The sequence below is a fragment of the Cynocephalus volans genome, chromosome 8 (assembly GCF_027409185.1).
Source record: "Cynocephalus volans isolate mCynVol1 chromosome 8, mCynVol1.pri, whole genome shotgun sequence".
NCBI lineage: Eukaryota > Metazoa > Chordata > Mammalia > Dermoptera > Cynocephalidae > Cynocephalus > Cynocephalus volans.
The window spans coordinates 17,550,499-17,676,580 of NC_084467.1; the positions used below are offsets into that span (position 1 = coordinate 17,550,499).

Sequence of the window (126,082 nt, forward strand, 5' to 3'; positions counted from 1 at the left end):
ATGGCCTCACAAGAAATAACTCGAAATTGTTAGTGCACTGCTTGATGAGATTAAACAGTTGGAGGCAAACGATGCCAGCCCCAAAGAGGAAAATATTCATATAAATCATTACACAAATCCCATGTTGCAGCACATCAGACTCAGCAATATTCTGTTTGGGGAATAGTTATCTATTCATTCCAGAAATATTATTAAGCACCCAATTACTTGTAAAGCTGGGGGTTTTGTGGCTTGGAAGATAAATTGAGCCCAGATTTACCCTTAAGGAGCTTCAATCTGGCTGATTCTATTATTTATTTTTATTTTATTTTTGAATTTAATTTTTTTCTGTTCTTCCATTTCCAGTTCCACTCACCTTGCCCCATAGATACTTTTCTCAGGTTCTCTGTCCACTTAACTTATACTTATAAATGCATTTGCATTTTAAATGCATGCATATGCATTTATATAAACAACATATGGTATTGTTATGTGTGTATATTTAATGTACATAAATGATACACTGCTATATATCTCATTCTGCTTCTTTGACATTTATTCATGTTGATTAATGTAGATCTAGTTCTTTGCTTTTGACTGTTGCATTACATTTCATCATTTGCACATATTATATTTTGTATAATAATTCCCTATTGAGAACATTTAAGTTACTTCCAACTCCTTTATTATAATCAGTGTTGCAATAAACATCCTTGGATATATCTCTCTTGTGTACTTAGGCAAGAATTTCTCTGAGGTTTATACACAAGACAGGATTTGTGGTATAAAGTGATACACACTTTGCTCATGTTACTAAATATCTCCAAATTGCTCTCCAAAATGGCTGCACCAATTTTTACTCCCCCAGCTTGCATTTCCCCCAGATACTTGGCAGTTTGGTAATATCCCATATTTTATATTTGGGTGTAAGGTAATATCCATTTATTACTTTATTTTGCATTTCTGTGATTATTAATAAGATTAAACATCTCTTTATCTGTTTATTAATCATTCTGTTCTCCTGTGAATTGCTTGCTCATGTCCTTTTCACATTTTTTATAGAATTCTCCCTCTTCTTTTCTGATGTGCTATGCATTTCAGATGTTAATGTCAATCACATATATTGAAAATATTTTCCTCCAGTCTCATTGCCAGTTAACTCTGTCTATGGTGTTTCTTTGTTTTACAGGTACTAGTCCCAGCATACATTGCATGCATGACCATGTGGCTAAGTTCTAGCCAATAGGGTGTATGAGAAAGTATATGGGAAATTTGCAGGTGATATTCTTTTTGTTTTTAACGAACATGGGATATCTTTCCATTTTTTACTGGTTATGAATATTCATGAGATACAAAGCTGATTGTCAACACTCATGCACAAGATGTGATGACCAGATCCATACTGGCAGCATATCCATTCATTACCACAAACTGCGATTATATCCCATGTCCCCCACCCAATTATCCCCATCCCCCTTTCTCCCACTCCCCTTTTATATCCCTCTCTCGCTCTGCAAGTCCAGTACACCAGTGTGGTCTTTCTTTCCTTAGCGCCACTTTCTTTCTTCTTTTCTCCATCTTGCAGGTTGAAGTCAAGAGGTGTGCTGAGGATGGGCAAACATCACCAAAAACGTACTGGGCCCCGATGCCATCCCTGGACTGCTTACTTCTCTCAGAGGTAAATCTAAATCTGATACAAGCAAAAGTCTTTCATTCTGAAAAGTAGTCAAATCCATCTATTTTCTTCTTTAAGAGATTCTTGCCCATCCCAAAGTCACAACTACATTTGCCTACATTTTTCTTCTAATAGTTTTATGGCTTTGTTTTTTCACATTTGGTCTTTAATCCACCTTGAGGTATTTTGACTTTTTTAAATATAGTGTGAGATAGGAAGCTACTTTCACTTTCACCACATTATGAGCCAATTCTCCCACCACATCATTAAATAATTCATTCTTTCCTCCCTGAATTTTGGTGCCATCTTTATTGTACACTTGTTGACTTCAACCTGCTAGAGGGAGGAAAGAAGAAAGAAGAAAGAAGAAAGAAGGGGGCACTAAGGAAAGAAAGACCACATTAGGGTATTGGACTTGCAGGTTCGCACCACTGCATTGAACAGTAGTATTGGGAACTATTCTTCTCTGGTTTCCATATTAATGGGAAATCTATATCTTTTTCATTAAGTATGATGTCTGCTGTAGGGTTTTGATAGAGAACCTTAAACAGGTTAAGAAAGCTGCTTTAATCAAATAGGTGTTTTTTCTGGTGTCTATTGAAATATTGTAATTTTTTTAAAAGTCTGGAACACTTTGATAGATTTATCTGATTCTAAATCATCTGCACATTCGTAAAACAAACTTTACCTTGGTTTTTAACTTGCGAGTTTTCTCATCTGTAACTATAAGTAAAACTGCCCTATAATGATCATTTCTCACACTGTCCATATCTGGTTATAATATTGAGGTTTAATTAGTGTCATAAATTGGTTGAGCAATTTTCCCTCCTCTTTTCCCTGGGAAAACTTGAATAAGACAAGAACTAACTGTTCTCTAAAAGTTTGATAGAATTTACCTGCAAAACCATTCTGGCCTGGTGACTTTTTGATTGATGGTGGAGAATGATAGTGGTGGTTATTGATCATGTTTTCAATGGTACCTAGTACTTAATAGACAGTCAATAATTAACTACTGAATGAATAGAGGAATTCAAAATTTTTTCTTCTTATATCAACTTTGCCATTTTATATTTTTCGAAGAAATTTATCCATTTTCTTAGGTTTTCAACATTTTTTGGCATAGGGTTGTTAATAACAATAGCAGTTTCTTGCCTCCCCAGTATCATTCCCCTATTTCTTCTATTTTTCTTTATTCAGTCATATGCTTCAGGAGAGAATATGGCCCATCCCAGGCTTGGACAGGAACCCAGATTTGGCCTTTTTCAAACATGGTGATCCTTGTCAGTGATCGGCTTAGGATAGGATGCAGTGAGGCAGAAAGAACAGGTGTGTGGTGGCAGGGGAGGGTAGGCTTTAGGGGAAGTTTTTTTTTCTCTGACACAATAAAGAACACAGAAAGAAACAGTCCCTTTTCTGCCAATGAATGTCGTTCTGACGATGTGAAGGCTGGAACTGCTGCAGTTATCTTGTGTCCAGGCGGGGAGCTAGTCTGAGAGTGAGGCTGGTGCACTGAGGATGGAAAGACACTTGGCTTTCATGACTGAATAGAACTGCAGTTTACCGGTCCCTGAATTATCCTACTTTGGGGCCTTGTGTTATATGAGATTTCTTACTTTTAAAATCAGTTTAGGAGATTTTTAAAATTATTATTTGGAACCCAAAGCATTCTGAAACAGCAAAAATCTTTTATAGTTTTGTACATATATTTCTGCTGTAGCTATAGTTATTTATTCCCTTTTATTATGCATTTTGTTCATTAGTTCTCTCTTCGTTAGGAGTTTGTCTATCTTCTTACATTTTTTTTCTCCTTTAAAAACCAACTTTTGGTTTTGTTAATGATCTTTATTTCCCCCTCACCTATTCCATTGATATTTACTCTTATCTATACTATTTCCATTCTTCTTCAGAGTGATTCACTCTGTTATATTTTTTAAGCTTCTTTGATATTTACTTCATCTTATTTGTACTTTCCTGTTTTCTAAGAAATACATCCAAAGTTATAATTTTCCCTATAAGAAATGCTTTAGCAACATCTTGCTGGTTTTCATATATCTTTGTCTTTAACAGTATTTCTTTTATTATATCATCCTTTCCCCATGGGTTATTTAAAGGTATGAATTTTACTTTTCAGACATAGAGAGCTTTTTTGTTATTGATTCCTACTCCTACTGCATTTGATTTAGATAACTGGTCCGTATGTTGTCAATTCTTAGGAATTTATTAACAATTCTTTTGTAACAGCACATGATCCATTTTTACCTGTGTGTGCGATTTTGAGAATAATTTGTATGTGGGGTTTGTGGATGCACTTATGTATATTAGCTTGAGCTCATTAATGTTCAAATGTTCTATGTCCTTCCTTTTGTTCTCTCTGCTTTATCATCTTCTGAGAGGGGTGTGTTTATATCTCTAACTACCACTGTTAATCCATCCACTTTGCCTTGTAAGTCTATCAGTAGTTTAACATATTTCTAAGTTTTATTATTAGGTACATATATGTTGCAATTGTTTTAGCTTCTCAGTATAAAGTTTTTTATTGATATATGTGGCCCTTTTTGTTTGTATGGACGCTTTGTCATCTTTGCTACTTTTCATTTGTATTTGCTCAGTATATATTTTTCATCTTATTTTTGATTTGTTGAGTAAGTAATATGTTCACATGACTTGAACTGAAAATATTAAAAGACATACAGTGAAAAGTTTTGCTCCCACCCAGTTCCCATCCTCTCTGTGCCAGTTGTCGATTTACTGCCTCTCAGCTCCAAATCCACTCTTCTTTAAGTTACTTTGTGACGCCGGAGCTAAACATTTCTCCTTTCGCAGATGGCACAATGCTAAATGTTATCAATAGAGGGCACTGAGGGAAACTGCTTTTCTTTCTGGCTTCTCTAGTGCAGCTGCCAACAGATGGCTTCCTTGCTAGCAGGTGAATTCTCTGTCAAAATGTGCAGGAAACCCAGTAATATGTACATTCCAGCATCCCGTGAGCTGTAGCCACACTCTCTCCAATGAGGTCTGAATCTCGGCCTTGTGTGGCAGGTGAGGATTGGGAGGGAGGTGTGGAAGGGCGTCTTCCACGTTGTACCTTCCTTAGGTACACTAGGCCTTAGAGATAGTTGCTACTCCCCACATCCGCTATGTCTGTACATTCTTCAGAGCTGCTCTGTCCAATCTTGTAGCCACTAGCCAAATGTGCTACTTAGATTTAAATAGAAATTAATTAAAATTAAATTAAATCGGAAATTTGGTTCTCAGTCACTCTAGCGACATTTCAAGGGTTTCACAGCCACTTGTGGGTAATGACAGTGCAGATATAGAGTATGTCCATCATTGCAGAAAGTCCTATTGGACAGTTTTGCTTTAGAACCCTCTCTATTCTTAGCAATCTCCTTTACTAGTTAATAATTGTTTACATTGTACTAATTAATATTATACTAGTTATGTTACTAATTAATCACTTTATATTAAAGTGATTGTAGACATTAAAGTACTAGGAAAAAATGAGCAAATTTCTTTATAAGTCTGAGGTGTTGAAGGCCTTTCTAAATGGTATAAATTTCAAAAACCATAAAAGATTGATGAATTCAACCACACTTAAAGAAAACCCATAAATAAAATCTTAATATAAACGACAACCTGGGGAAAGATATTTGAAACTCGTGTTACAGACAAAGGATTAATTTCCCTAGTATAAGAAGAGCTTCTAGAAAATCAAAAGAAATTTCAGATTTCCTTATGTCGAGCTAGAGCTGGGGTCTGGAGCTCACAGACCCCTCGAGCCTGTTCACAAACCCTTCACATGCAGGTCTATGAGCTAGGTAACTGGCAAAAAGGTCCTTGGATCCTTGGTTGAAGAAGGAATAGTCTTTTACTCAGCACACACAACGCTAAGAGCCAAGCAGTCCACAGAGAAACTCAGAAACTCCACTGCTACAGGAAAAGTCCAAAGGAAAACTGAGCAGCTGTCAGCAGAGTACACATGCTCTATTTTTAGACAGGAGCTCTGCCGGCCAGCTTCTGCTTCACAAACTGAAGAACACACAATAGCAACAAAACTAAAAAGATACATTGGTGCACATGTGCACTAACTCCACTCACACACAACTTGTTTACAAGAAATGTGCTCCTCCACCCCCAACCAGACCTGAGCCTGACTAAATTATCCTATTTTCCCCACACCTTATTTCTTTGGGTTTCTGTTTCTTGAGTTACCCTGGACTGATACATACTCCATTTTTCATGCATATCTTTCCAATGTTTTTATGCAAATATAAGCAAGTACAAATATATATTCTTAACACCTCCCTCCCACTTATTTACACAAAAATAGCCAACTGTATGTGCAGGAGTCTGACAAACTACTCCTGATAGTTCAGATCCAGCCAGTTCTGGCCACACCCATTTGTTTGTGTATTGTCTAAGTGCTTTCATGCTACAATGGCAAGGCAAGCCGTGAAGCTGCAACAGAAATTGTAAGGCCCGCAAAGCTGAAAATATTTACTGTCTGGTCCTTTATGGAAAAGATTTGTTCGTCCCTGTTCTATATCTTGCTTTTTAAATTTAGCAATATATATTGAAGTTCTTTCCCTATAAGGATATTGAGAACTTCTTCATTCATTTTTTTTTTAAGCTGCATAATATTCCATTGTATGGATACGTCACAATGTACATAAGATAGTTCTTTGGTGTAAATTCCATTTTCTTTCCTACTTTGAGAATTATCTGTCAATAACTTTGTATATGCATCATTTTGTACACAAGAAGGGATGTGTAAAATAAAGGCCCAGAAGTGGAATTATTGGGTCAAAAGGAAAAATGCCTTTTTAAATTTTAATATTGTTAATCTATGTAGGCATTGTACTAATTTACATTTCCAGCAGCAATGTATGAGAGTGCCTGTGTACTATCACATTGTCGAACTTCCAGGATATTTTCCGATTTGATAGATGAAAAAAAGATATTTCAGGGTCGTTTAATTTGCACTGTTCATATTATGAATGAATCAAGCAACTTTTTGTGCATTTATAAGCCATCTCTGTGTCTTATTTGTGTGTGTGTGAACTGCCTCTTATGTCTTTGCCTGTTTTTCTAAGACTTTCAAAAGATTTTTGGTCCTTATCTTTTGAATATCTAGAAGTTCTTCATATATTAGGGAAATCAATCCTTTGTAACATGAGTTTCAAATATCTTTTCCCAGGTCATCGTTTATATTTAGACTTTATGGGTTTTCTTTAAATGTGGTTGAATTCATCAATCTTTTCTTTTATGGTTTTTGAAATTTATATCAATTAGAAAGGTTTTCACCACCTCAAACTTATAAAGAAATTTGCCCATTTTTTCCTAGTACTTTAATGTCTACAATTTTTACCTTTAAATCTTTGATCTATTTTTAGTTTTTTCTCACATAAGATGTGAGGTATAGATAAAGCTTCATTTTCAAATGATTACCCAGTTATCCTCACACCATTAATTATTAAGTTTCTCTTTAATCTCACACCTTTAGCATATACTAAATTTCTACATGTATCTTACTCTATTTCTGGACTTTCTATTTTGTTCCATTGGTTTGTCTGTTCATGTGCTAATTACTATTTTAGTTGTTGAAGCTTTAGAATATAATTTAATATCTGGCAGGTCCAGTTCTCTATATTGTTTGTTGTTTTATTTTTCCATTTGAACTTTATAATCAGCTTCTCTAGTTTCAGGGGAAAAAAAACCTGTTGGTACATTTGCTGGGAATTTTTATGATGTTTAGCCTTCCTGCTATTTAAAAAATAATGTTTTTCTATTTCTAGTTCAGATTTTCTGTTTTATCCGTTACCAACATTTTAAAGTTTATACATTAGTATTTTATCTTTTGCTGCTACTGTAAATGCAGTCTTTTATACCATTTTCTTTTCCAACTGGTTTCTGTAGGTGTTTAATACCCCCACAACCACCTTACCTTACTACTTTTTCCTCCCTTCTCCCTCACCCTCTCCTCTCCCTCAGTCTCATAATAGATTATTTAGTTGATTGTTTAGGTCTTTCCAGTTCTGCATGCAGTCCTATTATCTTTCATTTGTCTTATCCGATTGTGTTGAATAATACCTCCAACTTACTGTTAAAGGTCAATGGTGATAGTGGGCATCCTTGTGTTGTTTCTACTTTAAGAGGGAACGCACCAAGGTTTTCCAATTAGGCAGCTGCACTGTGTTAGTAATTTTCCTCTTAAAAGAAAAAAATTGGTAAATTAGAGTTAATCAAAATTTTAAATTTCTGTTTTTGAATGACACCATTAAGAAAATGAAAAGGCAGGCCACAGACTGAAATATCCATAATACCTGTATTTAACAAGGAACTTGTATCCTAAATATATAAAGAATTCTTATAACTAAATAGTGAGAAGAAAAACTACCCAAACTAAAACAACAGCAAAATATTTGAAGAGACACTTCCCCTTACCCTCCCCAGAATATTAAAGGTCAATAAGCATGTGAAGGGAAATGCAGATGAAAACCAAAATGAGATGCCACTTCAAACCCATTAAAATCACTGCATTTAAAATAACTGACAATACCAAGTATTGACGGGGATGTGGAGTAACTAGAACTCTCATACAGTGATGCTGGAAGTGTAAATGGTACAACCACTTTAAGGAACTGTTGGCCATTTCTTATAAAGGTAAATAAACAGCTACCATATGACCCAGCCATTACCTTCCTAGGTGTTTACATAAGGGAGACAAAAACATATGACCACACAAATATTCGCAGCAGCTTTATTCATAATACCTGAAGCTGGAAACACCCAAATGAGCAGGTGAATGAATACACAAATTGTGGTATATCCATAGAAATGAACCCAGCAATTAAAATGAACAAAATGAATAAATGCAACAACATGGATGAATCTCAACTACATAATGCTGGGTGAAAGAAGCTAGGCACAAAACACTGCATATTATGTAATTTCATTTATATGAAATTCTAAAACAGGCAAGTCCTCTCTAGTGAGAGAAAGCAGATAGGTGGTTGCTGGGAGACAGGAGTGGATGAACGGGGGAGTGTTGAGGGGGGCATGTTGAACTGGGAAGGGGCACAGGGAACTTTCTCAGGTGACGGAAATGTTCTAGGACTTCCAGTTACCAATCTGGCATGTAAGAAGCTTGGAAGTTGCCACTCCATCCTAACAACCAGTAAAAGCTTAACAAACTGAAATATCTACAATGCAGCTACTCAGGATAGCATGCAATTTAAAACTTATGAATTATTTACTTCTAGAATTTTCCATTTAATATTTTCAGACTGCAATTGGCAGGAGGTAACTGAAACTGGAAAGTGAAACAGCAGATAAGAGGAGACTACTGTACCCATTAAACAGTAACTCCCCATTTCCTTTGCCACCAGTCCCTGGCAATCACCATTTGACCTTCTGTCTCTATGATTTTGACTACTCTAATTATTTCATATAAGTGGAATCATACAGTATTTATCTCTTTGTGATTGGCTTATTTCACTTAGCATAATGTCCTCAAGGTTCATCCATGTTGTAACATGTTGCAGAATTTTCTTCCTCTTTAACATTGAATAATATTCCATTGCATGTATATACCACATTTTGCTTATCCTTTCATCCACTGATAGACACTTGGGTTGATTCCATGTTTTACCTGTTGTGAATAATGCCACTATGAACATGGATATACAGATATCTCTTTGAGACCCTGCTTTTAATTACTTGGAATATATACCCAGAAGTGGAATTGCTGGGTCATATGGTAATTCTATTTTTAACTTTTGGCGAAACTGCCGTACTGTGTTTCACAGTGCTGCACCATTTTAAATTCCTACCAACAGTTCACAAGGGTTCCAATTTTTCCATATCCTTGCCAACCCTTATTATTTTCTGTTTTTTTAATAGTAGTGATCCTAATGGGTGGGCGGAGGTATCTTATTGGAGTTTTGATTTCCGTTCTCCTAAAATTAGTGATGTTGAGCATCTTTTCATGTGCTTATTGGCCATCTTTATATCTTCTTTAGAAAAATGTCTATTTAAGTCTTTTCCCCTTTTCAATCAGGTCTTCTGTAATTTTGTTGTTGAGTTTTAGGAATTCTCAGTATATTCTGGCTATTAATCCCTTATTTGATATATGGCTTGCAAATATTTTCTCCCATTCCATGGGTTGCCTTTTTATTCTGTTTACATTGTCTTTTGATACACACAATTTTTAAAGTTTTATGAAGTCCAATTTGTCTAGTTTTTCTTTTGTTGCCTGTACTCTTGGTATCATATGCAAGAAATCATTGTCAAATCCGATGTTGTGAAGCTTTTGCCAGATTTTTTTCTATGAGTTTTATAGTTTTACACCTTACATTTATGTCTTTAATCTATTTCAAGTTAATTTTTTATATGGTATTAGATAAAGGTCCAACTTCATTCTTTTGCATGTGGATATCCGGTTTTCCCAGCACCATTTGTTGAAAAGATTACTTTTTTCCCATTGAATGGTTTTGGCACCCTTGTCAAAAATCACTTTATCATATATATGAAAGTTTATTTCTGGGATCTCTATTCTATTTCATTTGTCTGTATGTCTGTCTTTTATGCTGTTTTAATTACTGCAGCTTTTTAGGAAGTTTTGAAATCAGAAGTATGAGTCTTCCAGATTTTTTCTTTTTCAAGGTGTTTTTGGCTATTTGGAGTCCCTTAAGATTCCATATAAATTTTATGATGGGTCCTTTTATTTCTGCAAAAAAACATCATTGGTATTTTGATAGGGATTGCATTGAATCTGTACATGGTTTGGGGTAGTAATGACATCTTAACGATATTAAATCTTCCAGCCCACGAACATGGGATGTGTTTCTATTTATTTATGTCTTCTTTAATTTCTTTCAGTAATGTCTTGTGGTTTTCATTGTACAAATCTCTCACCTCCTTGGTTAAATTAATACCTGAGTATTTTATTCTTTTTGATGCTATTATAAATGGAATTGCTTTTGTATTTCCTTTTCAAATTGTTCATTGTTAGCATATAGCAATGCAACTGATTTTTGTGTGTTGACTTCATATCCTGCTACTTTGCTGAATTCATTTATTAGCTCTAACAGGATTTGTGTGTGTGTGTGTGTGTGTGTGTGTGTGTGTGTGTGTGTGTGTGTGTGTGTGTGTGTAATCTCTAGGATTTTCTACATATAAGATCATATCATCTGCAGAGATAATTTTACTTCTTTCTTTTCAATTTGGATGCCTTTTATTTCTTCCTCTTGCCTAATTACTCTGGCTAAAACCTCCAGTACCATGTTGAATAGAAGTAGCAAAAGTGGAATTATTGTCTTGTTCCCGATCTTAGAGGAAAAGCTTTCAGTCTCACCATTGAGTATGATGTTTGCTGTGGGTTTTTCATATATGGCTTTTATTATGTTGAGGTAGTTTCCGTCTGTTCCTAGCTTATTGAGTGTTTTTATTATGAAAGGGCATTGAATTTTTCAAATGCTTTTTCTGTATCAGTTGAGATGACCTGTGGTTTTTTTCCCTTCATTTTGTTAATGTGGTGTATTACATTTATTGGCTTTTTATGTTGAATAATGTTGCATTCCAGGAATAAATCCCACTTGGTCATTGTGTATAATCCTTTTAATATGCTGCTGAATTTGTTTTGCTAATATTTTGTTGAGGATTTTTGCATCAATGTTCATAAGGGATATTGGTTTGTAGTTTTGTTTTCTGGTAGTATCTTTGTCTGGCTTTGGTATCAGGGTTATGATGGCTTCATAGAATAAGTTAGAAAGTATTCCCTCCTCTTTGATTTTTTAGAAAATTTTGAGAAGGATTGACATTATTTCTTCCATTAATGCTTGGTAGAATTCACCCATAAAGCCATCATATCTAGGGCTTTTCCTTGTTAGGAGATTTTTGATTACTGATTCAATCTCCTTACTATTATAGGTCTATTCAGATTTTCTATTTATTCATGATTTAGTCTTTGCAGGTTTTGTGTTTCTAGGAATTTATCCACTTTGTCTAGATTATCCAATTTGTTGGCATAGAGTTGTTCATAGTACTCTCTTATAATCCTTTTTATTTCTCCAGAATCAGTAGCAATGCTCCCATTTTCATTTCTGATTTTAGTAATTTGAGTCTCCTCTCTTTTTTTCTTTCATCCATCTAGCTAAAGATTTGTCAATTTTGTTAATCTTTTCAAAGGTTCAATTTTTGGTGCCATTGATTCTTCTCTGTTGTTTTACTATTCTGTTATTTTGTTTATTTCAGCTCTAATTTTTATTTCCTTCCTTCTGGTAGCTCTGGGTTTAGTTTGCTCTTTTTATAGTTCCTTATGTTGTAAAGTGAGGTTGTTGATTTGAGATCTTTCTTATTTTTTTAATATAAGCATTTATACCTATAAATTTCCCCTTTACCACTGTTTTTGCTCCATTACATATGTTTTGGTGTGTTGTGTTTTCATTTTCACTCATATCTAAGTATTTGCTAAATTCTCCTCTGATATTTTTCATTCATTGGTTGTTTAATAGTGTCTTGTTTAATTTTCACAAATTTGGAAATTTTCCTGTTTTACTTTTGTTATTGATTTCTAACTTCATCCCATTATGGTAGGAGAAGATACTTTGTATCATCTCCATCTTTTAAAATCTATTGAGACTTAATTTGTGGCCTAACATATAGTCTATCCTGGAAAATGTTCCATGTGCACCCAAGAAGAATGTATATGCAGTTGTTGTTGGGTGGAGTGTTCTGTATATGCCTGTTAGATCTAGTTGGCTTATTGTGTTACATTCTCTATTTCCTTACTCATCTTCTGTCTGGTTGTTCTATCCATTACTGATAGTGGGAGAGTGAAGTCTGCCTCTGTTATTGTAGAACTGTATATTACTCCCTTTAATTCTGTCAATTTTTGTTTCATATATTTTGATGATCTGTCATTAGGGGCATAAATGTTTATAACTGCTATGTCTTCTTGCTATATTCAACCTAGGGACTCTACACTTTTGTGAGTTTTACCTCCTGGAGCTCTAACCAGATTCTCACAGTGAATATCTGAGAAAAATCCCCTTGTGCTTTTAGCAGGGGAAGGGGAAAAGAAACCATTTTGAAATACTCCAGAGCATTCTGTTCTTCTTAACAATAGTTTCCTCAGGGGAAACTATTTAATCAGGGTCTTACCTTCCAGGGTTTTATCATAGCCTAACTTATCTGAGGGAAGGGAGATATCCAACAGCACCCCCACTCCCAGCCATCCATGTGGGAGAAGGGAAATACCCAACTCCAGCCCACTGTAGCCACCATGTCCCACATAAGAGGAGAAAAAAACTAAGATGCTCTTGTGAAGTTCACAGTTTAGAAGCACACACTCACCAAAAGACCAAGACCTAATATAGGGCCATAGAACACTTCCCCTCCCCCGACACCTTACAACCAACTCACTAAAGACCTATTTACAGCAGTTCCTATTAAACCAGTACATCATATCTGGCTGTCAATAAAAAAATTACAAGGCATATTAAAAGGCAAAAAACATGATTTAAAGATACAGAGCAAGCATCAGAACCAGACTCACAGGGAAGGGATGCTGGAATTATCAGACCGGGAATTTAAAACAATTATGATTAACATGCTAAGGACTCTAATGGATAAAGCAGACAGCATGCAAGAATATATGGAACATATGGACAATGTAAATAAAGAGATAATAATTCTAAGAAAGAGCCAAAAAGAAATGATAGAGATCAAAAACACTAATAGAAATGAAGAATGCCTTTGATGGACACATTAGTAGACTGGACATGATGGAGAAAAGAATATCGAGCTTCAGAGTATACCAATAGAAACCTCCACAACTGAAAAATGAGAAAAAAGTCTGAGAAAAACAGAACAGAATATCCTAGACCTACAAAACTGTAGTTGTAGTGAGACAACTACAAAAGGTGTAACAATCATGTAATGGGAATACCAGAAGGAGAATAAAGAAAGAAAGGGAAAAAATATTTGAAACAAGAATGACTTAGAATTTCCCCAAAATTAATGTCAGACACAAAACCACAGATCACAGAAGCTCAGAGAATACAAAGCAGGATAAATGCCAAAAAAAAACCCAACCCCCCCCCCAAAAAAAAAACAAAACCACACACAAAAAACTGGAAAGGTAAATAAACATTGTTTTCAAGCTTTGGAAAAATCAAAGATAAAGAAGAAATCTCGAAAGAAGTCAGAGAAAAATAACATCTTATCTATAAAGAATCAAAGATAAGAGTTACACCTTACTCTTCCAAGAAATTTCTCTAGAAGGCATGCAAACAAGTAGAGAGTGAAGAGAAATATTTAAAGTATTGAGAGGAGAGAAACACCAACTTAGAATTCTGTACTCTGTGAAATTATCCTTCAAAAGTGAAAGAGAAATAAAGACCTTCTTAGGCAAACAAAAATTGAGAGAATTTGTTGCCTCAATCTCTGACTTTCGAGAAAGGTTAAAAGAAGCTCCTTAGAGAGAAGGAAAATCATATACACTAGAAAGTCAGATCTATATAAAAAAAAAGGAAGAGCAATGCAGAATGAATGAGAAGGTAAAATAAAAACTTTTATTTTTCTATTCTTAATTGATCTAACAGATCAAAATAATAATAGCAATAATGCATTTGATTATGTGTGCTTATATATAATATATAAGGTTGTGTGTGTATATATAACATATATATGCTTATATATTCATGAAATTAATCAATGAATACAAGGGATGGGCAGGAGAAACTATGATTATTTTATTGTTTTAACATACTTGTACTACCTGTGAAGCAGTATAGTGTTATTTGAAAGTGGATTTGGATTAGTTTTAAATATATATTGCAAACTCTAGGGCAACCACAAAAAAAAAAAAAAAAGAAAAAGAAAAAGAGAAAAAAAAGTTTAACTGATATTCTAAGGAAAGAGAAAAAAATGGGATCATATAAAATGATCAATTAAAACAACGAAAGGCAGAAAAGTATGTAAGATAAAAAAAAGGAACAAAAGATAAGGGCAACAAATAGAAAACAGTAACAAATATGGTGGATATTAATTCACTATATCAATAATGACTTTAAATGTCAATGGTCTAAATACACCAATTAAAAGGTAGGAATTGTCAGAGCAGACCAAAAAAACAAGACCCAAATATATGAGAGTTCTTCAAGAACTCCATGGAAAAATAGAATTAAAAGATAATGTAAATCTTTCCATGAACTTTTGGAACTACTTTTGTATACTGTCTACAAGACTTCTCCTCCACTTTAAATATAAAAACACATATAGATTAAAAGTAAAGGGATAAAGAAAAATACACCATGCTAACACTAATCAAAAGAAAGCAGGAGTAGCTTTATTAACTTCAGACAGAACAGACTTCAAAGCAGGAAAAGTTTTGAGAGATAAAGAGGAGCATTACATAATGATAAAGGGGTCAATATTCCAAGAAGACATAACAATGCTTAATCTGTATGTGCCTAGCAACAGAGCATCAAAATACATGAGGCAAAAATTGACAGAACTGCAAGGAAAAATAGATGAACACACTATTATAGTTGGAGACTTCATACCCCTTTATTAGAAACAGACAGATCCAGAAAGCAGAAGAACAGTAGGATATAGTTGAACTCAACTATACCATCAATTAACTGGATATAATGAACATCTATAGACTACTTCATCCAATGACATATTCTTCTCAAGCTCACATGAAACATACATCAAGAAAGATCACATTCTGGGTCATAAACACACCTTAAAATTTTTTTAAAAATAGAAATCATACAATGTTTACTCAGTGGAATTAAACTAGAAATCAATACAGAGAGATAGCTGGAAAATCCCCAAATACATGGATATTAAACAATACACCTCTAAATAGCATATGGGTCGAAGAAGAAATCTTAACAGAAATTTTAAAAAATATTTTGAACTAAGTGAAAATGAGAACACAACTTATCAAAAATTTAGGGATGCAGCAAAAGCAGTACTTAGAAGGAAATTCATAGCACTGAATGCATGTATTAGAAAAAAAGAAAGCTATAAAAGATATTTACAAGTAAAAAGAAAGAAAAGAATATTTTAAATTAATCATGAAGTGAGATCTAAAATCAATTCCACTTAAGAATCTAGAAAAAGAACAAATTAAAACCAAAATAGGTAGAAAAAAAGAGATAATAAAAATTAGATCAAAAATCAATAAAATTGAAAACAGGAAATCAACAAAACCAAAAGCTGGTTTTCCAAAAAGATAAATAAAAGTAAAAAGCTTCTATCCAGGCTAGCTAAGAAAAAAAGAGAGGATACAAATTACTTATATAAGAAATAAAAGATTCATCCCTACAGATACCATGGACCTTAAAAGGATAATAAAGGAAGACTATGAACAGCTCTATGACTACAAATAAGAAAATCCAGTTAAAATGATCCAATTCCTTGAACAACACAATTTGCCAAAACTTACACAAGGAACAATAGACTGAATAGGCTACATCTGTTAAAGAAATGGAATCAATAATAACCTTTCCAAAGTGGAAGCAACAGGTTCAGATGAGTTCACTGGAGAATTCCACCAAATATTTAAGGAAGAAATTATACCAGTTCTCTACAATCTCTTCCAGAAGAGAGAAGCAGAGGGACTACTTTCTAACTCATTCTTTGAGGCCAACATTAACCTAATACCAAAACCAGATAAAAACATTACAAGAAAAAAAACCCATAGACTAATATTTTTCATGAACATAGATGCAAAAACCATCAACAAAATGTTAGCAAATTGAGTTCACCAAAGTATAAAAAGAATTATACACCAAATCCCAGTGGTATTTACCTGAGGTATGCAAGGCTAGTTCACATTCAAAAATCAATTAATGTAATCCATCACATCAACAAGGTAAAGAGGAAAATTCACATGATCATATCAATAGATGCAGAAAAAGCATTTGACAAAAATCCAATACCCATTCATGACAAAAACTCTCAGCAAACTAGACACTAGAAACCAGAGGGGAACTTCCTCAACTTGATAAAGAACATCTACAAAAAACCTGCAGCTAACATCATTAGAAACTTGAAGCTTCCCTGCTAAGATTAGGAGCAAAGCAAGGATGTCCCCTCTCACCACTGCTTTTCAACCTTGTACTGAAAGTCCAAGATAGTGCAACAAGACAAGAAAAAGAAATAAAAGGTATACAGATTGGGAAGGAAGATGTAACACTGTTTTAGTTCATAGATGACATCATTGTGTATGTAGATAATCTGAAAGAATTGACAAAAAACTCCTGGAACTAATAGGCAATTATAGCAAAGTTGCTGGATACAAGGTTAATAAACAAAAGTTAATTGTTTTTCTATATACCAGCAATGAACAAGTAGAATTTGAAATTAAAAACACATTACCATTTACATTAGAACCCTAAAAATGAAATATTTAGGTATAAATCTAACAAAATGTGTACAAAATCTGTATGAGTAAAACTACAAAACTTTGATGAAAGAAATCAAAGAACTAAAGAACTGGCGATAATTCCATGTTCATGAATAGGAGGATTCAATATTTTCAAGGTGTCAGTTCTTTCCAACTTGATCTATGGATTCAGTACAATCCCAATCAAAATCGAGCAAGCTATTCTGTGGATGTCAACAAACTGATTCTAATGTTTACATGGAGAGGAAAAGACCCACAATAGCCAATTCAATATTAAAGAAAATCAAAGTTGGAGGACTGAGATTACCTGACTTCAAGACTTACTATAAAGCTATAGTAATCAAGATAGTGTGTTATTTGCAAAAGAATAGACAAACAGCTCAATAGAACAGAATAGAATCCAGAAAGAGACCTACATAAACATAGTCAATTCATCTTCGACAAAGGGGCAAACGCAATAGAATGGAGCAAAGACTCTTCTCAACAAATAATGCCAAAACAACTAGACATTCATATGCAAAAGACCAAAAAAAGAAAAATCTAAACACAGATCTTACACCTTCACAAATATTAACTCAAGATGGATTAGAGACCCAAATGTAAATTGCAAAACTATAAAACCTCTAGAAAATAACAGGAGAAAACCTAGATGACTTTGGGTATGGTAATGACTTTTTAGTTACAACACCAAAAGGCACGATCATGAAAGAAATAATTGATAAGCTGAACTTCATTAAAATTCAAAACTTCTACTCTGCAAAAGACAATGTCAAAAGAATAAGAAGACAAGCCACAGAGTTTGAGAAAATACTGCAAAAGACATCTGTTAAAGGACTGTTATCCAAAATATACAAAGAACACTTAAAATTTAACAATAAGAGAATGAACAACTCAATTAAAAAATAGGCAAAAGACCTGACCAGACACCTGTCCGAAGAAGACATACAGATGGCAAATAAGCATATGAAAAGATATTGTACATCATAAGTGGGTACTTCAGAAAAATCATGGAAGAATGGAATTAAACGATAATACGAATCTTTCCATGAACTTTTTGAAGTACCCTTGTGTTTTAGCCCATTTTGTGTTTCTATAACAGAAATACCTGAGACTGGGTAATTTATAAAGAAGAGAGATTTATTTGGTTTACGATTCTGGGACAGCTGTGTCTGGCATGGGCCTCAGACTGCTTCTACTCATGGCAGAAAGTGGCAGGCAGCCGGTGGGTACAAGCAGATCACATGGTGACAGGAAGCAAGAGAGAGAGAGAAGGTATCAGGGTCTTTTTAAGCAATGAGCTCTCGCGGGAACTAGTAGAGCGAGAACTCACTCATTAATTCACCCTCCCTCAGGGAGAGCATTAATCCATTCATGAGGGATCTGCCCCCATGACTCAATCAGTTTCCAACACTGCCACATTAGAGATCAAATTTCCACATGAGTTTCGAAGGGGACAACACATCCAAACTCCATCACCTTGTATGTCATTAGCGAATACAAATGAAAACAACAATAAGATATCACTACACACCTATTAGAATGCCCAGAATTGAAAACACTCGCAACACCAAATGCTGGTGAGGACGTGGAGCACCAGGAACTCTCATTCATGGCTGGTGGGAATGCAGAATGGTACAGCCACTGTGCATGACAGTTTGGCAGTTTCTTAGAAAACTAAGCATACCACCCTTACCATATGAAACAGCAATCAGACTCCTTGGTATTTACCCAAAGAAACTGAAAACTTATGTTCACATAAAAACCTGCACACGGATATTTACAACAACTTTATTCATAATTGCCCAAACTTGGAAGCAAGCAAGAAGTAGATGAATGAATAAATAAACTATGGGATATCTACACAATGGAATATTATTTAGTGCTAAAAAAGAAATGAGCTATCAAGCCATGAGAAGACATGGAGGGACTGCAAATGCATATTACTAAGTGAAAGAAGCCAATATAAAAAGGCTACATTCTGTACGATTCCAACTATATGTCTTTCTGAAAAAGGCAGAACTATGGAGGCAGTAAAAAGATCAGTGGTTACCAGGGACTAATGTGGAGGGAGGATTTTTAGGGCAGAGAAAAACTACTCTGTGTGAAACTATTGTGGTGGATACATGTCATTATATATTTGCCAAAGCCCATAGGATGTATAACACCAAAAGTGAAACCTAATGTAAACTATGGACTTTGGATGATAATGATATGTCAATGTAAGTTAATTCATCGTAAGAAATGTACCACTGTAGTGTGGGGTGTCGATGGTGGGGGAGGCTATGCATGTGTGCAGACAGAGGGTATAGGGGAAATCATTCTGTCTTCCACTCAATTTTACTGTGAACTTGAAACTTCTCTAAAAAATAAAATCTATTAAAATTTTTTCTATATCTTGATATGGTAGTGGTTCATGGATACACGTATTTGCCAAAACTTGCTTTTAATGAGTACATTTTATTGTCTGTAAATTATACCTTAATAAAGTTGATTCTAAAGGAAATGAAAGACCATGCTGAGTTGCTGCCTGCAGAACACAGTAAAGGATATCTAAAGATTTTGCAGGAGGAGGATATTACAGTAGTCAAGAGATAAAGGTCATTTGGACTCTGGCTATAAAAATGGACAGAGTTTATCAAAAGTAAAATCAGCAAGACTTGGTGGCTGGTTGAAGGTTAGAGAGAGAAGTGTCAAGGACAACTCCCAGGTATCTGACTTGAGCAAAATGGCAGAGAATGGTAGGTGAGCCTTCCTCTCTCAGCTAAAGAGCCCAAGGGGAGAAACAGGCTTGGCTGGAAAATCATTGCTTCAGTTTTGGATCAGATGAATATGAAGGGTCTGTGTGCCATCTCAGTGGAGGTGTTGATTTCATCATTCCAACTGTGAGGGTGCCTTTTGCCTCTGCAGCAAGGGATTCATTCACAATGAAAGATTTCAATAGGGTCAGGCCCACAGAAGTGCTATGGCTTCTGTTGGCTGGGCAGCCCCAGCGGAGCACCTCGTCTTTTGTGATCCCGGGTGCATGAGCAGGCAGCTGACCTTTCTGAGTCATTATGCAAATTCCAACAGCATCCTTATCTGAGATCCTCTGGTATCCACTGGGCAAGATCTGAAGACGGAGTTTCATTTGGGCTAGAGGAAAGGGTAGTGAAAGTCTAACACCTAGAAAGCCAGGAAAGAGAATGCCATGGCCCCGACACCTACTCTAACAAATAAAAAGCATATATTGAGCCTTCAGCAAACTTCACTTCCCCAAATAACACCACCGCCTTGGGAAACAGTGGAGACATTCGACCAGGCAGCAGCTGTGCACAGGGTGCTATTTAAAGACACAGCTTTTGAAGCCCAATGAACCTGGGCTTAGGAAGTGATTGGAAGGTAGAGAGAAAACAGCAAAACTGAGGAAAGAACCAGATTCAGGGAAAAACATCCCCAGGTGGTTGGCTGTTGATATGAACCCTGAACGTGTTACATGAGCTCATTTTAACAAAATTATGTTTATCCATCTCTCTTCAAGTAAATTAAATGTGCTGATTCATGAAAAGCACTTAGAATAGTTTCCAGAACTTAGTGAGAACTGGATGTCATTATTATCATTATTATCTTTCCATCTACCTACCTATATAAATATGTCCAGGGATGAAGAAATGATCATGTATAATGATATGTTACTGCTCAGTGGTAGGGTTTACAGCGATTCACTCTCTTCTTTCTTTCTGTAATCCTTGAATTCTTTATAAAAAACACATTTATTTTGTAAAAACCAAACATTATTATTCTAGGTTGAAAAATGTGCAGGCTCTGGAGTTAGACTCCTGGGTTTAAACTCTAACTCCACTGGTTAGTAGCTGTGTTTCTTTGAGCAAATTATTTGTGTTTTCTAAATTTGTTTTCTCTCGTATAAAATGGGGGTAAAAACATTACCTACTTCATTCAGTGGTTATGAGAGTTAAATGAGATAATCTAGGTAAAGAGCTTGGCATGGTACCTGGCAGAGTAAGAGCAAGATAAATGATGACTGCTATTATTAGCAGTAGAAGTGGTGGTGGCTGTGTTATTTCCTACTACAGCAGGGGACATGTTCTATTCACCTTAGCGTTCTTGGCACGTAGTAGCCACTCTGGAAACAGTCGGTGGTTTATCTGCAGCCACCTCAGGCATCTTACATAGGGCAGTGGGGTGGGAACATTCTTTGTCAAGGTAGGAAAAAGGTTGAAAAGTCCTCAAGTCCCTTCCCTTCAAGGCTTGGTATTGAAAATCAACATCGTACCCTACATGTATGTATAACAAAATAAAATTTTTTTAAAAAAGATCAAGGTTTGGGTCCTTCTGGCAAGTAGGAAGCACAATTTATTTCTCCAAAGCTGCCGAGGCTTTCTGGGAAAGTGAGGCCCTTAAAAGATCCAGCCATTGTCTTCTTATTCTTCCATATCATGGGCAGTCAGAAGCCTGTGCCGTTGCTCTTGATGACCCTATGCTCTTCTTCATGAACCACAGTCAAGTCAGTTCCATGGGAATTTCTAAAGCAAAACCTCAAGTAAATGATTATGAGGAACCTGTAGCCATTGACCCATTGACTGTATGAGAGGATGATATTCTTTGTTATGCCTAATACAGTCCTTCCAAAGGAAAGACTTTTTCCCATATTTTCTAAATATTCTACAATAAACATGTATTCTTTTTAAAATAAGGGAAAAAAACTTTTAAAAATTTCTATTCTTTATAACTATAGTCCTGGGAATTCAGTGTACCAGATGGCCACTTTTCTTGTGCTCTGTCCTTTTAATGCTTAGAAGATGTGTAGTCTTGTTAAGTGGAACATGGGGGACAGATTGTGCCTGAAAACCTATTCCTATTGTTTGATACTCTTTAGCCTCAAGCTATTTACATACATTGGTAATAATCCTGTTTTCAAAAATCTGTTATTTAGATAAATATTTCGTGAGCACCTGCAATGTACCAAGCACCATTCTAGGTGTGTGTTTGCTAAATCTGGCAACCCTACACTGGGGGATCCCACGAAAGGAGAGTGTGGGGATGGTGGAAATGAATCGGAAACACGACAGCTGTAGGCGTGGCTCTAGTGGGTACAAAAGTGACTGTCAGCTACAGTGAGTCTGACCCTGAATGTGACAGTGACATGTGCATGTAATAGAGAAAGTGACTGGGCAGTAACAAGGACAACTGCGTACTCGGCAGGGGTCTGCTAAATATCGGCTTGACTATGTGGCAGTGAAAGTAGCTGCGTGACAATGACAGTGGAAACAGGGCAACAGCTGGGCACGGAGTGCTACACTGAACAGAATTGTTTGAAGTTTATGGTCGTCGACAGTAGTTGCATATCGGACAGTGACGGTAACTATGATCGACTGGGTGACAGCAACAATGCGAGTGACAGTTCTGCCCAGGAGATTGAATTTGTGATTAAAAACGGGGATGGAGTGAGTCAGTCTGACAGTGAGAGCTCTCACAACGTCTGAATATTGACATTGTGGATGTAACAGCTGTAACCACAGGGAGAGCTCGACATTGTACTAAGACGATGAATTTGAGCGCGTGACTGGCAGTGACAGAAAAAGTGGCTGCATGTCAGTGAGGGTGACCGCGTTGGATGGGCCAGCGCTGATGTGACTTAATTTGTCTGATACTGTCTGGATCTGACTTACATCTTTTTGACATTGTGAGGGTGGCAGCGGGGCTTCAACGCGGAACGCACAGTGTGTGAGGAGAACGAGCCGAAGAAAAGCTATGAGCACTTTCCTCCCAAGCCCCTAAATCTTAAAACTGGGCGGAGGGAGAGGCAGGAGCCAAGTGTCCTCAAGACACTACGATTGGATAATACTCAGCCTGTTAGCCAATCCTGTTCGAGCGGCGCCAAGCCTCTCCACCAATGAGAGTGCGCCTGGGGACGCCGCTCAGCTCACATCCCCGCCTTGCACATGGACAAGTTGTTTTGGGAAAACGGCAATTAGTCTTTTGTGTCTACTTCTCTGCCATTCCTTGAAACAAGATTCGAAGCCTAGAGCCGCCCCAGGGAGGGGAGGCGGAACTCCAGTAGACCTTCCCTAAGGAGGTGTGGGAAGCGGAAGGAGGGGCTGAGGTCAGAGGTCAGAGAAGAGGCTAGCCGCCGGCTTGTCCCAAGGTCTTAGCATTGGTGGAGAGTCAGCGCGTGACGCAGGCCCCGCCCTCTCGGGAGACCCGCCCCCAGCACGTGACCGCGCCGCGCGGGGAAGGCCGGACCGCCCCCACCCCGCTTACACTCCGTCCGCGCCGGCCTCAAGATGGCCGCGTTCTGGCGTCTCTGGCGCTGTTGAATGGTGAAATCTTTATTGTTCCCTTTGGGCAAGTGTGTTCGTGTCCTCCATGGCGCTGTCAATAAAGAACGGCAGTTTGAATCGGTGTTGAACAGGTAACCATAGAAACGGGGCTGGGACTGCGTGGAGACCCCTTTTGCAGCTGAGGCCCGAGGGCGGTCTAAATGAGGGGCGCACACAGACCCTTCCGCGTGGCGAACTCTGCGGGGCTTGCCTAAGTCACGGCCCCCTCACGGCGGCCCACACCCCGCGCGCAGGCTCCGCTGTAGTTTCGGCGGGGAGAGGCCGTGGGGATCCGGTCAGGGCGCTGGGCCCGGCCTGGCCCCCGCCTGGGGCCTGCTCTCCGCCTGGGGCCCGCTGTCCCCTCCCAACTCCTACTCGGCCCAACCGGAGGCCGCACTCGCCGCCTCCCTCCCCCTCCAGGTCCCTACACCGGGTGTCGGCGAACTACGGCCTTGGGCTGGGTCTACTTCCCCATCCCCCCTTCTATCTTCCTCTCCCGGTTTTTGTTTGCCGGAAACTGAGAATGGCTTTTACATTTGTAAGTGGTCGGGGATGGAGTTAGTGAAAATTCTATGAAATCACATTTCATTGTGCGTAAGTGAAGTTTTATTGGAACACGGCAATGTTCATTGTTTATGTCTTGTCTGCGGCTGCTTTCCTGCTGAGAGGGCAGAGCTGAGTAGTTGCGCAGCTATTGTGTGACTTTGATCGTATGGCTCACAAAGCCGAAAAATGTGTGCCGGCCCCCCTCCCTAGACACAAGTAGGTGGATCAGTGTTGTCCTTCAGCGATTCCTCCGGTCTCTTCTTACAGAATGGGAAACTTGAGTTACGACTGCCCCGTGCCCCTAGAGCTCTTTAGTTGACAAAACATTGGCTTCCATTACCCCTCCTGGTCTTCCTGACTGTTCAAAGCCGGAGTTGTTTCTCCTGCTTTGAATATCGATACCGTTCACCAAGCGCCTACACTAAGCCAGATCCTTTATTTGTATTCATACATAATGTTGTGCTTTATGACAACGCCTTATAAGTATGACATATCCGTTTTACAGAAGAAAGAGGAAGAAGCCCGCGTTCTGAGTGGGTGAGCTATTTAAGGATGTACTGGATTATAGGGCTGGCAAATTGAGCCTGTTGCCCAGGTCAAACTGCTTCGACTTTATTCTTTCTGGGACTTGCTTCTTGCCTAGGATTGTATCCAAATCTTTGTATGGCTTATGGAGATTTAGTACCAGTCTCAAAGTGGAATTTCTCTACTTGGCTATATCATCAAACTTCCGCCTTTATTTCCCTCGCCCCCTTCTAGTGTAGACACCTTTCTTCTATGGCAGTATTTTCCAAACCTCGCTAGTCATTGATTTAACGAATGGTTTCAAAATGCCCCATGCTTTGCATGCATGCATTGATTAATCATTTAGTGTTTGTTGAGCGCCTACTATGTGCCAGGGTCGACTCAAATCTCTGGAAATATAGTGGTGAACAAGACCAACATAATCTGTGCCAAAGATAATTTCAAGTACAGCTGTCGTAGCGTCGTAATAATAAGTTAGTAGTTAATATTTATGGAGTGATTCCTTTGTGCTAGGTACTGCGCTAAGTGCTTTATTTACATGGACTATCATTTAATCCTCACACCAACACTATTACATAGATAGTATTACTATTCCCTTTTTACGGATGAGGAAACTGAGGCTCACGGAGGAGACAAGTCCAAAGTTACATAGCTAATGTATAAAGAAGCTGGGAGCTAAAGCCAAACTGGTCCCACTTACCAGCCTGTATTGTTTCATCTGTTTATTGTCTTTCCTACTAGCTTAGGAGGTCCTCAAGGGCAGGGACCATATCTTACCTATTGTTGTGTCCTCAGCTGCTAGCCAGTGCCCACAACCTGGTGTTTGCAGGTAAATATTAAGTAAATCCAGCTCATTCGTTGAGCAAATATTTGAGCGCCTGCTATGTACCAGGCACCACCGTGCTAGGGCCTGTGATTACCTGGGTGAGAAAGATGAACCTGGGGCCTCTTTGTTCTGAAAGCTAAACCTAGTGTCAAGACAGTAAAGAAATAAAATTTTTCCAAATTGTGTCATCTGCTGCAAAGGAAACAAAACAGTGCTGAGATAGAGACTAACCTCGGAGACCCACTTTCTATTTGGGTGATCAGGGAAGACCTCGTTTGAAAAATGTAGTTTAAGATGAAACTTGAGTGACAAGGAGCCAGTCCAGCAAGAAGGGAAAGGGAGAGAAGCGGAGAGGAAGAACTTTTCAGCAGGTTCACTATAAGGTGGGCAAGGGTGTTGGAGAGCTGGAAGAAGCCAGTGATTGTGCTGTGTTCAGCAGTCCTGTGCTCAGTCTCTGGTCCTGAACCCAGCTTTCCTACTGATAGAGCTGAATGCTCATGGGCAAATTACAAATTAGTTTTCTAATCTATAAAATGTGGATAATGGTACCTCCTCAAAGGTTGTGTGCCAAGTAAATAAGAGAAAATGTATTAATAGGTTTGGTGTTTTTGTTGTTATACATATTGTTGAATTCTAGTTAGAGAAAACTGACCAAATTTGGCCCCAAATGGAAACTTATTTAAAGTACTTAGTAGTAACAGAAACCCCGAAGTGTGTTACAGACAAAATGGAGGGGGTGTTTTTCTGGAAGAGAACAGATCTTATTTTTTCTTAATGTTTCTGTTTAGAGAGCAACTTTTCCAAATGGGATTTTTTAAGTCAAATTATACAGCTGTCTGTGTGGAACATTTTTCAGCATTTTAGTGTTTTAAACTAGAAACCATCAAAGGTATGTGCATTTTCTTAAGGCCTTCTACAAAAAGGTTAGCCACTTTCTAGTTGGTGATAATTTCATAATTTGTTTGCAAATGATTTGGGGTTTTCTCTAAAGTTTTCAAAATAATGTTGCATACTTTAAAAGTATTGAATGCTTTGAAGCAAGTAGCAGATTTTTTGAATAGGTAAAAATAAAATGATATTTGGTCTTGTGAACTTGAAAAATTAGACGCAGTAATGAATCAAGGGAACTATATAAGAAGAACGGCCATGTCAAGTTTTGCTTCCAGCTGTATCCAGTAACTACATTGCACATGTCATCAGAAGATAGAATCCAGCCCAGCAAATGGAGCAAGGAACTGGACAAAGAGTGGCATGTTAATGCAGTGTTAAACAACAAGCCCTGAATTAAATTACTATTTTAGGTTTGGGTGGGACTTTCACATCTAAAGTATTGCAGTTTTACTCTGTGATTTGGGTCTGTTGGCTTCCAGTAAAGAGTAGGTGGTGACACTAGCTTTGAAGGATAATGTGAAACTGCAGGAAGAGCCAGGGCATACCAATTTGTTTTTCAATCTATTTTATTTCAGTTCAAAACATCATTGCAGACAGGCAGCCCAGGAAAACAAGCCACACTTTGGCAGTGCTCAACTGCTTTTGGAGATTGAGAAAGACTGCGTATAATCCAAGAGTGGCTTGTTTTCTTGGACTGTCTGTCTGCAATGATGCTTTGAACTGAAATAAAATAGATTGAAAAACAAATTGGTATGCCCTGTTGCCTCATACTGAGTATTTACATTACCCTTCTGGAGTACTGCCTGTACCAGCACCTTGGGGGAAGGCAATGACCCCTCAGCCTCTTTCAACTCTTCAACAAAGCTAGCTCTTTGATTTTCAGAAGGAAATTGAATTGGGATACCTGGTTTCCTGGATCTCCGATAGCCTGCCTTCTAAAGCTGTCATCCTGATAATGTGAAGAAAGCAGGCTACTAACCACACAGAGGAAAGAATTAAATATTAATATCATTTAAATTCAGAGATGAGATTGTCACTTTCGTGAAGTCATGCACAGGGTGTGATATTTCATTTGCAGAGGGCATGGAGTTTTGAGATTCTGGCAGCCCTCACAGAGAGAAAGCCCCTAATGTTGTTCTTAACTCTAAATCCTCGAAATCATGATGCCAAGCATTTCATTTTCTTACATAAAGTAAATACATTATAGTTGATCCATGTAAGGCAGGGATTGTTAATCTTAGGATAAATGGTTGAATTGGAAGGTACCCATGAATCTCTTTAAGTTGCCTGCAAATTTGTGTGATGTCATTTTTCTGGGGAGAGAGCACTCATTAGTGTAATCAGATCTCAGAGTGGGCCTTGACCCCTCAAAATGTACAGAGCCACCAATGAATCATCACATGTAATACCACCAACTTCTCCCCAACACGTGTTACTTTCCACTGCTCTGTGGCCTTGAACCTCAGAGTTTTGAAAGTGTCTTTTCAGGCTTTGTTTATTGTTTAAAATGGTCAAACACAGTTGAATCTTTGTATAATATAGATATCTACCCAATGAAGTGCTTCAGAAATGCCTTAGAGATGGTTGGTTGTTATTACTTTACGTGAGACTGGTGAGACATGGATGTATTGTCTTGGCAACCTTGATAGCAGATACCATATTTGTTTCTTCCGATAGGTGAAAAGAAGAGGTAGTAGAAGCCCAATACAGGTGGTCCCCAACTTATGGTGGTTTGACTTACAATTTTTCGACTTTATGATGGGTTTATCAGGGTATTAAATGCATTTTTGACTTACAATGGGCTTATCAGGATGTAGTCCCATCATAAGTAAAGGAGCATCTGTACTTCTTGCCATCCACTTCTTGCAGATGGAGTCAGTTCCTCAGATTTAGGAAAGTTGGGTTAAAAGGGAAAGAAGAGGAGAAGAGGAGTTAGCCTTGAGGAAGAAGAAGAGTAAAGAAAAATAGGATGTCTCCCCTGCATTTGTCCAGCAGAGCCCCTTTTTATCTGTGAAAGTAAAGACCTTCTATTTTGAGACCAAATTTATTTCAGAGCTTGCTTAATACTAGGACCTCTGAAAAAGTCAGTTTATAGATTTCTGGTTTTATTAGTACCCAAAGGGAAATAAAAGGAAAGAAACATCCTTATCTTAGGATATTTTATAGGAATGGGACATCAATAGAAATCTATTGTAGGCCAGAGTTTGGCCCATACAGTGTTTAAAAATTAGTTGCTTAACTTAAACATTAGAGATTTTACATCTGTCTGACCCGTGTAAGCATTGTATGAGTAACCTCTGCTATAGGTACAGGTTCTGTGACAGAACAAACAATAGAGGATGCTTTATGAGGGAAGGGGCCCAAGAAGGATGAGAGAGATTAGAAACAAAGGATTGTAAATATAAATAATAGCTTTTGAGTCTTCAAATATTGGTTACTTGAATAGTGTTTTGAGGGTTTGTTTTGAAATGAAATGTAAAAACAAAAGTGAGCAATATGGGATTCTATTTCTGACTTTGAGAAAATATTGCAGAAGGTAATTTAATCTGCTAGTTTCATCACTGTTTCTCAGCTTTCTAGGAATGTGGTCTAATTGCTGGGTCTTCTTTTCTTCCCCCCTGCCTTTTTTTTTTTTTTTTTTTTTTTTTTTGGCAGCTGGCTGGTATGGGGATCAGAACCCTTTTTTCTTTCTTTCTTTTTTTTTGGCACCTTGCCAGTACAGGGATCAGCACTGCGCTCAAATCAACTGAGCAGTCAGCCATCCTGGGTCTTCCTTCTTGATTCCTTTAGATCCTTGTCCCCATGAGCTCCAGAAGGTGGTGTCAGGGGCTTTTTAGCAGCAGTGAACTTGCCATCTTTCTTCCATCTGGTACTTCTCTGTTCCTAGTCACAGGGGATGACACCACAAAGTTGCCAAAGGCAGAAACCCAGGTCCATGTTTTTCCCTTTCTTTCACCCCTCTCCCCCACTTCACTCCCCCACCAGAAATGGCACACATTTAGTGAGGCTACAAGCTGTTTGATCTCGTTTCCCCTTTCTCCTCCTTTGGTTAAAGATACTAAAATTTCTTGTCCTGGATTACTGAAACAACCTTCTAGCTAGCTCAAAGGCTTTCAGCTTTGTTTCTTTCCAATCTACTTGGTACACTGTTGCCAGTGATCTTTATAAAAACAAACCTGAACATGTCAGTCCCCTGCTTAAAACATCTGGATGGGTTGCCGCCTCCTCAGGGTAGTGCAGTTGCTTTGCTTGGCAAGTGCTACTCTCCAGCTCTAGCCAGGCCTGTCTCTCAAGACTCATCTCTTGGCACCTTCTACACTCTCCTCTCACCCTTCTTGAGCACCAGTCGAACATACTCTGGGCCACATCTGGGGCTTCGAGGCTTCTCCCTCTCCCTGGATTTCCCTGGCTGTGTTATCAACCAGACTAGTAGCAAAGCCATTATCTACACTGACCATTATATTATCGAATGTTGTTTTAGTTTTCTATGTGGTTCCTTTTGTCCTTAGAATATATTACTTGAGATGTATAGTCAAATACTTTTTTAAAGTCACTTGATGTAATTGTTTTCTCTGTGTAGTTATGCCACCATCTTGACAAACTTGATAAAAATTAGGCTCGTTTATTTTAAACTTTAAGGATTGCTATTAAAAATCTAATTTTGTTTTTTAATTATGTAAACCATTTATATGGTTCCAAAATAAAAAAGGCACATTCACAGAAGTTTTTATTTATTTCATAACTGACCCCTCCTCTCTGTTTCTCCTGAGTCTTGCTAACAAAATGTGCTTGTCAGAGTTTTTGGGTTTTGCCAGTCTGTCAGGTAAGAAATAATATTTCGGTATAGTTTAAATTTGTTTTCTCTTTTTGTGAGATAAAGGATATCTGCCCATGTCTGTGGTATAAGTTGCAAAAATGTTTTTCCAGTTTGTCCTATGTTTGACTTTGCATATGTTTTATTGCTAGACACAAGTTTTACGTCTTTATATAGTCATATTTATCAGTCTTAACATGTGTTGCTTTGAATTTTGTTTCATAGTTAGGAAGTTTGCCCAACTCTCAATTTATGAGGAATCCATTCATGTTTTCTTCTAGTGCATGTATGGCTTTTCACTTTTTTTTTTTTTTTTTTTAAACATTTAGGATTCAGATCCATTTGGAATTTATCTTGGTGTTTGGTTTGAGGAAGGATCTGATTTTATCTTTTTTCTAATGGCCATTTGTCTCAACACTACTTATTAAAAACTCTTCTCCACTGATTTGAGGTGCCGTCTTTATTGAATAATAAACTTTTGTATTCAGTTGGGTTTCTTACTGGATTTTCTATTTTGTTCCATTGGTTTGATTGTCAATTCATATGCCACTACAAAATCATCTTAATTTTATAATTTAATATCTGGAAGGGCCAGTTTTTTCATATTGCTCTTTTTCAGGGTTTTCCTGGCTCCTTTTGTGTGTTTATTCTGCTATACGAATTTTATAATCAATTTGTCTAGTTTCAGGAAAAGACAATTTGGTAGTATTTTAGTTGGGATTGTGTTAAACTTATAAATTAGTTTAGGGGGAGAACTGACATCTTTATGATGTTGAGACTTCCTATCCAAGATTATGGTCTGTCTTTTCATTTGCCCAAGACTACTTTGGTGATTTTTCAGGAGTGTTTTATGTTTTTCCTTATAAAAAATTATGCTTTTTGTTCAGTTTATTAGACCTTCATTCTCAACTTTTTAAATAAGTAACTCATTTTAGAATCCCTCCATAACGTCTCAGAGAAATTCTACGCACCCACTTTTTTCAAAACTTTTCGCATATGACTTCAGAAGTTTCATAGATATCCCCCAAAGCCCATCCTGTTATGTTGTCCCCTAAAACCCCTTTTATTTTCTGTCTGTCTTTCTTCTCTTCCCATTCCCAGGACTTAGCACTATGTCCTGCATATAGTTGGCAATTAGTACATATTTGTTAAATGGACGAATAAAGTAGTAAGGGGAAAATGAAAGTTGGTTAAAAAGTGAGAGGCCTAAAAGACCTGCATTTGGAAAGGTTGTCCTTGTATTCCTAAGTCCACAGTCATTAGTTCACTGGTTCATAGTATTTTGTTCTCCTTTTTACTCCATCCCAGACTTAAAAAAAAAAAGTTCTGTTGAACTTTAAGATTTTCATATTATTATAATATTTTAAATTATTATACTTTTTTATAGTGTAATATTTCACAGCATGTTGATAATAATAGTTACCATTTACTGAACACAAACAAAGTGCTAGGCACTGTACTAGGTGTTTCACAAAATTATTTTATGTAGCTTTCTTTTCTGGCCTTCTGGCTCTCACTGTTTGCTGTGCTGGTCTGCAACCTGTCCCTGTGCACCTTGTCACCATGCCTCAAAAAATTGAGGAAATCAAGGACTTACTGTTTACAGCAAGTTGAAAAGATGCCAAATCTGTCAAGATCAAGAAAAATAAGGATAATGTGAAGTTTGATGTAGCAGATACCTTTATAACTTGGTCATCACAGACAGAGAAGGCAGAGACACTGAAGCAGTTCCTGCCCCCAGATTTGGCACTGAATGAGCTGAAATGAACCTGACACACTGTATTGGAACCTGATTTGAACTGTATTAAAATTCTAAAAATTTTTTTCAAAATTATTTTAGGTAATCCTCACTAGGTAATAGGTACCATTACCCCATTTTTAAAAAATATTAAGAAAAATTTCAAACATATAAAAGAATAGCATTATGAGCTCCCATATACATGTTAACTCCATTTTACACTTGAGAAAACAGGTTTTGAAAGGTTAAATAACTCAAGGCTACAAAGCTAAAGTTGGGTTTAGAACCCAACTCTTTATATTTCCTTATTAAGATTGTTTTTCAAACTTTAAGCTCCATCTGCCCAGGGAAAAGCACTAGCAAGAGAAACAGTCAAGAGCTACTCATCTAACGCCAAACAGTAGTTAGCCTTGGCTTCTAATTCACATCCCAAAGCCTTCCCTCACTTCTGTTTGCAAACAGTAAACCCTCCTCTCTCTCTCTCTTTACCGCTTGTCTTATGTGCTCTGCTCAGTCTGTCTTCTCTTTCTCTAGTTTTATTAGTACAATCCAATATTAGTTGATTTTCAAAAGCTTGCCACCAGCTTGGAGTACCCAGCTCCTAGCATGATGTCTTGAGCATAGTGAGAAGTAATATATTTAAGTTAAATAACAGTGAAACTTGCTGCTCTTGTTCATTTAGCCTATAGGTTTGGCACGGTACTACAATTTTTGAATGTTGCTCTGAAGGCCTGGTAGTCATTAAATTTGACCACTGTAGACACTAGTTGCTCATTCAGCTGGCCCTCTTCCAGTCAGGTTAAAACCAGAGGGAGACTTTCTAAGGTCAAAGTCCAAGACAGCAGAATAATTGGCCCCTAGAGTTCTGGGGTTTTTTTCCTGGGCAGCAAAGTGTTGAGAATGAAATTTTCCATGTCTTTCTTTGAACATTTTTGAGCAAATACTTTGGAATCCCACAGGCTCTTTCCCAGAGTTAAAGGCAATAGAGAAGTTATCCTCTTTTGCATTTTTTTTTTTTTTGTTAGCTCCTTAGGTTAACCCTCTTGTCATACTCCCTAGTGATAGGTGAGGGGAAGATAGAGATGAAAATAATTCCCACTTCTTCAAAGACAAAAGAAAAAGCTTACAGTGCTCGGAAGAGAGGAGAACGGAGTTCATCTGTGAAATGTACACAGAGGAGTACTGAAGGCTGTGTGATCTGAGTAGTGTAAAAGGACAGTATTGCAGCAAGTTGGGGGTCCATAGTCTCTTCAGTGCTGCTTCTGGTACTTAACTACAAAGGTGTAAGAAAAGAAGGATTTAAACTGAAAGTGGTCTCTTCTTCCCAGCTGTGCCATAAACTCCTTGAGAGCAGGGATTATGCTGAATTTCTTCTCTGTGCAGTGCCACGCCTCTGTTAAGGGCATTTGGCTGAGGTCAGTGAAGATCTGCTGGATGGACAAGTACACCCTGCTCACTGACAAGGCTGGGACACTGGATTTTGGAGCCATGCTGGGGCCACATGGACATCCCTCATCTGTACCTGCAAGGCCTTGGCCAAGTGGTGGGGCTTGAGGAATGTGTGTATAGTCCCTCACATAGCACAGAATAAGTAGGCTCCACATCAGTGTTATCTGCTGTTGTTTAAAAAACATTTTGTTTACTTTGTATCTTTGCAATGCCTCTGAACAGAAAAGGTATCAAAAAAGTAGGAGAAAGACACTAGGATTATGAGCTTCACTGCTTTTTAAATTCCCAAGCTGGGCCAATATAACTTAATGGTAAAAGTTCCAACTCTGGAGTTAGACAGCATGGGTTCATTTACCAACTCTACCACTCATGGGCTTTGTGATTTGGGGCAAGTCATTTAATCTCTCTAGGCTTCCACTTCCTCAGTTGAAAGTGGGGTTAATAATAGTAACTATCTCACCAGTTTTGCAAAAATTATGTAAGGCCATCTGTGTGAACTCCTTGGCACAGTGCCTGGGATGTAATGCATATTTGATAAATGTTAGCTATGATTGTTAGGTTGCTACCTTAACTTCCCAAGCTGTATCTTTTTCCCCCCTTTTCAAAATGTGTTCCTTGTTGCTTACACTTAGAATGAATATCTAACACGTAGGTAACAGGAAGAGTCTCATTTCTGTCTTTAGTGAACTGGAAGATCTTAAAACATTTTACTTCTCAAGGCCTCAGTTTCCTTATCTATGAAATGTGGGAATTGGGCCAGGTGTTTTCAGAAGTTCTTTGTATCTCCTTATTTTCAATGTGTTTAAGGTTTTATATGAAATCTCTCAGATTATAGCCCTCTGTTGTAGAATGCTCTGTTATGAGAGGTATAACTCTCCCCACTTTCTCTCCCTTTCCTAGCTGACCCCTAGACCAGCTGTATGAAACTAGCAACGTAGTTATCTATGAATTCTTTTTTTTAAAAGTAATATTTGACATATATAGAAGATACGTATGTAACTCAAAAGTAAGAAGCAGTGATAAAAACAAATATTTTGCCAGATGTTTATGCTTCCTTTTCCAAAGGTAGTATGTTATAACAGATAATAGCTAACGTTTTAATGAATGTTTATAATGTTACAGGAACTGTTTTTTATGTGTATTGACTCATTTACATATAGCTTATTAATTCTTACAACTGCCTCATGAAGTCAGCACCAGTATTAACCCCATTTTGCATATGAGGAAATTGAGACCCAGAGAGTTAAGCAACTTGTCTAAAGTTGTACAGCTAGTAAGAGAGGCAGAACTGGGATTCACATTCTGGGCTGTCTGTCTCTACAGCCTGTACGTTTACTGTTGGGCACACAGCCTGTGGTGTCTCAGTGCCTTTTGTGGTATTGTTTGGTCGCTAGGGCCCTTTAATTTTTACATTAGACTAATATCTTTGAATTTTGAATTTGGTATTGTGCTAATGTGTGGTCCAGATTTATTCCTTGCTGAAGAAAAGTGCATTCTGATAAGTTGATGAAAACTCAGAAATCATTCACATTTTCAGGTCAGAGCAAAATGCCTGTCAGTACTAGTGACAAAGCCAAGGGTCTTTTTTAACACCTAAGAGGCTGTATTTGAAAGAAAGCATTGAAGTGATGATTGCTTGTTGCGACTCTTGACTGCAGGATGGAAATGTCGGTATTATATATAATGCAGCCACAATCACTAGTCACTCATTAGATGAATGTGTTGCTCAGGATATTTTGCAGTTTGGTCTGTGAAGGGTAATCTTGGATGAACAACTGGATCAGAGCAGCATCTCCTGGAAAGGCACCTAAGTCTCTCAAAGCCTCCTTCCGTTATTATAGCCTTGAAAAGCCACTTGTTTCTATGAATAAGTCAGAAGATAAGAGGACATAAGCAGTGTGTTAGGCGAAAATTTTGATGTTTTGCCTCATTCTACTTTATAGGACATCTCAAAAGAAGAGTTGTATTAGAAGTTGAGAATCTGGAAAAAGAAACTAGTTGCATAGAGTGCTTATTATAGACTCATCAAGAATCAGATGCTAGTTACCAGTTTTGAGATTTGCAAAACCACCTCTCTAGTGACCCTTAATCTTCTCCATGTTAACCACTGAAGTGCACTGCTGCTCATGAAAACTGTGCACCCCCCCCCAAACTGTGCAGTTGAACAACATTGCATGTAGTTTAAAGAGCATGTGGACTCCTCTTGCCCCATCTAGTCCATGGACTTGGGTTCAAACCTATCCAAGACTTATACAAATTCCTTTCAGGCAGAGATTGTCTTATTTAACTGTTCTTAGTACATAGGAGGAGCTAAATAAATGTTTAGTCAGTGAACAGTATGTTGGAAATGACCCTAGCTTTGAAGCCAGGCAGATCAATCTGGGTTTCTATTCTTAACTTCCTGGTTATAAAAGTAATGCACGTTTACTACAGAAAATTTTGAAACATATGAAGAAGAAAATAATTCCCCCATAATGACACTACCTTGGGATAACCACTGTTAGCATTTTGGTATATTTTCTGTATTTTTTATGCAAATGTGTATATGCACACATTCAGGCGTACCTTGGAGATATTGCAGGTTCTGTTCCAGACCACTGCAATGAAGTGAATGTCTCAATAAATAAGTGACCCAAAATTTTTGGTTTCCCAGTACATATAAAAGTTATGCTTAAACCAGCCCAGTGGTGACCACTGAACTGCTACAGGAGGTGCCCAGGCTTTCCTGAGCCAGGGAGGTGGGGGCCGGGGGCCTCTCCATGCCCCCCCTGCACAAGCAACAGCCCAGTGACAACCACCGAGCTGCCACAGGAGGTGTCCTGGGCTCTCCCAAGCTGGGCAGTGGGGGGCTGAGGGTCTCGACCACGCCACACAACCCATGCTTAACCAGCCCAGTGATGACCAGCAAGCCTCAGCAAGAAGGGCCCTGGGTTCCTGAGCTGGGGTGGGGGGGTGAGGGCTATTGCCACACCCCATTGACATCTGTACCTAGCCCAGCAATAACCAAGCCACCGCTGAGGAAGCCCACCGTTCTCTGCTTTGGGAATGTGGGGGGTACCACAGGCCTTAATCCCACCCCTCCTCCTTCCTCCTTCTTCCATCCCATTTCCTTTCCCTTTCCCCTCTCCCTCTTCCTCCCAACTGCTCTACAACTTTGTAGAATGTAAAAAAATAATATTAATAAAATTTTTCTTAAGTTATGCTTACACTATTAATGTAGTTTGTTAAGTGTGCAATAGCATTATGTCTAAAAAAAACAATGTACATACCTTAATTAAAAAATGCTTTATTGCTAAAAAGTGTTAAGATCACCTGAGCCTTCACTGAGTTATAGTCTTTTTACTGGTAGAGGGTCTTGCCTCGAGATTGATGGCTGCTGACTGATCAGGGTGGTGGTGGTTGAAGGTTGGGGTGGCTGTGGCAGTTTCTTAAAATAAGACAGCAATGAAGTTTGCCTCATCGTTTGACTCTTCCTTTTATGAAAGGTTTCTCTGTGGCATGCAATGCTGTTTGATAGCATTTTACCCACAGCAGAACTGCTTTCAAAATTGGAGTCTTTCCTTCCAACCTCGCCTCTGCTTCATCAGCTAAGTTTATGTAATATTCTAAATCTTTTGTTGCCATTTCAGCAGTGTTCACAGCATCTTCATCAGGAGTAGATTCTATCTCAAGAAAACACTCTCTTTGCTTTTCCATAACAAGCGACTCCTCATCTGTTAGAGTTTTATCATTGAGATTGCAGCAATTCAGTTATCTCTTAAGGCTCTACTTCTAATTCTAGTTTTCTTGCTATTTCCACCACATCTGCAGTTACTTCTTCCACAGAAATCTTGAACGCCTCAATCCATGGGATTGGAATCAACTTCTTCCAAACTCCTGTTAATGTTGATATTTTGACCTCCTTCCATGAATCATGAATGTTGTTAGTGGCATCTAGAATGGTGAATCCTTTCCAGAAGGTTTTCAATTTACTTTATCCAGATCTATTACAGGAATCACTATGTATGGCAGCCAATAGCCTTATGAAATGTATTTATTAAATAATAAAACTTGAAAATTGAAATTACTCCTTGATCAGATGGGCTGCAGAATATTGTGTTTACAGGCATGAAAACAACATTAATCTCGTACATCTCAGTCAGAGCTCTTGGGTGACCAGGTGCATTGTCAATGAGCAGTATTATTTTGAAAGGAATCTTTTTTCCTGACAGTAGGTTTCAACAGTAGTCTTAAAATATTCAGTAAATCATGCCATAAACAGGTGTGCTGTCCTTCAGGCTTAGTTGTTCCATTTATACCGCACAGTAGAGTGGTTTAGCATAATTCTTGAGGGCCCTAGGATTTTCAGAACGATAAATGAGCATTGGCTTCAACTTAAAGTCACCAGCTGTGTTAGCCCCTAACAAGAGAGTCAGCCTGTCCTTTGAAACTTTGAAGCCAGACACTGACTTCTCCTCTCTAGCTATGAAAGCCCTAGATGGCATCTTCTTCCAATATAAGACTGTTTAGTCTACATTAAAAATCTGTTGTTAGTGTCACCACCCTCATCAGTGATCTCAGCTAATCTTCTGGATCACTTACTGCAGCTTCTACGTCAGCATCTGCTGCTTCTACTTGAACTTTGACGTTGTAGAGATGGCTTCTTTCCTTAACCTTCATGAACCAACCTCTGCCAGCTTCAAACTTTTCTTCTGCAGCTTCCTCACCTCTCTCAGCCTTCATAGAATTGAAGACAGTTAGGGCCGCTCGGGATTAGGCTTTGGCTTAAGGGACTATTGTGGCTGGTTTGATCTTCTGTCCGGACCACTGAAACTTTCTCCATGTTAGCAGTAAAGCTGTTTGCCTTTCTTATCATTCATGTGTACACTGGAGTCGCACTTTTCATTTCCTGCAAGGACTTTTCCTTTCCATTCACAACGTGGCAACTGGCACAAGAGGCCTAGCTTTCGGCGTGTCTCAGCTTTCAACACGACTTCCTCACTGTGCTTCATCATTTCTAGCTTTTAATTTAAAGTGAGAGATGTGCAATTCTTCCGTTCACTTGAATACTTAGAGGCCATTATAGGGTTATTATTGGTGTAATTTCAATATTGTTGTGTGTCAAGGAATAGGGAGGCCCAAGGAGGGGGAGAAAAATGCAGGAATGGCTGGTCGGTGGAGCAGTCAGAACACACATAGGCAGGAATGGCTGGTCGGTGGAGCAGTCAGAACACACACAACATTTATGGATTAAGTTTGCTGTCTTATATGGGCACAGTTCATGGCGCCCCAAAACAATTACAATAGTAACATCAAAGATTGCTGAACACAGAGCACCATAACAGATATAATAATAATGAAAAAGTTTGAAATATTGCAAGGATTAACAAAATGTGACACAAGGACACAAAGAGAGCACATGCTGTTGGAAAAATGGAGCTGATACACTTACTCGACGCAAGGTTGCCATAGACCTTCAATTTGTAAAAAGTCGCAATATCTGTGAAACACAATAAAGTGAAGCACAATAAAACAAGGTATGCCTGTAATTTTTAAATGAATTGGAATTATATATATATATTCAGTTGCATGCTGATTGTTTTCCTTTTAGTATTGAGAGCATTTCCTCATGTTATTAAAAATCTTTACGCACCTAATTTTGTTCAGAAAAATTATTTAGGTAACAACCCTCTGTATCTGTGGATTCTGCATCCATGGATTCAACCAGCTATGGGTTGAAAATACTCTGGAAAAAAAAAATAAACAATTAAAAATAACTATAAAACAATAAAAAATAATAGAAATAAAAAAATAACAGTATAACAGCTATTTCCACAACATTTACGTTGTATCAGGTATTATAAGTAACCTAGAGATGATTTAAATTATAGGGAGAATGTACATAGGTTATGTGCAAATACTACACCATTTTATATCAGGGACTTGAGCATCACAGATTTTGGTGTCCACGGGGGTCCTGGAATCAATCCCCTGTGGATATTGAGGAATGACTGTAAATTACATATCATCATACAATTTGACATTTTAAAGTGTACAGTTCAGGGCCAGCCTGTGGCTCACTCGGGAGAGTGTGGTGCAGATAGCACCAAGGCCACGGGTTCTGATCCCTATATAGGGATGGCCAGTTAGCTCACTTGGGATAGCGTGGTGCTGACAACACCAAGTCAAGGGTTAAGATTCCCTTACCAGTCATCTTTATTAAAAAGAAAAAAAGTGTGCAGTTCAAAAAGTTATACACATCACCACTTTCTAATTCCAGAATATTTTTTTATTACTCAAAAAGTAAACCTCATACTTGTTAGCAGTCACTCCCCATTTTCCCCTTCCTACAGCCCCTGGCAACCACTAATGACTTTCTGTCTCTATGGATTGGCCTATTCTGGACATTTCATATAAATGGAATCATATAATATGTGGCTTTTGTGTCTGATTTCTTTCACTTAGCATAATGTTTTTAAAATTCATTTATGTTGTAGCATGTATTAGTACTTATTCCTTCTTATGCTGAATAATATCACATTGTATCGATATACATTTTGTCTGTTCATCAGTTGATGAACATTTAGGTTGTTTCCACTTTTGAGTTATTCTTAATGATCCCAGTGAATATTAATGTACAAGTTTTTGTGTGGCTATGTATTTTTATTTCTCTCGGATGTATACCTAGGAGTAGAATTGCTGGGTCATATGGTATTTCTGTGTTTAAGTTTTTAAGGAACTGTCAAACTGTTTTCTGTGGTGGCTGTACATTTTACATTTCCTCTGGCAATTCTGTGAGGTTCCAGTTTCTCTGAAAGAAAGTGAGCTGAGGTGCTGGTTACTGTTCAAGCTTTATTAAAGAAAGAAATCTGCCGGGCTGTACTCAAAGTGGAGGACAGCCCGGGGATGCCCTGAAAAGAGGACAGCACCAGGTGTGGGGGTGGTAGAGCTTATATAGGTATGTTGGTGCCAAGAGCTGGGTGATGTAATTCCGGGGTGGGGATTGAGTTAGCTCATGGGAATGGAGAGTTCTGCACACGCGAGAACGACGAAAGTTTCATTTTCTCCAAAACCATGAGGCTTCTTGTAAGAGCGAACAGGGCAGGGGAGGGGAGGAGGTAGATAGCGCCGTTTTGTACTTGGGCTTGTCTAAAATGGTGCTGGTTATATTGCAGATCTGTTATTCTCCACATCCTCAGTAACACTTGTATTTTTTGGTTTTGTTTTTTGTTTATTTGATAATAGCAATCCTAATGGATACAAAGTAATTATCTCATGGTTTCAATCTGCACTCCCCTAATGACTAATGATATTGAATATCTTTTTATGTGTTTATTGGCCATTTTGTTTATCTTCTTTGGAGAGATGTCTATTTAAATCATTTGCCCGTTTTTTAATTGGTTTATTTGTACTTTTATTGTGGCATTGTGAGATTTCTATATACTATATCCTGGTGTACTATATATATTCTGGATAATAGACCCTTATCAAGTGTATGATTTGAAAGTATGTGTTCCCATTCTGTGGGTTGTCTTTTTACTTTCATGATAGTGTTCTTTGATACACAAAAGTTTTTAAATTTAATGAAATCCAGTTTATCTTTTCACTGGTTGCTTGTCCTTTTGATGTCATATAGAGCCTAATTTTTAATGGCTGCATAATATTCCATAATATGGCTGTATACTATATTTACTTAAAAACTTCATATTATACATTTAAGTTTCCAGTTTTTTTTAAACCATCAATGCTGTTGCTCTGAATCCAGTGTACATAAATATTTCATTGCATCTCTATTTCTGTATTGATAGATTCATAGAGGTGGGTCTAAAGAGCATAAACATTAAAAAAAAATTTTCTTTACTATCAGGGACTTCCATTCTTTTTTGTTTATCTGTAATTATACAGCTGATATGTAAACTCATTCTGGTAAAACATTCAAACAGTGCAAATGAAGTGTATCCCCCCCCACCCCCCAAAATCTCATGTCTCTCCAAGGACATTTTTATAGCTCTAGATGAACAGATTACTTCCAGATTACTTACCAGATTACTTCCCTGAAAGAGTTTACCAGTTTATACTTCCATCAGCATTGTGTGGGTATCTGTCTCATAGCTTTCTCTTCTGTGTTATTAACACAAGTAGTATTTTAATAATAATATCAGCTAATGCTTATTGTGCATTTACTGTTGACAGGCATTTTGCTAAAGCAGTTCAGATGCATTATCTCATTTCTTCTTCACACCAAAACTATAGGGCTCAATGTGATTAAGGTGACTTGCCCAAAGTCACTGAGTAAGTGTTAAGTTAGTCTGACAAATCAGTCTACGATCTAAAACTACTGTTTCCTAATTAAATATTATCATTGAGAAACTTTTCTGATTTGATTGTCAAAAAATAGTATTAATGTTTTAATTTGTATTTCTTTAATTATTTATGAAGGTGCACTTTTAAAAATCAGTTTATTGAGTTTTTATTCCTTTTATGAATTATCTATTTTAAAAATTTTTTAAGTGTTAATGTTTTCTTTTTTGATTTGGATAATCTTTTCTATTCTAATAATATTAACTAATAATATTTTTCATTTATGATATATGAAGTGTTCCTTGGTTTATCATTTATCTTTTAATTTTGTTGATGGGTTTTTTTTTTTTAAAGCTTACATTTTTTTATGTAGTCAAATATTCATCATTTGTGGAATTCTCTTTCCTTTATGCATAGAAAGGCCATCTTAATCCTGAGTCAGTTAAGTATTCAGTAATATATTACTTTTTAAATAGTCATTTAAAATTTTTGTTGTTGGTGTTGAGTCACTAATTTACCTTAACAGTTCTAATGACAACAGACTGAGAAATTTGTAATCACATAATCCCTGAGATACTTTTGGGCAGTTTTATGGCTTGAGGATAGTTATTTTCTTATTGAAAGAGCTATCACTGGTTGATATTTTAATCAGCATTCAAAGAAAAAAAAATTGGTGAATGTGCTGTATAATATACCTAGTGTTACACCAGCCTGTGAGATACATGGAGGCCCTCCCCACTGAGGGCTTGTTGTGCATACTTTGGAGTTTGGCATTTTGGCTCAAGTACTGTCTTGAGAGCCCAGAAACCTGGGTCTTGGTTTTGGTGCTGCCATTACCTAGATATATGACTTGCACAGGCCATTTAATGTCTATCAACTTCTTCATCTGTAAAATGATAGGGCTGAATTACACAGTCTCTAAGGATAATTCTAGTTGCATAATTCTCTAATTTTTATTATCCTTATGATAAGGAGTCATTTCTTATATGTCTGGTATTAATACATAAATTTTTTGAAGTTTTAATTAGTGATGAGTAGCCTGAAGAGAGGCAGAGGAACAAGTGAAAGAAAGGAGTGGGTGAGGGAACAGAAGGAAAGGGACTGAGGACTGAGTCTGCTACAGCCAGTGTAAAGTACATGACCCAGAAGAAAGCTGGAATGTGGATAAGTTTGAAGTGACTTGGGACCTTCATTGACTTAGGCTCCTTGAAGTTTTCTGATCTGCTGTAGATAGATGTACAGAGCACCAAAAGAAAAGCCTGTGGTCAGGGGCAACGGGAGGGTACTCCTTGCATTCTGTTAAAGAGCCTGAAAAATTAGCACATGGTCAGTGCTATCAGATACCTGCAAAAGGTTAACTCAGAGACAAAGCAAAGTTCAGCAATGCAACTATATCAAAGGAGACAGACTGTGGTCTCAGAAGAGTGTGGGAACTTGGTGATGGAAAGCACAAGACAGAATGTCAGTTGGCAGTGCCCATGCAGAATACATTGACCCTCAGACTCTACCTGCCCAGTTTAGGGGTCAGGCATTTACTTAATGGCAAAGATAGATGCACCAGGCTTCCACCAACTGTTGGTTGAATACAGCTAACCCCTTTGCTCTCTTCTATGGCTCCTGAAAGGCTTTCTGATGATAGTTCATCTTGCCATTTGAATTTTTTCACAGATAACTGTAAAGAATAGGCATGTTTCACCTTGTAAATTAATGAATTGACTTTCTGATTTGTATTTCTTCTCTTATGACTTTAGATAGTGTTATCCAACCTCTCCAAGTCCAGTTAACTGTGAGATTGACAGGGTTTCTGTACTTGCAAGGTTGACAAACAACCTAGACCTTCTGGTAAATAAAGTTCAAGCCATCTTGGGAAGTCTCTTGGCAGCCAGCCAGCCAGCCAGTTGTCCTGCTCCAATAGCGCTCTTTTCCATATGCATATCTCCGTCCGTCTTTTATCAGAGACTAGCGGAAGAAACAAGGAGGCTCAAATGCAGGTACTCCTGTCAGGCCATTCAGCAGTGTATCTCTGTGAGAGGGGTTGGGGAATGAAAGCAGTGAGCTCATATATCCTGTTAACCAGAGAGACTAAGGTAGTAATTAAGAACAGGGAGCCAGGCAGATCTGCATTTGAACTCTGCTCAAATTTATTAGCTGTGTGGTCTTGGGCAAGTTGTATTACCTTACTGGACATTAGTTTCCTCATCTGTAAAATAGGGTAAAATGGTATGTACCTCATAGGGATGTTAGGGGAATTAAATGGGAAAGCTAATGGATAGTGCCTAGCACAATGCCAGGTGTTATTACCATGATAGAGCAGTTGATGACCTTACCAAAGGCAGTGGAGGATATGATAAAGAGCAGAGACCAGTGTATTGGGCAAAAAAGATGTTTTCATTGCCTCCTATTCACCACATTGATGAGGGAGGAATTCCAACCCTAGGATTATGGAGAAGGCCAAACACATGACACCTCACAGTGTACAGATTTACTTGTTACATATACTTATGGCTTGGAGGAGGAGGATACCACACACAACACACAGGGCCAGTTGGGGTTGCATTTAAGAGTTGTGGGAGGCAGCCTTTGTAATGTCAAGAGGATGAGGTGCTCCCTGGTCCCACCAGAAGATGTGATTGGCTTGTTCGATTAATTTTGGGGGGCTGGCAGGGAACTGAAACCTACTATTCAGGGATAAGCAGGAACTGCACCTGGTTTCTTTGATAAAGAGGATTATTTGGTAGGGGACCTTATCCACAGGAGCAGAGTGGGGAGGGGTACTTCTGGTTAGGCTCTCCCGATTTTACCAGGTGTCAGGACAATACATAATATTGAGCTTTAATTTTAGATTTTGCACTAAAAAAGATAATACTTGCCTTGAAATGCTGTTTAGTACAGCTTTCAGGGGATCTGGGTAGGAGGCTATGTAAGAGAAGTAGAGTTGTCTGATCTGTGGGGGAAGACAGATGGCATAGTGGCTAGAAGAGAAATGTCACAGTAGGTCATATATAGTGTTTTGAGCCAAGGTCTCGTCACAGTATTCAGTTTAATATGCCTGTACATTTATTGATTTGCTGTACCGTTGTAGCTCTTCCAAGACTTAACCAGGTCCAGTTGACCACTTCACTCTAGGTCATCAGCAGTTTGACCTGGGATAGGGAACTGTTGGGTCTAGTTACTAGGGCAGCAGCCAGGGAAGCTGAGCTGGCCCTGGAAGACCAGGTTTCTGAATTGAATTCCAAGGCCACAGAGCTACTTGTCTAAGGCTTGGTTATTAGAATCCCCATGTTTTGTAAATTTATTCCCAGAGGTACTCCGGAGTTTGTTTTTCTGACTGTAGCCAAGGGCAGGTGCAAAAGAGAGGGATTTAAGGATGACTTGTGACTTCTTAGAGGTGAAAGGTTGCTAAAAACATTTTGGATAATAATTAGGTATGAAAAAATGAGATTTGAGGGTAGGAAATATCATACAGTACTTTGCCACTCAGAGAGAGTTCCTTGGACCAACCACATCTGTGTCACCTGGAGCTTTTTAGAAATGCGGAATCTCAGGCTTCACTCCAGAATTTCTGAGTCAAAATCTTGTCTTTGACAAGATCCCCAGGTGATTCTTGTGGGCATTAAAATTTGACAAACTATTCTAGTGGATAAAAGGGCATGAAGTTTAGAGCCAGACAGACTGGATGAAGATTTCAGTTCCTCTGCTGATTTGCTATGTATCCTTGGACCTATTAGTTAACCTCTCCATATCTCCATTATCAGGGAACTTATTTGTAAATTGGGTTTAACTGTCTTACTGGGTTGTTAGTATTTAAAAGAGGTAATATGTAAAAAGTGCTTAGGAACATATAAGGTACTTAATTATCAGTAGTTATATTTGATAAATAATATCCTATTATAACATGGTAGAATATGAAAAGAGAGTGGGATATCATTAGGGCTAACTGTCATGAGGTGTGAATTGGTAGTTGAGAAAAATGTGGTCTCCTGAGCCGATAGAGCAGTAGACATTGTTGGCTCACTGACCAGTTCCCTCAGGGTGAGACTTTTAAGTGTTCATGTTAAGTAACCAGGAGTTGACAGCTATACTTCTTAATGGCTGTTGAGCTCTTGGAAGGGAGAATTATCTGCAAAAGTGTTGGCTAAGTCTTAGCATCCAGTGAGGCCTTCGCGTTATAGAGGAAAGAACCATGGCTTGGGAATTGAGACCTGGGCTTAGTTCTGTGGCTGTTAACAAGGCATTTAACATCTCTGAGCCTCAGTCCTCATCTATAAAATGAAGATAAATGGGATTATAAACTGTAAATCCCAGTATATAAGCAAGGCATTATTATCTCAGCATCATCCCTGCTTGGTATCCATGACACAGCTAATTAGATAGTCTCCCAAATTGCCAAAGATGAATTTTATGCCTGATTCAGCCCTTTTAGACCCTTTGGTGCTGGAGTTTCAGAGCTGTTCTGGCTACCTGGATTTCCCAATGACCAGAATGTATTTTAGGAAAGCATAGAGGCCATTCAGGTATTGCTTTAAATCTTAGGGATTGGAACCGCAGTAGACTAGCATTTGGGATGGAATGATGATAACATTAGAAACAACAATAACAATACATATGAAAGATACTGTCATGAACCCAGGCATGTCAATTACCAAAAAAAAAAAAAAAAATTGCATACCTTGCACTATACATTGCTGCCTTTCAGGCCCTCAGTGTAAGAGAAGAGACCAAATGACAGCTGCTTTTGAACTTGAGAAATCTGGGCCCGCTAACAGCTACAGTCACCCTTTTCTAACCTCACCAATTCTCCTTGCATTCTCAGAAATAATTACTAGGGGTTCTCTTTTAACTTAGCTGATTCCTTAGATACCTTACATTTTAAATCATCTTTTTTGTGTGTAGCAAATCCCCCATTTGTCTCTGAATGTGTGATCTTTGCTCTAATTATGTTGAGAGTGCCTGTTATTTCACCTGACTCTGGTTGTTTGTGAGATACTAGATAGCCATGGGGTAAAAGCATACTAGGATCAGAGAGCAACTCAGCCTCTCAGGACCTCAGTTTCCTCCCTTAAAAAGGAAGGAGATTGGACTAAGGTCATTTGGTCATGTGAAGAGTACGTGATAGATAAAGTAATGAACTGTTTGGTGAAAGCAATGAATAGGGCTCTCCAAGATCCCTTCCAGTTCTGTGGTTCCAGTAGAGCCCAGGCATCAAGACAGAAGTGAAGATTTTATTCAGGAGATAGGATTATCAATAGCAACAATAAAAAAATAAACAGGTAACGTTGCATCAAGTCAGACCAAAAGAGAGATATCTTGGACCATAGGGTAGATGTGCATGAATGAGAGGGCTGAATTGTTAGGGGAACCAGAGTCAAGGATCCTTGATCAAGAATTATAATGATTTTTCTCTCTTGGATATTGAAATACATAAACCCAGGCAGAGATGGGTCTAACTTTTGCTCCATGAACCTCCAGTTCTTTACTGGTAAACAGTATGTATAGGATGCCTGTTCTTGCTTCCCAGTGCCAGTCTTTTTCCCTTATTGGTCTACCTTTTTTTAAAAAATTAATTTTTTTATTGAATCAAAATTGATTATACATATTTTGGGGGTTCAACATTGAGATGTGTTGATCAAATCAATATTAGTAGCATATATATTGTTACAAATCGTAATTATTCTTTATGCCTCTTGTCCAATCTCTCCCCATCTCCCTTTCCCTCCCCCTTCCCATTATCCTAGATTTCTTCTCTCCTTCTGAAAGAATAATGGTTACTCTGTTGATTTGTTGCCTAGATGATCTGTCCGATGCTGAGAGGTGTGATCAGGTCCCCCAATATTATCATAGAGCAGATGCTTCTTCTGTCACTCTGAAATGGGCTTTGTGGAGAGAGACATCCTCTTCTTTATCTCTGCTGGTGACTCTCCTTGTGTCAATGTACTCCAGTGGCTGGCAAACCATCTGCGTGGTGGTTGTGGCATATAGCCACTTTTGTGGCAGCCATGGTTATTGTGGTGGCTGTGGTGGGCTACCCACATGGAGGTGAGGTTTTTGGCATGCTCCTTGGTGCTGGCAGTGTGCCTGGTGGTGGGGTGTGTCTGGTCCCCGCATCCATGCCTTGGGTAACCAGGCAGGCCCTGAGGTGCTGGCATGGTGTTCCTGCTTGTAGAAGGGGGGTCCAGCCCCTAGCTCCATGCCCCAGGCAGGGCCACGAGGCGCTGGTGCTGTGCCTGGTTGTGGGTGGGGGGTCCGGTCCCTGGCTCGAAGCCTCAGGTCCCTGGGTGGGCCCCAAGGTGCTGGTGCAGTGTTCCTGGATGTGGGAGTGGGGTCCAGTCCCTGGCTCCAAGCCTCAGGTTCCCAGGCAGGCCCCAAGGCTCTGGTGGTGTACCTGGGCTGGAACTAATTTTTTCTCCTTTGCTTACTTCTAAAATGGGAGAACTCCCTGTGGGAACCAGTACTTGAGCTGTGTGGTTGAGCTAAATTGTAAATTGCTGCTTTGCTGCTGTTTCCCTAGGGAAGGCTTTTTGTGCAGCTCAGAGTTTAATGGTTGACCTTATAGGTACTTCTGGCTCTCCAGAGACCCAGTGGATCTGGGTTGTGTAGAAACTCTGATCTGGGTCTGAGTTTTTTCATCAAACTGCACCCCATGCAATTCTGCATTCCCGACCATTCTCCTCTGAATGGTCCTGTGCTGATAGAGCGGCGGATTGGCTGTCCTTGCTGTGTCCCAGTGTTCTCCCGGTGGGCCCATCTCCCCCACAGCCTGTGCTCCAAACACTTCCCGTGGGACGGGCCCTATGATGGTCCCTTGCGATGACTCACCAGCCTCTGAATGGCTCACTTTTTTCAGTTGTTCTGGCTCCTCGCTCCTGTGTGGGTCCATGGGAACCCTATTAGTGGTCTTGCTGTCCTGGGGGCTGCCAAGGTCCTCTTCTCCCCTGCGCCTCCAAGTAACTCCATCTGAAGGGCACAGCTGCGGCTTCTTCTGGCTCCAGCTCCGGCTTCTTCTGGCTCCAGCTCCGTGCGCTCATCAGTTCCAGCCTTAAAGCGGCAGCAGCCCAAAACACTCAGCAGTTTTTTCTTTCCCTCATCATGGTTTCTCCTGTCATCAGGAACTCCGTAGGTCTCTCCTCCTTTTCCCCTAAGCTCCAGTGGCCCCAGCTTAGCTGATGTTACATTTTTATAGTTGTAAATTGGTTGATTTGTGGGAGAGAGTGACTCTGGGAACCGTCTATTCTGCCATCTTGACCAGAACCCCCTTATGAGTCTATCTTACCTGTCACTGGTAAAGCTTTGCTTTAACTGTGCCATTCCTGTTTCAGAAGCTCCTCCCTTAAAAAGCAGGTGTAAGTTTCTCTGCTCATTATTTGGCCTTATGCAGCACACTTAACTCTTACATGGGTATTTTTGGGGACCCACTCTAGCCAGCCCAGTGTCCATAATAGTGATGGCAACTACTTACTGGATGCCTTTCCAATGGCAGGTGCTGTGCCAGTTGTCTGTACACATACTTTATTTCCAGCATACATGCCAAGTATGCCTTGTCCAGAAGTGGGTTCATGTTTCTCCGTCTTTAAGTTCCTTATCTTTTCACCCTTACCTGTTGAAATTGTACCCAATTTGCAATTACCAGATCTAGCCCTTACCCTTTTCTTGCCACTTGCTGGGAATAATCTGTTTTTTCCCTTCTCTCCTCTTCTTCCTTTCCCTCCCCTTGTCTCTTATGGATCGGGTCTTTTTAATAGTTTTGTTTTCGATTATTCCAGTGTTGGGTCAACTTTATTACCAACTCTCTGTGGACAAAGATCTTGTTTTATATTTCACTTGGCTCCCACATAGCACCTAGCAATGTGCTGATTAAATGGTGGGCAATTGACCCATAAATAGTTATTGGTTGACGTGCGTATCGCTGGTTGAAGACTTATTAGAAAATTAGTACAGTAAATTGGGGAATAGCAGGTCCAGTTCCCTGAGGCACAGAAAAGAACCTTTACTCTCTAGTAGTGGCAGCAGAGGGTTTTGCTTGAGTGCCTTGCTAGGGAACTTGCCAGCAATTGTGGATTCAGAACATCTACTTTATATAATTAAGCAATGTATATTGAGAATGTCAGTCTTTGGTGTTATTGTCTTCTCTGTTCATTAAAGGAATTCCATGTTTCCTACAAACTATGACATAGTTCTCACTTTTGCTTTTTCTGGTTTTTCTCCTGTGTGTGACTGTTGTTTCTTTGTAACTTAGAGAATCCTCAAACTTTCAAATCTTTTTTGGAAGTAGAATAAAAATTTAAATAAATAAATAAATATTCTTTGTGCTCCTTTTAGAAAGCTGCCCTAGTTTCTACTTTATGTTGAGTTCCCCTTTGTGTTTTGGGTCATTATACAGCACTTGATTCAGCCAATTATGTTTCATCTTTCTAAGTATCTTTATTCTATATCAGTATAGTCTTTTCTTGAGACGTTAATGTTGTTCCTTTGAGGAACATCTGTCTTTCTGGTGCTCTTTTGTTGCTTAAATCTTCTTCCCGTGGGACCTTTGACAATTTTCCCAAGCCTAGCAATTTCAGTAAGTGCTTAGTAACATAATTTAGGTTGCCTCTATACATGAATCTACAGGACTTGGAGATTCCAATGTCTAATGTTCCACTATAGTTTCTTACCTAGAGAAAAGCACACTTTCACTTCATCATATCTAGTGCTATATTCTCTCTCCTCCAGTTAACATCCTTGCAAAGGGAGTTAGGCAAAACCAGTAAAATATGTTAGAGGCTTTTACATTTCAGTTGTGAGATCAGCAAAGTATAGTTTAACCTCTATAGTATTTTTCAGTAGCCTCCAAATCACTAGTGTATTCCTCATGATTATATATATTTATTTAATAATAGAATTCTATACCTGAAAGAGGTACATGAAGATTTTATATAGTACTTACTACATGCTGGGTACTGTTTTAAGTGTAAGCACACCACACAGTAATAAGCAGCATATGATATTTAGCAATTTCTTTGCTTGCTACTTGCTTTTTTTTTTTTTTTTTTTTTTTAAACATATTATTCCTTCTTTCTTGTTCAGTTTCCTTCTTATGGTAATTCTTTCAGTGGTGGTGTCTGTGTCTGTTATCTTAGTTTGAAACTCAGTCTCAAATGATAGGTTATGTTCATATAGATCCTTGGTTGGTTGGTATTTTTCTTAATATTTGAAAACTGTTACTCCATTGTCTTCTGATATTTATTGTTGTTAATGAGAAATCTGCATCAGTCTAGACATTATTCTCTTGTAATATCTTTTGGTTTGCTTAAATTTTTTGTATGTGTTGATATTTTGAAGTTTTCATTCTGAAGACTCCTGTTTGTCTTTAATTCTAGAACATTTTCAGAAATTATATCTTCAAATTGCTTCTCCCACATGTTCTCCATTGTCTCCATATGGAACATCTAGTAGATGCTTGTTCAGCCTTTTCATTCTATGTTCCATGTCCTTTAATCTCTCTTTCATATTTTCTGTCTTTTTAACTCTCTGCTATCTTCTGAACAATTTTCTCAGACTTCTTTTCCTGATCACTAATATTCTCTTTAGCTATGTCTAACCTATTTAATTCATTGACGGATGAGTTTTAGTGACTTCATTTTTTAGTGCTAGAAGTTCTTTGGGTTCTTTTTCATATCGGCCCTTTTTTTTTTTCATGCTGTCTTTCCTTTCATTATGACTTTCCATTTTGTCAGTCTGCTAAAATGAAGCACAATTAATTTATAGCATTTTAATAGTTTTCATATATATATATAATTTTTTTTTTGGCAGCTGGGTGGCATAGGGATCAAACCCTGACCTTGGTGTTATCAGCACCACACTCTAACCAACTGAGCTAATTGGCCAGCCTTAATTTTTATACTTTACAATTCTTGGTGGTGCTGTTTCTATTTCCTGCATCCAATGACTTTCCTTCATGGTGAAGATACATGATTCATTTCCTCATAAAATTTTATTTTCATTTTTTGTCTTTTTTGGGGGGCTGTGAGGAGATCCTCTTCTGTAACACTTTAGCATTTATTTGTCTGAGTAGGGCCCGTCTTGTTTTATTTTCCTCCCTCACCTACAACTCCTGTTCCCATTTCCCTCTCCCCCTATAGGCACTCTCTCTAATGTATTTGATAAAATGTCTTTGCATATGTAGTCTTATTTAATGTGTTTTTTTTGATTATGTGTTTGTAATTTATAAGTGGTATTATGCCCTAGATCTCATTCTTTCTTATTTTTTCACTCAATACTGGATATTTAGAATCTATCCATGATTCTATCTGAATAGCTAGTTGTTTCTCTTACCTAATGCACTGTATCCCACAGTATTCATCTTGCACACTTACTTATTCATTCTTTAGTAATGGACATCTAAATTGCCTCTCATCTTCCTGCTTCCACAAGCAATGCCCCAGTGATCTTTCTGGCCATGTTTCCTTATGGACTTATGTGAGAATTTCTCTAGGATATGTACACAGGAGGTTGATATCTAGGTTACAAGGTATATGTGCACAACATATCTCACTAAATATTACCAGATTGCTTTTCCAGAACAGCTGTATCAATTTATATACCCCACCAGTGATTCCCTGAATTCAAATCCAGGTTATACCACATATTACTGTGAGATTTTGGAGAAAAGCCAACAACTCCAAGCCTTAGTCACCTCAGTAAAAGGTGATAACAACCGTATCTGCCTAATCAAGTTGTTAAGAGAATGAAATTAATCAATATATGTAAAGCATAAAGAGCACTCTGGAATATAATAAACATCAAATTAATGTTAGATGCTATTACTATTTAAACAACTACTACTACTACTTGTTAGCCAATTTGCCTATTTTTTTGAATTGTAATTTTTTCTAAGATTTGTAGGAATTTCACACATATTCTAAATATTAATTCCTTGTATTTATGCTTTGCAAATATTATCTGTCATTTTTTCCATATATACATTTGTCTGTTAATCTGTCTATAGTGTTCTGTGACAGAAACTTTTAATACCTATATAGTCAAATTCAGTCTCTTTTTTTGGCTTTTGAGGCATTGTTCAGGAAGTCTTTGCCTACCCCAGCTTCAAAGATCCCATCTGACATATTATCCTGTTAGCTTTTATAGATTTACCTTTCACGGTCAGGTCTTCCCGTATTGTTTGTAATAGTGAGACTCTTTTCTGTATTTTTCTTTTTCCCTATTGTGTGTCCTTGTGCTTTGGGTTATGAAAGGGTTTCAGTTTTTTCTTTTTCTTTTTTTTTTTTTTAATTTTATTTTGTCGATATACATTGTAGCTGATTATTGCTCCCCATCACCAAAACCTCCCTCCCTTCTCCCTCCCCCCCTCCCCCCCAACAGTGTCCTTTCTGTTTGCTTGTCGTATCAACTTCAAATAATTGTGGTTGTTATATCTTCCTCCCCCCCCCCCCCCCGGTTTTTGTGTGTGTGTATGTGTGTGTGTGTGAATTTATATATTAATTTTTAGCTCCCACCAATAAGTGAGAACATGTGGTATTTCTCTTTCTGTGCCTGACTTGTTTCACTTAATATAATTCTCTCAAGGTCCATCCATGTTTTGCAAATGGCAGTATTTCATTCGTTTTTATAGCTGAGTAGTATTCCATTGTGTAGATGTACCACATTTTCCGTATCCACTCATCTGATGATGGGCATTTGGGCTTTTTCTGCTGCATGCCAGAGAGCAGTTTTTATGTTAGTTTCTCAGGTAGGGATTCCTGTATAATATAGAGTGTAAATTTGTATCCTGTGCCTCTGTATGGCATAGGCCAACATTTTACATTTCTTTTGAGTGCATTTTATCCTACTCAAGGCCCAGATAATTAACAACTTTCATTGCTGTTTTCCCTGAGCCAGTGAAGCAGAGATTTTTTTAGACGACATGTCAAGGAAGGATGGGCGTTTGAGGCTCTGGGCTTTATCAAGGGTCTCAGTTTTAACTCTCCCGCCTTCTACCTGCCTTAAGCTACATTTCTAGTCTCCATGTGAGCGTTAATGCTTCCTCCTTCAAGCCCAGGGCCTGTATAGGAATTTGAAACCCCTTCAGGCCACCATGGTCTCAACTTGCACTTATTATTCTAGCTTTGATAATGTTCTCTCTTTCGGGTGCCTAGGGATTTCTTTTTTTTTTTTTTTTTTTTTAAGCTTGACTATGTATTTTAAAAGCATTTTCGTTATGTTTTATTCAAAATTTCTGTATGTTTGTAGTGGGAGAAAAGACCCATTTACATCAGCTCAGTGTGCCATTTTGCTAAAATCAGTATTCCCTCTAACTAGTATTCCTACTAATTTTAGTAAATTTTCGACAACATTGCTAACTTAAATTTATTATATAGACTGTAACCACCTTTGAGTGTGTTCGGTCTTAACTGTCCCCATTCTTCTTTTACTGCTCAATGTTTTTAGTTTGTATGTTTCTAGTGTTTAGTATCTGTGTATTCGTAAGCGACATAATTTGGCTTGATTATTTTAAACTTTGTCTAGTTGCTAATTCTGCTAGTTATTCTATTATTTTCTCTTCTAATTTAGTTATTAACAAAAATATTAAATAACTGTGACCACACAGTCCTATAGTTAGAGTTCATAATATCTTCCTTTGTATCTTGGTGGATCTGATGAAAGATGTAGATACCCTCTCCAGAAAAATGATGGTAAGACAACATTTTAAATTTGTCCTGAAAATGTAATTCCAGTCACTTGTTTTGTATTAATAAGGATATTTTAAAAGATCTAATGTATGTCCAGGTAGTCTTTTGCTTTACTGTATTCTATAAGTCTGTCTTGTCTTACAAAACAATTATAATATGTTGATATATTTTGTTCTTTAGAAAAAGCACATCATTGCCTGTTTACTAGTTTATACTTTCTGCTATTTACAAATTGAATTCTTGTTCTGAGTTTTTCCTCAGATATAAAATAAGTTGATTTAAAATTTTTCAGTTACGTACTTTTTCTAAAAATAGCTCCTACTTTTGCTTGTTTTAAATCATATGAAAGTTTTCTTTTTTTCTCTTTTCATAAGTACTAAGAGATACAAATTCCACTCTTACTCCTGCTACTACTATTGTAGCAAGTCAGTTTGCTCCTAGGACTGTTTCTTTATCTATTTTTAAAAATGTATGCATTTTTATAGTACAGATATTAACACAGAGTATACACAAGCAGTAGGGCTACATGTTCTTAAAGATCCTCTTTGAGCAAACTGAAAAAATTATATCAATTTATGAATGCCCAACAATATTAGGTACCATGGTGTAGATGGAGTTTAGGGTTAGAACTGAAAAGTTTATTTTTGGAAAATTTTATTTTAATTAGTAAGCTTTTTTTTTTTAAAGTAGTTTTAGGTGCACAGCAAAATTGAGTTGCAAGTACAGAAGATTCCCATATTATACACCCCCGTTCCCCACACATGCACAACCTCCCCCAGCATTGACATCTTGCACCATGGTGGGACATTTCTTATAATTGATGAACCTATATTGACACATCATATCAACCAAATTTCATATTTTACATTATAGTTCACTTTGGCATTGCACATTCTATGGGTTTTGACTAATGTATAATGACATAAATCTACCATTTTAGATTCATGCAGAATAATTTCACTGCCCAAAAAATCCTCTGTGCTTTGCTCCCTCTCCCCTAACCTGTGGTGATCACTGATCTTTTTACTGTCTGCATAGTTTTTCCAGAATGTCATGTAGTTGGAATAATACAGTATGTAGCCTTTTCATATTCGCTTTTTTCACTTAATAATATGCATTTAAGTTTCTTCCATGTCCTTTCATGACTTGATAGTTCATTTCCTTTTAGCACTGAATAATATTCCATTGTCTGGAATATTATTTATCTATTCACCTACTTCTGGTTGCTTCCAAGTTTTGGCAATTATAGATAAAGCTGCTGTTTGTGTGCAGGCTTTTGTATGGAGTAAGTCTTTAGCTCCTCTGGGTAAATACCAAGGAGTGCGGTTGCTGTATCATATGGTAAGGGTATGTCTAGTTTTGTAGAAACTGCCAAACTATCTTCAAAGTGGCTATACCATTTTGCAGTCCCACCAGCAATGAATGAGAATTCCTGTTGCTTGACATCCTCACCAGCGTTTGATGTTGTCAGTGTTTTGGATTTTGGCCATGCTAATAGGCATACAGTGGTATCTCATTGTTTTAATTTGCAGTTCCCTAAAGACATATAATGTTGAGCATCTTTTCATGTGCTTATTTGCTGTCTGTATGTCTTCATTGGTGAGGGTCTGTTCAGGTCTCTTGCCCAATTTTTTAATCAGGTTGTTCATTTTCTTATTCAGTTTTAAGAGGTCTTTGTATATTTACCTTGGTGTTATAACACCACACTCTAACCAGCTGAGCTAACCAGCCAGCGCTTTTGTATTTTGGTTAACAATTCTTTATCAAATGTATCTGCAAATATTTTCTCCCAGGCTGTGGCTTGTCTTATTCTTTTGACACTGTCTTTTGCAGAGCAAAACTTTTTAATTTTAATTAAGTCCAGCTTATCAATTATCTCTTTCATGAATATGCCTTTGGTGTTATATCCAAAAAATGACCCAAAGTCAACCAGGTTTCCTCCCATGTTATTTTATAGGAGTTCATATGCCAACAAGCATATGAAAATAGTTTTGCATTTTACATTTAGGTCTCTGATCCATTTGTTGAAAAGACTGTCTTTCCTTCATTGTATTGCCTTTGCGCCTTGTCAAAGATGAGTTGTCTATATTTATGTAGGTCTACTTCTTGGCTCTCTATTCTGTTTCACTGATTTGCTTGTCTATTCTTTCACCAATACTATAGTGTCTTGATTATTGTTGCTTTATAGTAAGTCTTGAAGTCAGGCAATATCAGTCCTCCGACTTTGTTCTCCAATATTGAGTTGGTGGCTATTGTGGATTTCTTGCTTCTCTGTATAAACTCTAGAATCAGCTTGTCAGTATCCACAAAATAACTTGTCTGGGATTTTGATTGGGATTGCATTGTATCTATAGATCAAGTTGGAAAGAGCTGACATCTTGACAGTATTGAATCTTACTATCCAAGAACATGGAATCTCTCTTCATTTATTTAGTTCTTCCTTGATATCTTTTATCAGAGTTTTGTAGTTTTCTTCATATAAATCTTGTATATACTTTGTTAGATTTATACCTAAGCATTTCGTATTTTAGGGTGCTAACATAAATGGTAATGTGTTTTTAATTTGAAATTCTACTTGTTCATTACTGGTATATAAGAAAGCAATTGACTTTTTATATTAACTTTGTGTGCTGCAACCTTGCTAATAATCGCTTATTAGTTGCAGGAGGTTTTTTGTTTTTGTTTTTATTTTTTTAGTCAATTCTCTTGGATTTTCTACACAGACAGTCATGTCAACTGCAAACAAAGAAGGGTTTATATCTTCCTTCCCAATCTATATACCTTTTATTTCCTTGTTTGTTGCATTAGCTAGGACTTTCAGTACAGTATTGAAAAGCAGTGATGAGAGGGGACATCCTTGGTTTTGCTCCTGATCTTAGCAGGAAAGCTTAAAGTTTCTCACCAGTTAACTATGATGTTAGCTATAGTTTTTTTGGTAGATGTTCTTTACTATGTTGAGGAAGTGCCCCTCTGTTTCTAGTTTGGTGAGAGTTTTTAGCATGAATGAGTATTGGATTTTCTGTATCTGTTAATATGATTATGTAATTTCTCTTCTTTAGCCTGTTGATATGATGAATTACATTAATTGATTTTTGAATGTTGAGCCAGCCTTGAGTTCCTGGGATATATCCCACTTGGTTATGTTGTATAATTCTTTTTACACATTGTTGAATTCAATTTGCTAACATTTTTTTGATGATTTTTGCATCTATGTTCATGAGAGTTATTAGTCTGTGATTTTTCTCTTCTTATAATGTTTTCGTCTGGATTTAATATTAGATTAATGTTGGTCTCAGAGAATGAGTTAAGAAGTATTTCCTCTGCTGCTGTCTTCTGGAAGAGATTGTAGAGAATTGGTATAATTTCTTCCTTAAATGTTGGTAGACTTCACCAGTGAACTCATCTGGTCCTGTTGCTTCCACTTTGAGATGGTTATTATTGATTCCATTTCTTTAATAGATTATCCAGATTGTCTATTTCTTCTGGTGTGAGTTTTGGGAGATTGTGTTATTCAAAGCATTTCATCTAGGTTATCAGACTTGTAGGCATAGAATTGTTCATAGTATTCTTTTATTATCCTTTTAGTGTCCATGGATCTATAGCAATATCTCTTCTTTCATTTCTAATATTAATAAGTTGTGTTGTCTCTCTCTCTCTCTCTCTCTCTCTCTCTGTCTGTTAGCCTGGCCATCGTGGATTTTCTGAAGTTTGAATATGCCTAGATGTATGTTGCTTAGTGTTTCCTGAGCTTCCTGGATCTGTGGTTTGGAGTCTGACATTAATTTGGGGGATATTCTCAATCATTATTGCTTAAAATATTGTTTCTGTTTGTTTCTCTCTTCTCCTTCTGATATTCCCATTTTGCATTATATCTTTTGTAGTGTTCCCACAGTTTTTAGATATTCTGTTCTGTTTTATTCAGTGTTTTTACTTTGCATTTTAGTTTTGGAAATTTTTATTGTCATATCTTCAAGCTCAGATTCTCTACTCAGTTGTGTCCAGTCTTCTAATGAGCCCAGCAAAGGCATTCTTCATTTCTGTTATGGTGTTTTTGATCTTTAGCATTTCTTTTTTATTCTTTCTTAGAATCTCCATCTCTGTTTACTATTCGTCTGCTCTTGCATGTTTCCTACTTCTTCCATTAAGGCCTCTAGCATATTAATCAGTTTTTTGTTTTTTTTTAATCCTGGTCTGGTAATTACAACATTCCTACTATATTTGAGTCTGGTTCTGATGCTTGCTCTCTCTCTTCAAACCATGTTTTTTCCCTTTTAATATGTTCTTTTTGTTGAAAGGTGGACATGATGTACTGGGTAAAAGGAACTGCCATAAATAGGCCTTTAGTGATGTGGTAGTAAGATGTGGGAGAGGAACTATTCTGTAGTCCTCTGATTAGGTCTCAGGCTTTTGGTGAGCCTGTGCCCCTAGACTGTGAACTTCGTAAGTGCTTCTCAGTTCTTTTGCCCCTTAAGTGGTACAGGATGGCTGTAGGGAGTTGGGTATTTTTTCCCTCCGGTGCGTTAGGCTCTGATAAAACCCCAGCAGGTTAGGCTCTGGTAAAATAGTTTCTCCTGAGGGCAGACCTTGTTAAGAACAGAGTGCTCTGGTGTATTTCAAAATAGTTATCTTTTCCTCCTCCATGTCAGAAGTTCAGAAGCAAGAGGGGATTTTTCTCTAATGTTCACTGTGAGGACCTGGTGGAGCTGCAGGAGATAAAACTCACCGAAGTGTGGAGGGCTCTCTGTGACTAGGTCCTCCTGGAGTTTCTAACTCTCAGAGTTGTGCTTACTGAGCCTCCGTCAATTCATTAATTACAGTTCAGGTTTTCTTAACCTGGTACTTGTTCCCATGGAGACTTTTGCTTATGAATTTCTTTTCATCAAGTTGTAATTCTGTGTCTGCCTGTCTGTCTCCAAGGGACAGTGGTGTGCCCTGTGACCTCTCTTCTCTGATTAATTTAAGAAGAGTTATTGATTTTTCAGTTTGTTCAGCTTTGTAATTGTTAGGACAGAGTGATGACTTCTAAGCTCCTTATATGCCAGCCTCAAAACCAGAACTCAGAAATATTTTGATTTCTATTTTTATCTATTTTTTCTATTTTGCCAGTCTTAAATGTCGGAAAATGAACAAGTAGTGGTGGGGTGGAAAGAGAATTATCTATAATCCTCTTAACAAAGGCAACAACCATAATTTTGACATATGTCTTTCTACCCTTAGTGTATTTTTTTCTTTATACAAGTAAGATTATACAATTTTGTCATCACCATAAGATCCTCAAACCCCAAACTGAACTAGATGTCTCTACCTCTAAACTGGCTTTTCTTGTATTGTCTGGATCATCTCATCGTCTGCCCACTCACCAAACCAGAAACATTGGAGTTGTCTCTCTCTTTTCTTTACATCCATTCACACCCTAAATCATGACAGGTATACTTTCCAAATACTTTTTTGGCTCTCTTCTGTTACCACTTCTCCTGATTGAAGTCCTCATTGATTTTCACCTGATCTCTTGTAATAACAGAGCCTTTCTCTAGCATTATCCCCTTCAAATTCTGTATAAATATCACTTAGGTGATATATTTAAAATGCAAATCTGACCGTGTGACTTTACTGCTTAAAGCCCTTCACACCCTTCAATGGCTCCTCATTGCCTTCAGGATAAAATCTAAGCTCCCAAGCATGGCCTATATATCTCTCTGTGGCCAGAATCCCTGCCTGCCTGTCCAGATTCATCTCTTGACACTCCCTGTCTCCTGCCTCATGTTCCAGTACCTCTGAACTCTTTATAATCTCACCTCCTAATCCTCCTCCCTGCCACTGCGGGAAGTTTTCTTATCTGTGTGCTTCATGCAGGCTTCCCTACCGGAATGCTTTTTTCTCCCACTCTGTTTACCTCATCAGTTTACGCATCTTTTAAAACACAGGTCAGCTGTTATCTCCTCAAAGCTTTACTGTAAACTCCTGGACTCCCCTATTCCTCAAACTGGGTTTGTATGTACTAGTCTCTATCATTACATTTCCCTCCATTTATTTATTTATTCCACCAAGTAACTGATAATATTTGTGTTAGAATTTAAAGCCCTGGGATACAGCAGAAGGTAAAATAAAGTTCCCACCCTAATGGAGCTTACATTCTGGTGAAGGGAGATAGATAAAAATTAAGTAAAAATACAGTATGTCAGTAGGTGATAAATGCTATGATGAACAAGGCAGGGGTGGGATATTCTGAGATTGGAGGGGAGGTTGCTATTTAAAGAATGTGGTCAAGGAAGCCCTCACTGATAATATGGCCTTGGAGCAGAGACCTGGTGAAGGTGAGAGAGCCAGCCATGCACTTTTGTGAGGAAACTCGGAGGCACAAGCATGCTTAGTATGTTCCAAGATCAGCAAGGAGGGCAGTGTACTTAGAGCAGGATGGGTGAGGGGGAAAGTGGCAGAAGATGAGGTTAGAAAGCTAATAAGAGCAAAATCATGGAGGCTATTATAAGAACTTTGAGTTTAAGCCTGGAAGCCATTTAAGGCTTTGTGCAAAGAAGTGACTAAATCATTCTTACTATTGGGTTGAAGATAGGATGAGGTAGGGACAGCACTAGTGAAGGGTGGACGCATGAAGACCAGTTAGGAGGTTGTTGCAATAATCCAGATAAAAGGTGATGGTGGCTTGACTGGCCAGAATGGAGCCAGTGACGGTTGCAATAAGTGATTGGATATATTTGAAGGTAGAGCCAACAGGATTTATAAAGGATTGGATATATGGTATGAGAAAAAACAGGAGTCAAGGATGACTTGGTTTTTAGTCTAAACAGACCAGATTTTTAGTCTGAACAACTAAAGACAGAATTGCTGTGAACTGGGGAAGAAATGGCAGGAGAGTTTTGGATTTGTTAGATTTCAGAAACCTATTAGGCTTCCAGTTGGAGATGTTGAGTTGGTAGCTGGTGGTATACATCTGGAGTTCAGAGGAGAGTTCTGATCTGTAGATATAAATCTGAATGCTGTCACCACTTAGATGATCTTTCAAAGCTATGGAATCAGATGAGAGAGAAGATAAGAGGTGGGATGACTGAGTCCTAGAGCAGTCCCTACTTGAGGGGCCGAAGTGACAAGAAGCCAACAAAGGAAACTGAGAAGGTATGGCTAGTGAATCAGTAGGAGAATCAAGAGAACCAAGTGAAAAATAGATTTTAAGAGGGAGGGAATGATGACTTCTGTCAAATGCTACAATAGATTGATTAAGCTGAGGATATTGTATTATAAGTCTCTGTATATATATTTGTCTCTTCCAGTTGGCTGAGAGCTCCTTAGGGGCAGGAATGGCATACAGTAGTGTAGTTACAACTTCCGAGTCAGTGAGATATATCATGCCTTTTAATGGCTGTTTTCCTTAGACTAGTTCTCTTGGTCCTTAAGTCTTATCTGTAAAATGGGGAGGAAACAATATCTTTTCCACTGAGTCATTGTGAGGATTAAATGAGATCATCTATATAAAGCACCAAGCATAGCCTCTTTTAGATAAACAAATTATCATTATTAATTTAACATACCTGGCACGCTGTCCCCTCTCTTGAGCAACATTTGTTGAATGAATAAGTGAATTGCCTTTTTTGTTTGTTCAGCATTCATTCAGGGTATCTCCCTAAGTACTTGTGAAGTTTTAACATGGTATTTTGTGGGTTTCTCTAGGGCTGATCCTCACAAAGTGGACTCTGGAAGAAGAGAGAAGTCCTAAGGGCCGAGTTGACACAATGGAGCTCCCCAACTACAGCCGACAGCTGCTGCAGCAGCTCTATACTCTGTGCAAGGAGCAGCAGTTCTGTGACTGTACCATTTCCATTGGTACCATTTACTTCAGGGCTCACAAACTTGTCCTGGCTGCTGCCAGCCTCCTGTTCAAAACCCTGCTGGACAACACAGACACCATCTCCATCGATGCATCTGTGGTGAGCCCTGAGGAGTTCGCCCTCTTGTTAGAAATGATGTACACTGGCAAACTACCTGTGGGCAAGCACAACTTTTCCAAAATCATCTCTTTAGCTGACAGCCTACAGATGTTTGATGTGGCTGTTAGTTGTAAAAATCTTCTGACCAGCCTTGTAAACTGCTCTGTTCAGGGTCAGGTGGTAAGGGATATCTCTACACCATCCTCAGAATCACTCAGGAAGGAAGCAGAGAAGCCTGAAGTAGAAATCCTTTCCTCTGAAGGTGTTGGAGAGCCTCATTCTTCCCCAGAGGTTTCTGCCACTTTGGCGGGCCCTGTGAAAGCTGAGACCGAAGAAGCAATCCGTAGGGTTACCCAACAGATGAGTATGGATCCTCCCACTGCTCAGGAGATGCAGGGGAACACAGAAACCCCCGTGGAGACTTCTAATACAGCTGAAGTTTGTGCACCCTCCTCTGTTGTACAAACCTTCAGTGAGGCAGAGGAGGCAAGCACAGAACCAGGTAATACGCATTTCATAGTTGTTTTGGAACCTGACCTTCTATTGTCAATTACTAGATTCAATGATCTTTAATTTTTTGTTTCATTGATAAATTTACCAAAGACCCAAATCCAGTGCAGCACCCCACTGGGGCATTCTTCTTTCAAAAGTGTCCATGTTTTTGAATGTTGAAAGTCTGAAGATAAACGACAGAGCAGAAAAGCAATATTGAAATAAAGATGTGTGGGTTTGGGGCTCAAGGACCCTTCAGACCCGTTGTGCAGACTGGGCCACAAACCCCTCACATGCATGTCACAAAGCTAGGTAATAGGAAAAAGATCCTGGGAGCCATAGGTAAAAATTAATAGGCTTTATTCAGATGCAAGCTCAAGTAGCTAGCAGCAGCTGCCCTAGTGGCCTCCTGGGGCGTCCTGAGGGCACTGTGGAGCAGAGCCATGTGTCCTTTATAGTTTGCGAGTCAGATAACCAAGGAACACCTGGGTACACGTGTGCATATTTATATTAAACAGGCTAGGTCATGCTCAGCAAGATTCCAAACATGCGAGGGATCCTGACCATTTATATTTCAATTTTCCTTACAAGATGTATCTTTTCTGATTATCTCTCATTTTAACCAGAATGAGGATAGAACAAAGGAGGAAGCTTGAGAAATGCTGTTATTACTTATAACTGATGTGATAGATGTCAGTTAAGTGTAGTACATGACCCGAAGGTTCTCAGACAGCTTAAACTTTTTCACCATTTCAAGTAATGAATCTGATTTGTTTTATTTCATTTTGTTCTACATATAGAGTGTGAGAGGAAACACTACCAGCTGAATTTACTTCTAGAAAATAAAGGTATCTTCTCAGATGCACTCTTGGTTACCCAGGATGTTTTAAAAAGACTAGAAGAATGTTCAGAAATTAAAGGGCCACAGAAGGAGGTAGGTACCTCTGTGTTTTGTTTGCTAGTTTAGTGTTTTCAGGATATCATATCAACTTCCCATATGGGGCAGAAATATGAAAATTCAGAATACCCTAAGGGTTTCAATTTTTTCAAACTTTAATTTTGTTGACATTTATTCCCTACAGGACAGTCTTACAAAAGTACTAGGCAAGATACTTTCAAAATGAAGCTGTATTTTGATCACCAGGTGAATCCCAGCTTATAATCAGTTTTGATCCAGGATACTTAACTCATCATATCGTTCCCTCCTGATTAATTAAGGATAAAATGAGGCAGAAAGTAGTCATGGATAGCCCCAAATTGGATTTAAATATTAAAAACAAAAAACAGTAACAGATTCTCAAAACATGCAGAAAAAGGATTTAATATAAGTTTACCTAGTAAATTGCATCCAGTGTTTAGGAATACATGACCATTTTCAGACATAAAAACAATGGTGAACATTTACTTACTGTGCTAAGCTTGGTATGTATATCTCATTTAATCATCACAAAAATCATCAAGGTGGGTACTACTTTTTAGTCCTGTTTTATTATCTCAGAGCTCATATAACTGAGCCAGAATTTAAATCTAAGCATTCTTATTTTAGAGCTACTCCATTACACAATGAATTATTCTGCCTCCTAATTGGGTGTATTGCTAGGGCTAGGGATTAGGGCCCACAGACCCTTCAAACCCATTATACTGGGTGGGTCACCAGACCCCTCACACGCAGGTCCACGTGCTAGGTAATTGGGAAAGATCCCAGGAGCTGGTGGTAGATGACACGAGCTCAGTCCTCAGCTTCCTCAGCAATGGTGGTGGCAGTGGCAGCTTGCAGCAGATCTGGCAGTGGCGGCTTTCCCGTAGCCCCCTTGGGGACATCCAGGGGCACAGGGCGCTGTGGATTAGAGCCACTCGTCCTTTATACTTAAGTCCTATAACCCAGGACACCTGGACACACATATGCAATTACATTAGACAATAACCAAGGAAAACCTGGGCGCACATGCTATTTACATCAAATGCTCAGCAAGACTCCGAATCCCCGAGGGACCCTGACCATTTATCTTCACTTTTCCCTACACAGGGTAAAAATGATACATATATATGTAAACGTTTAGGAATTGCCTGACAGAAAACTGCCAAATGGTTATCATGCTCTGTTTCAAGCTGATCTTTTTTTTTTAGTAACTCAGTTGAGACACATCCCCACCTGTGTGCTCCTCACTACCTGATTCCTCACACCTGACCTTGAGGGATTCTACTCCACAACCATTTTAGAACTCTCTTTGCCGCCTCTTTCTGAGAGGCTACCCCAAGAGTGAGGGGGCACTGCCCCAGCAGCCTTGCTCATCTGATTGGTGGGGGCAGTGTGGGGAGGTCCTCCCATGTTGCTGTAGGCAATATCATATCTGTAACTGTTAATCCAAACAATAAATGCCTTCTAATATTTATATATTTTCTGAGTCATAGCAAGTTACTTTTTAAAAAGAACAAATTCAAGGTCTAGTATTTTAATTGTGTTAATCTACAGATGGCTATAAATTGTTGTTTTTTTGGGGGGGGAGATAAGCTATTTTCAAGGCTGGGCTAATAACTCTGATGACTCTCTTTGGAAGGTTTCAAGTTCTAAATCCTTGGTACTCTTTGTACTGATCATGCTGAAGGTCATTATGGTTTTATATTTTTGCACTTGCATATTCTCTTAACCCTTCAATCCATCAGTTTGTTACCTTGATAGTTTATAGACACACCTCTTCATTTTCTCTTAAGCTTTCCTCTCCACTTGACTTTGGCTACAGAGGAACAACATTATTTCTTAGATCAGCAATGCTCAAGATATTAGCATCAACTCTGTACTTATTTGAACTGTGTCTTATGCATTTTTTTTTTTAATACCGGTACCTGAAAGTATCTGGCATATAACAGGTGCTCAAGATATGTCTGTTATACATGGATTCACTGAACGTTTCTATCTTTTCCCCAATTCTTGTGCTAATCTTTTGATGGCAATAACATTAATGGTACTTTAAAAGAACACTGATTCAGTGTTGGTGATCATTAAAGGCTTATGTTGTTTCTTCTCTGTTATAGAGGTCAGAGTAAGAGCTCTGCAGATCACCTGGTGTCTGTATTTAGAAATGGTTCTATTATAGTCCATAATAAATCTTTCAAGTTCAGAAAGAAAAAGAGAGAAGATACTTTAAGAACATAAGATTAAATTGAATACTATAGAGTTAGGGAGATAACAGCTTTGTACTTAGGCCCTCTGTCTCTCCATCTTTTATACTTTGTTTTAGACAGCTTTATTAAGGTATGATTGACATACAGTAAACTGTACATATTTAAAGTATACAGTCTGTAAAGTTTTGATCTATGCCCTGCAGCCTTCACCACAAACAAAAGTGTAAACATATGCATCACCCCCAAAAGTTTTGTTATGTCCCTCATTCCTGCCCCATTCCATCCCACTCTCCAGGTAACTACTTATCTGCTTTCTGTCATTATAGGTTAGTTTGCATTTTCTAGACTATGACATAAATGGAATCATGTCATAGTGTTCTTTTTTTGTCTGGCTTCTTTAATTCATTTTGAGATTCATTCATGTTGTTGCGTGTTCGTTCCTTCTTATTGCTGAGTAGTGTTCCATTGTGTAGATATACAATTCATTTATTCCACTCTACCATTTACCAGCATTGTGCCTTGAGCGACTTAATCTTTAAAAGTCTTAGTTTCCTAATTTGTGAAACAGGGATGTTATCACCTACACCATAGGATCATTTTGAATTTAAGATTATTTGTATAAAATTCATAGTAAAAGCCAGGCACACAGTAGTAGCTCAATAGGTAGCAACTGCTATTGTTTGTTTATACATTAACTTAGTATTTTTAGACTTAATAGTCCTCAAAACTCTTTTCTCACTGGCTGCCTTATAATATCTTAGTGCTGTGGTCATTTACTCTGACGTGAGATGGTTTGCTGTTACTTTGAGTTTAATTTGTAAGGCATGCTTTCAAATAACTACCACCATCCGCTTGGAAGCAGCTTCCTGAACTGCAGGGGTATTGTCTAGTATGAAGCTATCATTCTGTAAGACAGTGGTACATTGTGTATAAAAATCATCTGGTGTGCTTGTTAAATAAAATGCATACCTCCAGACCTCATTTTCAGAGGTCTGATTCTTATATTACAGTAGGGCATGGGCATCTACAAGTAAGTAGTTCCCCAGGGTTGTTGCTTTGGTATCTGTAGATCACATTTTGAGAAGTATGTCTGGAGAAGTTAATGGCTTATAAAACTCTTACTGTATGATGGCAGGTGTTATAATGTCTGTGTTGGCACCTTTCAGTGTTGTGAGAGGCCACTGAATACCCATTTTTCCAAAGTATTACTCTTTGATTCAGCAGATGTTTACTGAGCAGCTCGTATGTTCCAGGCACTGAGCTGGCTGCTAGGAAAATAAACTTAAATAAGACTTGATAATTATCCATACAGAGTGTCTTGACAGCAAAGAAATCCTGACACACATGTGATTATTTTTTGGGAAGTGTGCACAGGAGACACCATGTTACAGGAATCACCATAAGGCTTCAGTGGTGAGAGCATTTAAGAACTGTTCACTTGGAACAACATTATTTTAAGTTTCAGTACAATTTTAAAGGTTGTTTGAGGTTTTTTGTTTTTCTGTTTTTACAGTTTTAGCTCCCAAGGAGCTTTGATTGTTTTGTGGTTCTTGGTTGTTGTTATTTGGTTAATCATCATAACAACTTGAGACAGCTTAACATTAAAAATAATCTAGCCCTGGATGTGTAGTTTTTGAGGCTTGTTAAGGCTTGTGAGTGACATGGTGCTCTGGTTGCAATGGATCAGCTTGTTTTTTTCTCTGAAACACAAATATGGGGTGTGCAACTGGCCTGGCTTGAGTTTAGGGAGGACATCATGAACCAGTGTCCTGATTATTTTATTTCCTGAGATAAATGATGAAAGGTGGCAAAGCCATTCCCTGAGCAGTGATTGTAACAACATGAGAAAAGTCTGGGCTGCTTGAATTGTGTGAAACCAAAGCCAAAACTTATTAAGGAGAAGTCTCTTGGGTGCTGGGGTGGGAAAGTGTCTTCTGCCTGTCTTTATCTCAGTGTATTATCCCCTACCCATCAGAAAAAGCAAGTAGTGACCTAAGAGACTTTTTGGCTGAGCCAAGTAAAACCTTTATTTAAAGTCAGGCTCTTACTTTTTTTCAGTTGTTATGCTAAAACTTTTAATTGTCTTCCTTCTTTATTCCTAACCATGTCTCTGCTTTTAATTAATTGTGTATACAGCAAAGTGGGTCTTTGACTAGTATAAGGAGATAACTTTTTCTATTATTGGTTTCTGTGCTGTTTGATCCACTTTTCACCTAAGTTCTAGAGAGACTCCCAAAGCTGAAGACCTAGTAGCATTTTTTTATTCCTTCAACTTTATTTCAAAGGCAAATAAGTTTCCTCTCCTGTGTGAATCTGATGTTTTCAATAGTGTCAGTACTTTGGAAGTTTGTCAGATAGTGCAGGTCTATGTTTTGAGGACTGTTCACTGACAATGTTGGATAATCTTTTTGAGAATGAACTAATGGGATTCATTTTACAGGTCTATGAGAGGTGAAAATAAGTTGTTGTTTTTCCAGATATCCTCTCTGCTAATTATTAAGTTTAAGATATGCAGACATAGACAGAAGGGCTAGTAGTTTTATGGCAGGGAATTTCATTCAGTTAAACAAGCATTTATTGAGCACCTCCTATCTACCAGTCTCTATGCTCGTCATTGAGATCAAGAAGAATGGTCTAGACTTTCTAGATACTACCCAGTGTCCAAAGTGATGTTGGTTCTGGTAAGTCCAATAGAATCAAGGGTAGATAGATTTGATTACACTCCAAATCTGGGAGGCAAAACTGGGTGGAAGGGGTGCCAGGTCTGAGGAATGAACACAGTGTTTCATACAGATTGCTCTACTAACTTTAGGCAAGTTACTTAACCTCTCTGGTTCTCCTCTGGAGTGGTAGCAGTGATGCTTCCCAGGACTTGTGTGAGGAGGAAGGTGGATGGAATGTCTGTCTGCACAGTGTCGGGGGTGGTGTTGAGCGAGTGTGGGCCTCGTCATTATTGCTGTCACCTGGCCCTCAGCACTTCAAGGGAGGCCTGAGTGAACAAGATATCTGAAGTCAATAGGCAAATAGTTGACGAAAATAAATAAATCCAGTTAGAAGACTTGAGTTAAGGAAACAATTAAATAGTTTTTCACATATAGAAGGAAAGGAAACTGTCTCATCTTTCAGTGTATTTACCTACATTTCACTCATAGGCAAAGTACTTTGATTACTTGTATGACCATGCATTAACGTGAATTTATTGAAGTACCTGAGAATCAGACGAGTCCCATATGTATGGTTAAAGAACTTAACCCTTTTGACAAAGCTCTGTTTTGGTTTGGCTCTTGGAGTTCTGTTACATGGTAGCAATCAGTGGACTCAGTGTGTCACAATATGTGACACCCTTCTGTTTAGGCAGACTCACTATTTCAGAAAAGGGCTTACTTCACTATGGATCCCCAGGTAGCTTAGGGGGTTGATGGAGTGACAGCTATAGTGCTGGCTCTGGTGTGGGTCCCCAGTAGGTTCTGGAAGAAAGAGTAGAGAGCAGGGCTGTCCAAACAGCCAACAGCCTCCTCCTGGCCCTTCCATCAGCCCACCCCTGCCTCTCTTCCCAGATGGTCACCCTAGCATCACTGCTGAGCAGTGAAGTGAACAAATGTTCTAATTTCACTGCTGAGTAGTTCTCCAGAGGGGGACAGCAGAGAGGGTAATGAGAAGCGCATCAGGTGCCACCACTGATGAAAGCTTCTCTTCCCCACTGGCTCAAATGATAATGCCAGACAAATTGGATGCTGAGAGAGGTGGATTTGGGATGTTCAGAGAGTTTTCTGTGAAAAAAAACCCTGGCCTAGGATAGAATGAGGTAGCTATATGCTGTATCAAGATGCACAAAAGAAAGGAAAGAAGAGAGGAAAGGAAAGGAAGGAGGAAAAACGTGTTTACTAAGGGTATTAAATTGTGGGGGGTTTTTTTGTTTTTTTTTTGAAGATGACCGGTAAGGGGATCTCAACCTTAGCAGTGAGTGGGTCTGTATTAGTTACCTATTGCTGTGTCACAAATTACTCTAAAATTTAGCAGCTTAAAACAGCAAGCATTTATTACCCTCCCGTTTCTGTGGGTCAGGAATTCAAGTGTAGCTTAGCTGAGTCCTCTGACTCAGAGTCCCTTGCAAAGTTATGATCAAGGTGTCAGCCAGGGCTGCAGTCACCTCAAGGCTCAACTGGGGGAGTATCTTTTTCTACGCTTACTGACATGGCTGTTGGCAGGCTTCAGAAGATCCATTTGCAAGCTTACTCACTGACTGAATTCCTTGCCACATGGACCTCTCCATAGGATAGCTCACAACATGGGACCTCTCCATAGGATAGCTTACAACATGGCAGCTTGCATTTCCCAGAGCAAAGGCTGAGATAGAGAGAACACATAGGCAAGAAGCAAGTCATACTAATCTAACCTGGAAAGCAGCATCCCATTTCTTTTGCCATATTCTCTTCCTAAGAAGCAAAGTTGAGGCCAAGGGCATGAATACCTAGAGGCAGGAATCCCTGGAAGCCATTTTAGAGGCATCCTACCTCAGGGTCCTACTGCTGTCAGCGAAAAGGCATTCTACAGAGATTATAGGCCAACTAACAAAAGCATGAAAAGTTGAATTAATTTGACCAAAGGGGATTAAGCGTTCAACTGATGTCTTTATTTCTTGTTCATTATTTTTTAAATAGAGGGAAGATGAGTTACCTTAGGTTCATGGAGAAGTTAGTCTAATGAAATCTTAATGTGGATCATTAAACTGTTTTTTATCTGTTTACTTTTGGAGATGACCAGAAAACATTTTTAAAGTTTAATTTAGCTTTATACACCCATTCTGTGATTAGGAAGCAAGCAAAAGCAAAGCCAGGAAACAGATCTAACTCACTTATAGTTCCTATTTATTTGGGAAGAGGGGAGAAAGGTAAAATCTCTCTAAATAAAATTTTAAAATATATAATTACTACCAGAATTTATAATAACTAGCTAAATTCTGCAGGTGTTGATATTTATACGATCCTTGGTGGGAGTGGGGTTGTGAGAAAACCTTTTCTATTTTCTTTTCTAATATCAACACTAAAAAACATTAAAGGTAGATTGTAGTTTTGCCAAGTAGAAATATAAAGACTATAAATATGACTATACAAATGAAATGCAATTTTGGTTACCAGATTTTTTTCAAATAAATTGATTACTGCTAAAATAAAAATATTAATACTACCTTCCAATTGGCCTTCCAAAGAAAGAAATGCTAATTTTGCTTATTTTACCATTGAGGTTGTTGATATTTTAGTCATCTAGGTCCAGAAGAGGCAAGATGGTGAGTTTGGTTTTATGTGTGGCACTGAGACTGCCAGAGGATAATGCATATCTTGCAGAAACTTTGTGGCTCTAGATTGAAACAGAGAGCCCAGGATTAGAGCCCATTTTCAGGGTTATCTGCATAAAGGTTATAGTTAAAGCTATACAAGGGTGCTTCAGAAAGCTCATAGAAAAATAGAATTGAAAGATAATACCAATTTTTCTGTGTACTTTTTGAAGTACTCTCGTACATGTGAGAGCTTTTTGAAAGGGAACATATAAAGGGAGGAAAAGTAAAATTTAGACCAGTCTTAGGTACTGTATATAGTTTTGGATTTGGAAGAAGAACCTGTGAGGAAGGCTGAAAAGGAGTGGTCAGAAAGGCAAGTTCTTTTCCAAAATGCTCTAGTGTTCCTGAAGTCAGAGAAGAATCGTGATACAGAGGCAGTAGTAATGTCAAATGACACAGACAGGTGAAGTGGCACATGCCAGAAGAAAGACTTGTGTGAACAACATTGGTTTGGAGAAGAAACTTTGAAGCCCCTTCAAGTTGGAAGCAGTTATTAACATGGGATAATTATTATGTGAATCATATGTTCTTCTGGTAGCTGGCAACTACAAACCAACACATTGTTAGCCTTAATTCTTACAGAATATATCTAAAAGTAATAAGGCTCATGTCTTTCTAAATAGTCATTCACAATGTAAATGAATATAATGTAAATGAAAGTATTCTTTTTTCTTAAATTGTGAGGTTTTAATTGCATCCTCAAATAATAAAATGACAGTTCATTCCATTTAAATTCAGATGTCCTTGCCCAAGAAATAGTCAAAATGTCATAAGATTCATAAAGATGTAATGAGGTAAGAAGTACATTAAGTTTGTTAAAAATTCACTGAACATCTACTGTGTGCCAGGCTGTGCTGGTTGCTGAGGATATAGAGCTCTAGAAAGCATGACTCCCATCTTCAAGAAGATGTAGGAGAAAAAGATACACAAATTATAGTGTGACTACAGCCTCCCAGCAAAGGTAACCCCAGAGCAAGCTTAACATGTGGAATTGTGGAATTGGAGCCCTACAGATAGGGTTGGGAGCATGAGACAGGGTTTTTGGAACTATTGCTAGGAGCTGCTGGAGAGGTAGGTGGGGATCAAACTGTCCAGGGCCTTGCTTGCCAAATGTAAGGAGCATATGGTTCTTGTGGCTGGCTAATGTCTCTTTCTGGGTACTTTTGTTTCACAGACCATAATGGAATGTCTTGAGGGTGAAGAAGGACATTCAGCATTCCAGAGAATTCTGGATAAAGTCAGAGATGAGAGCCTGGATGTTCAGACTGTTATGTCCCTGTTGAGGCTGTACCAAGATTCCAGTCCTGCCATAAAAACAGCTCTATTAGACAGAAAGCCAGAAGATGTAGAAACAGTGCAGCCAAAAGGTAAGAGAAAATCCTGTCTGCTGGAATGATTGAGTTTTCTTCTGGGAAAATACTGTTCATTCCAGTGATATATTTCTTTAGTAGCTTAGTTAAATGGTTTTCATATAAGTTCTACATGTAATTCCAGAGGCTGCATGTTAAATATATACACACTAAATTTGAGTCTCCATTTCTATTCTTGATTAGTCTGATACCTTGAAGTTGGAGAATACGGTGAATGTTCTCCTGCCCTTCAAAAAGCCACACATCTAAATCAATGACTTGAGTGCCCAGAATGAACTGGTTTGCTGACAGAACTTAAAGGCTGAAGTTTCTCTTATTTGGGTTAGATACAAAGCAGTGGCCTTGCCAACCAGAAGTTAACCTCTGGCTGGCTCTGAAGCTTTGTGTTTCGACAGATAAATGAAACATTTTTCCTTTCATAGAGTTTAAACAGAATAATAAAGTATTTTCCTCTGTAAAAGAGATTCTGCATTCAGGTGCTCAGAATAAGCTGAGAATCACTTTACTATTCTGTTAGATCTCTCTTGACAAACCATGCTGTCATTTTCTTCAAATTGACTAGCTTCTCTTGTGTGTCTCTAACTCTTTGTCCTCCAGGGAACACAGAGGAGGGAAAGACCTTGTCTGTTCTGTTACTAGAACACAAAGAGGACCTGATACAGTGTGTAACACAGCTGAAACCTATTGTGGATTTCCTGGAAACAGCCAAGGAGGAATTCCTGACTGGCACTGAAAAAAGGGTAACTGTGTCAAGTATCTCCTCCCCCATTCTGAATTCATAGAGCACTTTAAAAAAAATAAGTAAATAAACCCTCTTTTGTGGCACATAGCACTTTTTACCTTGCAGTATTTTTATACCTACTGCATAGTAAGCACCTTGAAGTTGAGATTCTTATTTCATGCCCCGTCCTATCCCTTGCAGCAGCTTCCCAAGGGCCTTGCACATTGTAGCCATACCATAAATGGATGGAGGGATGGATAGATAAATATGTGATATTCCTGCTCTGACCCAATGAATTTTTACTATAAACAGTTGTACCAAGAGTTAAATGTTAAAGCACATTTGTAATTATTATGATACTTTTCCTCTTTACAGAAATTGTACACTGTTAATATGTAGAAAATTGACAAAACAAGCAAAAAGAAAAAAATTCATATTTGACCACCTGGAGATGACCACTGCTGACGTTTTAGAGCATGTGCTCCCACTCTTTCTCATTTGCGTCATCCTGTGATGGGGTTATATGGAACATACAGTTTTTTAACTTGGTTTTTTATTTAATATGTTAATACATTTCTATGGTATACTATGGATTTTGGTAGCTGTATTATATTCTAATGGACATACCATAATTCAAGAATTCTTTATTGTTGGGTATTTGTTTTCAATTTTTTTCCAATTGTAAGTGATGTCACGAGAACATCATTACACACAAATCTTTGCATACTTCTCAAATTATTTCCTTAGGATAATTCCTAAGAAATGGAATTTTGGAAGAGAGTATAAGACTTTTCAAGTGTTTGATACGTGTAGCCAAATTGCCCTTCAGGAAGGTTGTACCAATTTACTCTCCCACCAGCTAGCTACTGAAATCCTCATAAAAGTGCTGGCATGACTTCTCAAGGCAACTAGATAACTGTATTTGTTGGTGTTATTGATTTCAACTTTGTGCTAAAAATATTTTTATATCTGGAAGGAAGGAATAGGAATAGAGAATTTTTGTGGCATCTATTCTTAAAACTGTGGGAAGTGACTTAAATGTTCAGGAGAAAAAATGTTTAGAAACCACTGGTATAATGTCTGAGCATTGGATTTGTAGGGAGGACTGGATCCTAGATTTTATTTTCCTCAATGGTCTTATATTGATATATATGTATAAGGGAACAACTTTTAATCTCAAAATTGTATTTTGCAAATTAATTATGTTTTTAAAATTTTAAGTTCTTTGAACTCCTTAGAGAAAGATAATATACAAAAAAAGATTAAACTCTGGGTTTTCTCCTCGGACTTCAGATTAAGTGTAATTTCAGACACTCAGCTTAAGTAAGCTTATAGCTCTAGAAGTATCTGAAACCCTGTTTAGTGATTTCATTTGATTACTCATTCAGATCTTTTTCTTATTAGGCGGATTGAATATGTCCTTTGAACTGTTTCATTATGTTGATAAAATGGCATTTATAGGTAGAGCCCAAATTTAGTCTCATTGTCTGCAGCAAGATAGACCACACTGTCATTTTCTTCTGTCACTTTCAGTTAACTTGACAGAAAAAGCTGAAGCAGAAGAACTTAAATTAGTTATAAATCACAAAAACACTTCTTAAGATTAGGTTTCCACCAGAACTTCATTAAGCTATTTCTTCTCATGAAGATTGAAACAAACTAATAAAGTGGGTGTGTAGAGGTGAATGTTGATCAAATGACTACTGTGTTGACACCATATGGAGCACGTATCCAGACCTTTTAGAACTTTTTTTTGTTACAAAATTATGCTAATCATGGATGCCATGACCCTTATCTGTAAATACCTTGGTTTCTGTAAGAAGTGATAAATGGGAATGCCTTTACTTCAGGACTGGAAACAGATATAAAAATAGCAATTATGATGGCTGCCATGCATTTATTGCTTACTGTGTGCCAAGCAATGTGCTGAAGACCTTTTAAACATTACTGAATTTTACCCTCACAGCAACTTTATGAATAGTCATGGATGTTACCCTCATTTTATAGATGAAGAAACAGAAGCTTAGGGAGGTTAAGAAGTTTACCCAACAGAGGCATAGCTGTTTGAGGCCAGTACTTGGACCCAGGCTTCTAACCAGAACACATTCTCTTAACCACTGTGCATGCTGCTCCCTAATAATACAGTAATACTATTATTTCTTAAAGATCACAGATATCCTAGGAGTCATATTATGCTCTACAGACAGCAGCTTCATTTTACAGAATCCTTATAACAACTGTGTAAGAGTTGGTATTGTTATCTTCTTTTATGAATGAGGAAAATAAGGTTCAGAGAAATTAAATAACTTGCCCAAGGTCACACAGGTAATAAATATTAGAACTGTGGTTCAAACTCAGTCTGTCAGGCTTTAAAGCCCATACCAACTCTTAACAGTATCTGGTTGTCTTGTAATGTATCAGGTTTGTTGCTTAGGAACTAAGATCTAGCACTGAGATCAGTATGGTTTTTCTATACAGGTTCTTAAATTTTAGATTATAATTCCTTTGGTTGAAATCTACTATATATTAGACCTTAAGCAAAGAGAAGACTATGTTTTGTGCTGACAAAGAATGACAGTTTGATTCACTATACATATATAGTGAAAAAAATATATATATATATTCCTTTCATATATATAAAGCCAATTTGATTTTAAGCTAAATTCATGATTTTAAAATGGGAGCTAATTTGATAATGGTAATCTCTAGCATACTACAATGACTGATCTGCTTGACTCTTTCTCCTGAGAGCTGGCATTTTCCCAAAGGAAAGTTCAAAATTCAGTTACTATGAATCTGTAGATTACATGTATTGAAATAATCCCCTGCTTTATCAGTTCCATAAGAGCTAACTTATGTATATTGTGAAAATATTCATTAAATCTATTGTTTTGGAGTCCACAGACTAGTGCATAAATCATCTGGGTATTCATATTACCATACAAATAAAGTAAAAGGAAGTAAAATAATAGAAATTTGCTCTGAAATTACAACCTGTACAAATATCATGAACTTTCCTGAACAGAGATTGAAAAATATTATAACTGTATTAATGAATTATTGGTCTGTGTTTCTCAGTCTCAGTGTCTGAATAAATCTGAAGAACCAGGTTAGATGTAAGCTACTTGATATATCATATAGGCCTAGTAAAAGAGTATTTTCACAATATACAAGCTGTTGGAGGCAAAGAATATACACAGACCTGGAACTGAGAAAGATTTTTATACAGTTATTTATTGGAGAATGATTTGGATTTTTATTAAAACAGAAAAAAGTAGTGCTAGAGATCAACAGAGGAGGACTTGGAGATAGGGCGTTTTGTAATGCCATCTTGCTGGGTTTTCCAGTGGTGTGTCAGATAAATTTTGAATTGCCAGTAACTGGTGTCTGGTTGATTGCTTGCTACTGCAGGTGATTCTGAATTGCTGTGAGGGCGGAACACCCAAGGAGACAATAGAAAATTTGTTGCACAGAATGACTGAAGAGAAGACCCTGACTGCTGAGAGTTTGGTAAAACTCCTCCAGGCTGTGAAGATGATGTTCCCAAACTTGGGCCTTCTGCTGGAGAATTTGCAGAAATTAGCCACTTTGCCAAGTACTACAGGTATCAGCTAATTGCTGACTCTCTGGACTGGAACCACTCCTACAGAAAATTATAACTTAAAACACCTCTTTGACTGCATGCTAGGGAGATAAGTTAATGTTAAGAAAGGTCATTGCGAATCAGAAACTAGTTGTCACAAATCAATGCTTCTCAATATTTTTGGAGTTAACATCTGAAATTCGAGAATGATTTTCCTCCATTATGTTCCCTCAGGGTGTTCCTATGGTTCAGGGTTTATTAACGTATGGCTTTCCCAGGGCTGTCCAAGATTACCTATGAAAGCTGAAGGAGCAAATGGGCTCACAAGGTGCAGCATTCTGACAAGCTGTGTTGACAGATGTAAGCAGCAAAAACTGAAATCTTGATTGCCCTGATTCCACTTGAGTGCTGGTTCCAGCAGTCCCCAGAACTAACCACCCTTTTGTCTACTCAGCTTGGGGAACTGAGTCCATATTCCATTCTTGACAATGACAATCCAACTCGAGCCAATTCTCCCCTATCTCAGAGCATTTAGGACTGAGACAGTTTACAGAAAAAGGATATTTAAGAAACAGGAGAACTTTTTTCTACCTTATAAAATTAATATTACTTATACAAATTTGGACAATTCCAAAAATAAAGAACCTAAAATTCTACCACTCAAGTATGTCAGTATTAACACTGACATATTTTATCTATTACATTATTTTTGCAATGTTGAGATACTGTCATGTTTTATAGTTTTATGATTTCCTCCATTTAACACTATAAGAACATTCTCTCCTACATTTCAAAAAACTCTCCATGATCCTATTTTTTGAAGGCTATGGAGTTTTTCATCATAAGGATGTATATGACGTATTACTCATGCCCTTATTTGGGACAGATGTAGCACAGTGGTTAAGACCATAGGCTTTAGTGTCAAGACTACCTGGTTTTGCAACCTGACTCTACCATTTTGTAGCTGTGTGACCTTGAGCAAGTGACTTAGCTTTTTTGAACCTTATTTTCTCTGTGAAATGGGGATAAGAGTGGTATCTATCACATTCATTTTTTGTGGCTACTATCAAATAATACATGTAAAACATTTAGCACATTGCCTGGCACATAGCAGGCATTCAATAAATATTAGTTGTTACTATCTTCTTCTTCTTCGTCATCACAGATTATGCAATGACAATTGTCCTTGTACATATTTTTTTTGTCTCCAGGTAATTTTCTAAGGTTAGATTTCCAGAAGTGGAGTTCCTGGACCAAAGAGGAGAATAAATTTTTTAAATATCTGCAAAGCTAAGGGAAATGCCTGATAGTTTTGATTTTTCTTTCCTTTCAAATAAGTATGTCCTCTTATAAGAGAGTACCTAGCAGATTGGCTTAAAGGGCATATAAACAGAAGAGCTGTGGGTCAGCTTCACCAGCACAGTCCTGACTCATGCCTGCTTGTATTTTGGATCGCCACATGGATCCTTCACCTCAAGCTTAATGGATAACACCCATTGAATCTGTACATCTGATTGTCTTACAAGAACAGCCTTCTAATTACCCCCCTGTTGAGCAATTGCTGGCTTCTACCACCAGGCACTAGCTTTCAGAGTGTTAGTGGTTTTATGACCCCTGAAGCACCAAGTGATTGAGTGTAGACCAGAGCAGATCTGAACACATGTATATGAGGCCTCAAGCCAGGAGTTGGACTCAGCTCTGCAGAGGAGACAGAGCTTTTGCGCTTATCTTCTTCCTCTCTCAATTATAACATCCAGAAGTCTTCTGTAGGAAAAGCCCTTAGGAGGTTTTGTTGCATCAAACATTATTGTTTTGCTAATCCTTACAGTCCAACCAAGCCCTGATGATTATGGGACTGAGCTATTGAGAAGGTATCATGAAAACCTCTCTGAGATTTTCACAGACAACGCAGTGTTACTAAAGGTGATCTCACGCGTGAAGAGTTTAGCCCCTGAAGAAAGAGAGGTAAGAGAGGGGGAGAGAGAGACGGAGGGTAAAATGAGAGATTAGGGGAAAATATGAGTATATATACACACACATATTTATATTTTGTATAAATAAACATACGCAGCCATGTTGAGAAATGCCAAGTAGAGAATGCAACTCTAAGGCAAAGTAACAAGTAGGATAGTTGTAATTTCCGTGGTAATAAGGAAAGGCATTCAAAAGGAGGAATGAAGAGATTGGTCATGTGTAAGAAATCTCTCAGGTTGAGATAGGTGAAGGGTGTTGAAAAACTCCTCCCCAGAAATACATTCACTATAACCCAGTACCCAGACTTCCAACGGCTAGAAAGTCTCTTATGTGCATGTTTGTGCTACATTTGAAGGTCATGGAGAAGCTTGTGAAATGTGCCTCTGGTTCAGATGGTTTTAGTTCCCTGATGTCAGCAGTTCTAGAAAAGCAGACACTCTCTGCAACATCCATATGGCAGCTGCTGCTGGCAGCTCAGGAGACAAAGACCTGCCCATTGAACCTGCTCATGGAAGAAGTACGAAGGGAGCCTGGTGCCGATGCTTTCTTCCAGGCAGGTAAGTTACGTGACCCCTGTCGTGATTTTTACCCCACGAGAGATTATTGTCAGTCTTCCCAGAAAATAGAACGAGCTTTCTTATGGTAGTCATCCACATCCCTACCATTAGAAGTAAGGACTGGCAACTTTGTTCAAGGACACAGGAGTTTGTCTACCTTTTTAGAAAAAAACTATGCAGTAATTATTCTAAGCTTATATTCATTATTATACTCTGATTACAGTGCTATCTGCCATTTTCCTCACTCTCAGCCCCAGATAGGAGATAGGTGAAATGTGTTCTCACCTGTCACCTATCAGAGTTGAGCTGAGGAAAGAGGTGAAGGAAAAAATGGTGCTCATAGTTTTACTAATGAGTTTTCAATCCCCCTTTCTTTCAGTGATCACCCCAGAAAGTGCTGCCTTAGAAACAATCCTGAGGCATAACAAATTGATCATAGATGCCATCCAACAAAGGATTGAGCTCAAGCACTTTACCTCAGAGGAAGAGCACCTGGCAGAGACTGTGAAAGAGGTGTGGTGGGAATAAAAAATCAAATTCCAGAGTTTTACAGAGTCAACGCCTGGAACTGTCTTCATTCCTAAGGGAGGAACCAGCTTCTATAGAATATCTGCTATGTGCCTAGCCCTGTGCTAAGCTAATACTTTAAACCACTTTTGGTCTTTTAATCCTCCCAACTCTTAAGTGGCAGATGATGTCATCCATCACATTTTATAGACAAGGGAGCTCAGGCTTCATGGGGTTCAGTTACATGTCTAGGATGCTCTAGCAGGGAGGAAATGAAGTCAGGATCTGAACCCAGATTCGTGTGACTCAACTTAGATTTATTCCATATGTCTAAACCTAGGTAAATCCCAAGTGGAGCCATGATACTGTCTCTAACGTGTTCTAAGAAGCAACTTCTCTCAGGCGAAGGAAAATACAAGTAGTCTTATTACATATTCTATTCTGGCTTCTAGAAAGAGCCAAGATAAACAGAGATAGAACAAAGCTTTTGCCCATATGGGGTAGCAAATAGTGCCAACTCATTTTCTGTAAGGCTTCTCACAACGTGACCAGCATCCCAGGAAAACCAGGTGGGGATTGGGGGGCAATTCATGGATGTCCAGCCTAGGATCACGTGCAACTTGAGTGGGGAAGAAGAATAAAGAAATATAAAACTAAACTACAGATTCACCTGAAGTGCCCTTGGGATCCAGCCAGGTGTGGAAGGTGTGCAGACGGGCTGGTGGCTAACTCTGCCTGTGCACATAACAGCCCCACCTTGGTCTAACTCTCAGATGGGAAGAATGTGGCACACATGTCTGTGGGGTTTCAGAGGGAAGATTCATCTGCTAGACTTTCTCCAGTACACCACATATTTCAGAGAAGGGGCTTCTGCAGCTGATCAGTTTTAGCGTCAGTAATTAGTCTCATGCCTGCCTCCAGGGACATCAGGTTTATTTAGATAGGCTTGAAAAGAGCAGAAATAAAATATCTTCCAAAATGAAAATTCCATTTGGCCATCTGTGGATGGTTTAGCTCTCTTTATTTTCTCAGTGTACTGACTCTGTCTGCTGATAGCTCTAAAATTCTGAAAGAGGATGGCTTTGAAATGTTCTTAGCCTCTTTAAAGCCCCTATTTGAACCTTCTTTAAAATACTGAGTTATTTTATGAAAGAAAATGATGTTTAAAAGGGTACATCTAAGTGTCTAAGAATATGAAGCAACTGATCATGCAGAATTACTTCCAGACATTGAGACAATTATATATTACGAAAAATTATCCTGATCTTCAAGACAGAAACACCAACAATCAAATCCTATAGCTTTCCAAGCTTTTAATATTAAGATGTAAAAAAGTTCTTTGGTGATTCCTGGTTTTTGAGAAGATATTTCTTATAGAAAATGCTTACTGCTTCCTTGCTTGTACTTTCTTTGTATTTGCACATTTATCTTGTTATGTGCTTCCTTTTCTTGTTTTGTTAATTTTCCTGTTCTTTGGAAAACAGGGCTCTTCACTACCTTTATCACGAGAAATAGAAGCTGCTTATAGATGGAGCAATGACTTCCTAGAATTAGCTTCTTTTTTTGAAAGGTGCAAGCCATGGAGAAAATCTTCTGCTATTAACCCCACACCTTTGTCTCACGGTATTCATTTAGATTCTGAACATTTCATCTGAGACAGCCAGCCCTGAAGATTCTCTGAGAGCAGTGCTGAGCAGAGCCATGGAAAAATCAGTCTCAGCCATTGAAATATGTCACCTCCTGTGCAGTGTCCACAGATCGTTTCCAGGCCTGCAGCCTGTCATGCAGGAGTTAGCATACATTGGTAAGAAGCAGGGTGGGGTGAGGGATCCTGTCAGGCCCCCAGGTTGTTTCTTTATGGAAGAAAAGAGGCAGCAGTTCATATAAGAGTTCATTGTTACTTTAAGTTATTTATTCATTGTATATACTCTCAATACCTGAAAAAGTCATGGGGCATAAATGTAAGATGTGCTGTTTGTGTTTATTGGAAAGTAAAGGTATCAGTGATGTTACTTCACAGTTTTTTTGAGGATTCCAAGTAGTCTCCCGACTTCTCTAAGAAGTATGTTTGAAAAATTATAAAGCAAAGTAGAAACAATTCCCAGAGCCATGAGATTTTTCTCCTATGCAGGTTTCCTTACTAAGGAAAATGGAGAGAAGGAAACGTGGAAGTTTAATAATGAATTTCACCTTAAAGCCAATGGCAAAGAAGATGAAAACGCAGCTGAGCCAGCCAAAGAAGCCTGCCAGTCTGGGGAACAAAACAAGGAAGGAGAGACTGGTTCCTTGCCAGAACACCAAGAGAAAGACACTTCCGCCTCCCCAGACAATGCCAAGAAGAGCTTCATCTGTAAAGCCTGTGACAAAAGCTTTCATTTCTACTGCCGCCTAAAGGTGCACATGAAGCGCTGCCGGGTGGCCAAGAGCAAAGAAGTGCAGTGTAATGAATGCAGTGAGACCAAGGAGTCTAAGAAAGAACTGGAGAAGCATCAGCTGGAGGCCCATGGTGCAAGTGGAGAGCCTGACGTCCCCAAGAAGAAGAAGAAGAGGCTTCCTGTGACATGCGACCTCTGTGGAAGAGAATTTGCCCATGCCTCAGGTACACTTGATAAGGTGAAGTAAAGGAGGATAATAATTCTGGAATTGTAGTTTGGATTCCAGGCCTTGCCCCTAGTTGTGTATAATGAGGGGTATGTTTGGGCCTAGAAAACAGGGCAGGTTTCTACATAGGCAGGGTAGTATTTTGAGAAGAGCATAGGTTTTGGAATCAGCTCTCTGAGTTTTCATTTCCACATCAGGTAAATAGATACCCTGATACCACTTACTTTTTGGATTGTTGTGAAGATTTAAGATAACAGAGCTAAATACCTCATACGGGCCTGCAGTAGTAGCACACAGTAGCTTATGGCCATTATTATTCATAATAATAACCAGCTGTTTAATACCTGACTCAGATTTCCATGTACCACTTGTTTCTTGATAATAACAAGAGTCACAGAAACCATGGGATGTATAGTCAGAATTGTTTTCCTTTGTCCCAGATGTTGGATAAACCCAATAAAACATAAAAGTGGTTTTGTTCCCTTATCTCTGGGTGGGTGGGTCTTATTTAAGAGAGAGAGAGGAGATAGGGAAGATAAACCCAGAATCACTTTATGCCTGATCCAACCGGGAGTGAGGCCAGGGGACTTTGGGAGTGCTGGTTGGTGGGCGCACGGGCAGCACGGCTGTGTGAGGTGGAGGCTCGCATGGCCTGGCATTCTGTGGTTCATGCTGTGCTTCCCGTTGTAGCCAGGCCTGAGGCAGTGCTCCCATGCATCCTCATGCTGGATTCGTAATTCTGATCACTAGTATCTCTTCTGGTCCCCGGCACGGCTTCCCTAGGCATGCAGTACCACAAACTGACAGAGCACTTTGACGAGAAGCCTTTCTCCTGCGAAGAGTGTGGGGCAAAGTTTGCAGCCAATTCTACCCTGAAGAACCACCTTCGTCTTCACACTGGGGACCGCCCGTTCATGTGCAAGCACTGCCTCATGACCTTCACCCAGGCCTCCGCCCTGGCCTACCACACCAAGAAGAAGCACTCAGAAGGTAAGGCGTGGAGAAAGAAGTTCCTCATTTATCCTGCCAGTTGTTACTTGTAAACTGCCTGGAAACATATTTGGAATTAGACATGATGTACATCCCAAGTAAATTAAAAACAAAAACAATGCAAAATCTCTAGGCACACGGACAATTGGGAATACATATGTGCACAGACATGTAAAATGCTTCCTGTGAGAGTTTCTGAAGAGAGGCTGGCTTCCGTAGTATTATGACTTTATAGTTATAGAATTTACGTAAAGCCAGGAATTCTTTGAGTTTTTAGGTGGAGTTCAAGCATTAAAAAGACCTTGATTGAGCACTGACTGTGGATTGGGAAGTGCAAGGTGCTGAGTGAGTAAGCTGGAATTCCTGTGCTCCCGCTCTGAGGGGAGTGTAGAGACCATTACAGTATAGATTATCAGGGGTATAATGGGGAATAATACCAGTTGATAGGGAAGAAAGAGAAAGGGTTTCTGGTCCAGTCAGAGGGGAAGAGATACATTGTCAGGAAAAGCTTTTTGGAGGATTCTTTGTATTGTTTGAAGCATTTATGTATAAGTAATAATTGCAGCATTGTCTCACCTGGACTGTCACTTTAGTCTCCTAGCTGGTCTCCTTGCTCTCGCCATTTCCCTCAACACTTTTATTTTTATTTATTTATTTTTTTAATAAAGATGACCGGTAAGGGGATCTCAACCCTTGGCTTGGTGTTGTCAGCACCACGCTCAGCGATTGAGCTAACCGGCCATCCCTATATAGGATCCGAACCCATGGCCTTGGTGTTATCAGCACTGCACTCTCCCGAATGAGTCACGGGCCGGTTCTCCCTCAATACTTTTAAAACTAGAAGACCATTTCATGTCACTTCTCTTCTCAGAACTCTGCACTGGCTTCTCATGTCACTCAGTGTGAAACCAGAAGTCCTTATGACAGCCTGCCAGGCCCTCTGTGATGAAGCCCCCTGCTTGCTCTCTGACTTCATCTCTTATCATGCTCCCTTCACTCACTCTCTTCTGCCCGTCTCAGCTATCTTGCCATGCTCTCCTCCTTTGAGTCTCTACTCACACCTCACCTTCTCCAGGAGTCCTTTCCTGACCACATTATATAACATCTCAGCACCCCAGCCCCAGGTTCCTTGCGTTATTTTTCTCCAGAGTGCTTATATAATGTAGTATGTACCTTATTGATTTGTTTCATTTATAGTTAGTCTCCCCCATCAGAATGCAAGCTTTGTTAGGGTAGAGCTGTTAGTGTTTTTTTCCTACTGCTGTATCCATGGAACTTAGAATAGTACTTGGCAATAGTAGGCCCTCAATAAATATTTGCTGACTTGAATGAATTTCTTGAGCATTATTGCAGACATGGGGATATTGTAAATGCACAGACCCTGTTCTCATGGAGCTTACATTCCAGTGGATAAAACTGACAAGAAACAAATAAATGTGTAATATAAATTCAGATAATATCATCGCTATGAAGACAATAAAGCAGGGTAAGCAGCGAGAGAATGACTGGGCCAGGGTGGGGCACTCCTTGTATTGGCAGAGAAGGCCTCCAAGAGATGGCATTGGAGTAGAAACCTGAATGACGTGAGAAATGTAGGCAGCGGAAGATCTGAGAGAAGAGCTTCAAGGGTCAGAGCCCATTCCCCCAAGCGGGAGTGAACTCTGCCTGCTTGAGAGACCACAGAAACCTAGAAGGGGCTAAAGTAGAGTCAGTGAGGGAAGAGGGTTAAGAGAGAAGGCCACAGAGGGCACCAAAGGCCAGATCTTGTAAGGTCTTAAAAGCCAGGGCAAGGACTTCTGGTTTTTATGTGAAGTGTGTTGGTTTCTATTGATGCTATAACAGATTACCACAAATAGTGACTTTAAATAATGCAAATGTATTATCTTATCATTCTGGAGTAAGAAAGATCAAAATAGGCCTTATGAGGCTGAAATTGAAATCAAGGTTTCAGTAGAATTGTGTTCCTTCTGGAAGCTCTAGGGGAGAATCCACTCCTTGCCTTTGCCAGCTTCTAGAGGCCACCTGCTCTTGGCTCTTGGCCACATCACTTCAACCACTGCTTCCATCACTGTGCCTCCTTCTTTGACTTTCCTTCTTTCCTCTTACAAGGACCCTTCTTTTTTGTTTGTTTGTTTTTGTTTTTCAAATTTTATTTTTTTTATTTATTATTTATTTTTATTTTGTCCATATACATTGTGGTTGATTATTGTTGCCCCTTACCAAAACCTCCCTCCCTCCTCCCTCTTCTCCCTCCCTCCCAACAATGTCCTTTCTGTTTGCTTGTCATATCAACTTCAAGTAATTGTGGTTGTTATATCTTCTCCCCCCCCCCAGTTTGTGTGTGTGTGTGTGTGTGTGTGTGAATTTATATATTAATTTTTAGCTCCCACCAATAAGTGAGAACATGTGGTATTTCTCTTTCTGTGCCTGACTCATTTCACTTAATATAATTCTCTCAAGGTCCATCCATGTTGTTGCAAATGGCAGTATTTCATTCGTTTTTATAGCTGAGTAGTATTCCATTGTGTAGATGTACCACATTTTCCGTATCCACTCATCTGATGATGGGCATTTGGGCTGGTTCCAACTCTTGGCTATTGTAAAGAGTGCTGCGATAAACATTGGGGAACAGGTATACCTTCGACTTGATGATTTCCATTCCTCTGGGTATATTCCATTCCTCTGGGTATATTCCCAACAGTGGGATAGCTGGGTCATATGGTAGATCTATCTGCAATTGTTTGAGGAACCTCCATACCATTTTCCATAGAGGCTGCACCATTTTGCAGTCCCACCAACAATGTATGAGAGTTCCTTTTTCTCCGCAACCTCGCCAGCATTTATCGTTCAGAGTCTTTTGGATTTTAGCCATCCTAACTGGGGTTAGATGGTATCTCAGTGTGGTTTTAATTTGCATTTCCAGGATGCTGAGTGATGTTGAGCATTTTTTCATATGTCTGTTGGCCATTTGTATATCTTCCTTAGAGAAATGCCTACTTAGCTCTTTTGCCCATTTTTTAATTGGGTTGCTTGTTTTCTTCTTGTACAGTTGTTTGAGTTCCTTATATATTCTGGATATTAATCCTTTGTCAGATGTATATTTTGCAAATATTTTCTCCCACTCTGTTGGTTGTCTTTTAATTCTGTTAATTGTTTCTTTTGCTGTGCAGAAGCTTTTTAGTTTGATATAATCGCATTTGTTTATTTATCCTTTGGTTGCCCATGCTTTTGGGGTCGTATTCATGAAGTCTGTGCCCAGTCCTATTTCCTGAAGTGTTTCTCCTATGTTTTCTTTAAGAAGCTTTATTGTTTCAGGGTGTATATTTAAATCCTTAATCCATTTTGAGTTGATTTTAGTATATGGTGAGAGGTATGGGTCTAGTTTCATTTTCCTGCATATGGATATTCAGTTATCCCAGCACCATTTGCTGAAGAGGCAGTCCCTTCGCCAGTGAATAGGCTTGGTGCCTTTGTCAAAGATCAGATGGCAGTAAGTGTGTGGGTTGATTTCTGGATTCTCTATTCTATTCCATGATCAGTGTGTCTGTTTTTATGCCAGTACCATACTGTTTTGGTTATTATAGCTTTGTAGTATAGCTTAAAGTCGGGTAGTGTTATGCCTCCAGCTTTTTTCTTTTTTTGCTCAGCATTGCTTTGGCTACGCGTGGTCTTTTATTATTCCGTATAAATGTCTGGATACTTCTTTCCATTTCTGAGAAAAATGTCTTTGGAATTTTGATGGGGATTGCATTGAATTTGTATATCACTTTGGGTAGTATGGACATTTTCACTATGTTGATTCTTCCAATCCAAGAGCATGGGATATCTTTCCATCTTCTTGTATCCTCTCTAATTTCTCTCAGCAGTGGTTTGTAGTTCTCATGATAGAGATTTTTTCACCTCCTTGGTTAACTCAATTCCTAAGTATTTTATCTTTTTGGTGGCTATTGTAAATGGGCAGGCTTTCTTGATTTCTCGTTCTGCATGTTCACTATTGGAGAAAAGAAATGTTACTGATTTTTGTGTGTTGATTTTGTATCCTGCTACTGTGCTGAAATCATTTATCAATTCCAAGAGTATTTGTAGAGGTTTTAGACTGTTCGATATATAGGATCATGTCATCTACAAACAGGGACAGTTTGACTCATCTTTTCCAATCTAGATACCCTTTATTTCCTTCTCTTCTCTGATTGCTCTGGCTAGTACTTCCAACACTATGTTGAATAGGAGTGGTGAGAGTGGGCACCCTTGTCTAGTTCCTGTTCTTAAAGGAAAAGCTTTCAGCTTTTCCCCATTCAGGATGATATTGGCAGTGGGTTTGTCATATATGGCTTTAATTATGTTGAGATACTTTCCCTCTATACCTAACTTATAGAGGGTCTTTGTCATGAATGAGTGCTGAACTTTATCAAATGCTTTTTCAGCATCTATAGAGATGATCATATGGTCCTTGTGTTTGACTTTATTAATATGGTGTATCACATTTATTGATTTGCGTATGTTGAACCAACCTTGCATCCCTGGGATGAATCCCACTTGATCGTGGTGAATAATTTTATGTATGTGTTCTGTATTCTGTTTGCTAGTATTTTAGTGAGGATTTTTGCATCTATATTTATCAAGGATATCGGCCTGTAGTTTTCTTTTTTGGTTATATCTTACCTGGTTTTGGTATCAGGATGATGTTTGCTTCATAGAATGAGTTTGGGAGATTTGCGTCTGTTTCAGTCTTTTGGAATAGTTTGTAAAGAATCGGTGTCAATTCCTGTTTGAATGTTTGGTAAAATTCTGCTGTGAATCCATCTGGTCCTGGGCTTTTCTTTGTTGGGAGCCTTCTGATAACAGCTTCAATCTCCTTTATTGTTATTGGTCTGTTCAAATTTTCTACGTCTTCACGGTTCAGTTTTGGGAGCTTTTGTGTGTCCAGAAATTTATCCATTTCCTCCAGATTTTCAAATTTATTGGTGTATAGTTGTTTATAGTAGTCTCTAATGATTCCTTGTATTTCAGATGAATCAGTTGTAATATCGCCTTTTTCATTTCTAATTTTTGTTATTTGAGTCTTCTCTCTTCTTTTTTTTGTTAGCCATGCTAATGGTTTGTCTATTTTATTTATCTTTTCAAAAAACCAACTTTTTGATTCATTGATTTTTTGAATTGTTTTTTGGGTTTCAATTTCATTCAGTTCTCTGATCTTAATGATTTCTTTCCATCTGCTAACTTTAGGTTTGGATTGTTCTTGTTTTTCTAGTTCTTTAAGGTGAAGTGTTAGGTTGTTCACTTGCCATCCTTCCATTCATCTGAAGTGAGCATTTAATGCAATAAATTTCCCCCTCAATACTGCTTTTGCAGTATCCCACAGGTTTTGGTATGATGTATCATTGTTTTCATTAGTTTCAATAAATTTTTTGATTTCCTGCTTGATTTCTTCTTGGACCAATATGTCATTAAGTAGAATGCTGTTTAATTTCCATGTGTTTGTATAGTTTCCAGACTTTCGTTTGTTATTAATTTCCAGTTTTAATCCATTGTGGTCTGAGAAGATACATGGGATAATTCCAATTTTTTTGAATTTATTGAGACTTGATTTGTGACCTAATATGTGATCTATCCTGGAGAATGATCCATGTGCTGATGAGAAGAATGAATATTCTGAGGTTGTTGGATGGAATGTTCTGTAGATATCTGCCAATTCCAATTGGTCTAGAGTCTTGTTTAGATCTTGTGTTTCTCTGCTGATTCTTTGCCTAGATGATCTGTCTAATATTGACAGTGGGGTGTTCAGGTCCCCTGCTATTATGGTATTAGTGTCTATTTCCTTCTTTAGGTCTAATAGAGTTTGTTTTATAAATCTGGCTGCTCCAACATTGGGTGCATACATATTTATGATTGTTATGTCTTCCTGATGCATCAGTCCTTTTATCATTAAGTAGTGTCCCTCATTGTCTCTTTTTATGGTTTTTAGTTTAAAGTCTATTTTGTCAGATATAAGAATAGCTACTCCAGCTCGTTTTTCTTTTCTGTTTGCATGGTAAATCTTTTTCCATCTTTTCTCTCTTAGTCTATGTGAATCTTTATGGGTAAGGTGGGTCTCTTGTAGGCAGCATATAGTTGGGTCCTCCTTTTTAATCCAGTCAGCCAGTCTGTGTCTTTTGATTGGGGAATTTAAGCCTTTTACATGAAGAGTTGTTATTGAAAGGTGTTGATTTATTCCTAGCATTTTATTGGTTGTTTGGTTGTCTTAGGTGTCTTTTGTTCCTTGCTTTCTGATTTACTGTTTGTTTTCTGTGTTTGTTGGTTCCTTAGGTTGTAGATAGCGTTTTTGTTTGTTTTCTCTTCATGAATGCCATTTTTATTATACTAGTGGGTTTTGATTTTTCTTGGGTTTTTAAGGCAGTGGTAGTTATTTTTCAGGAACCAAACCCAGTACTCCCTTGATGATTTCTTGTAAGGGTGGTCGTGTGGTAGTGAACTCCCGCAGTTTTTGTTTGTCTGAGAAATATACTATTTGCCGTTCATTTCGGAAGGATAGCCTTGCAAGGTAAAATATTCTTGGCTGGCAATCTTTGTCTTTTAGTATTTTGAATATATCATCCCATTCCTTTCTAGCTTTTAGGGTTTGTGATGAAAAGTCTGATGTTAGCCTGATTGGGGCTCCCTTATAGGTGATTTGACGCTTCTCTCTTGCAGCTTTTAAGATTCTCTCTTTGTCTCTGAGTTTTGCCAATTTGACTATAACATGTCTTGGAGAAGGCCTTTTTGGGTTGAATACGTTTGGAGATCGTTGAGTTTCCTGGTTCTGAAGATCTGTGATTTTTCCTATACCTAGGAAGTTTTCTGACACTATTTTGTTGAATATGTTTTCAATGCAATCTCCGTTTTCCTCCCCTTCTGGAATACCCATGACTCGGAATTTGAGCGCTTAAGGTTGTCTGATATCTCTCTCAGATTTTCTTCAATGTCTTTGATTCTTTTTTCTTTCTTTTTGTCTGCTTGTGTTATTTCAAACAGCCCATCTTCAAGTTCACAGGTTCTCTCTTCAACTTCCACAAGCCTGCTGGTTAAACTCTCTGTTGTGTTTTTTATTTCGCTGAATAACTTCTTCAGTTTGGCAAGTTCTGCTACATTTTTTTTGAGGGCATTGATTTCCTTGTACATTTCCTCTTTCAGGTCCTGTATACTTTTCCTCATTTCATCATGATGTCTAGCTGAGTTTTCTTGTATCTCATTCAGTTTCCTTAGAATTATCACTCGAAATTCCTTGTCAGTCATTTCAAGGGCTTCTTGTTGTACAGGATCTAGAGTTTGAGATTTATTAACTTTTGGTGGTGTACTTTCTTGATCTTTTGTATTTCTGGTATCTTTTTTTTGATGTTTATTCATTGTGGCAGGGGGTTTCACAGTCCACTGGTTTGAGACTATTGACTAACTAAGATGTTGCTGTGGTTGCCAATTTGGTATGGCTACCTCCGTGACTGCTCGGTTGGCCTCTAGTGCCTTGTGTGTGTGGTTGCCTTGGGTCTTGGGCCTCTCCAGGGAGCCCCCTCTTTGGTCAGCTTGGACTCTGCTGGGCTGCTGGATCACAGGGCAGTACCGCAGGGTGTGTGGTCTTTGCTGAGCTTCCACTTCCCGTGCAGGACTTCTCCCTGTTCCATGCACTCTGGCCCGGGCTGCTGGATCATGCAGTGGCAGCCCCACAGGGTGTGTGGTTTCTGTCGAGTCTCCGCCTCCCTGGCCACACGTCTCCCCGCTCTGTGCATACTGGGCTGGACTGGCACATGTCTTCTGCAACCCTCGTCTATCAGCTGGGCCTTCAAGACCCTGCTTGGCACCGCCTCGCCCAGGAAGTCCACCAGGTTTCTGCTAGGCACAGGTGACCGGTCACTCTGGGTGCCTTTGTAGCACTGTGTAGATCTTTCTCAGGACTTATCACCTTCCTCCTGGTATTGCGGTTATTTGTGTACTTGTCTTATCTCCCACACGAGAACGTGAGCTCCTCGGGGGAGGAGACCACAGGCACGGTTCACCTTTGAATCCCCCCAGTGTGGACCGACTCCGGTGCCCGCCCACAGTCAGCTCTCCGGCACGTTCAAGTGAACTCGGGAACTCTCCGACCACACTATTCCTAACCAGAAATCGGTTAGGCGTTTTTCCAAACTGGTGACCACAGAGATGGTATCTGCCTCCCGGTAATAGGAAGTTTACCGGGGGCCGGAGCCCAGGGTGCGGTGGAGTAACAGTCAGCCCAGCCCGTACTTCCTTGCCCTCCCAACGCTGGCCGGGGACGCCCCATGCCACCAGCCCTGCCAGAGAACCGTGGAGGGAGTGGGAGGGGAGGCTGGCCCACAGGCCCTGGGAAGCCCCACACCGGGGCAAGCAAGTGGGAAGGTTCAGTGAGGAGCTGAGCCAGGCGAGGAGGACAGGCTTGGCCAAGCCAGGCCAGAGCCCCCACCACCTGAGAAAATGGAGGCAGCCCCGGGGCCGGTGAGTGGCCCGGTGGGGCAGGCGGAAGCCGGGCGGGCGTCTGCCCCCCCGAACAGGGCCAGGCCAGGGGTCACTCACGGGGCTGTGCCGGGCTGGGCGGCTCCCTCTCTGCCTCTGCATCGTCGCCGTCCCCTTTCTCGGCTGCTGCTGCCTCGGGCTGCTCACTCGGTCCTGCGGTGCGGCTCGGGCGCTCCCAGGAATCTTCTTTTATGCCAGCCTGAGACCTCTAATCCTGAATAGGGCAGCTGGCCGCCTTCAGCGCGGCCCCGGCCTCTGGGATCCTGGCAGCGTTAACAGCAGCCCGGCGCCATGTTCCCTGTTTAGAGACTTGCTTTTGCAGCTAAGAAACTGTTCTTTTCCTGCTCCATACTTCAAAGCTGTTGCCTGTAAACGAGGCAGCCTCTCCTGCCAAGGGCAAAGTGGCGGCCAGCCCCCACGACCGGCCACCAGCAGCGGTCCTCCCTTAAGAGACGGCAAGAGGAAGGTCCACAAGTTTCCCAGCTGCCTAAGGCCCAGTGGCCGCCTTTTCCACCTCAGCTACTCCGCGCCAACCGCCGCTGCCACCACCATCTTAGGATCCGCTACAAGGACCCTTCTGATTACACCGGGCCCACCTGGATAATCCAGGATAATCTTCCTATTACAAGATTTTTAATTCAGTCATATCTACAAAGTCTTTGCCATATAAGGTAACACATTCACAGGTTCCAGGGACTAGGACATGGGCATCATTGGGGGTCATTATTCTGCCTACCATAGGAAGCCATAGGAAGGTTTTGAGCAGAGGACTGATAGGATCTGATTTACATTTTTAAAAGTGAGTTCTGGCTACTCTGGACGATAAACTGTAGTAGGGGAAGAGTACATATAAACAGGGAAACAGGAGGCTATTGCAGTAGTCCAGTGTAGAGGTGTTATAGTTTTCAACCAGAGTTGTGTTAGTGGGGTTGTAAAAAATGTTCAAGTTTGGGGATACAGTTTTGAAAGTGGAAGTGACAGTACTCATGGTAGATTGGATGTGGGATGTGAGGGAAAGAGAGGAATTAAGGATGGCTTTGGGGTTTTGGCATGAGCAACTGAGTGAATGATGCTGCCATTTACTGAGATGGGGAAAATTGTAGCATGTGTGTGTGTATGTGTGGGTGGGTTGTGGGAGTGGTAGGGATAGAGCATCAGGAACTCTGTTTTGGATATGGTACATTTGGGGTACCTATTACACCTCTAAGTGGAAAGGTAGAGCAATAGGGAGTCGGATGTACAAGTCTGGAGTTCTGGGGAAAGGTGGGACCTAGAGATACAAGTATGGGATCTCTCAGTATACAGGTGGTGTATCAGGATCTGAGATAAGATCATCCAGAAAGTGAGGGCAGAGAACAAGGTCAAGGACTGAGGCCCAAGGTTCTCAGTAAATTCAACTCTTGATTCAAAAAAGCTTTTTTTTTTCCTAGCAAAATCTTATTTTGATGTCCAGTTGTAAAAAAAATGCAAATGAATCTGATTGGTCTAGTTGAAGGAGGCCCTAGAATCTGGGGGGTCTGGAGACTTACCTCAGTGATAGCACCACTTGGCACATAAGGGAGCTTGGAGGTACAGCTGGTCTAGCATTTTTTACAAATTCCAATTCTCCAGACTTGCTCTTTACCAGTATTTTCTAACAATCTTTGACAGTCTGGTCATTATATTCCCATTATGTGCATGAGAAAATAGAGAAACCAAGGGCTGTGTAATTACTATTGCATGTCACTGGAAGAATTCGTTCTTCTCTGAATCCATGTCTCTCACCTTTGTGTGCAGTTGTGATTCCGCACTGTAGATGTTACCAGGGGATCTAAACTCACATATTTCTGGGCACAAGGATACATAAGTGTTTCCTGAGAGTGGAACGAGCTCTTCCATACTTGTGGTGGCCTGATGATCAGATGGATTCTCTTGTATGATGAGAACTCCATCCTTATTTCTTCCTCTGTCTGACCACACATGCCCTTTGTGTTGGTGAGGTGCCGTCTGATAGGATGGCTCAGACCTCTCACCCAGTATACTGTAGTTTGCCCAATGTTTTAATGTCATCTACCAAATGATATATTCCTGATACATGTCTTAGAATTTGATTTTCTTTGTAGGAATGCCATAAATGTTTAGTGCTGGCTCTAATAAGCTTGTGTATATTTGCAGGAAAAATGTATGCATGCCAGTACTGTGATGCTGTGTTTGCCCAGTCCATTGAGCTGTCCCGCCACGTGAGGACCCACACTGGGGACAAGCCGTATGTCTGCAGGGACTGTGGCAAAGGCTTCCGGCAAGCCAATGGTCTCTCCATCCACCTGCACACCTTTCACAGTATGTACTGAGGTCATGAATGTCAAGCACTTAGCCCCAGGCCTTGGCCCTGAGAAAGCATGTAACAATTGTAAGAGATGGGTCACTCCACCAAAGCTGGGCCCCATTCAGCGCCTGCCCCTCCCCTATTCTGCAAAACCCAGAGTCCCTCATTCCTGTTTCAGGAAATATCCCACTTTAATGTATCATTGTATCTTGCTCATTGTATCTTGCCAGGTTGTTCTCTTGGCTTTCTTTTTAGCCCACCTGGCACTGTTTGTCTGACAGAGGCAAATTATGTTTGAGGGAGAGAGCCTCAATAACTGATTCACTCACAGAGTTCCAGAATATTTCCATTACTCTACAAAGCTTCTGTTTTCTACTCCACCCTCCTCCTCCCACTCTCATCTTATAACCAGAACTGCCTTTTCCTGTAGGAGCGATCCAGACACTTTCTGAGTTAACGTCTACCATCGTAAGTGGTTCCTGGTCACGTTTCCTTTACAGCCTCGTGCCCAACATTCTCTTCCAAAAGCCATTGTATTTCACTCAGTTAGTAGGGCCAGCCCCTATCTTTCTCCACATTTATGAGAACTGATAGAGACAAAAACGCACTCTTATTCAACACACACACACACACGCACACACACACAAACACAAACACAAAGGTAGGAAAAAGAAATCCTGTGATTTCTCATCGGGAAATCACCAGTGTGGCATTCGGCTGGCCACATCACATTTTCTTCAGCCTCTGTTTTTGCAGCAGGAGTGTAATCAACACAGCACAGCAGGGGAACTAAGAGTTTGGACTCTGAAATCACATAGGCTTGGACTTCAGTCTTGACCTTGGTACTTACTTTCCTTGAGATCTTAAATTTCTTTACCTTTGTAAGCTTCTTATGCCTCTCTGTAAACTAGAGCAAATAATAGTGCCACCACTGTGGATCGTTGTGAGAATTAAATGAAATATCGCATGTAAAGGGTGAAGCTCCATGTCTGACACATAGAAAATGATCAGATATCATTGGTGACAAGAGTAGTGCTCTCAGATGCCATTTGTCACAATCAAAGCTTGTCTTTCTTGCATGCCACATACTTTACACACCCTTCTTCCCTTCTCCCCTCTTCATTACTCTTCCTCACACACCAGTTTCAGTTGTTGACAAAGAGTGTCTCACAAACATGTGCTTAATGTGAACGCATCCCAGTCTGTCGTCAGCCAGCCAACAAGGAAGGTCTTTGCCAGAGCTCCTGTGTGCCCAGCATGTGGCTGGACACGGGCGATACAGGAGGATTATAAGGTGTGGCCCCTTTCCTCCAAGGAGTTTATAAGGCTGTGCATAAAGTTCGGTTACTTTAGACTTCCAGATGAGTGAGAGTTGGCTTGGATCCAGCACCAATTTTGATGTCCTCTCAACCTCTTTAAATGACATTTTGCTTTAGTCTTTTCCCAGTAGCATTATGTGGGAGTTGGGAAAGGTGAAGACACTATTAATTTTCAGAATGGAGAAGACCCAAAATACTTTGCTGTGCCCTAGAGTATATCATCCATGGCAGGCCCGGCATTGAGGCCCCTACTCCTCCACGCCTTTGTCTCCCCCATTTCTTGCCTGTTTCATAGGACCACCTCATTGCTTATGGGAACCTGTATCAAAGTGTCTTAAAAGATAATGTAAAACTGAGATTTCAAGAGCTCTCAACCACAGGGAAACTAGTTAATGATTCCAAATGCTGCTGCACATCAGAATTCCTGAATTAATCTGAATCAATGCACACATAAGATGGTCTTGTTGGTTGGGCCTTTCTGATAGGCAAAGGATTTTATTCTTAAAATATTTTGCTTTTTTTTTGCCTTAAGAAAGACTGAAGTCTCCTTCTGTAAGAATGGCAAATGTATTCTTCATCAGGGCTACTTCTCATTTTTGAGGTCTCACTGAAGAGCTGGCATCTCTAATTAAGCATGTGGCTCAGAGCATGGACTTGGAATTGAGAGCCCCAGTGCAGCCATTTCTTAGTTATGCCCTCGGGCAGGGTACTAACTTAATACTCCAAACCTTGATTTTCCCCATCTGTAAAATAGGCCTAGAATAGAACGTACTTCCAGGGCTATTAAAAGGATTAAGTGAGTTAATATAAGTAAAGCAACTAGAATATGCCTGTCATATGGCACTCATTAAATGTTATCTATGCAAATGTTTTTATTGTTGAATCTAAAGGGGAAGCAAGGAAGCATTCCTCCAGTCCTCCTGCTGATGACAGAGGAGATAGTGATGCTCTGGGGAGTATGTTGGAAATCTCTACAGAGAATTAGAAAACTCAAAAATGCCCACTGCAGACAGGGGAAGGGCAAGGGTGATACTCCCTGGAAAGTAGTAAAATAGAATTTAATTTGTAAGATGGAAAATGAAGAATTGAGATGTGCACTATTTCATGCTGCAGAAGGTGATTTATATAGAAACCTTGGAAAAATTCTCCCTTCTGGGATGAAGGTAGGGGGTGATCAGCTGATTGCTACGCTGGCTTCTGGTCCTGGGAGCCTGTGACCCTGCATGACATCTAAACAGAGTCTTACGTCTGTTGCTACACTCAACAACCAACATTTCACTGATTGCTCCCTGTGGTGTTTTTTCCCCTCTTCACCTCCTCTTCTCATGGATGTCCCTCATGGAATCAGACATAGAAGATCCTTATGATTGCAAGAAATGCAGGATGAGTTTCCCCACTCTGCAGGATCACCGGAAGCACATCCATGAGGTGCACTCCAAAGAGTACCACCCCTGCCCCACGTGTGGGAAGATCTTCAGTGCCCCTTCCATGCTGGAGAGGCACATGGTGACCCACGTCGGAGGGAAGCCCTTCAGCTGTGGGATCTGCAACAAGGCATACCAGGTGACCTCAGGTGCCACTGGGAGCTTTTCCCCAGGTTGTGACCTACTCTCCACTTGATCTTACCTGATTCCCATGGTTGTAGCTTGTAGAAAATATCTTGTCTCCAGGATGTGACGATTTGGCTAATTCTCATGAAGGATGCAACTTGTAATTCAGATTGTCTAAGGAATCTGGCTGGTCAGAGTGATACAGTAGAGGGAGCTTTGCTTGGAGCAGAGTGGTCTTACACCTCCTCTCTTAGATTTCAGCTTTGTCATGAACCAAATGCTGTTTCCCTTCGGATGCTCACATTCTACAGGACCTATTGACCCCATGTATCAAGGGACATGGGATGATAATGGGGGGGGGGGGGTAACACCACCTGGAATTACTTTGTTTAGCACAGTTATTGTTTTTTTGGTTTTTTAACTCCCAGGGAAGGGCTCTGCTTTTTTACTTTAGGATCTGGTATGTAATTAAAGTGAAACCCCATATAGAACTAAAAAGAAACTACGTCTATCAGAAACTGTAAAACCACAGAGAAAAGAATGGTCCTTGCTGGCATCTGTAAAATTTGGGTATAGACAAAGAAGCATAGCAGCTAATTGCAGCTCACCAAAAATTGAGACCTTTATAATGTGCTGTGACATTAGTGTTACAGCGCTGAGAGATCTGAGCTTGATCTTTAGGAGACCATGAAATTGTAGGATGAGTGTTGCCAGTGCTGCTCTGGATCCCCCAGGAAGGAGAAGGACACTTGCTCGTGGAGCAGGGACAGCACGCGCTCCTTCTCTAGCAGGTTGCGCTGCCACACCCCTGGGCCTCTGGAAGCAGTGAGATAGAGCAGATGTTCCGCTCAGAAGCCCAGGGCTTGAATCCTGGTCCTGCTGTTCACTAATCTTGTGACCTTGGGCAAGTCATTTATCCCATTTAACCCCTCTTCTTCAGCTTCCACATCACTGGAAAGATCCAAACACCTCCCTCATAGGCTTGTAGTGAAGAGTTAGAGTTTATGAAGGACTTGGCTGAGTCCTGCCCTGTAGTAGCCTCTCAGTGAATACCTTGTTGCCTTGTTCCCCCAAACACCAGCCTCTCCTCATGTCAGCACTCAGTGTGATCAGTAAGAGAGTGTGATTCTAGATCCATAGCTTGCCTGGGAACATTTTTTTTTCTCTCATGAGAGTCTTGTGAGCTCTCCAGCCTGCTGAACTTTGTAAGACCTAACATTTGCCAAATTCCTTTCAGCAATTGTCTGGATTGTGGTACCACAATCGGACCCACCACCCTGATGTGTTTGCTGCTCAAAACCATCGATCCTCCAAGTTCTCATCACTCCAGTGCAGCTCCTGTGACAAAACCTTTTCCAACACCATTGAACACAAGAAGCACATCAAAGCAGAGCATGCAGGTGACGTGTGGGTACCACTGACATGGGGGGAGCTGCTGAGCAGGAGGGATGTGATGGCACGCATCCTGGATTCTGTCCAGAAACCCTGACTTGTACTCTAGTGTGGAGTGCTATGGGAATTACCTTTGTTCTGCCCAGCACACCTGAAGGATGCAGTGCCAGTCCATCAGTAGCAGTAGTTTGAGTGGCAGTGGTTCTCAAACCTGGAAACCTAGAGCAGCGTGAGCCCCTACCAGCCCCTGAGTGAGAGCCTGTCTCGGCACATGGGAAAGGTGTCAGATTTGGTGGCAGACAGGCCTGGGTAGAAATCCTGAATCCAGCCAGCTGTTAGCTGCATGACCTTGGCAAGTGACTTCTCTTTTCTGAGCCTGTTTCCTTCTCTTCAGAATGTGAGTGATTAATAACTGCCTTTCAGATAAATTTGAGGATAATCACGACAGCTATCAATTACACAGCATTTCCTGTGTGCAAGGCACTGTGCTAAGCACTTCATGTGTATCTTTTCATTTAATTCTTACAACCTGCTTTGCATCCAGGCAGTCTGGATCCAGACCTGGTGCTCATTACTGCTCGAAGGCACAATTATACCATAGGCATAAGGTTCCTGGCCCCTGGTAGATGCTTGCTGAGTGTTAGCCCTTGCCTCCACCCCACAGCCCTGTTCCTCTCCAGCCTTGGAGAGCCATCCTTTTGTTCTTTCCCACCCCTTCTTTCATTATGCACTTCACAGATATGAAGTTCCATGAATGTGAGCAGTGTAAGGAGCTCTTCCCCACACCAGCTTTGCTACAGGTTCATGTCAAGTGCCAGCATTCAGGTCAGTGCCCCTTCCAGCATGCTCCTGAGCTAGGGTATGAATCTCATCTCCACCACTCATAGCTCTGCAGCCCAGACTAAGTCACTTCACTGATGTGTGCTCGGTTTCCTCATGTATAAAATGGGAACAATTGTACTCACCTCACAGAGTAACTGTGGAAAACTTAAGGCCCAGCACCAATAAGCATCCCTTAAGCATTAGCTGTCACTGTCTTTGTTATTGCTATATTTCATAAAATCTAAAATGCTTGTTAAAATAAATAAATGTCAGTTATAAGATGTACCATTTTTAATGAACCATTAAGAAAGAAAAACTGCTGACAATTAAACTATTTCTTCTTATCACTTAGAATTTGTAGGTTATTCTAAGTGCTGTTGTGGACTTAGTTGGACGTAGGTTTTTATCCTGTCACTCACTCTTGGGTGATTACATAAAAAGGAAAACATGAGAAATAAATTTATTAAGGTAAGAGTCCAGCTTCTCAGAGTAACTTTTGATTCAGATTGTCGATGTGCAGGTTTTTGCACACAGTGTTTACTCTGCCATTGAGAGCATTGGTGATGGAACAGCACATAGTATAATTTTGTAAGAGGACAGGAGGCCATTGATTTTGGTCTCAAGCATTATATAAAACTAGCTTCCTTTTGATTCCTTCTTTAGGAATGTAGCTGAACCATTATCACTTACCACCTCCCTCCTAAACCATTTGGTTCCTGTGAGTTAAAAATGTGCAGTACTCCTGTCTTAGGATTTTCTTCCAAGCCACAGACTCTCATTCCACAAGTTTTGATGCTGCCACTTTTTGATGTTCATATATGCGCAGTCATTGCAAATTGCACTTGACTACCACCTAGCCCACAGCAGTTGGTATGTGCCATTGATCCCCTTTCAGAGATGTTAAAATGTACTTCTTAGAATTGATAAAATATAGTACCATCAGCATCACTATCTACCACTGGACGAATAATGGGTGCCAGCAGAGACAGATTTAGCCCAAATCTAATGCTAATGAAACTATGGTTTCAGGGCTTCTTGCTTGCATGGGACCTCCCAAGTCTCTGCATCTAGTTCTGAATTTGTCATTTTATATTATTATTTTTCCTAATGAAGGCCCCCCAGCTTGTACAGGCTTCAGGTCCCACAAAACCTGGATCTACCTCTACACTCCGGTCCTCTTTGCTCCTTTCACCTCTTCCTGCTCTTGTTTTTCTCACTCATTCCACCCACAGCCCATCCCTTCTATCTCCCCCTCCTCCAGGGTCCCAGCCATTCAGGTGCTTATACTGTGCGGCTACTTTCCGCTTCCCTGGAGCACTGCAGCACCATGTCACCACGGAGCACTTCAAGCAGTCGGAGAGCACCTTCCCGTGTGAGCTCTGTGGGGAGCTCTTCACCTCACAGGCCCAGCTTGACAGTCACTTGGAATCTGAGCACCCAAAGGTGACAGGCACTGAAAGCCAGGCAGCAGCCTCACAGGTGGTGCAGGTAATTCTGGGGCCATCAATACACACAATGCTAATACGAGATTCCTAAGTCTTCTCCAGAGGTGGCTTTGTCACAACACCCAGTCTTACTCTTTGGGGCTTTTAAAGGGCCCCTTAAGTTACACATTCACAATCAAGGGGATCTTGTAGAGAGTCTTTCTGGACTGGTTCTCAAGAGCCAAGTGGCTGCACCCTCCGGGGGCATGCTGGTTTTGAAATATCAAGGGTATCAAGCTGTCCTGAGGTCCACAGGTCAGAAGCTTCAACTTGGAGGTTCAGGCGGGAAGTGGGTGTGCCTAACCACAGAGTAGTTCGCCCTGAGCATGGAAGGTCATCTTCCACAGATCACACAGATGTGCAAGGGGCATATGTGGCCAGTGGAGGAGAGGTGGGGGTGCCTGCCCTGCCAGCCTGGTGAGCCAGATGAATGAACTGCTAGAAGTCACAGTTCATCCACTTTTTCTTCCTCCGAAGCTCTGTAGCCATGCGAGGAAGGCTTTCGTCTTGATAGAGAAGCCTTGGCAAGCCTGGGCTTCTGGTAAATCACTTCCATTTCCATGTTTCAAGCATGAGACCAGCCACCTTAAGTAGCATTTCTCTCACATGACACTTACTTCTGCAGTGTCATCCTCAAGACAGGAAAACCCAGTGTGAGAAACTGAGCCAGCGTTCACTGGTATGTAATCATAGAGTCCAGGCATCCCAAGACTGCATACCGAGCAAAATTATAGCAATTTAGCGCACAGAGTTATTTAAATTGCTTGCCTGCCCTCTTTTTTGCATCACTGGTGTTAGGCTTGCCTCTTTCCATTAGACACACGTAATTGCTCTCCTCAGGTGAAAACATAGGGCCGAGCCCGTGGCGCACTCGGTAGCGTGCTGCGCTAGCAGCGCGGCGACGCTCCCGCTGCGGGTTCGGATCCTATATAGGAATGGCCGGTGCACTCACTGGCTGAGTGCCGGTCACAAAAAAGACAAAAAAAAAAAAAAAAAAAAAAAAAAAACACCAGGGCACATTTTGGGCCGAGCCTGTGGCGCACTCGGTAGCGTGCCGCGCTAGCAGCGCGGCGACGCTCCCGCCGCGGGTTCGGATCCTATATAGGAATGGCCGGAGCACTCACTGGCTGAGTGCCGGTCACGAAAAAGACAAAAAAAAAAAAAAAAAAAAAAAAGAAAACATAAATATCATTATTACAGCATGAGGCAAAAACCATGTAAATTCTGGGGAGCTAACCATGGCCACTGCCCAGAGCAGCCTCATGGTCTTTCCCTTTCAGGTGATCCAGACCCCGGAGCCGGTGGCCCCGACTGAGCAAGTGATCACTTTGGAGGAGACCCAGCTTGCTGGATCACAGGTGTTTGTGACATTACCAGATTCTCAGACATCTCAGAGCAGCTCTGAGCTCGTGGCGGTGACCGTGGAGGATTTGCTGGATGGTACAGTGACCCTGATCTGTGGTGAGGCCAAGTGAGTGGCTGTTCATCCACTAGAGGGTCCTGCATTTGCTCCAGAGAGGAAGCTCTGCGGCTTGCCCTTTGCCCTCTTTTGCTGTCTGTCCTGAGTGGTGAGCATCTTAGCTTAGCACCAACCAAAACCTGCAAAACAGAAGCTTTGTTGTTCTCATAGAACCAAAAATGGCTGAGTCATTGACACCATCACAACCGTCCTCCATAACAGACAGGCCTGCTTCCCCACAGGCCTGCTGGTTGGCCACTGTGACACTGTCCATCCCAAGTGAAATTTAGCTTCTGAAATAGAGTCTGAAAGGGCAGTGGGATGGGAGCTGGTGACCAGGGCAACCAAAGAGGTATGATGTGTCAGCAGCCCTCGGTGGGCAGAACGGCAGATAACAGGCCTGGGCCCACTAAGTGGGCTACAAACACTGCTAGTGCCTCTCGCCATTTGAAAATGAGAGTGACTGTTTTTTTAGCACCAACAGACCATCCAGGGACCCTGACCTTTAGCACACTTGGTTCCTTCCTCACTTCTGTCATCCCCCCTCTGCTTGTGTTCCCCCATATCCAGTGGCTGTGCCCAGAACACCTAGTGGTGGCAATAGAACGGGTAGCAATATATTAACAGTGTAGGAAGCCCTCATTTCCATGCCTTGTCCAACCTTGTCAGTTGAGTCACCCTTCCCAAAACAAAGCCTTTGGAGTGTTTCTGCTGGAAGCAAATTTGAGGCCATCCAGCTGCAAAGACAGCCTCTTCCTTTCCAGGACATTCTTCATGGTGTTACTTACTTGAAGGCTGGTTCCCACAGCTCTTCCATATTATCCTCATCCTCTTCCTCTTCCTCTAATCAGAGGCTAAAACTTGTTGCCTTACCTGGAGGCCTTGCTGGCTCCCTCTGGAGCACGTGATATACCTTGTGACCCAGCACTGGGCGGACTGTCCTGTCTGCATGTAGAGAGCCACCACAATTGCTCCTGGCCCTCCTCCTGCCACTGCTTCCATCCTTGTGAGTGGGCTGCTGCTTGAGCTCCCCTAGGCTGCCATACTTCCTGCAGGTCAGTGGTCCTTTGGAGTTTGAATTTCACAAAGCTTTTTTATCTCTAATTCCTAAAATATATAATCTGATAATTAATGGTTTGTGGAATCTGTTATGAAGTGCAATTAGATGGATGTAGGCTCCTGCCGTTTGGAGAGAATGACTAGCATTTATCTTCCTTTCCTCAGTGCCAAAAGGTTGAAGTCTGCTAGTGCAGTTTACACACCAGGCAGGGCTCCCTGCCACATTGTGTATCTTGACCCCCTGCAGAGGGGAGCACCAATTTGACCCTTAAGCCCCATGCTGGCAGAAGATCAGCCTGCCCCTTCTTTCCAAGCACTTTTCATATCACATGTACAGAGGCAGGAGGTCAGTTGGGTCATGGCTGGAGCTTTTATTGCTGCCACAGTCAGGAGGTACCCTGCTAGAAGGGAAGAAGGTAGAACCTCAACACCGGCTGGCTGGTCACTGGATCCAGCTTTGTGCAGACAGCCCCCACAGTTTCCACAGCTCGGGCCAGCTCACTCAAGCCAACTGCTGCCTCCTGTCCTGTCCTGTCCTCATTTTGATATGCAAATCTCCTGAGCTTGTCAGTTCAGGGAACTTCTATTCTGAAGTAAATGAACTTTTTAAAAGGAGAGTCGGCCTCAGAAGCCAAAAACTGACCAGAAGATGGTGCTCAAATCTTTAAGACTTTGCCTCTGTGTGAAAGCCTCACTGTTTCTACCAAGGCTGTCCCTGTCTTCATAAGGCTTTTCAGACCTGTGACCTGTGAGACCAGGAGAGCTCTTGATCTGCGGGTAGCAAAATGGCACTGAATTTCCCCTTGGCACCAAATAAGACCCACCAAAAGACAGTGGAACAGCACATGCTTACAGGATGAGAACGCAGCTCTTCATAAACCATGGGATGGTGGGAACTGCAGTGAGTGTCACTAAAACTTCTTTCAGGCAAAAACCAAAATAAATAAATCAGTTGCTGAGGGCCTGTAAGGGAAAGTGATTTAAAACAAAAGTCTTCTGAATAAAGAGAGCTGTAAGTTTCAAACCCAAGTGTCAGATCCTTTTGAGTGCTGAGTAACCCTTTCTCTGGTTTCTGATGGAGACCCAGACTGTGACCAGACATTTGTTTTCTTCAGAATCACCAGACTTAAGCTTCCTATGGGAGGACGAACAGAGAAGTCGGACTTACTGCCAGTGTCCACCGGATACACTTTTACTGTGGCACATGCCCAAGGCTGGTTCTACGGGAATGAGGGGAAGGCCCGTCCTGACCTTAGTGTTTGCTGGCTGGCAGGGACTTTATAGTTTTGTTCCCTAGGGAAGCCCAGGCATGGGTTTTGTTGTAGGAAGACTTTTTCCAACTCTACTTGGCCATTTTATTTTTTCTTCCCTCTTCCACCCAAGAGACCTTCTGAATTGTGCCACAGAGGACATGAGTGTGGTCTCTTTAGTTCACATCACTTGTTTTTGTTATGGTGGTGGTGGTCTGTTTGCCTTGTTCTCCTGAGGTGCTGCCCTTGTGGTCTCCAGGCTGAACTCTGGGGCATTTGCAGTGGTGTGGAAGGGTCTACAGACTTCTTGAAAGACATGGATTTGTCCAGTGGGACCCCAGTCCTTCTCTGTCCGGGCAATTCATGATCTAGCTGGTGAGTGGGGGATAGGCAGTCAGATTCCAAGCTGGGGTCTAATTCTGTGGGAATAATGAGGTCAGTTATGGAACTGGATTTTCCCATCACAGGTAAGTGAGACAGCAGGGATGTTTCTAGAGTGAGTATTACCGTAGGAAGATGAGACTCTTACTGTCCAAGTACATTAGCAGAACCTGAGACTGGAGTGGCAGCAAAGGGGCAGAGACAAAGGTCTTTACTTATTTTTTTAAATAAAGCCTGTCTCTTCTGTCTGAAAAGCTCTGTGTTTGGAAGACTTTAAGGCCGATGAGTACCAGTGAGTATTGGGTTCCCTTGGTGATTCTGTCCTCCTGCGGAAACACTTACCACTGACCACAGAGGCAGTCGAGCCTCACCTCTGGGGCCAGAGTTCTGGTAGTCAGGGGCTAAGGCATGAAATGTGGTCCAGTCAGACAGGTGGTGAATGGGGACACTAGCCTCTGTACTTGACTCCCAGGCTCAATCAGGTGGACTCTTAGAATCAAGGGGAAGGATGGGAGGGGGTCCTAAGAGTTTCTCTCACCCCACAGGCTGCTGATGGTGCAGTCACCACAAGCTGATGACATACTGATGGGGTGGGAGGGTGTGCCTTTAAATCTCATGTGCCTGAGAACCAGGAATTGACTAAGAGATCGAGGAAACTGCTGACCTTACATAGAGTGGACAGGTGGTTCTAGGGGGAAAAGCAGTATTTCTATTAAATTGGGGCTAGAAAGTTGGACAGTGATGGAAAAGATGCTGGGATGCTTTAGTCAGTCCCCCCAAAGGAAGAATTCAGCAACCCTAGCTCTGTTCTCCTAGGCCCAGTGTATCCCAGGGATACTTAGGAGGTTGGAAGAAAGTGGGAGTAAGAGAAAGATTTGGGGATTGAAGGGAGTGTCGGAGGCAAATCAATAATTGTTTTGTTGCCATAGAAACCCTGGGGCTGGTAGGACTTAGGCCAAAAGCTCAGAAGCACAGCCAAAACTCAGAAACTCGTTACACCTACAACGAGACTATAAGGAAGAGAGAAGCTGTCTGTGCTTTGAGGACAACTTTGTTGAGAAGAAAATGATTCCTTGGGCGAATTTAGATTGCTTCCAAATTGTAGAAATATTCATTGTTTCCCTTACCTAGACCAGTTATACCTGCCACTATCCATAGCCCATACCTGATGCTGTATAAATTGGATTACAAACCATTATTCATGTTCAACTTGCACTAATCTATATAAATAAAATATATACTTTGAAAAAAATTATGCTACATGAGCTTTAAATGGACTGTGTTTTCTCTTTGCTTCTGAGCAGCTGTCAGATGGGCACAGACCTGACAGACTTGGTTTCCTAGGGGTTATTGTGTACCTTCACACCATGTTAGCATGGGGGGGTGATAGTGTTGGGGGGGCAGCTGTCCTGTCATGTGAGGTCTTTTAAACCCTCTATACCAGGGAGCAAGTGCAGGGCTGTGTTTCAGAGCACAGGCTTTTGAACTGGGTACATTGCAGCTATGACCTTGTCTAACTGTGTGACCTTGGGTGAGGTGCTTACCCTCTACAAGCTCCTTCCTCCTGGCTCCCAACGATAAAATGGGGAAAATGATTGTACTTAACCCACAGAATTGCAGTATGAATTAAAAGCCTGGATTTAATGAATTTAGTGTAGAAAATTTTGGTTGTTATTAATAAGTCCTTTACATACAGGTCAAGCATTCCCTTCATTCTCTGGCACTAAGGAGAATGTTCGTTTCTGTACCTTTACATGCCTCTCTTCTTTCTCTCTCTCTGAATCCTTAGGGATCCTTATAACACCCACTGCTTTTCATTTATCTCTCTTTTTTTTTTTTTTTTTTTTTTGTCTTTTTCGTGACCGATACTCAGCCAGTGAGCGCACCGGCCATTCCTATATAGGATCCGAACCTGCGGCGGGAGCGTCGCTGCGCTCCCAGCGCCGCACTCTCCCGAGTGCGCCATGGGGTTGGCCCTCATTTATCTCTTGAATCTCAACTGCCCCCAAAGCACGAAGTGCTGAGCAGATAACTATAAAATAAGCAGAAACCTTTCCCGGTGAACAGCTGAAAATGTCACATTGCTGCCAGCCAGCAAGGAAACAAGAGAGGGAGACACACAGGATGTACATAACTTCTGCAGGAAGAATCCAGCATGTAAGGTGAGAGGAGGCCCATCACATCCTGCAGCTTTCAAATCTGACCTCAGGTCGTAGGCTGGGGGTTGGGGAGGCTTTGTGCTCACTGCTCCTGGGACAGGTTGAACTAGCACAAATCGACCCATGTCCAGAGCCCACAAGCAGCTTTATGAAGGAATGCCCCTCTGCCTAAGCGGTGTCTTTGAAGAGAGAGATTAGAGCTGTTCACATCATATTTTGGGCAATAGTCTTACTGTCCTAGGTAGCCACAAGGGGTAATTGTAATATACTTTGGGCCAAGCTGTGAAAGTGAATGTGTGCAGAAGCGAAGTGCCGCATGGGTTGGGTGTGATTGAGCAGAGGCAGGCGATGGGCCGAGGGATTCCCAGGTGATCCAGTTGTCTTGGGCCTGGGCCTGGGTGGCTGGCTGTGACAGGCCAAGCAGCACAGTGGAAAGGGCCAGCTCCTCCTCTTACTAGAGGGATGACCTTGGGCAAGTCTTTCCCAACAGTGACTGTGAGAAGGTTAACATTTGTAAATCCCTGACAGTAAATGATGGCAGTTAATATTTATAATACTTTAAAGGGCCTGAGGGGAGAGTCAGAGCAGAGAAAGCATGGAAGGGAGAATGCTTAGTGTATCCTGAGACAGAGGGCCTGGAACCCAGTGCAGGAGTGCCCAAGACCAAGGTGCAAGGTTTAGCATTCTGGGCTGCACTAAAGTAGACCACTGTCTCAGGCCAGAGTGAACAGTGATAAGAGGGGAACAGGACCTCCCAGGATTAGAGCAGGGGCTCTCAACAGCCCTTTGACACCACAATTGAGGGGTCACATCTGAGTAAAGGCACAGATTTCTGAACATCAGGTGGGAACACATCCAGGGAGAGCAAGAGAAATGGAAAAATGAGTGTAATGATCCCTGGCTGCCTCTCCTTGCCTCTTTAGTATTTGTCGTTTACCTTAGCCTCCATGAACTTATGCTCAGGGATGTGTTCGAGATAAAAAAAGAAAAGTAACTTATGGCTCCATGTGGACTTGTCCTAGACCAAGGGTCTTCTTTCTTTATTGGGAAATGTCCCAAGACTCAAGGTTTCACTGGGAAGAGAGTATGTATGACACAGGCATAGAAACCAAGCTCATTTTCTTTGAAATGTTCTTCAGGCTTTTCTCATGCATCTGTCCTGTCTTTTGCCCTGCCGCCCAGTGCTACCAGAGCATAGGTCCCATGTCCACTAAGACATTTGTATCTCTTCTGTGTACTTGGTACTGGCCAGTGTACTCAGTTGGTGTTTAGTAGATGTTACCTGCAGCTAGATACAGGAGGACTCTTGCCTTGGACTCACAGTTTTGAGGGGGAAAGGAGCTGCTTCCCGTTCTGCAGCTCTGCACCACGTGTTCTGTGTGAGCTGTTGCCAGCCAGTGGTGGAATATACCATCATTCCATTCAGTCCTCTCCATCCTCGTGTCTGCAAGCTTGTAGGGCAGAGAGTCTGCACCTCACCTGGGTCACATGTGCTGCTGGAATTCTGAGCTCCATCGTGGAGAAGGAACTTCCCCAACTTTCCTTCTGTGTTCCTAAATCTGCATTCTGAAATTTCCCAAATTCATCTACTACACAGTTGAAATCCTGGGTGTGCAGTTGTATATGCTGTACCTTACTTCTTACACAGCTTCATCTCGTTTTGGATTCTAAATAGCTTGAGGACAGGGACCTCATCTTACTGTCTCGGTTATTCTGAGAGTGGGGAGCACTGTGTTGGGCACATACAGGCTCAGTCGGGACCAAGCAGTGCTCCTCCTGCTTGCCATCATTTTACCTCCTGCTTGCCATCATTTTACAGAGGCTGTTCCCCAAGTCACCTGTGGGCTGGTCTCTCAGAACATCCTCCTTTCTTTGTCCTCTGAGAAGAGTTTAGCAGGAGGCTAAGAGTAGCTAGCCGGGCCCAGAGCTCCCCAGCTGCTCTGATCAAACACCACTCCTGCCGGCTCTTTCTGCACTGTTCCCCCAGCGCAGGCCAGAGAAAGCTGATCAAACACATCAGGACAAGGTCAGTCCAGGGACCCACAGTCCCCTCCAGGGGAGATTCACAGCCCCTGTCATCAGGAGGGTCTGATAAAAATGGTCGGGGGGGGGTAGGGAAGGGGACCCATGAGGCTGGCACAGGCCAGAACAGCTTTTCATTCCATTGAAGGTTGAACCCTCTGTGTGCCACACAGGGTCCAGACCAAAGCCAGCATTTCTAGAGCAGCCAGGGCTGGGGCTGTGTCTGAGCCGAGGGAACCAAAGCCGAGGAAAAGGATAGCTGTGCATGCACGTACAAATGTGTGGGGGTGAGGGAGATGTCAAGTAAGAGCACATGTGGGCTTGGGAGCATGGGACTATTAGATTGTCACAGAATGACTAAAGATCCTCCCTCGCCAAACTGTGACCCGTTCAAGGGCAAGGACTGTGCATTATCCTTGTTCACACACACATGTACCCAGGCAGTTTAGTCTGGCACATCAGGTGTCTGATTGCACGGGTGTTGTAGGTCTGAAGTTCTGGGGGTTCATTTAGGTCCTATTATGTGCTTAGTCTCATGCCAGATGCTATAGAGGGTGGGGGTATATCAGGCTAAAATGGTACGTGGCTCCTAGGGGACTTAAAACCTGGTTAGCCAGGCAAGGATTATACGTGAAAAACTAGTACCAGAAACATCCACGCCAATACAGACTCAAGACCTAAAGTTCAAGGGACCTACAAATGCTATGGGGTTTTTTGTTTGATTGATTGTTTTGTCTTTTTCATGGGGGGAGGGAAATCAATATTTTTTAGAAATATTCTCATAATAATTGCTGTTATTGTTTACCACATGTTGGACACTGGACAAAAAGCTTTGCATATTTCATAAAATCCTAGTATCAAGTCTGTTGTAGGTGCTGTTACTATCCCTGCGTTACAGATGAGGAAACCAGCACCAGAGAACTGAAGCCACTACCCAGCTAGTGGGCAGCACAGCTGGAATTTGAACCTAGCTGACTCCAGAGCTTGCTCTTAACCACAGTGCTGTGTTAAAGCATTTCTTCCTTCATACCTAATCAACCTGAAAATGTGGCTTATCTAAACTTCCCTTTCCTTAAGCAGTCTTGTCCGTCTCACCTGGACAGTGTCATAGCTCCTAGCAAGTCTCCCTACCTGCTCACTCTCCTTTCTCTTCCCTCCTATCCATCTTGACTGAGACAGTCAGCCAGGCCTAAAACACTGCTGCTATCAGCTGGAAATGTGTCCAGTAGCAAAAAGAGTTACGTTCTTTGCCTTGCTGTGGGACTAGTGGCCTGGGTCCTGTCACCTTTTTGGACTCCTGCACTCCTCAATTTCACGAGTCTTCAGTCAGCACTTGACAGCTCAGTCGGGGCTCTTCCTTGGAGTTCAGGACAGCCACAGGTCCTGCCTGGGCTCCTGTATGGGCAGCCACGCCCAGCACAGTGCCTGGTGCCAGTGAGCAATGGTGGTTCCCGACTCGGTCAGCTCTGGGAAGCACCTTGGCTTCTCCGACTTCCCCATCTCCCCACTGATCCTGGACTCCTAAAGGAAAAATACTTCCCAGAACAGCAACCATTTTATTGAAGAGTATCAGATCAGGAGACAATATAAAATGTAGTGGTTCGGAACCCATCTTTAGAGTTATTTTGATCTGGGTTCCAATCCCTGCTCTGTGCCTTATTAGATGTGTCACTTTGGGTGTGTTAACTTGTCTTTACCTCTCTTATCTGAAAAATGGAGGTATTAAAAACTCTTAGGGTCATTGCAGTGATTAAAAATAATGCATAGAAGATTCTGGTATAAGTCGTGGCACATAGCAAGTGCTTAATAAAAGTGATACCAGTCGTGCTTTTGGGACCCAAAGTTCCAGGGTGATCCATGCCCCAATGCAGAGACGCCAGTAGGTGCTTCTAAATGAAGGTCAGGTAAGGTGGGCTTCTGGGGGAGAGGGGGAGAAGATGAAAAAGAGGGCAAAGTGGACAGCTTTCTCACGAGTGGAATCATACAGTATTTTTCTTCATGTCTTAATCCTTCACAGAGCCATGTGACTGGTGACTGAGTAAAAAGAGCAAAAGAAGAGGCAAAAGAAAAAGGACAATGCCATACCCAAGGCTTCCTTAGACAGGCGCTGTCCCCTGCCCCTCTCACACATCCCTAAATTAGAATTCATTCCACAGCTATTTATTGAGCACTTACTATGGCTAGACAGTGTTCTCAGTGCTGAAGATACCACAGTGAACAGAACAGACTACAATCCTGCTCACATGGAGCTCACATTAGTAGGGGAGACATACAGCAAGTAATAAAGTATACAGTATATTAGATAATGGTGAGCACCAGGGAGGAAAATTAAATTGGAGGGCTGCGCATGGGAGTATATGGGAAGTGTTAGGCAATGGTGCAATTTTAGGTAGAGTAGCCAGGAAAGGCCTTGCTGATTAAATGACTCAAGCAAAGGCCTGATGGCTTTGAGGAATGGCCATATAATTGTCTAGGGGAGAACCTTCCTGCAGAGGGAAGAGCCAGAGCAAGGCCCTGAGGCAGGAATATGCACGGCCTTTTTGAGGAGTACTGAGGAGGCCAGCGTTGCTGGAGCAGAGTGGGCAAGGGAGAGAGTGGTAGGAGGTAAAGTTCGAAAGTAGTTGGGACCCAGACTGGGAAGGACCTTCTAGGTCACTGTAAGAAAATGGCCTGTGGAGGACTTTGAGCAGAAGTGCTTTGGCTGCTGTGTAGAAGATAAATATAAGGAGGAAGGAGGGGTGCTGGGAGATTACTTGAGGGGCTATTGCAATATCTCATCACAGCAGAATTTCATAAAAATGAAAATGAGACGGCAGCCAAAAAACATTTCTGAGTGGCTCGTTTGTTGGCCAAGCAAGGTAGCAGTGAGGAGTGGTCAAGTAGAGCCAACAGGATTTGCTGATGGATTGGACTTGGGATTTGAGAGAAAAGAGAGGATCCAAGGATAACTCCTAAGATTTTTGGTCTGAAAGTGAGAGCATGAAGGTGGCATGCATGTACTGTGCAGGGGGAGAACCTGAAGAAGGCAGGTTGTGGAGGGAAGATAAGGAGTGCATTTGGGACATATTGAGTTTGAGATGCTTATTAAATGCCCAAGTGGAGATGTATGAGTCAGGGGTGTAGAAGAGCAGCCTATCCAGTGTTCCCATTTTGTTTTCGAGTCCTGGCCGGCTCCTGGCTTCACCAGAGCTTCCCTGGAGACCCCAGCTGCATCTTGGCTGTGGTGAAGAAACCAGACACCACAGTCTGCCGGCCCTTTGTCCACTCATCCGTCCACCTATCCACCCGTTCATCCAACACGCCCTGCACATCTAACCTGTGTCAGGCGCTGTATCAGATGCTGGGATGCAGGAGTGAGTAAACACGCCTTTCCCCTCAACAGGCTCACAGTCTGGTTACAGCTTCTTTAACCTCCCTCTTGGCCTTCTGCCCCCCCTGTCCCCTTGGCCTCAGTCTCTCCATCAGTAAGATGAGTTTGGGCCAATCTTTAAGTGCCACCCCAACTTGGTTGTCCATAACCTCATGAGGCCAACTTGCCCACCCTTGCCATCCTCTGAGCTGGGCCCCACAGCCTGGGCAGAGCTGCAGAGGGACCTGTGTTAGCTTCCTGCTCCCAAAACACCCATCTGACCAGCAAATGTGCCCTGACATCAACTTTGCTGTCTTCATGTTCCACCAAGAAGTGATTAACTGTGGTGAAGCAGGTGTGGTGTGCAGTGCACAGGACTCACAAGTGACTTGAGTCAAGGCGTACATTCTCAAGGGGATGATGATGATTAGCTATGGAAGGAGTAGTAAAAAAGTCTTGCTTTTTACTAATAAAGCACAGATATGCATACAGTACATACACAGCTATACTATATATCCATGGTATTAAAATTTCATTAGGGGAGAAAATGGAGAATAATACCGGGAAAAAAAGAATGAGAAACACCAGGTTAAGGGAAGGAGGGGAGGGTCAGGGCTGGGAGCATTCGCTCATTTGGCCACACAATAGCCAAGAGCACAGTCCTGGTGCTGGGAACAAAGGTGACCAAGTGCAGAGACACTGCCCTTAAGAAGTCCACAATCTAGTGAGGGTCAGGTGACAAAATAGACCATCATTATACCCGATGACAAGAGCCATGCCAGGGCCAGTGTGAGGAGGACAGAGCAGCAGGGGAGACTGGCTTAGCATCAGGAAGGCTCCAGAGGGTGGGCCTAGCAGAGCTGCCACTGGGGAGCAGACAGCTCGAGCAGGGCAGCCTACTGAGGCCAGCATCCTGTCTAGGGGTGGAGTCAGCACCTGTTAGGTGGCTAGGTGGGGTGCAGAGTGAGTGGAGGGGAGGCCAAGAAGTTCAGCTCAAAATAAGTGCTCACCTCTGGAAGATGCCTAGAATACCCCCATTAGAGCTTCATCCTTAACTTAAGATATTGCTCTTGATAGAATGGAAAGAACTCTAGACCAGGTGCCAAAATAACAGTCCTGGTCCCAGCTCTGCCCCTGATGTGCTGACTATCCTTGGACAGGCCACCTTGCTGTCGGTATTGACTTGTGGGAGATGAGCACAATCACTTCCCCGGCTCCTTCATGTGGGCGCTGGATGAGGGCCGCACATGGAAGCCATCAGTCATGGCCTGTAGATACGTGAGCCCGTTCACTCACATACACACCACTTTATAGGTGAGGAGACTGAGACAGAGAAGTTAGTCCCCAAGGTCACACAGGTGGTAAGCGGGGAGCCGGGATTTTAGCCAGAGGCTGAAAGCAGGCATGGGTAGGGAGAGAAGACAGAGGCAGATGCTCTGGGCCCCATAGTCCTCTATGCTTCGCTCTCCCATGGGTGGCCCTGGGCTGTCTGCCTGAGAGCCATGATCTCTCACTTCTGGGGGATATTTACAAGCAGAGCACATACTGAGGAGATGGGCTCAGCGGCAGCAGGAGGCCTTGGAGACTCTGAGCCCACAAAGGGAAGGCCCAAGGGGCTCTAGAGCTGTCTTCACAGGCCTTTAAGAGCTGTCAGAGGGATCTGCTCAGGACCCAGATCCAACCACACCGTGGCCTGCCCCAACCCCCACAGCACCCGAGATGGAGTCCTGGAGGCTTAGTGGGCCAGAGAGGGCCCTCCGAGAGCTGACCTCTGCCAGCCTCTCCAGCCTCGTCACTCACTGTTCCCTGCCTCATCCTTCACTCTCAGGCTATCAAACTGCCAGTAGCCTCCCCCGCACACACACACACACACACACACACACACTGGGCAAGAAGGACAAGCAGCTCCCTTCTCCCTAAGCCTCTGTTTGTGCTGTTCTCCATATCAGAATGCCCGTCCCTCATCGTTTCCTGGCCAACCCCCACTTATCCTGGAGACACTTATTAGCCATGACTCACCTTTTCAGGAAGCCCTTCTTTGTGCTCCTGTTGTATGGTCCCTTCCCTGATCCTGGAACTTAGGCTCTGCTGCAGTCATCTCGGCATCCACCTCACCAGCTCAGGGCCAGGCCAGAGTCAGCAGCTGTAGTGGGTTGACTGCCCGACTGGCTCTCACGGGAGGCCAGAGCAGCCTTGTCATGTGCTGACTTCCCCATTAGGCGAAGAAATGGAGTCTTGGAGAATTAAGCAGGCCAAGGTCATATGGGTATTAGGAGGTAGAACTGGGATAGAAACAAAGTGTGACGTAAGAGCCTCTCAGCTATGCTGGAAGAGCACTTGGGGCAGGGGAGCAGGGATGAGGTCGGCAATGTTTATAGATCTTCCTAACACTAGGGTTCTCAGATTCTAAGACTACTGCTACTCAGATGTCACCTTCTCAGAGACTTCCCTGTCTACACCACCTAGAACAGTCCCATATCACTCTCCATCCTCTTACTCTCCTTTAGTTTTTTCCATAGCACTCAGCATGATCTAATTTTATAAATGTCTTTTCTTAACACTGTCTCCTCACCTGCCTTGAATGCCCCACAGTGGTAGGGACCTGGCCAGGCTTGTTCACTGTTGGATTCCTAGTGCCTAGGCCAGTGCAGGTGCCCACTAAATGCTTGCTGAACGAATAAGCACTCACTGTGTGCCTGGCGGTGGCTAGACACAACCTGTCATCCCCTTGGTCCTCCCAGCCACCCTTTGAGGATGGCGTTATACACGTTTTTCAGATGAGGAAGTGGGGCCCTAGAGAGGTTATATGACTGACACATGGCAGAGCCTGCTGGCCAGGTTGGACAGATTCCGAAGCTCACCCACTCAGACACTGCAGAAGAGGGTGCTGCACCCAGAGAGCCTAACGGACTTGCCCGAGGTCACCCAGCCAGCTTTGGCTCGAGACTCTGGCTTGGTTCTCTGCATAGTCCACTGGTGGCTCCCCTGAGGGTTTAGGCATGGAGCAGGTCATATTTTCAGTACTTCTGTTCTGCCTTTTATTAAGCCATGTAAGGGCTCTGCAGACTTAACAATTGTCCACAATTCAGCTTCACTTTTTTACCCCCCCTTTGCAGCTTTTTAAATAAACACTCCTTCAGTGGCTGTGGCGTCATTAATTCTCTGGTCCCATTCTTGGTGAGGCCTCATGCCCCAGGTTGGGATCCTCTGACAGCCCTGGCAGGAGCCTTTCAAGCTCCTAATCCACATGGAAGTTGTTTGAACTCTCAGAAATTATGCCTTCTCATCTTGTCCTAATGAACTAGTGTGCCTGGCTCGCACCAGAGGAGATGCGTGCTGTCTTCCCAGCTCCGTCCCTGAGAATGTCCAAACATTCCTTCCCAGCTGTGAGGCGTGGAGCAAGTCCCTTCCTGCCTTGGGTTGAATGTTCCCCAAAACTGAAACTATTGAGGGTGGGAAATCCTATTATGGTAATTGAAACATGGGGCCTTGAAGAGGTGATTGGATTGTAGGACTGTGCAGTAGTGAACAGATTAATAATGGTGGTCAGGGGCGTGGTTTGGAGGGCTTTAAAAGGAGAGGAGAGTCTGTCTTTGCTCTCTCTGCTCTGCCATTTCACAATGTGATACCCTGCCGTCACTGAAGTCACCACCAAAGAAAGCCTTCACCAGTTATGTTCTTTGGATTTGGACTTCCCAGCCTCAGAAACTATAAGCAATAAATTTTGTTTTCTTACAAATCACCCAGTTTCAAGTATTTCATTACAAGCCACAGAAATGGACTAATATACTTCCCTTCTGGGCCTCAGTCTCCCCACTGAGTGGAGAGCTTGGAGTGTCTGATATCTAAAGGCTCTTCCAGTTCAGACATTCTAGAACAGTGCCATCCAGTAGAAATATAATATGACCCACATATGTAATTTTTAATTTTCTAATAGCCACATTAAAAGGGTAAAAAGAAACAGATGAAATTAATTTTAATAATATATTTTGTATAACCCAATACATCCAAATTATTTTCATTTTAAAATAGATGTTTAAATTAGATATTTTACATTTTTTTCATACTAAGTCATCTCAATTCAGACTACTATATTTCAGATGCTCCGTAGACACATGTGGCTAGAAGGCTGCCACATTGGACAGTGCTGTTCTAGAATTGTCATTTGTCCCGCCCCTAGCCTTTCCTCTTACCCATCCAGGAGTGCTGGTGGCTCCCTGGGACTGTGGGCTGCCCTCTGTCTCCCAATCCCTCCCCACCTGGCTGAGTGCCAGTCTGGATGGCAGTTACAGGGCCTGTGGCACCAAGAGCTCAGTTCCAAGTCTGGTGGAGTCCTGCTTGGCCTTGTAGGTACATATAGCCCTGTAAGCCTTCCTGCCCTGCCCCACTCAGGAGGAGAGGAGGGGCGGGGAAAAGGACACTGCCTTCCTCTTTTCCCAGGAAGGGCCATGTCCTGGGCAAAATAGACCTCAGAAATCTCAGAACCTGGGATCCATTTTTGGGGGTGGGGGGATGTCCCCTCAGCTCAGATTCAGCTGAGCCAGGTGCTGGGCTAAGCTCTTTACAATGAATCATCTCATTTTATCCTCCCAAGAGTCCTGTGAAATGTGTAATATTCTTATCTTGATTTTTACAGAGGAGAAAACTGAGGCTCAGAGAAAGTAGATTCTTTTCCTTGCTCCTAGATCCCTCTTTCACTCTGTCTCTTCCTCTCCTCTCTCCTTCCCAACCATAGTGTGTGTGTGCACGCGTGCGTGTAGGGTATAGGGCTACATGAGAAATAAACTCCCTTCCCATACGCAGCCTTGGGATTGGGCATTAAAGTTCCTGCTTGCAAACTGCTCCATTGCTGGGGGTTCGGGGCAGCAAGTGGGGGACCAGTGTGGAGCAGGACGCTGGGGTTGGGAGGCACCGGAACTTCACCCCTCTCATCTGGAACAGCTGTCCTGGCTAAGGAGGGAGAGTGGCTGTGGAAGGGGTGGGGCTGGGAGGCAGAACATTCTCCTCCCACCCTACCCAGTGCCCTGAGCCCAGGCCCCCACAGCACTCTAGATCTTGCCTGCCTTGTCCCTGCTGGGACCCCAGGGCCCCCACCTGCCACCAGGCCTGGTGCTGAGCAGGTGCCTAGTAAATGTGACCTGGCTGAATGAGCGTCTCTCTAGCATCTTTCTCACCTTGTCGCTTCCCCCTTCCCCTTTCTTGTCATTTCCCTGCACTCTGTGTTGCTCTTGTATATCTGTCTCCACCTCTGTCCTCGGGCTCCTTGTGGTTCCCTCTGTCTGTCCGGGTCTCTCTCTTGCTCTCTTCTTCAGTCTAGCCGTTGGCCTGTCTGCCTCGGTCTGTCTCTTCTTGTGTCTCCCTCTCTCACTCTCTCTTTTCTTGCCTTTTTTTCTTCTGGGTTTTCTTCCCTCCCTCTTCCCCATTCTCTGTTGCTCTCTGTTGTGATGTCTCTCCTGAGGCTCCCCACCCTCACCCTCATTCTCTCTCTTCCCCTGTCTGCTTCACCCCCTCACCCAGTTCCTCTGTCACTGCTCCATGTCTCCTCCCTGTCACTGGTTTATGCCTCTCCTCCCTGAGCTTCCGTGGAGTGCTGGCAACTCTCAGCCTCCCGCCTCTCCTCCTTGGGAAGGCAGGCGGCAGCCAGCGAGAAGCCCCACCGGATGACAGCCAAGCCCAAGCAGCCCTCGGAGCTGTCACCGAGGAAATCACACGCCAGCGCCTGAAATTCAAATTAGAGTTTTGCAGAAGCTGCTAAAACTCATCAAATACTATCTTTGAAGTCCACTAGCAAGCTGGTCATTGCTCTTAAATGAGTCCCTGTTGGAAACGAGATGGGGGGGTGGAGGTTTCTGGCAAGGTCACCGTCCCCAGCCTGGGAATAGGGGCCCCTCCTACCAGCCACAGCCCGCCCAGACATGCCCAGCCACCAGTGGTCATTATCTGGGTGCTCCCTCAGAGCAAGCGTACTGAGTCAGCCACCAGCCTAACCAGGCCAAGATCCCACTGTCCCACAGGCTCCCCACCTCTCCCCAGGGAATCACCAAGCATGGACTTGTGGGGAAGCAGCAAGAAACAGAGGAAGGAGCCCTGGACTGAGCCTGAGGCCCCAGAGCAGAGGTCTGAGTGTGGGCTCTGGGGTCAGACGCCATCTCATCTCTCTGCGCTGCCTAGTCGTGTGGCCTGGGACAACTGACCTCACCCCTCTAGGCCTCCTCTGCAAACCGGGATAAGAGTATTTACCCCCAGGGTGTGGTGCGGATCAAATGAGTTATTACACAACAGCGCCCAGCACACTGTTGCTGCTCAGTAAGTGATCACTGTTAGTATAATGATAACAATAGCAAAAACACACATAGCCATTATAATAATAATCCTAGCACTTATGCATCAGACCTTGTTTGAGCAGCTGTATTTATATTAACTCATTTCATCCTCAGAACAACCCTATGAGGAAGCTATTGTTATTCTCTCCATTTCACAGATGAGGAAAATGGGGCCCGAGAAGTTAAGTCACTGGCGGATGGTTCCTCCCCCACCTACCATCTCCCCATCCACCTCTCTAGATACTCCATCCACGTTCCCAACCTCAGGCCTGCAATTCTGTCCTGCATCTGCCCTTTGCCAGCTGCCTGCACATGCATTTCCCCTGGAGACCTCTGCCTGCTCCCTTTCAGGACACTGACCCTACTGTCAGTCCTTCTGACGGGGGCCTGTCACCATACTGCCTGCCTGCCTGGAGTCTCCATCCCTGCCAGCTGGCCTGCCTGCCTTTCCACCATGACTTGTTCCCCACCAGTCTGACCATTTGCACCAAAGATAGCCCTTTGGGATTTGGTCGTACTACCAGCTACCACCAGGCAGGGATGAACGGTTTTCTTCTCAGGAACTTTAAAATAAAAGTCCTTAACACTCTGCTTCCCATTATCTATGTCAGATGAGCCCTGGAAAGGACAAAAGTAAGCAGGACTGAGGTGGAAAGATTGAGCCCTGAGGTCCTCGGGAACATAAGAGAGGGGCCTGCTATGTTTAGAAAAGGCACCCAGGAGGGAATGGCTGGCATTCGTCCCACCCAACCCTGTGCTTGGCACTTCAGAAGGATGCTGCACAGATGAGCGTACCTGTGGCACAATTGGTGGAGCCCTCTGGGAGGGAGCAGCTATCCCTGGGCTCCACATGGCCACACCTGGCAGGGCTCAAGGGCCTGTTCCAGGTGGGCCCTGCAGTCATGAGGTGGGAACCAGTAGGAACCTCAGGAGAATGTACCAGAACCTGCAAACCTTGAGCTGCCCTTGGATCATTCACTCATTCAGCAAGCCTGAGTCCATGCTCACTATGTGCCAGGCCACGCCTTGGAGAAGACCCCACCACAGCCCTCTCCAGCTCCCAAGTGCCTGGAGAGCAGAGACCCACCGCCCAGCATGGCTGTGCCATTGCAGTCACTTCTGTGATGGACATTCAGGAGGCTCAGGCAGCCCTGAGGACACACCTGACCCAGATGGAGGAAGCAGGGAAGGCTTTGGAGACATGAAGTTTGGGTAGTTTGAAGTTGAGTTCACCAGGCCCAGGGACAGGGCAAGGGGAAGAGGAGCATCCCCCGTGGAGGAGTGGCAGAGGGGCCAGAGCGGCCACAGCACACAGGGAAATGGGAAGTTCAGGGTGGCTGTCGCTGAGAGCTAGGGAGCTAGGAGTGGTGAGACTCTCCACCAGAGACGTAAGCAAGAGTCAGGACATGGCTCTCTTGGTGGAGAATGACACGAAAGGAGGGATTCCCAAATGCTTCCTGAAAACTCTAACAGGATTTGATGGCCAAGTTCACACTAACAAATCTTCCCTGAGTATCTGCCATATGCCTCATGCCTAGTGCTGTGTGAATAAAAATGCCCACGGAGGAGACACTCCCAGCAGGGCCTCGTCGACCCTGAGTGCCCAGCAGGCTCTGAGGTGCCACAGCTGCCAGGCCACCATCCCTGGCCAGGCTGCAGGGACCACAGGCCTGCCAACACCCACCACTCGGTTTCAGACAACCATCCACAGGATGCTTCTATGACCAGGCAGCACAGGGACTTCTCTGATAGGGAAAATGATACCTGAAGGTGAGGCGGCCTTGGTCACCCAGGAGTTAGTGGCAGGGCTGGAACTCAGAGCCTGGACTCCCCATCCAGAGTTTTCGACTCACCAAGTGGGACTCAGACAAACCATGAGGTTCTCAGGAATTTTCCTTGATGGCAAACGCGATGCAACTGAATGTTTTCAGTCAACACATACCTTCCAGTGCCTGCTACGTGCCACGCACTGTGCTGTGTGTTCAGAGGCTATGCTGAGGGACAGAAAAAAGGTGGATATTAAATCCACACCCACATCAAAGCCTTTTTGGAAGAATGCAGGGGACGAGTGAGTGCCATGGTATGCAAATATAAAGTGTAACCTGGAAGAGGGGGAGGCCACCAGGGATGCAGACTGGGGAAGGAGGTCTGGGCCCCCCTTAGACCCCCACTCTCCCATCCTTTAGCCAAGGGAGGCTGCAGGCACATCTCCAGGGGTCCCCCATCGTACTCTTGTGTGCTGCTCGCGGAGCCTGTGTGTGCGTGCGTGCATGTGCACGGCCCGCATGTGCACGTGTGATGAGCAGGAGCTGCTGACAAGTGCCTCAGGTGTATTTCAGGGACCGTTAAAGCTCCGTGTTTAATGGCTGGAGCCACAGTGGTCACGGCTGTCACTGGGGATTTCACGGGCTCGTTTATATCTTTAGCTCCCTCCTTCTGAGACGACTTCATCATCCCCAGCCCCTTGGCGGTGGTGGGGAGAGGAGGTGGGACCGCAGCACTCAGCTCCTGTGTTGGGGTTCACAAGCTCTGGTGGGAGGGCAGGCTGACAGAGCAAGACCAAGCCCAGATTGAGGGCCAGGCGGGGCCAGGGCGGGGCCAGGGTCAGAAACGCTTCTCCACAGCCATGTACACAGCCAGCAAGCCAGAGGCCAAGTGGGGCCACGAGGGAGGTTGGATCTGAAGAGAGCAGATGGGCACCCAGGACAAGTAGGAGGTGAGATCAGAAGCCAAGAGGTCAGGACTGGGAGAGATTAGGAACTTTAGAGGTCAGCCAAAGGCTGCAGAAATGGGGCCAGGAGAGCTAGAGAGAAGAGGGCTGTGAATTCCTGGCTGCACTGAGGAGCAGCCCTTCCAGGCCCCCACTGGGAAGCTACTCAGAACTGTCAGGGTCCTGGAGGGGCTGCTGGGGAGGGCTGGTTCCAGGCTGACATCCAGCCAGGACCCAGAAACAGCCCCCAGGAAGCCCAGATATCAAGGGTGGGATATGGGGGTAGCATCTGGATAAGTTGGGACCCTTGAATTCTCAGCTCACATCAGCCACTTGCCTGCTGGTGCATTTTAGCACATCACTCTTCACTCTGAGCCCCCACTCCCACCTTTATTAAGGGGATGATCATAAGGCACCCCCGATTTGGTGGGTGAGATGGACAGGCATTTACCCCGCTCTGGTCAGTGCCAGGATGGAATTAGACAACATGGGCCCAACGCTTAGCACAGCCCACTTACCTTGAGAGTTTATCTCAGTGAGCTGCTAGGATGATGGTATGATCCAGAGGTAAGTGCAGGGGTGGACTGAGGCACACCCAACCCACACTTCAGGGGTTCAAATCAGGGAAGGCTTCAAGGAGGAGGTGTTGTCCAAGCTGACACCTGCAGAAGTAGAATTAGGCCCCATGGGGAAGTGGTAGGGTGAGGGGAGGGTGCCAGGCAGAAAGAAGGAGCAGCTCATTCAAAGGTGCAGCACAGGGGCGCATTCAATGCAGCCTCAGACAAAAGCAGAAGCCAGACCATGAAGGGCTTCGTTTCTCAGGCCAAGGAACTGGAGTTTTCTCCTGGGACAGTGGATCACTGCAGGTGGTAAGCAAGAGAGTAGCTTGCTTAGAAACTCTGCCCTGGCTGTGTGTGGAAGTGCGATTGGAGGTGGGGCACCTGGAGGCAGGGAGACCCACCAGGGGCCTGTGGTCAGGAGAGAGCAAGGTAACAGAGGTAAAGAGGGGATGGATCCAGTAGATGGTCCGGAGCAGAACAGAACAGAACAGGGCTGGTGACTGGGTGATTCCTATGGTTAATCAGGAGGAGGCATTGGAGAGGCTGAGCCCCTGCCCACAAGGCCACCAGCAAGGCAGGCCAAGCGCAGACCTGGAGTCAGACTGTCTCCACCTCAGCAGCACCCCCTCCACAGCCTGAGGCAGGGGCCTGTCACAGCACTCTCAGGAAATGTCCCCGTGGAGACATGCCTGATGGACCTGTCATTACAGTGCCATCCCACCCAGCCGGCCCCTTACCAGGTAATCTGCTTTCATGATGAACATTGCCCTTCAGCCTCACAACAGCTCCCAGCTCAAAGCCAGAGAAGGCGGGGCACATGAGGCTCAGAAGCTGCCTTTCTTCCCAAACAAGTGACCTTGGGCCAGGGAGGGAACAGCTTGGCTGGAATTCAGACCACCTGGGCTGGGCCGCAGTGGGCTCTGGCTGGGCCCCCAGCAGCCCTGGGCTCTGCAGTGGGGGCGGGACTGGGCTCTCACTGCCTCTTCCACTGGCATCTCAGGGAGTAAGCTGCATTTGGGACAAGTCCAAACTAAGCTGGACTCTTGAGAACTCCTTTTAGGTGACCCCTGAGCCAGGAATGGGTCTCCAGCTTCCAAGCTACACTCTGTCTCCTCCCCAAGAAACCTTTTCCAGGGAGTTCTCTGGCCGAGGGGGACATACACAGGCTGGAGAGTCAGATATTCTCAGGTTCACATCTCAGTTCGTCTGCTTCCTGGCTGGGTGACCTTGGACAAGTGGTCTCCCCTTCTGAGGCTCCAGGGAGCCTAATACAAACGGTATGATACCCTCGCTGCCTTGATGTGAGGTTAGTGGAGAAGGGAATGGCAACCTCATAAATGACAGCCCCTTCCAGCTGCTTTTCCCCTGCCCTGCTGGGAGTCAGGACACAGCCTACCTCTCCCCAAGACTGACATGTGAACAAGCCCATGGCCTGGCCCCCTCTCCATGTTCTGGTTGCTCGATGGTGAGATGGCCTAATGTAGGGGCCAGAGCACTGCACGAGGAGCCAGGAGACAGGGTTCTGGGTCCAGATTTGCTGCCAGCTGTGCAAACTTGGAGAAGTTACCTTCCCTCTCTGGGCCCAGTGAGCACGCCCCTCATGCCCCCACAGGTGCACCATCCCCACATTGTTTAGTTCTCTCTCCTTTGGACCCTTCTGTAGCTTGTTCATGTTCCTATCTCATTGCCATGAAGCAGTCTACTCTAGTCTGTCTATACCATCAGATTAGCAGTTCCCCCAGGGCAGGGGTTGTGTCACCTGTACCCGGTACCCGGCACAGGGTCCCCACACTGTCAGGCCTCAGAAAATGTGGGTGGATAGAATGGAACAGAGGAAGGACAGGGGTTCTTCTTCACTGGTATGACATGAGCAGATGGACTGTGGAGGCAGTGGGGGGGGATTCGCCACGTGGAGCACTGGGCTGTTGTTCCTTCCTTTCACAGTGGCAGAGACCGAAGCCTGGCCGCTCAGTGACCGAGATGGGCCAGAGCTTCCCCTGTGCTACACTGACCATGGTGATGACAATGGTGGTGGCAGCCTGGAAGGTGAAGCAGTGGTGCTGGCCACCCTGGCTCTGGCTCCTGGAGTCAGACCTTCCCAGCCTTGATGGAGCCCCTGCCCCTCCCATCACGCCCTCTGTCTCGGCAGCTTTAATGAAAATCAGACACAGATCTTTGGAGCTGCTTAGCGTTTCAATATATTCAATATTGGGTATTACCAAGTCACTCTCCTAAAACTATTCCCCTGCTCTGTAGAGGTGCTATTATTACCCACCTGCCCATACACTCACCCCCCCCCACCCCCACAGCAAGTCACTGTCACCCAGGCATGCGATCTCTCTGTCTCACACACACACACACACGCACGCACGCACACACACGCACGCACGCACACACTGCTGTTCTTTTCCCGCTCTCTCATTCTCAGTCTGTCTGTCTCTCTCTTGCAAACACCTGCCGACACAGAGAGCCACTCCCATTGTCAGGATGCTGGTGTGGGCTCATCTCCTCCCAAGAAGGCAGAATGATGATGAGGTTATTTTTTAATATTTTTTAATAGCAGGGATATTAATGCCCCTCTTTCTGATAAAGAGCTGTGGCCTGATCCCTCCTGCTCCCCGAGGACGGGCTGGACTGGGCGGGGAGAGACAGGCATAGGGCTGTGACATACGAGGGCCTACTCTGTGCTGGGTGTCCTTTCTTTTTTTTTTTTTTTTTTTTTGCAGCTAGCCAGTATGGGGATCCGAACCCATGACCTTAGTGTTATAAAGCTGCACTCTAGCCAACTGAGGCAACTGGCCAGCTGCCAGCCATCCTTTCAGTCTTCAAAAGCCTAAAGGGTAGGTAGTGGTGTTCCCATTTCACAGCTCAGGACTGAGGTTCAGAGAGGTGAAGTGACCTCCCAAAGCCACACAGAACTTAGGAAGGGCCAGGCCTGGGGTTTGAACCAGGTCTGATTCCACAGCCGAAGCTCTTTGCTGCCAGGAATACTGTCACCCTGACTTTGCACAGGAGGCCCCTGCTCTGCCCCATGCTTGAGCTTAGAGGTCAAGCCCAGCTCTGGCCCCCAGACTTGGCAGAACCTCTCTGCCCCAGCCCCTGAAGTCACCAGCAGCAGCTTCTCCTCAGGGCCATGAGCTCCTTTACCTTCTCTGTAGAAGTCTAAAGGGTCAGGGAATGCCAGCAAGTCCACCTGGGAGCCCAGGACCAGCATAGCCTCAGCTCTCATCCAGGACTTCCCTCTCTCCAGATGTCTCGTGACCAAGTGCTTGGGCTTTGGAACCAGACAGACCTGAGTTTGAATCCTGAGTCTGCTGCATAAAAGCTGTGGCATCTTGGACAAGTCATGTCCCCCTCGTCCACCTGCTTCTCATTTACGTAGAGATAATGTAGATAATAATAGAACTCACTTCAGAGGATTATTATTGATGACTATGAATAGTGAGTATTCTGTCATATCATCCTAGATGTTGAGAGCCTCTAGGGACCCTTCCCTGCACTAAGCAGCACCCCAGAGAGGTTAGGTGATTTGCCAAAAGTCACACAGGCAGTTAGTGGCATAGAGAATCTGGCCTCAGTTCCAAGTCTGGGCCAGGCCTCAGAAGGGAGCCAGGGCCAAAGCAAAAGGCACTTATGGAGGTTACTCATCTGCCCATGTGGCAGATGTTGAGGATGTGGTGTCCAGCAAGAGCAGAGGCAGTCCCTGCTCTCACGGGAAGGTGGGGTGCATCAAGGACTCCCACACACACTCACAGGTAGGGTTCCAGACTGCGCGAAGAGTGCTGATGGAGGCCAGGCTCTGTGAGTGCTGGCTTCCCCGGGACAGAGGTCTGAGCTGAGCTGACAGATGAGCAAGTGGGGGGGGGGCAGGGAGCAGAGACAAAGGCTGTGCATGGAAGGACACGGTGCACTCCAGAAAGTGCAGAGAGGGAGGAGGTGGTGACCGGGGAGGTGGCAGGGTCCAGACCACCAGGATGGGGCCTTACAGGTGGGATAAAGATTTGGATCTTTATCTAGAGAGAGCGATGGAAGGTTCTGGAAGGGTTCTAATCAGGGAAGGGGAGGGCATGGGGCAGGATTCACCGGGATCTTACACACGGAATGGCCTTTC

At 41.6% G+C, this 126,082-nt stretch overlaps 1 protein-coding gene and 1 pseudogene across 1 annotated transcript; both read left to right on the plus strand.

Annotated features, from left to right (window-relative positions):
- The first annotated feature begins 22,215 nt into the window (after nt 1–22,215).
- Nucleotides 22,216–104,241, plus strand: ZBTB40 (zinc finger and BTB domain containing 40). The gene is made up of 18 exons (XM_063104515.1): nt 22,216–23,487; nt 61,813–62,571; nt 63,362–63,495; nt 72,197–72,389; nt 72,990–73,132; nt 76,525–76,717; nt 78,525–78,661; nt 79,026–79,227; nt 79,607–79,740; nt 81,370–81,538; nt 81,866–82,333; nt 83,119–83,325; nt 93,982–94,146; nt 96,800–97,014; nt 98,239–98,401; nt 99,132–99,218; nt 100,477–100,703; nt 101,980–104,241. Exons 2-18 carry the CDS (start codon nt 61,875–61,877, stop codon nt 102,172–102,174), a joined length of 3,729 nt encoding a protein of 1,242 aa, XP_062960585.1. The 5' UTR covers nt 22,216–23,487; nt 61,813–61,874; the 3' UTR covers nt 102,175–104,241.
- Nucleotides 31,561–31,764, plus strand: LOC134385176 (large ribosomal subunit protein eL38-like; annotated as a pseudogene).
- Nucleotides 104,242–126,082: the final 21,841 nt, after the last annotated feature.

Excerpts from the sequence above, each read along its gene's own strand:
- ZBTB40 (XM_063104515.1), top strand. The coding sequence starts at position 61,875 with ATGGAGCTCCCCAACTACAGCCGACAGCTGCTGCAGCAGCTCTATACT. Across the intron at positions 62,572-63,361 it reads GGAGGCAAGCACAGAACCAG|AGTGTGAGAGGAAACACTAC; the intron begins GTAATACGCATT and ends TTCTACATATAG. Across the intron at positions 83,326-93,981 it reads CAAGAAGAAGCACTCAGAAG|GAAAAATGTATGCATGCCAG; the intron begins GTAAGGCGTGGA and ends GTATATTTGCAG.